Below are 143,650 nucleotides of genomic sequence, written 5' to 3'. Positions count from 1 at the left end.
ATAGGAGCCATATGCTCCAAAGGCTCCCTAATCTTCGCCGTCACTATCGAAACTTCTTCAGGATGACTGCTTGCATCCGTTGCCTGTCTTCTCTGTCGAAGTCTTTTTTGTCAGAACCCCCTCTGATGGAGTTTTCATCATAGCCTCCAATGAAAAAATCATAGACTCGATAATCAAAAAAGGATTTCATCTCCCACGACTACGATAGTTGATTCAGTGGTTAAAACCTCAACATCGCCACCCACTGGAGCTGGACGACCAGCGGACGAAACTTTAGCCTGTCTCTTTTGGGCCGATGCCAGTTCAAACTTCCTCAAGAGCTCTGGGTTCATCCTGTCCCTAAGAGTTGCAACAAAAATCTGAAGTGAAGGAGATTGTAGTCGTCTTCTCAGTGCATCCGAAAAGCAGATTTAAAAAAGGACGAAGGAGAAGACAAAGAGCTGCTGCTGGAAAAATTAATTCTCGAGAAAATCACTATATGAGTGGTCCCATCAATTGCGCTTATTCACAACAAGCCCTCCCCATCAGGCTAACGTCATCAATTTCAAATGCTAGGGACACATATGAAAGCGTGAGAGTGTGGATCTTCAAATCCGAGATACGACTTCAGAGGTACTCCTTTCGTCTGTTACAGTGGTACCGTAGATACCTTGGATCAATGTATTATCATGGATACCTCAGGCCAGTGAGCTGTCTTCATAGTTGCCGACCTGACCATTGAGCTAAGGTATGTAGAGCTGAGCTATTTATATCCAGTCTGATATGTAGCCCATCTGGCATGTGAGCTTCTTTCGTTATCTCGGAAAGCTAATTTTCTAACACGTACGGTAGCTATTCATCCCGAATGGATAAGTTGAAACGTAATTAACTCCTTATATCTGGCGGGAGCAGATAAAGGCTAGAATATCTCGCCCGCTAATAGCATATCCAACAGCCTGATAATTTCAGAACCGCACGTTCCTACGGTTGTTTAGTCATATCCTCTATAAATAACTAAAGCTCTGAGGACCCATGTAAGTAATCTTTTTTAGAGAATCAGTTGCTGCTTTCATTATTCTCTGATTTCTGACTTGAGTATCGAAGAGTTTTCGTCGAAATAAAAACCTTCGATTCGGACTTTGTTTTACAGATCACTCCAGCATCACTGTGCAAGATTCAGTTATTCGCCTTTCAACCGCGGTCGAAATAAGTAGCAACAGTAACATATGCTACGTTTGTCTATGAAAACTCCTAAAAATATGTCACATGTGCTCGTGCTGGAAGACTAAGTAACGTTTCTCAGGTACGGATCTACCTCTGTCAAAATCCAACCAATAAGTCTGCCGACACCTTTAATCGCATGTAAGACTCGTGTGAACCACTTATGAAACATGTCCATTTATGCATATACGACCAGTCTTCTCTGGTTCGATGACGAATGGAGGTTGTTTAGTTCTAAAAGATTCGCATGTTGCAAAACAACTGGTGATTGATAAGGATCAAGACATCCTACATCAATACACAATTAATGATTGGTGCTGTAAAATTGAGCCTTTCTATTTCCATCCCAAGTTATAGACTAGAGAGTGTTTGAACTCTGAGCATGTAGTCTCATATCTGTGTGCATGCATGACCTTTTTCTATATGTTACAATTGGAAGCATCCAGTCAAAATAAGAGAAGCTTCGAGCGAGCGAGCGAGCGACGTCATGGCTCACCTCAGGCCATATGAGTAGAGGGGGACCATCCATTTAAGCAGCAGAGATTGAATGAGGTTGGTTGGTCGCTGGTCCATCAAGTCTCACTTGCCTTTGAATTGATTTTTCAAACACTGGAACCGGGATGGCTTTTGAAATGAATGGGAGGGAACTGACCATCTGGAACACTTGAGGCCGTCCAGTCTTCTTCAATAGGACAAATGGGGCCCTTCACGCAAACTAGATTTCCCGTGCGGAGAAGAGCCTCCTTGAAAAGACACGGCTGCGAAATGAAATAAACATCATATTTGATGCGATGTATCAGGATCGAAGCCGGTAACTTGGTGCCAAATGCCAATTTTGTCGTGGTTTGCCGAGTCTTCGGGGACCTTTTGGGGGGACGCGTAGCCTTTTTTTTGTTTTTTTTGTTTTTGCGTCCTCTAAGCGAGCAATCATGTTGCATGTGCGGTTGTGGGGCCTCACGCGGACCTGGCTCACGTCCTATTGAGTTTGTTATCGCTCGTGTTAATTACCCCGCCTTACCAGTGTGCTCTAGATGGATCCCTTCAAGCGTGGGCTGGCTATGCACATGATCCATGTTAATCCTCTCCTCGGGTCCCACCTCGTTACACCCCGCATCTGTGAGAAATTCTGGTTCAGTACTTCGACTCATTCCATTTCTTTAAGGGAGATGGCACCCTAGAAGCTCATGGAGTGGCAGATTGGGTGGGGCATCGTTTGTCGTAGGATATGCAGGCGGTACAATGTCGCCAACTCATTTTGTATTCCTCTAGAATTCCAAGATAGATGTACTCTTCATCTAGTTCTCTTGTGTGGTAAAAGCTGGAGAAGCGTACCCTGAAGAAATAGCTACCGGTCCAAGAGATGAAGATTGGAGTTGCTGTTGGGGTCAAGAAACTGACCAAAAGGGGGACTGAGAATAGTGTAGTGTAGTGTTGGTAAATACATCGGTGGAGGAAGGGAAGGACAGGGAGGAGAGAAGGAAGATGACCAGGGATCCAGGAAGAGAAGGCTCGGAAGGCAATGGAAGAAGGAGGCTCATCTTACGAAAACATGACTCTCCGATCAGACAAGTCGAGGTGGACATGCATACACTGGCAAAGAATGAGAGGACTACAAGGAGGATCAATTTTATATCTGCTTGGATCTGGCATATGTGGTTCCACAACATATTTTCTGTTTGTAAACAAGGAAAATTCTTTATGCACTGTGAGTGATGTAGAAAATCTGACATGAAATATATCATCTTATCCGATTGATCCACGTAACCATCGCTTTCCAACGTATATTTAATGTCCGTAGTTCTACTTTTTTTTTGTTTGAAAATTTTGAATGATGAAAATACTTCTACTCTTTAAAAAAAATTATGATATCCTGCGTCATATTATGACATCTTATGGTAAAAAATTATGACATCTTGTGACATATTATTATTTTTCGCATATAAAAAATTATAATTTAGCTCAATATGTCATAATATAAAAGAGACATTTTTGTCCATCCACTTTCCAATGCACATTGAATACTTACAGCTTTATTTTTTCATTTAAAAATTTTAAATGACAAAAATGCTCCTGTATTTTAAAAAAAATTATGATATCTTGTGCATATTATGACATCTTGCATCATATTATGATATTCTGTGAAAAAAATTGACTTCTTGTACGTGAAATGTCATAATATAGACATAAAATATCATAATTTTTTTCAAAGAATAGAGATATTTTCGTCATTCAAATTTTAAACGAAAAAATAAAGCTACAGACATTAAACGTGCGTTGGAAAACGATGGTTATATAGACCAATTAGATAAAAAAGGTATGCTTCATGTCAGATTTTCTATACCATTTACGGTGCATAAAGAATTTCTCTTGCAAACAAAACTGCTTTTCCTCCAATGCATTTTCATGGCCCAGGAATAACTCACCCAAATAGTTTGTCGAGGCTTTACATTTCACCCATTTCGTGGTTCGTCCAAGTCAAGCAGAATTCAGAATATTAAAATATTACAAAACATGCATAACAAGTAATAGACTTCTTCTGATATTAGATTATTATAATGAAGAAGCACATGAGAACAAACACCTCTTGTGCCTTTGCACACAAATATATTGATTTTTTAAATCAAATAAATTCATTTATAGAAATACTGCAGATATAAACAATGAGGATGCTAAGACTCTGACAGAGAATCGTTTAGCTGTTGAGAAGAACTTTGGTTTTCCATTGAATATTGTTGTAAACATGGATCCAAAATTCACAGTTCCTAAGGTACGTCATTCACTTATGACAGGGGTGACCCTCGGTCTGGAGTTTATATGTCTTCCATCCAGGAGTCTGCGACATATTTGCATACTATTCAAGTGTGAACTCACCAAGCCATATCAGCACCTCACTCCTCTTTGAAGCCATGAAGAAAAGAAGACAGCATTTTCAATGAAACAAAAATGACAAACAGTAAGAGGACGGGCTGAGTGAAAAAAACTACGAATGATAGGGAATTGATAAGGATGCTAAAAATTCTGATTTATGCTCAAGCATGGAATTATAACACAACATTAGAATTTTGCAAAGAAAACTGACATGAAGAGTTAGCTGTTTATAGAAATGGGAAAACTATGAATGTAAAGTTCTAGTTACAGGAATGCCAGGAATATTTTCCAATATCCTTAGAATAAACACACTGCATGTCAGACACCCAGACATACAGACAACATTCCCAGTACGGAAGTATGTTTGCTACAAGGGAAGAAACGTTTTTGGAGTAGCAGAAGCAAATTCAGCATTGCACAAAGTTGATATTTGAAATAAACTTTGTTATAAAAAGCATAGCATATCTAAGACCACAAGAGAGTCCAAATTATTTCTTGTTCAATGCACAATGAAAACCTTAATGATGAAAAGAGAAACCATACCATTATACAGCTCCATGTTTGCTGAGGATCATTATAACGCGCAAGCAAGCAACCTTGTTGAGGCTCAAGACCATCTTTGAGTAGCGCAGACTGCAGTTCTTTCTCCTTTTTGCGGACAAGTTCCTCGGTGGGTTTTCCACTAAATTTTGTTGCTGCCATTATGCCTCCATCCACCTTTCTCAAGCTGACTGCTTCCACACTAGGGACTGGTAAACTGATAGAATCAAAATTATCATCAAATAAGCAAGTTCATAAAGGAGCACAAATTCTTCAAACTATTTTTTAGTTTCTAAAGACCAATAATTTGAACTCCACAGATATGTTTTCCATATCTGAAGCATATTCGTGTTCAACAGAGCACATTATGAATCTCTTTATATCCAGTAAACGGGACATTTCTATGTTAAATGGCTTCTTGTTCCAAATACACTTCGGGAATTCCTTCATGACTCACAAAATATCATGGCTGTCTCCAAGTTCAACAAATATTCATGAAGGTGAAAAACTCTTACTTGCTAAAGTCTTTGTTCATTGGTAAGACAATCTGGATGGACACTTCTGATAATTTGTCATCATGAGCCTGAGTAAAGACAGGGGTAGTCATGGGGATCTTCTCCATCGAGGAATTCTTGCCAAATATATACCTACAAGAAATCAATTACATCAAAATTTTATTACTGAAGTTGAAGGAAAAAAGAGCACCAAATAAATATCTGATTAAACTGAACAGGGAAAGTAACTGACCCAGCAACATCCTTAAATCCAGATGAACCTGAGAGCTTGTCTCCTTTTGTCTCAGCCACCACAAAAGGCTCATACTTTCTCAACTGTAGCCACGAAAACATCTGGTCAGATTCATGCTGTTTCATCAGGATTTCCAAATAAACAGGAGAAGAGCAAGAACTTCTGCAAAATGAGAATGCATATAGATACGTAGGATATACATGCCGAACAAAAGATTTAAAAGGTCTGCATAGTTTCTATTAATGGTCATATTGTCAATAACTTCCAAAAGCATGAAATCAGTATGTACAGAAATATATATTGAATTACATCTACAAATTAAGGTACGAACAGAAATATAAAATGAATCATATTCACAAATTTAAAAGTTGAAGTGATACAGTTTTGTTTCAAAGAGATGGTACAAGGAAAATGCTAGTTGTATATTTAAAATAGTGATGCAAGAAATAATGAACTATATATAGCATATTCACCAAGGAAACGTCCACACCTCATAAGTAGCAGTTCTTTTCAATATCTGGTACTTTGGTGTTTCCAAGTCTGGAGTCTTGTAGATCCGCAGCTATGGAGAATTACAAGCTATGCATAAGAAGGCTTGAAGGATCATATTAATGTCTGTGGAAAATGGTTGATGAATCTGGATGAAAGATTTATAATGAAAAGGTTAATACCTGCTGTAAAACATCCCATAGACCTTCCAATGAAAAATATTCATTCTTCTCTATGGAATCCCAAACATCCTATAGGTAGGAAATAAAAAAGTAAGCACTAAAACTAAGGAAAAAATTTCTATATACTTTTGGAAGATATCAGTTCAGTCTCAAATAATGGCAGTATTGAACTAAAGCTATAAATAAAGCTGACCACATGGCTGCAGAACTTCTGAGTCTGGGGGTTGACAGCCATGATTGAGATTCCTGTGAAGACCAACTCTGGTTTCCATGGTAGAAGAGCGAATCTCATTACCATAGTCCATCTTGTTGTGATCTCATAAGGTCCTGTCTAAATCAAATCCTTCAATTAAAGAAATTAACAAACACCAAAATTGGCATGTTGGTAACTGCAAATGAAAGAAGAATAAAAAACTGTAATCAAAATTCCTTCTACAGCGAAACAAGAACTAAAGTAGCATAAAGCACAAATTGTTTATTTTTTATGGTCCCCTCCATCAGATTAACAAAACAACAATGTAAAACTGATTCACAAAAATGTCACTTATAGTCTACCCACCTGAAGTGGTGCTTCTCTTCTGGTCACAGAGCAAGTGGATCCTAGATGGGGTGAGCTAGTGCATTACATGCTACCACCGAGTACGCCGCATGCAAACATGGGTCACATATATCTCAGTTCCAACTAATCTTATACTAAAAGCCGATTTCACTATTGTCATAACTATTTCTAGATTTTTCCCGAGATGATACAAGTCCTTGAATTGGCAAAAGCATGTAAGTATGAAGTAGAGGAAGGTAGATTTACAACATTTAGATACTAAACTTGGGGAGCAGGGGACTAGCACTGCACAGTCCAAGTGGGAGCTTCTTTTCTTTTCTTCTCATCAGTAACAAATGAATAATTATTAAGCAGCAACAAAAGACTGACAACATATTAATCGAAACATGATAATCATGTCCTAATTATTTACACCAAGCAATATGATGATACAAAGAAGAGTCAGGTCATCAATCCTACGTTTTCACGCAGAAACGTTGTCAACCATTCTAAGAACATCTACATTCTTCGTTGATGGTTCTCAGCATTAGCAATGATGATAATGATGATGATGAAAACTAAACAAATAAAATAAAATTTTAAAACAATTGAAAATGCTTCAATGAAATTATGTGAAATTTGGTACAAGATAACGATGAAACCCATGTTATCAAAAGGATCGCATTTACTTCCCACCCTCTTCCGAGTATTTCAAAAAAAAAAAAAGAAGAAACACTACTACGTACAAAGAAAAAAATAATTAAAAAAAGAGAAGAAAGGATCCACAACACACCTGCCTGACGTGATGGAGCTGGAAGTCGGGCCTGAAGAGGACCTTGAGGAGGCCAATGTTGAAGAGATAGCCGTCGATGGTGTCGTGCTTGGTGATGGGATCCCGGAACCGGACTCGATCGTCGTACATCGACCGGTCGATCCCCTGCTCGTCGAACAGGTGGGGCAGGTCCTCATACAAGAACTTAACCAGCCCCTCGGCGTCGACTACACCCGGTCCCGCCGGCGCCGGCGGGCTCTGCTCCACCGAGCTGCTACTGCTTCTCAAGGCCCACTTGGAAATGCGGCCGGCGCCGAGCGCCGGCTTTCGTTCCCTGGAAGGTCTATGTTGGGCGTTCGGGAGGGCACGGGCAGGCTTGCCGGCCGCGGGTCGCGGGAAATTTGGATGGATGGCATGGATTGGCCGGCAGAGATGGCCGCAGGGTACAGCGGCCATTTTGGGTGGTGGCAATGGAATACCCTCCGCTCTTATCCAACGGCCACAGGTCTGTGCGAGTACAGTTCTCCGATAAAATCCGCGGAAGAAATGCTTCTTCTTATCATTGGGCTTGGGCAATCGGGTCCTCGAACGGATGGTATCGATGGGATTCAGCCTCCAATCGGGTCGAGTTCGGGTTCTAAATTATAGACAACTAATGAACCGAGTATTTTGTCGAGTTGGTTTTGGTGCGGGAATGATCCGAAACTGGTGGTTTAGCTCACAAACATTTCGGTTTACTCCATTTCAACCAGAAATAATCGAACCAAAAATTAGCTATTATTCTAAAGCACTGATTTTAACATCTAACACTTAAAGAGTACTCGATATTGAAAAATTATATAAAACCTGAAAAATCTTGGCCGCATCTTCATAGTATTTCGGCGATGTTTCGCGGTATTAGTGGTTTACAGCGGTAGATGGAAACATCAGGGATCGAAGACCTCGATCGGCGTGGAAGCTTGGCTGCCATCCCGCCTGGCTATTAAACTTTTGCTCGCAATGAGAAATTTAGGGGCTCCACTATTATTATTTTTAAAAGAATTGAAATAGTTGTTATTGGATATTTTTATTCTAAAATGATTTAATAAATCTGATTTTAACAAAAAGAAATTAAAATCCTACAATTGGAGCACACTATCACCGTTAGCTCTATATTGACCGCACTGGAGCCCAAATTGGATACAATATGCTGCATCGAAGCAACCCATGTGCGGTTTGACATTATTCTTAGGTTTTTTTTTTTTGGCAAGTGACATTATTCTTGGTTAAAGGAGATGTCTACGGCCTACACAAATATACTTCTAGCTATCCAATACTGGATTGAGAGCTGGATTCACCTTGCAATAATTAAAATCTATTTCTTAGCTTTTTAGCATTATGTTTATCTCTTTCTTTTTTTTTTTTTTCCTCTACTTATTTTTGGATAAAACCACGAAGAGCAGCAGTTACTTAGAGATAAGGCTTCAATCCAACAATCCATTGGATTAGTGGCCAATTGGATTACTAGCACACTAGATTGATCAATAGAATTGGGTCAATCACAAGTTGAGACTTGGTTTTCCTCGATACAAGGATGTAAAATTTTTAATACAATGAAAACATGGCAAAAAAAGAAAAAGCAAATAAAGGCTTACAAGTAGAAAAATCAGCCAAATAAGGTTTGATTACAAGGAATATTATAAATAGTTGAGTACATAATTATAAGTATTTTCAGAGCAGAACACCTTCACGTCAGAGAATTGGATAAGCTGATAAAGATCAAATATGCATAATATGAGAGAATGAGAGGTAACAAATAAAACTTCTTTCCCTTTTCATGATATAGATTGATAGTTATTCTATCAATAACCATCCTCTTTTGAGGTGGTTTTTCCTATTTTGATAACTTCGTCTTGATGATTACTAGTAGTTTCTTGTGTAATAACTTGATCCTACCTAAATAACTTTTACCAAGTTGAACTACTTATATGGGACCTATTGTATGAGTGGTTCTCTAAATGTTAGAAATGAGAGCCGATTAAATCTTGGTTGATCCAATATTATCGAAACCTTTATTATAGTTGGTTGATGATTAATTATTTTTTGAATGTCAACAGACTAAAAATCTTGACGATCAATGTAGAAATTTACGAATGCAATAAGACTGTATTATTCTCTTTTGAAAATAGAATCTCCCAATTCTACATAAATACTTATTTTATGTAATGGAAGGATGTTATAGAACTCAAGTGATACTTGACCTGTGGAAAAGGGAAAGGGCATAACGAAAAGCTTTTAAATAAATAAAAAAAAATTAAAAAAATATAAAAAAGACCATACTGACTAATGCGAGAAAGGAGGATGTAGATTTTTAATGCTCAAATCTATATGCAAGCTAGTTTTTTTTTTTTGGCATAAACTAGAGAAGCCAGGTTTCTTTTTCAAAAAATAAAAAAAAAAAAACCAAAATCTTCATGTCAAAAATAAAAATTTTCAAAAAAAATTGTTAGTTACCTTGCACTATCTCTATTTATCTGACTAAATTCTTTCTCTCCTTCTGTTCCTCCATAACTATTCCATGATTGTATGAATAGCTGACAAATTATTTAGAAATGATCTGACAAATTATTTAGAAATGATAAGTACATCATAAATGTCACTTAAAAATATTTAATATCATCTAACATGTAATATGTTGACATTTATGGAATGAGGTCTTTATCTTTCACAAGGTAAAATTTAAATAAAATCAAAGTTAAAAGGAGTAGTTCAAGATTAAAATTTTCTACTCTAAAGGAAGAAGTCGATTGAACAATCCATGGTATATGGTTTCTTCATTTGCATTTTTTATATAAAACAACTATGTGACATTGGCATGTGGGCATTTATTGACCATGTTCCAAATAAACTCTATCTGAGCTACCAGCAGCTCTCTGAGCTCGGTTTACTTTTATTTCAATATTGGTCTGCACCCTCTTCTTATGGTTTGATTAAAGTAAACTTTGATGTTTCTTGCAGTGAAAGCAGTGCTAGGATGGGCTATATTATAAGGAATCATGAAGGTAATATATTATATGGTAGAGTATTGCAATCTCAAATAGCTATTATACCGATAGCAGAGCTAAAAATGATATGAAGTGCGGTGGTTATGGTAGTTCACTATTTCAAATTCAAAGTTAGTAGTTATTAAATGGATCTCTGATATTCATATTTGTGTCTCATTCGATTGATTGAAGCAGAATTTCTCCATCCATTACTCTTGGATATGAGATACCCTTAACTATTTGGATTTCTTTCTAGCTATTCATTGTTACAAAGAAAGAAATCAACCGGTGGATAGATTTAATAGGTTGATAGTTAATGTAGATTTTTCTTCTTATTGTTTTTATTGCCTTTTGAATTTCAGCTAATATAACCAGAGTTCCGTACTATTGTTTGTAGTTTTATTGTATTGGGGTATATGCCCCCCATTTGTACCAAAACAAAAAAAAAATGATAGTAAAAAAACCTTTCTCTTTTTCTTTTTATTGATCAACTAAGTATTATTATTTGACAATAAAAAACATGCAATCAAGTTGAGCTTCAATCTATAATGGAGTTTCAAAAGAAATATTAAACTCGAGTCACCTTAATGACATATCTTACAAGAATATGAACCACTTGATTTACAGTAATTCTAGAAGCTTTCGTTATATGTACATGAACAATTTTCTTACCTTGTAGCAAGAGGAGTTTGGTGAAATTTACATGATTTATTGCCAAATACTAGAATACAAAGGTGCCAAATTTGTAGTTGTAGGGTTGGCAATTTTTTTTTGTGCATGTATAATTGGTGTCTTGAAGCGTATTTCTTTAACTAGGCATGAAAGAAAATACTCGATGTAATAGTAGATCCTACTAAATCTGTTGTTTCGAAGAGAAGCATATTTCAAAATGGATAAACTATAAGAATACGTAATACAAAGTGTTGAAAAAGATACATCAAAAATTATTTAAAAATATCTTTATAAAAATATAATTTAAAAATACAAAGTAACAAAATGTTTTAGACCATCTCCAAGAGCCATATATTATATGATAGTTGTAATTGTAGCAAGCATCCTATGATGCATGAGATATAATGATTTACAACCGCCATGTAATACATGATCTATAATAATTATGGCATAAATTGGAGGAGGTCCTAACATATTACATAAATATTTAAAAATGTAAAATAGCAAAATATTTGGGACGATCACAAACAGCCATAGTTATAATTGTAGCGGGCATCCTATGGAATGCATGCGATATAATGCTTTACGACAGCCATATAATACATGGTCTGTAATAACTATGGCATAAATTGGTGAAGAACCGAACATATTACATAAATATTTGAAAATGCAAAGTAATAAAGCGTTTTGATAGTTGAGATTGCAGCGAGCATCCTATGGTGCATGAGATAGAATGCTTTATGACCCCCACATAATAATACACGGTCTATAATAATTACGGCATAAATTGGAGGAGATACTAACATATTACATAACTATTTATTTATTTTTTGGAAATGCATGGAATGCTCATTGGTATACCTTTTTCTTGTTGGTTATGTTTTAATAGATCATGATTCTTGGAACTGGTTGGGGTTTAACATTATGCAAACTTGGCAATGCGAATCTCATGTATCCTTTTATAGCGGTGGACCCAATCCATTGGGATAGTGGGGATGCCACTCGTTTTATTGAGATTTTTTTTTTTTTTTTTTTGTCCCTCGGGCCTCCAGCGGAGGTAATTTGTGGGGAGACGATTGTTCCGCACACTTCAGCCGGACAGCTTTAGGAGTCGGTGGCTCTACAGGTGCGCTGCGTCCGTGCGCTTTAGGTGTGTCACACCTCATGCGCCGTGGGTGTGATGTCATCATCTTGAACAGATAGCCAAGACCAAAGAGCAGTGGCAAATCATCAAGGAACAAAAATCATATGGGGCGGGAACTATAAAATATTATATGAGACGGACTTTATGCCATAAATTTTTTAATATTAATTTTAAAATATAAATTTAAAAATTTAAAAAAATTTATTGACAGAATTATTAATTTTATGATTAAAATATTTTAATTTTTTTACGTTTTCAGTATATAATGATAGATACTATATGATCATATGATACACACTAAATATATAACTAGATGATATATATTGTGAATTTTTTTGATATACATCCAACAATGATTTAATATATACCTACAGCTAAATTGATATATGGTTTATCAGATTTAATATTCACCAGTACATAGTATATGACTAACTGTTACACATCTAGCAAAATATTTATTCAACATCACAATACATACCTTTAGATAAAGCAATACATAGTTTTTAAAATATAGTATTTATCAATACACAGTATATGAATAAATGATACGCACTAGATAGCTTATTGATATATACTATAAGCTTTTTTTCTAAGATCCAATACACATCTGATCCAATACATCCAGCAATGATCCAATACCCATCTCGTGGTCCTTTTTCCTCTTCCAAATTCTTCTTTTTTCTAAGATCTTTACATTTAAAAGTTTATAAAAACTATGTATCATTTCACCTAGAAGTGTGTATTGGGATGTCGGATGAACATTTTATTAAGTGTGTATCAAGTGATCATATACTGTGTATTAGTGAATACTAAGTTCGATAAACTATGTATCAATTTATCTGTAGGTGTGTATTAGATTGTTACTAGGTATGTATCAAAAAAGTTTTCAGTATGTATCGGTACGTATCAAAAAAGTTTTCAGTATGTATCGATAAGCAGTGTAATGTGTATCATTTACTGATGTGCTGTGTATTGATGAATGCTATATTTTGAAAACTATGTATCGCTTTATCTAAAGATGTATATTGGGATGTTAGATAAATATTTTACTAGATATATATCAATTAGTTATATTATCTGTATTAGTGAAACTAAATTCGATAAACTATATATCAATTTAGCTGTATGTGTGTATTAGATCGTTGCTGAATGTGTATCAAAAAAACTTAATTACAGTATGTATCGTCTGATTATACATTTAATATGTATCATATGGTTGCTATGTGCTGAAAATAAGAAAGAAAAAAAATATTTTAATCACGAGATTAATAATTTCATTAGTAAAAAAAAAATAATTTTTAAATTTATATTTTAAAATTAATATTAAAAAATATATGATACACTATGAAGCCGCGCCATACGATCTTCTATTCTGTCCGCCCCATTTTTGTTCATCATTAAGAATTATATAAAGCCGGATATTGCGACACTTTCCTACCAGGCACCGACAAAATAGACACGTAAGGTATTCAGCTACTTTCAATTGTATGAAAACAACGGATGAGCAGAGAAAAGAAATCACGACCAAGAGTTGGTGGGAACGCGTCAACGTTATGCCAGGCATAATTCATCAAATAAAAAAATAATGCGAAATCCAATGCGGGAGGGTGGTGGTTGCCGGTCAACCCCCGCGCAAGTAAAACTTCTGCTTGTATGTAGTATGCCAACTCAGCAACGCACCAACTGCGCAGATCTAAAAAATATTTCTTTTCTTGAAAAATAATAATCTCACAATCATGATCCTGATGTATGCAGTACATAGGAATTCCACCACCAGGGAACGGCCCATCGAGCCTCGTAACATCGGCATCCCATATATTATGTTGCATTAATTGACATGTAAGACATAGTAGTAAGTACAAGTTTTACCAAATCAATCGATTAAATAATTACTTATGATTATTATTGTTGTTGCAGGCGACGCCGTTGCCGTTGGGGTTGGGACCGCCGTAGCGGCGGAGACGGTCGTCGATCCAGGCCCGCATGTCGGTGAGGACGCGCTGGCTGTTCTCCTCGGGCTCCCCCTGGATGAGGGAGTGGTACATCCCCTCGTACAGGATGAGAGTCTTGTCCTCGCTGGATGCCTTGTCGTAGAGCATCTGGGACCCCGCCGGCGAGGTGACGCCGTCTTCGGTGCCGTGGACGGTGAGGAAGGGGGCCGTGACCTTGTCGAAGTTGGCCTGGAAGTAGTCGCAGATGCGGGCGAGCTCGCGCATGGTTCCCACGCGAGGCCGCCCCGTGTAGCGCCGGGGGTTGGAGGCGATGATCCGGAGACGCTCCCGGTCCTTGATGGCCTTCCCCACCATCTTGTTGTCCGGCATCGCCTGCCACGTGTCCGCCAGGCCGAAGAGGAGGCCGTAGAGGAAGAGGCGGACGCGGGAGGGCTTCATGTCGTCCGGGATGACGAAGAGCGGCGCGGAGAAGATGAGCCCCGTCCAGACGCCCGGATCCGGGGTACGGAGGTACATGAGAAGCGTGGCCGCGCCGCCCATGGACTCGCCGAAGAGGAAGGCCGGCAGGGAGGGATGCTCGCGGCGGACGGAGAGGAAGAAGGAGAGGGAGGCGGCCGCGACGGCCTCCATGTCGCCGAGGTAGCAGCGGATGCCATCGGAGCGGCCGTGACCGAGGAGATCGGCGCAGTAGACTTTGTAGCCCCAGGTGGCGTAGGCGATGGCGATCTTCTGGAAGAGCCAGCCGGAGTCGGAGCCGTAGCCGTGGGTCATGAAGACGAGCGCCTTCACGGGGAGGAGCTCGCCGGTGGCGCGGTCGATAGGGTGGAAGGACTGGGTGAAGAGGCGGCCATGCGCCGTGGCGAAGTAGGACTGGGCGTTGCGCACACCCTGCGACTTGTAGTACTCCTCCTCGCCCGGGGTGTCGCCCCAAAAGAAGCGCGGCGTCGCCTCCGACCCCATCGACTTCTCCGCAATGCTTGTAAACAGTAAGGGGCCGACGAGACGCTTGCGAATTGCGATGCGATGGAGAGCAAGCGCGAGTTGTAGTTTGTTCTCTATCTCTCTCTCTCTCTATATATATAGATATATATTACCCAACACTTACCCATACCTCCACATACCACCATGTCCGGTTTTTACCGCTATATATCATATACAAGGGTGGAGGATGAAAGCGGTTTCTACCAACCCTGGTTTGTGGTATGCGGAATTGGTCAGGGGTTGGTGAAGTGGGGCGGCTAGTGGTGGGAACCGTCATTTATTTATTTATTATATGGAAAGGTGTGTGTATACACATATACATAAAATCAAATATATATATATATATATATATATATATATATATATATATATATATATATATATATATATGCAGAATGAATGATGGATTGAAAATATACATATTTATGAAAAATTATTTATTGAATCAAGTTCACTAGCTTAGTAGATCAGTCAACCACAAACCATAATGCACACATAAAGAAAAAAAAATAAGAGAAAAAAAATATAAAGAAATATATGGTTAATCTGATCCAACTACTAATATTTTATATTTATGACTTGAAGTACAAGAGAATGACGGCAAACTCCAAGATAGGTTTAAGATAGAAAGATTATATAGAAGAGCATCAAGTGATGTTATCTATTTTTTGTGGTGGACAAGAGAATAATTAATTGCTCTTTTGTTTGACTGTATTTTTGGATGCTTAACGAAAGGAATTTACTTGTGCACCACCGAATGTGAAAAATGGATACATAAATACAGTTCTTGCACCCATACAATTTGAGACTTGTTCTCCCTGATCAATGTGAGGCAAGAAAGAGGTGTCAAGAGAGGCTCATTTTGAATTTTGGGTCATAGGGTGGGCAGTGCAGCCCGAGACACAAAGGTTCTGGTACTACTTAGGTGCGAAGAACTTCGAAGGTGCCTATAATGAGCAGAAATATCACTCACTAGCCTAAACAACGAGCAAACACTCTAACGTGAGAGCAAAGGATCATCCAACGAATGGACGAGCTCCAAGGAGAGAGGAGAGAGGAGGGCAAGAACTATGCTTTCAGAGAAGTGGCGATCCAAATCAACTCTGAACTGCGAAAATAACTGACTAAGCCATGCCGTAAGGGGGGCATTCAGTATGGAATAATAATGGATGGAGATTAGGACCAATCAATTTTTAAGCTGCTCGTTAGCAATTTAGTTCATCAATAGCAATAGTGGAACAAAATCGAATGATAATCATCAATCAGTCACGCCTTTATTGACCAATGCTTTTGACTACCCCACTCAACAAGCTCATGACTTGGCGTAACCTCTGGACATCTCACCTAATCCACCAAACCTAGTTTTGACTATGTTTTCATTTACAACAAATTTTCAGTCGCATGTCTACTTGCAATAAAACAAAACCTACATGAGAGGAAGTTGACAAAATATTTCATAATACTGGCAGTTATTTCCCTAGTATTGACATTTCTAAGATGACGGAGACCTGAACTTCATTAGTAGTTGCATCTGTTTCATTTGAGGAGTTAGTGTTGGGATGAATATTCGGATGACCAACTAGAATAGCCAACGAGGATATTAACTGATGATTCTACTCAGAGTATAACCGATTAAGTTGAAAGATAATTCATACAGCGTGACTATTCTATAGTTCTTTATTCTACTGACCATTTTGTTCGGTATGCAATTGGGAGATCTTCTCGACAAATGATTGAATATCCATAACCATAATTCTCAACCTTGAGAAAGTAGGAAACGGAAGATGGTTGCTCAACATGGGCATTAACCACCCATAATTATCAGGTCATGGACGAGGGTAACCGTCCATTAACAGCTCATTACCCACCCATAACTCGCAGGTTCAGGAGTAATGATCAACAACTATCAAATAACAGTATCTCCACCCTATAAAAAGGAGGTAAGGGGGGGGATCAGGATAAGCAATTTTAGCTAACTTTAGCCTTCATTTCTATGCCACCATTGCAATAATTCTTCCATTGTTCTCTTTCTTCGGCTGAATAAGGCATTGGAGGGTCTCCCGTCGGATAATCTCTAGCAAGTGAACTCTTATGCAGGTCCATTCTTCATCCACTGGTCAGGCACATTCTCCTTTACAGTAGTCCGAGTACCTCACTGGGGTTAATTAGTGACAATAATTTGGTGCGCCAGGAAGGGATTGACTCTTCAGCCCTTCATTTCACTTTCATTGTGTCTCATATTATGGAAATGATATTCAATGTAAAGCCACAAAAGATTCATCCCAAACCACATCGAGCTACTACTAACTCGGAGCAACCCAATTGACACCAACCTCAATCAACTAAGAAAGATTTCTACGAATTACTCTTCATATCAGAAATAAGTTGAGTTGAAGACCCAATGAGTCAAAAATCGAAAGCAAAGGGAGCGAAAAATCAACTGAAGTCTAAGGATCTAGATCCATCCTAGCAACTAAAGAAAATCAACTGAGGTTACCCATGCTTCGGCCGGAACCTCTAATCCTGACTGCATGGATAATCAACTAGCTCCGACCAAAATTATTCGACTTGGTCGGTTGGATACCTACTTAACGACAAATATGAGCTCCAACTTGAAATAATTCGACTTGATCGGCTGAACATTGACCTAATAATAAATAAGAGCTTCGACTCGAAATAATTTGACTTGATCGACTGAATACTAATCTAACGATAAGTATGAGCTCTAACTCAAAATGATTCGACTTGGTCGGCTGAATACCAACCTAACAACAAGTATAAACTTCGGCTCAAAATGATTCGACTTAGTCGGTTGAATACTGACCTATTGACAAGTATGAGCTCCAACTCGAAATGATTTCATTTGGTCAGACGAGAACCGACCTAACGACAAATACGAGCTATAGCTCGAGATGGTTCGACTTGATGAACTGAACACCATCTTAATGAAAGATTTGAGCTTTAGCTTGGGATGATTCGATTTGATTAGCTAAGCATCGATCTAATAAAAGGTACGGGCATCACTAAAATTATTTTTAATAATATTTAATTTTTTAATCATAAACAGAATTAATTGCAATCCGACTATTTTCTTCGTCTAAGCCAAAGAAAATAACTTAGACTTAGAAGTGGAGGGCATATGATATGACATATAAATCAGTCTCCCTATTATGAATGGATATGTGACAAATAATTTTATAAAGATTTAAATTTTGGGTAGTTACATATTTGCTATTAAGAGAATGCAAAAATGGAAGGATGATTATGGTAGATTTACATCTAAATAAAGAGAGGTGGTGATGGCTCATGATGAGGGATTTATATCTCTTTTTTTTTATTTTTACCTCCAATCATAATTGATCCTTCCTCCACACCTATATAAACAGGACCAAGAGATCCCAAAAAAGATAGACTTTGAGAGAAAAAGACTTTCATAATTCAAAGCTCTTATAGTGAAAGGTTCATAAGTCCTTATCTATCATATTCTTTACTTTTTTTAGTGCAAGTCCATAGGTCATCAAAAATCTGAAAAAGCTGAAAAGGCCGAAAAAATTGAGAATGCTTAGAAAGCCCAGGAAGTTGAGAAGATCGAAAGAGAAGGTCGAGGAAGCTGAGGAGACTGAGGAAGTTGAGAAAAAAGATCAAAAAAACTGAAAAGACTGAGAAAGCCGAAGAAGCTGAGAAGGCCGAGAAAGAAAGTCGAAGAAGCTGAAAAGATGGAGGAAGTCGAAGAAGATGAGAAGATTGAGAAAGCCGAGAAGGTCGAGAAAGTCGAGAAGATCGAAAAAGCTGAGAAAGCTGAGAAAGTTGAGAAAGCTGAGAAGATTGAGAAAGCTAACAAGTCCAATAAGACCGAACAAGTCTAACTTATTAAAAGGTTAAGTAAGTCAATCTTATCAGAAGTTTGAGAAAGTTCAATCTCATCAGAAAATCGAGTAAGTCGATCTCATCGAAAGATCGAGAAAGTTCGACGTCATCGAAGGTCGAATAAGTTGATCTTATCAGAAGATCGAATAAGTCAACCTCATCAGAAAGTCGAGAAAATCTGACTTCATCAGAATGTCGAGTAAGTCAATCTCATCAGAAGATCGAGAAAGTCCGATATCATCAGAAGACCGAATAAATCGATCTCATCAAAAGATCAAGTAATTCAACATTATCAGAAGGTCGAGAAAATTCGATTTTATCAAAAGGCTGAGTAAGTCGACATCATCAGAAATTCAAGGAGGCCAAGCTCATCAGAAGGCTGAGAAGACTAAAATAAAAAGAGATAAGATCATCCAAACTATGCCAATCAGAATACGGTAACATTTTATACTATAATGCTTTATTATAATCTCATTATTCTTGTCCTTCCAAAATCTGATTTGATTTAAACATCGACGGATTTGATGGAAGCCAATCCAATAAGCTTTTTCATCTTTTGATGTGCAGATCTACGATTCCAAGACAGATTATATTTCATCATCGAGGATCACAACGTCCTCTTGATGGTCCTAGTCCGATTCGATTTTGGCGGCAAGGGTGAATATTTTGGGCCACTACCATGCTCAATTTAAGGTTTTAAATACCACCACCATAGGACTATTGTTTTTAAAATTCATACTCTTTTCCATTATTTCCGTCAAGAAAACATAATATGGGGTATCCATAAATCACATAAAATTAAGTTTCTATATATCACAAGCATGCATGTAATGCTAAGATGACTGCTACCGACTCAACAAACCTTCCTACTATGGTACCATGTCTTATGAATCGCATCAGACTTTCCATGCCGCATGAGAGTAGAAATTGTGAAAGGCGATGAATAAAACGAGAGCCCCCTTACCATGTATTCCTTTTATTCCGATCACAAATCATGCAGAGCCCAAGATAAGCAGCAAGTATTTTCCTCCTTGAAAGCGATACCACAATTGGTGAGAGGATGAGGGTTGGTGGAGTACCATTGGTGAAAATACCAATGTCTGTCATGCCACAAGCATAAAGTTGGGCCCCATGGCTCTTTTCTAGTTTTCTTCCAACCGATGGAATGGTGTTGTGTTGGGTGGGTGAGAAGGGGACAGGGGCTGTACCACTTTGGTTTTGGGCGAATCCACCGCCCTGAGGCGAACGGGTGTGGTAGTTCGGAGTACCTCCAGAGGTGTGGTAAGAAAGATGGTAGGCCGGCACACGGCACCTCTCCCCCACCTGGCAAGGCAGGGGCCCCGAAAGGGGCCGATGAGCAACACCCGCGCCGGGGAAGGCGCCAAAACTTCACGCCAGCTGACGCACGGACTTGCGTTCCGTCATGGCTCGAATTGAAATTAATATTACTTTTGGCATCGTTTAAAAAAGTCAAAAACTATTACCTTTATAAGAATGATGACCCCCCCGACTCGAGTGGTCCACAGTCCACCGCGTTAGGTGAAAGGTTTGTCACGAACGAATGGATAAACTGCCGTTTGTCTGGTACCTACAGTGCTCTTTGCCTTGTTACATCCGGTAATTGTGCTCACAAAAAATAGAAATTATCGGTTATATCCCAGCTCATTTTATTGGCGTCATCACAAAGTCATCATGCATCATAATGTATACAAAATATAAATTTATCGTTAATTTTATTTGACGAATGCATATATTCGGGGATGGAATCAAGATTATATGCTTAATGGCCTCAAGAAAAAGAAAAAAAAAATACGAACAAAAAATTATATGGGAAAGAACCGAAGCAAAAAATGATTTCATCTTCAAAATATTTTTAGAGCAATCATTAGGCATATGGTTGCATGGTAGATTGTTATCTGCCGCCATTCATTTACCATTTATTACCATTTAGAAATTTATTTTCACTGATCTCTAAATGCCAAAAAACAGCTTAATGGTGGAATTGATTCGATTGAAAAGATTTTTTTTTTTTCAATTCATTCACTTTAAATCACAAAAAATAAAATAATCAAAATATTAATTTTTATATATCAAGGTTTTGGGTCCCCTACTTATAAATAAAATTGTTAGATAAGTTCTATATTTATGTGATTCTTTGTACACTACTCGTGGTATAAAAAATCCAACGTGAAGCATATCGCTTCGTGCTATTGGATCATGTGGTCATCATTTTTTAATACATATTTAACACCGATAGTTTTACTTTTTCATTTGAAATTTTAGATTACAAAAATATCTCTTTCTTTCAAAAGAATTATGACATTCTGTGCCGATATTATAGCATCATACATTGAAATTATGACTTTCTGTATAGGATATTATAATTTTTTTATAGGATGTCATAAAGATGGAAGGATATTTTCGTTATTGAAAAAATTACCAAAAGTACAACTGTAGGCATTAAATGGGCATTAAATGCGTATTAAAAAGTGGTGACCACGTGGTTCAATCAGACGAGACGATACGCTCCATGTCGGATTTTCTAAACCGTAGGTGGTATACCAAAAATTACTGTCATAGAATTTTTGTAGGATATCTCTTCTCAATAAAATATATTATAAATTTTTCTAAGTAGAAATAATCAACAAAAAAGATAAATCCTCCTGGAGCTAACTTCTTCATTAATTTAATCTTCCATCACATTGTCTAACTCATTTTAGATTTGAAAATAGGACCATGTGAAAAATTCTCAAAAGTAACCAAGTTTGCTTTGATGGAACATTTTTAGACGTGCACACTGAACTGTGTCTGGCACGGCCCAATCCAGATCCATCGGGCCACAGTCCAAACGGGCCGTGCCTGGCATGGCCCGTTTATCTCGGATCCTAACCCGACATAGCTCTAGGCCCAAGGTCTGACGGGCTGTGCTGGGCACTGCCCGTGGCCTGTCAGGCCCGCGGGCCTGATGGACAGCATGCGGGCCTAATAGACAGCCCTTTTATTTTATTTTATTTTTTTTTTAAAAAATCAATCCTGGCACAGCCCATTTAGCACTGTTAGTACGGCCCGTTTATTATTGTAATAGGCTAGCCCGGCCCGTAATAGCTAAATCTCTTTTTCTTATTTTTTGGGTTATAACGATTATTTCTAGAAAAATAACCATTTTAACCCTCCTAACAACCATAAAACAGTTAATTTGAAAAGTATTTTAGGAAATAAAAATATTAGATTTCTATAAATACCTTCCTCCTCTTCTATTTTCACCACACCAAATTAACTCTCCTTTCTTTTTCTACTACTACTTCTCTTCTGGCAATATTTAGCAAATATTCAATTAGCTAGTATTTAAGTACTATACAAGAGGAGGATTAGTCCATCTATTGGAGTTTTGGAGGTCTTTATTGAGGTCCTAAGAAGGAGTGAGGAGCACAAGAGGAAGCTCATAAGTCTCCATCTACGGTATGTCTCTACTCAATTTTTTTGTTTGGTAAATTTTTTTAGTTGCATAACTCATATTTAGATATGGCATCTTATAATGAGGGTCATTTTGACATTTCCTCGATTTCAAAGGGAGAAAAAATTACTATTCCTCCTTCCTCTGAAACCAATACTGAAGGTCAAGACTCTGCCTCTTCTTTTCATAAGAGGATTAGTGCCGTATGGAATAGCTTCGAAAGAGTTATGGCAGATGATATTTTAAAAGTAAAATATAAAAAATATGTCAAATTGTATAGTTGTGCTAATAGTGAGAAAACTGGTCATTTGAAGAGACATCAAGAGAGCCATATTTTAAGTGATGCTCATCTTCAAAGCACCCTTAATATACAAGGAGATAGTCTTGTAGGTAGTTTTGCATATAGTTATGAAAATCAAAAGAAAATATTGGTCAAATGGATGGTTAAAGATGAATTATCTTTTAACTTATGTGAGTTTTTTAATTTTGAAGAGTTTGTTCAATTAATCCTATAATCTGCTTATAGAAGAACTAGTAGATATATATTTAGAAGAGTAGCTATGACTAATTTTTTAGTAATGAAAAAATTTGATCCAATCTCTCTGTCCTAAATTCAAAAGTATCATTAACTTCTGATATTGAGACAGCATCTATTGGTAGTTATTATTTTATTATTATTACGACTCATTATATTGATAATGATTGGCTATTAAATAAACGTATTCTTGCTTTTCATGCTTTTGGTTTTTTACATTCTAGATAATAAATTTCTAACGCTATTTATCAAACTGCATGTACATATGGTATTAATGATAAAATTATATCTATTACTTTTGATAATGCATCTAATAATAATTCTACTGGTAGATTATTAAAAGACTCTTTGCATCCCATTCTAAATAGAAATTTATTACATATTAGATGTGCATGTCATTTTTTAAATCTCTCTTTTCAATCTGGCATAGGTATGGTCCAAGATGTTATTATAAAGATTAGAAATATAATTTTTTTATTCAAGCTTCAAGAGCAAGACTTCAAAAATTTAAACAAATGTACATAAATCATGGTAAATATTTTAAAAAATTTAAACTTGATATAATTACTCATTGAAACTTGACATATATAATGATATATGATGCATATCCATATAAAAATTTATTAAGTGCATATATTAATGATCGTAGATTAGCTTTTCAATAAAACTGATTGGAACAAAGGTAAAATTTTGAAAGAATTTTTTAGTTAGTTTTTATAATGCCACTGAAATTCTTTCTGATATTTATTATCCAATTTCTTATTCATTTTTATAATAAGTATATCTTATTAATCAAAAATTTGCATAATATAGATATGATGATATTTTAGAGTTTATTATTTATGAAATAAAATCTAAATGGAATGAGTATTGGAACAAGATATATCTTATGCATAACTTAGCTGCCATATTTGATCCATGTGTTAAATTAAGTGATGTTTTGATTTTACTTGATATATATTGTGAAAACATGAATCTAGATCCTGAACCTGTTAAAGCTGAAGTAAACCAATTTCTTCATGATATTTATGCTTTATATAATGATAAGATTCATGGATCTAGTACTTCTCGTTCACAAATCTCTGCCTCTTCTTCTAGTACTTCTCCTTCATCATCAATTTTCTCATTCATTGTATATAGGAGATATACACATGCTTCTTCAAATTCATCTTCATCTTTAAGTAGTGAACTTGAATTTTATTTACAAAATAATTTTCAATCCACATATGATGAAAATCAAATAGAAAATCTTGATGTATTAGCATGGTGGAAAAGTGTCAAAAATCAATATCCTGTAATGTCCGGCATTGCACGTGATATTTTAGCTGTATCGATGTCTACAGTAGTATCGAAATCTACTTTTAGTGTAGGTCGATGAGTTTTGCATGGAAAGAGGAGTAGGATGATTGGTGAAACAATTGAGATATTGCTCTACTTCAAAGATTGGTTGGATGCCAAGGCGAGACTTCAAGATAAAAGTAGACATAATACAAACTCTGATGACGATGATGACACAAACACTATCGACGATGCACGACGATCAATAAGATTTTCAATTATTAATTTTTCATATTTATAACTTTTTAGTTTTATCTTTTAATTATTGAGGTGAGTTACTTCAATTTCTTCTTTCTTCCTCATTATATTTGAAGGTCAGGCTTAGCCCCCTCCATCCCTTGTATCATTTTGATTGATATTAATAAATTGGTAGGGATCCATGCCAAACCCCTTACCATTACAAGGTGATTTTTTTATTTTTACAAAAAAAATTTCACATCTGTTTTTACTAAAAAAATTTTAAAAAAAAACTCTACGTGGGCCGTGCTGGGCTTGGATCGGATTGGGCTGAACCTAGCTCGGGCCATGCCATACCTGACCCACAGTGCCAGCTTAGGCTCTTATGGGCCGTGCTGGGCTTGGGCCACAAGCCGTAAACCTCTGGTCCCACCCGACCCCTTCTAATGGACCGTGCCTGGCACGGCTTGTTTCGTGTCAGATCAGGCCGTATAATGGCAGTCCGGCCCGTTCTCCATGTCTAAACGTTTTGAGACCTAAATGCTTTTGAAATAGGGTTGTCCAATTATAACAAATTAGACTACATGTCGTCACATCATTTTTTTCCCCCTTTCTGTAGGTTCAATTGGTTGAGTTGGTGTTGGATACAGCAGATCCCATTATTGGACTCTACATAGACTTGATCCACAATAGATGGAAACATGGTGGGGGGAAGGGCATACAATTTGGCAAAAAACAAGCTAATGAAATTTGAAAAATGCTCTAAGCACCCACCATGCACGTACACGGAAGTTCAACGGCCATAATCATGTTATCTCCCTATTTGTTAACAAATCTCGTGAGCACTTTAACCAAAAAAAAAAATCTCGTGAGCCACCAATCCTCTTATACCACATGGCGAGAGAATTGTTCTTGCGCAAGAACTGGAATCCTCGTGGTGTTGCTCATGAAATATGGGATGGCACTCAGGAAGTTGATCCTTTTTTTGTAATTGTGACTTGTTTGTACTTCGAGGCAGGGCCTCCTATTCCCTTGAAAAAAGAAGAAATCTGGGCTAGCACTGGAGGATGTCTTCAAATACTAAAACATTCTCTTTTAGATGGCATTTCGATCCGGGCACAAACATATTTGCAACTTTTCTGAGCACATCATCGTATCGGCCAATCTTGGTCCAGAGTTCGGCTTATGCATTGTGCAGAAGTTGGTAGTCAAACGTCCAACTAAAAAAAGACTCTGGATGGGGTTTGTATCTTTCACACGAAAAAATATTTGACCTTCTTTCATAATAACAATCATTGCATCATATTTTACATAATGTTTAAAAGATGATAGAATTTTTCTTTCCATCCACAATAAAAATCACGAAGCAGATATTATATATGCTTTAAAAGTTATATAAAATACGATCCGATGGTTGATATTATGAAAGAAGATCAATCATTCTTTCATACAAAAAGATACAACCCAAATCTGCCGGATGTTGGGTTTCTGTTATAGATTATAGAATACATACAGATAGAAATGGCAAAATTGATCCGACCGACCTAATAGTATGCACCTTATCCAAATCCGATCAAACATGAAAAATAGAATTTGATCGGATTTGGGTTCGGATTTGGAGAAAATCTGAAAACTATAGCACGGGTATGAATAGTGCTGTTTTCTACCTAAACCTGAATCCGATCCAAACCTATGGGTATGGGTAATACCCGAACTTATACCCGAATGTGTGTGTATGGATAGATGATCTCTCTCTATATTTTATGTTGAATTGTTATTCTATTTTTATGTTTGATTTCTATAAATCTGGACTAATAAATTGTGTAATATATTGAATTGGTAATCTGTTTTGGTTGATAATATGGATAAAATTATTTTGATTATTTATTTTTTTATTTATCAGATGGGTATGGGGTGGGTATGGGATGGATATGGGTTGGATATAGAAAAATAGATTATCTGTGGGTATCTCCGAACCCATTAGATATAAGGATAGGTATCTCTTTTGTTATCTGATTGGGTATCGAATAGGATTTGGGTGCAGAGTATTATGTTCAGATTTGGAAATGGATAGTATAATATTCTATCCAAATCCTATCAATTGCCATCCCTACATACAGAAACTCAAAATCCAAAATGCAAATTAAGTCAAACAAAGCAATAGCTATTACCTAAAGGAACGACATCCTGAACCAATATATAAAAGACTGAGATTAATCTAGATGGATATTGTCGATTGCGTAAACACAAGCCATCTTTCTTAAATGCAAGTATTGATTAAAAATCATGATGAAATATGATAATTTACCACAACATTATGAACATATATACACGCATAAGAAAAGAATAAGAAATCATCATTCCATCGAAAATTGATTCCCTTGATCGATTCTTTTGATAGAGTTAGAGTATGAGAGGATGGAGATTTGGGGTTTAGGATTTTAGATATGGAGAAAGGAGAGAGAAGATAATATAAGATCGAAAGAGGAAAATATAAAACCCTCACATTTGGGAGAGGTCAAGAAGAATAACCTACCGAATAACTTGTATTAGAGTTAGGATTTCTGAGAGGCAAAGGAGATGTGCAACCGACAGTGGGGAGAGCAGAAAGGTGGCTAGAGTTTACTCACTAAACCGATGAGGCTTCTTTTAACAAATAACCTTTGTCGAGGAGTGGGACCAAACTTTTTATATCAATTTTTTGTAATTTTTTTTTTTAACTAGCAGTCCATTGCCTCATTTTACTAGTTTATTGAAACTAATCATTTTTAAGGTTTGGATTATGTTATTTGCACGAAAGAATGATTGATCTTCTTTTACAATATTGACCATTGGATCATTTCTACACAGACCTTGAAGCACTATGAATTTTTCACTCATCCATCTACACAGATTTTGAAACAGCCATTGCACCGTCCAACGGTGGATTCATGTGAAGGAAGGTGTACCCTTTTTATATGCAAAACATACAGCCTCTGTCTTTATCTCCAATAGTTGGAAAAAAAGAAGCTAGCTTGTAAGTTAGTACTGCAGGATTTTCATGAAGATGATTGCAAGCTAGACTGACTTTAGAGGTGATGCTTAAAACATGACTTCATGTATTCAATAAATGTAATGCTAGTTTTGAACGAATCATTTTTTTGTTACCCAATGATTGCTATATATTTTGCTGCAGAAATTTCATCATTATCACCAAAATTTAAATCGACTGCTTTGAGAAGACCACGAGTGAACCCAGTTTTTAGTTTTGAATGATACGTTGTTTTCTAAGTACTACCATTCGCTAATTATTTCAACAACGAAATAGGTGCCATGTTTTAACTGGCTCCATCCATTTTTTTAGATGATTTAAGTGGTTAAAGTTGGAACATTTTTTTTTTAAAAAAAAAGGGAATTTTTAAATTCTTTCAAAGGGTTGTTAGTGCATGGATTATCGACCTTTGCCTAAGAGAGGATATCATTGCAAATAGCATGAATACAATGTAATACCTCAACCTTCTGGTTTAACATCATTTTGTTAACTCTATTTCCAAATACAACAAATCAACTAAATGATAGCAACGATCGAGCAATTTAATTGTAGGCTTGAAATTCAAGTGCTTTACTATTTAAAAGATATTAAGTATTTAAAAGAGGGATGGGCATGATATTGAGTTCCCATGCATGGTTATGAATGGTATGTAAAGAAATAAATAAATAAAACCAATATGATCCCTGGAAACTTTCCAAAATATATGAGCAAATTTAAGTCCTATATCTGGATCAACCAAAACAGTTTCTGATGATAGGAGGGCTGTCTGCTTGTTCCCTGGACGTTTAGCACAAGAAGGCATCTATGAACAGTGAACACTGTGAATGCAATCATAGGGTTCATGATCAAGGTAAGCTGAAGGCTGTTAGTTACTTCAATATCGTCATCACAACAGCAGCAGCAGCAAAGATTCATGAGCGTCCTTCTCCTACAAAAGTCTCTTTGTTATGATGTCACAAACTTCATGAGCGCCCTTCTCCTACAAAAATCCCACTGTTATGATGTCATAAACTTCAGAAGGATGACCTCTTCAAATCAATTTTGGTTTTGAGCCGCTATAGTTAAATACACAATTTGATGTTCGGAGAGATGAAACACCCTGGGGAAGTTTGCAAACCTGTGAAGTTTTAAGATGTATATTTATTAAATCTTGATCCGATGACAATTTCTTTTCCGTATGGCAGGCTTGAATTCTATATGCATCTTCTTGGACAAACTTCAAAAGAAGAAGAAGAAGAAAGGCAAACCCCCATGCAGTATTTAATTTGGTTATTTTCGTTTGATGAAATGTGGGCCCCGTTCAACGTTCATGTACCAGCTATTCCGGCCAATTAATCTTCACCATCCCAGAGGTGGCGTGCAGAGTTCGACATGCCTGAAAGCCAGCAGGGTTTAGTATGCAATTTTTTCGCACTGAATGACATTTGTTGAACATGGCAGTGCCATTTCTACCAGCAATGTAATTCTGTCAAACATCTATTCTTTAACTACCATGTCAGCAAGTCACCCTTCTCTACCAATATAACCATCATACCACGATCAAATCCAGGGAGCATCTTGCTACGGCTTTTGGAAGAGTACTTGTTGCTTAGATTTGGGCACTGGTGCTGCAACAAGTTAGGGGAACAAAAAGGAAAATAACTTCCATAAAAAGGTAATTTTTTTAAAAAAAGATCCAAAACACAAGACTGCTCTGCTAACCAAATACCAAAGCAATTAATGGCCGACAGATAATTAACAGAGCTCCTAACCTTTCAGATAAAGGCACTACCATCAGGAATCCAAACAAAAGCATCTTCTTTATTTGGCATAAGGAATTCTCCCTGCAGAATCAGATACCCTCACAATAAGGCATGATCGTGAAATCATCGAAAAGAAGGCCAATATAATACTCTGCAAGTTATTCCTTGGAATGATTACATGAAAACTTTCACAGGCACTATATTTATATCCAAGAAATGGGGATATTAGTCAAGACTTAAGATACATTGCGCAAATTTCCACCTAAACGAGTACCAAGCAATCAGCCCTGTTTGGTTCTTGAAACAACAGTTCATGCTGTCTTTGCTGGCCATGTTGCTTGAGATGACATAATTATTCCAACAATCACACCAAATAATCCAAGCGCGCTACCAAAGATTTCGATCACCAGAATCTTTACAAAGAGGGTGGAGTTCTGAGCATCAGACAAAGCACAGCTGCTTCCAATTATTCCAACACAAAGACTGTTTACAGAAAACACATTTCAGTTAACTTCATGAGCTATTATGTAATTTTGTGCATTCTCCATCACTAAAAACGGCCTCTGAAAATTATAGAGGTGAAGCATGAAAACATACCCACAGACCAGATTTGCAAAACCCACAATGATTCCAGAGGCAAATATTGCATATCCAGCTCTTAGAGACTCTGGAGCATATATCTGTGAGTCTGGTACGCTTTCCAACTTTGTTTGTAGAATGATTGCAACAATTACACCATATATAGCAACAGCCTCGCAGAAGATGACACTGAATAAAAGTGTGATTTAAATAAAAAAAATCTAAAAAAATTCCGAAAGCACAAAACTCCAATATGTCACCAAAGGCATCACATACATAAAAACTGCAAACTTTAAGCACAATACAGCACAGGAAAATAAGAACGCATCTTATATTTGTGCCCACATAATCAGTAGGACGGGACTGGACAAAGGTTGATTAGCCAGAAGCAAACTCCATCTCCCATCTCTTAACCCTTTCTCCTTCCTCAAGATATGCTATGAACTCACCCCCCATCTCTTAACCCTGCTGCCTCGTTAACTTGTGACTCTGCCCCTTTTCAAACTAGCGAAAGGTTAAAAAGGCATCACAAGAAACGGGACAGCTGACTAATTTCTTCTGTAAGCACACAATACAGGCCAAACAGATGATAACAGCTTTGAAGTTGCCAATTTTCAGAAAGTGAATTTTCAAAATGATTGTCTCAAACTGTTGATTCCGAGAGTTGGTTTTCTCTGGAAGAATGCATATATGCACAATATCACTACAATTTTCAAATAAATAACTGTTTCAATGGTTTTGTAAATTTAGATATATTGTTACTTGATTAGATAAATATTTGAAGTTGTTTCAGTCCGTGATTGCCATGCCGTCCGATATGAGGCGGACCATACCATACCGACACTATAAGAGAACGGTACCAGTATGGGATCTGGTACCAAGACAGCAAACCTTGGTTTCAGCTTTGTTAATTTTTTTAATAATCATATAAAGTTTAAGTGACAGCAAGCTTTTAACATACCAAATTAAAGAATAGAGTTTCCATTATAATTTGAGAGGCTACAAAACCTTAAGATGATGCCAGATCTTATAGATTTCAGACGAAACAAATACGCGGGTATGTATCAAGCATCTTAAGGTTGGGCTTCTAGTCTTAACCAGGTTTGAAATTCTGAGGTACAGGGCATACATGTCATGTCTTGATATGGTATGTACCATGGTATGCCCCATATTTATTCATGGTTTATGATATTTCTGGGTACACACAATGGTGTAGTCTCAGAATACTCAGATATGTCTTGGTACAAGGAGAATCATATGGGGCATACTGGTTGGTTTTCAACCCCTATTTTTAACAAACATGGTATGGACAAAGTGAATTAGGAGCAACAATTTCTGATAGCACATTCTATTCAAAAGGTAGTTAATTGTTGGCAAGTCTAATCAAGGGTTTATTATTTTGAATTTAGGCAAACCTCAGTGTGCATAAAAGACTGCAAAAAAGTATGAAAAAAAATATATATTTTTACAATCTACCAGCTGATTCCAGGCCTTGCATGAGGTCATATTGATTTGTTGGAGAAAAATGAAAGTATGATCATACATGGGAGTGAAACCAGAGTTTTTTATTCAACAAAGTGGCAACATATATTACTAAAAATTAAAAATGTTATTAAAAATTTATTGAATATTGATGAAACAGGGTAGAGATACTGATTCCAGCTGTGCTCACTGTTCCTTTTTTCATACAATTAGAAATAAATTCTATGTCTAATGAAGTTTAGGATAAATGAATGCTGATAAAACTTATTATATGCAACATACTAATATTAGAAATGGTAGATAGTGAAAGTGTGTTAATTACATGATGGAAGTTTGTTAAATAGCAAGTGTACACATCTTGTTCTCAAGGTTCTAAAGCATGTAAATTTAGCTTATGTCTTCCAAAAGTTATACATAATTAAAATCAATCTAATGTGATGAAAAAAAAGTTACATACATGATTAGTACAGGTATAAAAATAATGTAAACAGCACGAGTCCATAAGATCAGAATAAAACATGTTGCATGTGTAAAATAATAAAGACCGAATGAAGTTAATGAAATGAAAAATTTTCTAAACCCGTGACATCATCTAAATAAAAATAGACAATTTGACATATCATGGCATGTTGATGGCAGTAAAGGAATAAATAAAAGGGTGACCCTACAATTGTATCCTTGTAATGAGAGACTAAAGAATTTGAAAAGCCTAAGAGTACAGAAAATTTGATTTGGCTGTTCTCCTTTGTTTTGTTTTCTTGAAAGTGGGGAGGGAAGCTAGGGATACTCAATGAATGGCATTGTGCCACAACTTTTTTGTTTTATTTCCTAGAGAGAAAAATAGAGAAACATGGTCATGTGGGGGGGCTAGGAGAGAAAATTGAAGATGTTGATCCACACTAAAACATGATTATCTAGCTTTCCGCTATCCAAATTGGCCTCTTAACAAATATCCCGGTTCTTTCCCTTAAAGCCTTGATTCAGGTCTAGTCCTGCCAAGAGAGATGGAGAGAAAGAGAGGTCCAGTTCTGCCTTGACATTCTTTGGAGGGCTGAGAGAATTTAGAAGGCAGCAAGGGTGGTAAGAAGAGTATAGGTTTTGGAAAGGATTGAGATTGGAGAAGAAATATATTCTCAACAATCTCTCTTCTTCATTATAATTAGTTTTAATTATTCTCTGAAATCGTCAGGAGAGGGCCCACACTTATTGAAACAATATTCTAGCAGGTCTATGCTTATTAAAGCAAGATTTTGGCACAAAAATTGGAGGGGGAGGAAGCAGCATGTACTGGCACACGATTTTAAGGGGCCAGATCTCAAGACATGAGGATTCACAGACTTAAGAGGGTGACATGCCCCCCCAAGGACCCACCTTGGCTCCACCACTGATTACCCCTCCATGCATTTTGTGTAGGGCACTAGACATTCTTGAAATTAGGGTTGATATCCGAGCTGATATTTTTCTTATAATGGCCTAAGAAAATTTGTAAATGGCATGTTTCTAGGTATTGGGTTATAGGCCTATCGTTAAACCATTCTGCTAAACAAACGAAAGTAACTATTTTGTCTACATGGCTATATGGAACCATGCGTACACACTCTCCATTTAAGTGGCATTAAAAACATATTCAAAGACCAGTTGCCTAGTTTTGGCACTTATTGTTATAACAATTGGTATTTGCCATGATTAACTTGGGCAATAAAGGATTCCTAAACATTTATTCTTAATAACACAACCAATGAAAAAAAAAGATTAACTATAAGTATATCTTTACATACATATAATATACATTGACAAAGATCATCTGACAGCCAAGAAGAACCTACATCAAATAGTTAGTGAGTTCCCTTATTTGACATATTTTCCTTTATTTGGTATGTTTATGCCTTCTTTGTATGGATTTTGGGCAACTTTTTACCATTTTCGGTGTCCAGGATCCATTCATGAGGTTTACCATGCAAGCTACAGCCCACACTTGGACCCAGATATCCCATCTCTAACATGACCTTGAATGCTATCATCCTTGCCACTCTCACTGATTTATTAAGGATTTTATTCTGGTTGGCATGTTTAGACTCCCATGCGTGGGCTACTACCTCACAAATCCTAGTGCACTGAACTTTAATTTTAACCTTCTATGCTTGCTAAAACAATCCCTATACTTTATCTTTTTTGCATAGACCAATCTCCAAACCCCAGGAGTGAGTGAAGGATGTCATTAGTATGCCAGTTTGCATTATTGTTTCTTGTGCATGACGAAACTATGTACATTGTTGTCCACCACTTTGTCTCCCATTCAAGCTGCTTCCATTTAAAAAATAGAAATAAGTGAGTATTTTCTTTGCCTTTACAGCAAAAGAATCCAGTGATTTCTAATTGTATATCATTACTTAAGTTGGTGAAAAAAATTGCAAATATTAATGCCTAATATTCCAATAAGCATATCAGACACTACAAGTCAATAGCTGCATGACTAAGCATGTAAAGACCGCATAAGAATAGCAATGGTTCTGGAATGTTAATGCCTTTGAATATGACTCTTCTTGAGAGATATCCTGAATATGCCTTTGAATAAGGGACGAGTTACTACTTGAACTGAACTTTTGGGTCCATCTATGCTGATTGTTTTGCTGCATGCTATCTTAATAGATATTTTCCAGATGCTGGGGAAACACTATCAGATGCACTCATCTAAAATATTAGAATGATCTGAGAGCTTATATCTCAAATAATGTACTCCATAAGCAGGAATAGCTAGAAATAGTAAAACCGATTCCATCTTTCGAATTGATTTTCCACAAAAAATGGAATAACATAACAGGCTTGAGAGAAGGGGACTTTATTAGGTCACAATAAAATGCTTTCACACCCTGAACAAGCTCCCTGACAATAGTGGTTTGAAGGTAATCTATGTTCCAAGTTAGTTTCGAACAAACTCCTTCTTGTTCAGAACTTGTACCAAGAATCAAATTCAACTGCATATATATCTAACAAGAAATATATCTATTTTTATTCACAAAACAGTTATTAGAGAACCGTTAGCTAGATGAAAGTAATTTTGCGCGAACGGTAAGCATGAAAAATTCTACAAGAACATAGCAACTGATCAGTGTTTATCCTCTGTAACAAAATTTCTAGGTTATTGAAGGGGAATGACATACCTAATGAGATTCTTTGAGGTGATTCTTGGAGCTTTGATCGCCGCACCAATTAAGCTGCTCCCCGTAATATAAATTCCCCTGAACGGAATCAAAAAGCAAAATTGACCAGAATAATAATTGTAAAAGAAAGATAAGACGAAGCGGAAGAAGCAAGTAAGAAGAAAGGGGAAGAGAACTTGGATGATCACCAAGCGGCCCCGAGAACGGAAACGCCGATGGAGATCGCGATCCCGATGGACGCGAACGTATAGGGCGAGATCTGCATCAAAGCCCGCGACCATGAGCTCGAACCCGCCATCGCCCACCAATCCGTTCCCTCCTAACGTTTCAATTTAAAGAAAAGAATCGCAATCAAAGAAATTTCTCCGGGCAGGGATCAGGTCTCGATCAAAAAGGAGGACAGTTAAAAAGAAAAGAAATGGTGAAAGGATCGTGGGTTTCGATAGATCGAATGGAAGGAAGAGGTTAGGGCTTCAGGGACAAAGGGGGTGTAGTGGAGTTCCGCGAAAGGGGGAGGGGGACGGGGAGGACAGCACGCGGATACGATCAAACGGTGCGACACGATATGATTATTTTTTTCCTCGTTAAATAAAAGGAACGTATATACTTATCAAAAAAGAAATAAAATGAACGTATTTGTGAGTTTCCTTCCTTCATTACGGTTCGGTGGATGTTGGGCATTTCGTTTGCCGACATTGGTTCAAATTAACGAGAAAAAAATAAAAAATGCTTCAGGATGCTCCCTCCACTTCCACGGAGAGCTCATCAGTCCCATAACTCTTGATTTACTAAGTTTATAATAATTAACTCGTGTATAGCTAGAAACATGTTCATCTGCATATTAGAAGAACCTCATAACATTATTCAATAGCCTCGTGTTACCAAAGAATGATACAGCACGATACACACAGACAAGACTATAATAATTAAAATATAAATTTATAAAATAATAAATAAATAAATTTTAAAAAATAAATAATAGATATATTATGAAAAAAATATATTTAATGATTATTGACCGGTAGATACGAAGCTTCTGCTGAAAAAACAGTGTTAATAAAAAATAAATTATTTAATAGAACAATTGAACAATACAAGTTATACGAAATTTAAAGTTAGGTGCAAATACAGAAGGAAGATCCAGAACCTGATCGAACGATAGACATCAAGATTGTACTTAATATTACAGGTCAGTCCATCACATGTAATTAAAAAATAAGAAAAAAAAAATAGGACAAAGAACATCTTGAGTTCCAACGCTACAAACTCCTTTTACATTGCTATTCTGCCTTTTTAACTCAATAAGTACTTCTATGTTGATATATTTGGTCTGTTTTTCATAAAGAAAACCTCTCTAAATCTACTTGTCTGGCCTCGAGACAAATACGAAATGGATATGGGTCATGGTCTATCCAAGCCATACTTAACTTCTAGCCATTCCTAATATTTTGCTCATCTTGGTAGCTCAAGAAGTGATTTTTTTTCTCTTTCTCAGGATTTTTAGATGAGATTAAAATTTTTCCCATGATGCTTGCTAATTTTCAAAAACAAAAGTAGGATTTGGACTTTGTTGTGACACAAATAGAGGATAAAACCCCTCACTAGAAAAATAAAAGTGGTGTATTAGGCTAGCATCAAGCAGCATTCTACCTAGATTAGGTTTGTGTTCTATACTTATGCTGCCAATCGGAAAAATGATGCAAGGCCTTGCAGTTATTCATCGGTTGGGAGAATGAAATGAAAGGTTTCTCTGAAGTGGAATGGAAAGACACTCATAAAATAGATCGTATGCTAAATGAAAAGATCAAATACGTACGATAAAAATAATATGATCATAATAATTAGTTCATCCTCTCCACATATTTATTTAGTAACTTAAATTTTCAATGTTGTTTAGATTCGAACTTCTGAATTCTTCAGATTTCAAGATCCGACATATAGAGTTACTCGGAGGGCTATCCCTCGTTTTGAAAGACTAATGATAGATACAAGATCACACTTGCTAGAGTATCTGATTCAATTCGATTTGCAGTGGATCTCAACCTAAAAAAAAAGTTGGTCAATGGCACATTTTGGATGGTCTTATGATCGGGCCTCCTCTTAAAAGTGTACATGTTGGACACAAAAAATCAGGCCATTGCTTCTCTTAAATCATAAAATTATCTTGAAACAAAAAAGAGTTTTGCTACGGTGTTTCTTTATAATAAAATATTATAAATAATATTTTAAATATTATATATTATTTTTATATATTTTATTATTTTTTAAAATAATAATTTATTATTATATTTTTTTCTTCTTTTTCATTCCATCCATGGCTTCCCTACACCCACTCATCTCCTGCCCAGCACTACCTACAGCTTCTCCACGATTCCCCAACCCCCCTCCCCCAAGGGCTGAGCGGCTTGTGGCTTCTCCTCTATATGCCCACACCCCACCACCCCCCAACTCCACTCGGGAGCCTATCGGCTTCTCTATGATCCCCACCCCCGCTCCCATTAGTAGCCCGTGGCTTCTCTATGGTTCTTCACCCTTTCAATCTCCGGTTGCTTCTCCTCTAAGCGCCACCCCTACCCCACTCGAGAGTCTGTGACTTTTTCGCGGTTCCCCACCCCTTCCCCCACAGCTGCATGAATCGTAGCTTCTCAATGATTTTCCACCTCTGCCTACACCCCCCTTCGATAGCCCACAACTTCTCCGCGGTTCCCCCCACCCCTCGTGCTTTCTCTATCTTTACGAATTTACACAAAAGACATTTTGAAATAATAATAATAATTATTATTATAGTATAAAATAATTTTAATTTTTAAAATATTTACCATGCTAACCATGTGTAATGATATTATAATCGATTAAAACCTTAATGATCCATATATAATTTTATAGTCAAAAATAGATAGATAATAAAAAAATTAAAATATTTTTTAGAGCATCATAAAAAAAATCAACAAAGAAGGATACCATGGATATTGTTATTCGAGGTTATTTTCGTCCATTCAGCTATGTTCCGTCTCACGCGTTGGACCGCTGTCTCAGCATCATAAACCGTCAAAGAAAACACAAATGTTTCACCTCCTTTGGCTGATAACGTGGTGGGCCAGAGTCACCAGCTCTTCACCGTCTGATCGCAATCTAGCCTGGCAATCGGTTCTGACGATCTAATCTGTAAAGTTGGAGCCAGCGTATCAGGGAAACTCAGCATGACAACCGCCCGATCGTTATTGAACGTTGATCATCTGCTCGTAGAAGTCCTTCAAACCCTGACCGCCTCGCTAGGCGTCGATAAAGACGACCGAGATCTTTCGTATGGTGTAAGATAAAGAAGACACTGATCGAAAACGGGACTTCCGGTGTCGTGGTGTCGACCGGCCGAAGGACGGCATCACTGGAGGAACAAGGGTTTGGGTTTCGGAGCTCGCCATAGACCGCTTCTGGAGCTCCTGCGAGCAAGAACTTCGGTGTTTCTTGCTGTCCTCTTTCGGATCCGTTGCATTCGAACCTCGGATCTCCACGATCGGCTATGATGCGCTTTCCCTCAGTCTCCAGCCATGGTAGGTTTTCCATTACATTTTCTATAGATTTATTATCGCTTTGTCGTGTGGTTTTAATCGAGACGTTTCATGATTTATAGTTGTTTCGAGCTTGCATTCCCGCCTAATCTAGCTGATTGGGATGAAATCTCCGAGCCGGTGAAATCTCTTGGCTCCTGCTTTATTTCGCTGGATCGGCAGTTTTGGATCCTCCGTCAGTTAGAAATCATGAATCTGAGGTAAAAAAAAATCTTGATCTTTTCAAACTGCGGAAGTTCTAATGTCGCAGTGAGGAGTGAGCAAAAATTGGGTTTCAAATGTTGGTCTTTGTTACCGATTCCTGGCAAACTGTGAGCAACAAAGACGTTTTCTATATCTTTTTCCGTGTGGAATAGGGAGCTTGTTGATTTGTATGGGTTCAAAATGCCTAGTCTTTTCAATTTCGTCTCTTCGGGTTTGTAAATTTATTTGCTTTATGCTTTTTCTGCAGGGTTTGTCGTTGGGGACATTAGATTTCAGCACACATAATTTCTAATTCTTGCCTGGCAGATTCCGCAATCATGTCTGCCATCAAATTGGGAGCTTCAAAGCAATACTACGCGACCAGTAGCCTTGTTGTAGGATATGCTCTGTGTTCTAGCTTGCTCTCCATCATTAACAAGTTTGCTATCACAAAGTTCAGTTACCCTGGTCTTTTAACCGCATTGCAATACTTGAGCTCTGCTCTTGGTGTTTGGGTTCTTGGAAAATTAGGGTTTCTTTACCATGACCCCTTTACCTTTGAGACTGCCAAGAAATTCTTGCCCGCAGCTACCATATTCTACCTTGCCATATTCACCAACACCAATCTCCTCCGCCATGCCAATGTGGATACATTCATTGTTTTTCGTTCCCTGACTCCCCTCCTGGTTGCCATCGCTGACACTTTCTTTAGAAAGCAGCCATGCCCTTCCAAGCTCACATTCTTGTCTCTTGTAATTATATTGGGGGGTGCAGTTGGGTACGTGATGACCGATTCAGCATTCACACTCACTGCATACTCTTGGGCTGTTGCTTATCTGGTGACAATCACGACCGAGATGGTTTACATTAAGCACATGGTGATGAACCTGGGGCTGAACACATGGGGTTTTGTACTCTACAATAATCTTCTGTCCTTGATGATGGCTCCGGTGTTTTTGTTTTTGACGGGGGAGTATGTTGATGTCTTCATGGCTGTCAGATCAAGTTCTGAGACTTGGTTTCATTTTACTGCATTTTTTGCAGTTTCTTTGTCTTGTGTTTTCGGATTGCTCATCAGTTTCTTTGGTTTTGCGGCAAGGAAAGCAATCTCAGCCACAGCGTTTACGGTGACAGGTGTTGTCAATAAATTTCTCACAGTTGCTATCAATGTATTGATCTGGGATAAGCATGCAAGTCCAGTTGGTTTGATTTGCTTGCTTTTTACCCTTGTGGGGGGAGTTCTTTATCAACAATCAGTTACCAGCGGGGGAGGCCCTTCATCACAGCATGACTCCGCTGCTTCTAAGCAGGCAAATAGTAGGGTTGGGAGCAGTGATTCTGAGGATGGGAACCGAGGCTTAGTTGTATCTGGTAAGGATTCCAATGTATGAATTGCACTTAATGTTTATTCTTATTGTCTGGGAGGCAGATATATGATGTGGAAAGATTAGTTGCATCACGATATTCCATACAACCTTTTAATATTGCTGTTGTATCAGAAAATCTAAGCTAGTGTTGCTTTTATTATGAAAACAAGCGAGCTGTATTCTTTGGTTTTGCCAATTTCTTGATACATTCTACTCTACTCTTCTCTCTTTTTTTTTCTAATGGAATCTTGATAATCGTATACAGCATGCTTTATCTCATATCTGTGTGAACCAGCACGATATTAACCATCACTGTCTTTTCATATTGTAGATATTTTGATACATCAGAAAGTTGTCTTTTCATCTTTGATCTGACAAGTAATGGAAAGATGACTTTTCTTTGGTTGACATCATTACACATGTAATCTCTGGGAAAATATACAAGCTGTGATGAAACTAAATATTTTTGTGCAAGCGAACCTTAGACTTGTCTATGATTACTTGGCCTAGGTATATGATGTTATTATATTATCATGAGCAACAAATGTTGATGGAAATTACTGAAACATAATTACAAGTTCATATTGCCATCTTCTCATGATTCTTTGAGAGACTATGAAAAAATTGCTTCAGGAATTAGTTACTTGCCCCTCCTTCAGCCTGGGCAACCAGTAGAATGCGGATTTATCAGTAGCTGTATCATATCCACAGAATGAGATGAGGCATCCTAATGTTTGTCTAGGTTGGAATAAATATGTTTTCATTTATCAGTAGCTGTCTTGTTTGTTTAGATTGGGAACAAGATGGAGAATATCCATTTATGTGATGGGTCCTCTATAATAGGACAAACAGTATGTGTTTCACAATCGGTCATATTGGAGACGATTAAATTCATTACATAAAAACAGTGAAATTGGTAAGTAAATTCTGTTGCTTAAGTTGGTCGTCAGTCCAATCATGCAGCCCAGGTGGTTTCAATGATATCTGCAACCTTGAGGTTGCAATGATATCTAGGGATAAAGAAAGTGCATAACTGCATTAGAACTAACAAGTTCCTTAAACATCTGGGTTTAAAGGCAGTTATAAAGGGGGGACAAAGCATTTTAAAAAAAATTGAAGGAAGTTCACTAAGTTGCCTCACTTTGGTGGATGACCATTTGTCTCAATCCTTTGAGGAATTTGTTGTCTTAATTTTTTCGGGATATGACATTTTCTTTCTGGATGAGGTGCCAGGCTATGAAGCACCATTCTGAATGAACATCCCTTGGTCAAAGAAAACCTTGCCTATATTGTTATTAACAAGGAATTTTGAGTTGTTATTTATCAGGTCTATGTTTCAGAGACTAATTTGGAAAAGGCCTCTCAAGAATTTTCAACAAATGGAACATTATTGAAGAATTTTTCGAAATACATAGAGAAATATACTTATATTTACATTTTTTTTCTCTTCATGATTTTGAGATGACTTATCTATATCTAGGTAGGTAACCATACTAGTTTTATTCCCCAATTTAGTTTGTTAAGATTTATAATTCCATGTAGCAGGCTAAGCGGTCAATAATGCTGAGCAGAATGAAGTTGATGACTGGATAATGAAAGAATTTTGGTGAGCTGTCTAATGATATTTTTATGTCCACTTCCCTTTTTGTTTTCAATTTATAGAAGGCCCATCATAAAGAAGATAAATAGGATATGTCTATTTTATGATTTATGAAGAAGGGTTTATTTAGTTAAAAAATGTATAATGTTTGAATGACCTCTAATAGACATGGTACATGTAAACTATACATAAGTACAAGGTGCATGTCGCTTGATCGGGCAAACAACTGGTGAGCTTTAGTGCACAGACCTACCCAATGTTTTGCCACTAGGTTCCCTGTAGTATGCCATAATCTTTCTAAACATAGTTCTGAGAAATATTTGTCGGTGTAATTTAATCATTCTGATTTTTTTTCTTAAGTGTTTCTATATTTTAACAAGTGAGTTTTCTTGTCTAACTTGAATGCTATCTATGACTAAGTGAAATATTAGTATTAAGAGTTTTGATGTAGGGAAGACAAAGTAATAGAGGGCTTTCTTTAAACTCCAGGTTGAAAGCATTTTGCCTTTGGGTTTTATGACGACTTGGAGAAATTATTGCAACTAAAGAGTTTTGAACATACTAGTTGTTAATTATTTGGGTTAATAAAGACTAGCTTTGCAAGAGATTAAAGAGCTGCTTTGATGAGCATCATTTAATATTCACCAACTACACAGGTAGCCAACTTCTAGATCTCATCGACCCACAATTAGTACAGGTTTCATGTTAATCTATGATAAAGTAAGAATATCTTTATGTAATGGGCGTTGGTGTAATCCTAAGGATTAAGTCTTGTTCGGTCACGGTGAACAATTAAGATGGACTTTCTGCTAGCACTGGAACGTATGCTTGACGGTTATAGTTTTATTACTGCAGAGTGTTTGGAGTTGTTTGCAGCTCAAAGAGCACATGCCATCAGAAGAGAGAACACTCAAATTGAGTATGGATAAAACTAAATTTTTAGTTTCTAGCATTTTCTGATATTAATACTTTTTTTTTCAGCAAATGGATTGTTGTCTGTGTCTTTGACATGTAAGAAGGTGGTTACTTTCAGTCTATCCACTATGTCTGGTTCTTAAGTGTAGTCGAATCAAATATGTACAAAGGTTACACATCAAATTTGGAGGGGAGGCAGGGGATGGATGGAGCTTGAAAGTTCATTATCAATGAAATTAGAGTTCAAAGCACTGGTATGAGGTCGTGGACTGTATTTGTACGTTCTCTTATGGTGATATATTTTAGTAACTATTGTAGTCTACTGCTTAGGGTGGGGACTGGGGAGGATATTTTTCTCCACTCCGCCAGATAAAAGGCCTCCAAGGCTTGTTGCTTGCATGATTGAGGGGAAAAGCAAATGGGGCATGTTTGGAAACTTGGCTGCCCTGATCATGTTATAGAGCAAGGGTTTTAAGATCTCTAAGATGAGGAAGGCTAGGAGACTTCGCAGTTTGGGGAACTAGCAATATCGGGATCAAGCTTTATCGACACTGTTATAAATACACCTACATGGATGAGTTCCAAAGTAACCGATACATTGCTTGCAATATCTTATTTTTTTTTTTGAGAAGGCAGAGGAAGTAAGATGCTTCTCCTATGTATGTATATATATATTAAACAGTACAGAAGATTAGGCTCATTGGTGGCATCTTAGCACATGAAATATGTATCCATGAGTGCAATACATCAGACTCATAGCCCATGCAATCGTCTACTGGAACCCATTTGAAGAAGCAAGCTGTGAAGGCCTTCAAAGATGGTGGTAACTTCAACTTCTCTACAATGGTTAATCCATTCAACAAGCCGGGAGGGTACAGAGACTATGGCTATCCCTTGTACTCATAATTTAATCCTCTGAAGTTCAGAACCCAGTCCAAGTAAATCCTCCTGATTAGAGTTTGAAATCCAAATAAGAAGATTATTTGCTTTGATACCTCTCGACTTGCTCGCCATTCAAATCTGAATATTCGATTATTTCTCTCCTTCCAGATGCATCAGAGACTAGTTGCAATAAGAATATCCTCTGCTAAGGTTGATTTGCTTTGATGAATGTTTGTTCTACATTACGAGCAATATCAATCCTTCTATTAGTGTTATCCTTGTGGTGGAGCTTATGCTTCAAATTTAGGGTCGCTGATCCACAACCATGGATTCAGAGAACTGCAGTCCTTCACACCAAAAGCTTCAAGAGGGCTTGGCATGAGGTCCAGTATCTCTGCCGAGGAAAAAAAGTAGATGCCGACCTTTTCCTTAACGTTATATGCTTTTTTTTCCCTGATAGATTTATTCATTCTCATTCATTTTATTGCCATAAAGAATGAGGGTGTCATTATTTTCTTCGCTGTTTGTAATTTCTTCTTATAATTCAACTAGAAATTTTTCTTCTTAGATGGGACTCAGTTTTCTGAGGCAAATTTTAGATATCGATCCGTCCACAGGAATCCTTCTGTTACTTCTATACTTTGTTTCTTAAGATCCAAGTTGCTGGACGGGATCTAGATCCTGTTCTTCTTGTTCTGCTGGAGATGCCTGTTTTTCATGTGGTGAGACAAGAACTTGCAATGATGGGACTACAAATTCTTAGCGAGATTCAATATTTGTCTAGCTCTAATAATCAAAAGCTCATTCTATCCTCGACGTTGGCTTAGAGTATGGTGCTTCCAATTCTTAATGAGGTGCCATATTTGTCTAGCTCATAACTAAGCTCATTTGATCCTTTACATTGGCCCAGAATACGAAATGCATGATGCGCAGTAATAATGAGTATTACATTTAAATTTTAATGGTGCAAGAGCTACCGAAAGCAGAGTAAGTAGTACAAAATTAGAAATGAAAAGATCCATGAACGGAACTGCTAATAATTGATGGCGTTGAGAGAGATCTACGCAAGGCTAAATATAGATTCGAAAACAAGTGAAATTAGAGGATGGTTTTAAATGAAACTGCTTTAGATGATTTGAACGAATGCAGCTTGGTAAGAGAAAGATCTAATGAGGAAAGACTGAATGGAACTTGAGTCAAGGTCCGTTCAATCATGACGGGCTCTCCAACCTTCCCCACTTCAGGTTGGAGAGGATCTGAACTCATAGGAGTCTGGAAGAACTGCAAAAAGAAAATTGAATTGAAAAAGGCGCAAAAGTTAAAGAATTCCACTTCCCACCAAGTATCTTGGCTTTCCACTGTATTCATTTAAGCTAAAGAATTCAAACTGGAACTTCCATGATTCAAAAGGTTGAAAAAAAAACTATCGACGTGAAAAAACAAAGTTCTATCCATTACTGGAAGACTTGTGCTAGTAAACATGATGCTTGGCTCACTATCGGTCTACTGGATTTCATCGATACTCCTATCGGTTGAAGTGATTGGAAAAATTGAAAAGAGACGCCGAGAATTCCTATGGAGAGGAAATAAAATGTGCCATGGATCTCATTGTCTAGTCAGCTGGTCACAAGCTTGTAGGCCTAAAGATAGAGGAGGCATGGGGATCACTAACCTTAGAACTTTTAACCAATGCCTCCTAGCCACAAGATGGTGGAGATACTGTACAAAACATGACAGACCATAGAGAAAACTAATACAAGTCACATACTACTCAAACAGGTTGCCAAGCCATGCATCTATTAATAATCAAAGAACAACATCAACCACATGGAAGAGTGTAATGAAGATAAGAAACATCTTTGCTCAATGCTCTTGATTTAAGATAGGTGATGGCAGTCAGGTTGCCTTTTGGCATGTTGTATGGGTTGCACAAACACAACTCAAAGATCTTTTCGAGGACATAAGACCTAACACTGAATCCATTCATCTTAGTGCAAGATTTTTTTGTAACATAAGAGAAGATACAATTATTTCATTTACCATTTAATACAAGAGGAAAGGATTCTTTACAGCACATACTGAATCTAATCAGTGAAGTGAGCCTAATGCCAGGAAGTGACTCTCTGGTTCTGAAATGGATAAACAAGCAGACTTTCACAGTCAAAAGCTTCTAGCGCTTCCTCTGTCATAGTGGTATGATATTAGAATTTGCAAAGATCAACTGGAGGCTTCCAATACTGGAATGAGTTAAAATATTCAACTGGTTAGTTTACAAAAAATAAAATACAGATGGCCAGCAACTTACATAAAAGAAACATTCAGGTCCCCATTTTATGTTCTCTCTGCAACTCAGAAGAAAAGACATGCAATCACCCCTCCTGACACGCTCATATTCAGAACAAATCTGGCAGCCAATTATCTCATCGCTTGGCATGCCTCATATGCTAACATCAGTAGAGAACCTATGGACAACATGGAGGAAGATGTTGCCGCAACAAACAACAAAACAACCCTGAGACTGTCCGATGTCTGCAGTATGTTGGAGACTATGGAAAGAAAGAAATAGTCGTAGATTCCACTTCAAAGCCAATACTCAATCTAGACTGTTGAATCTCTGCATCATTGAGATGGAAATTTGGAGTTCTGTAAACTCGAAAAACCGATAGGTGATGGAACAATTTATATATACGATTAAACTAGGAATCTCACCACATAGTGCGTCAAACGGACGAAGACCTTTGAGTGCAAACTGAAGGAAGCAACAACGTTCTCACACAGCCACATCGAGGGGAAAAGGAGATAACTCAAAGCCAACACATGTATTTTAAGTAGGTTTCTTTATTCAAAACGTTGCATGAGCAACGTAAGCTCCATTGCTGTAATACATTTGATCCAAACACTGCTGGGACCACAACCTCAAGTGGCCCATAGAAAAGACAATGCAGATTCACCTCTTTTTGAAATAAATTACCGGGTGGCCTATGCCTCCCATTATCATCAAAAAAAAAAAAAAAAACAAAAAAAAAAACAAAAGAAAAAGGCGCAAAAGCTGCAATCTTTGGTTATTCTTTTACAAATAACTAAATAGCCTTAGATGATGGTATGAAATTAACTATACAACTAGAAGAAGAACAAGGGATTTCATGCTTGGACTTTTAAGGGACCTGGCGTTGGACCTTAAATAATGTAAGTAGCAAAACCCATTTAACTGACCATACGGTTGACGGAATAAAATGTTTGATTATACCTATGCCTGCCGGAGGATGCCAAGTTTTTTGGAAACCCTAGAACTGCTTTGTTTATTCATGATGCAAAATTAATTACCAATAATCATTGCAAGAACACAATCCACCCCTGAAATGGTGGAAGCGGGTTCGATCCCTCACGACAATTTCTCTACTGTAAACTTGGGACACAAACTTTATTGCACTGTGACAATCAAAACACATTCTCAAATTCTTCACAACTCTAATTGCAACACCCGACTGTGAACTGATCAGTCCAAAGGCGATTGCCAACTTCTCACTGTGCCAATAAATAGCATTTTCTTTCTCCTCTTCTCCTACATCCAGAAAGACCTCTGAAGTATCCGGTACGTAGCCAGCACATTTCAACTCCTTGCTCATCTCTTCCAACTTGGAGTAAATTTCGTCGGATCCTGGATGCGACCTATCTCCAGCAACAAATTCATGAACTTCCCCATTCACCTCTATCAGACTACAACCAGGTGTCTTCCTAATTCCCCTATCCATTATCATCTGTCTCACCTTGCGCACCTCATCCCATTTATGACACTTGGCGTATATATTGGAGAGGAGCATGTAGGCAGCACTATTCTCAGGCTCCAACTCAAGAAGATGTTTAGCAGCCAACTCGGCCATTTCGACATCCCTATGAATTCTGCAAGCCCCGAGGAGAGCTCCCCAAACAGTGGAATTTGGTTTCATGGGCATATTGTTTATGGTCTCCAATGCCTCTCTTAGATGCCCGGCTCGGCCAAGGAGATCTACCAAGCACCCATAATGTGTGACATTGGGCATGATCCCATGCATATTGATCATGCTAGAAAAGAGCTCTCTGCCCTCTTCCACCAAACCAGCATGAGTACAAGCTGAGAGAACACCAATGTATGTTATCTCATCAGGTCTCACTGAAGTTCCGAGCATTTTGGAGAAGAGATCAAGAGCCTCTTCCTCACATCCATTCACTGCGAGACCCATGATAATCGCAGTCCATGTAAACTTGTCTCTCCGATGCATCAGGTTGAAGATCTCGAGAGCACGCTCTACGCTACCACACTTTGAATACATGTCAATAAGAGCATTGCCCACGAAGATGTCGATTTTGATCTTGTTGCGTTCCATGTAAACCCTTATCCATTCCCCCACTCCAAGTGCACCTAACTGTGCGCAGGCGGTGAGCACGCCGACCATGGTGAATTCATCTGGCCTGACATTTGCAAACTGCATTGCACGAAAAACCTCCAGAGCCTCTTTAAAACGGCTTGCCTGAACATAACCATCAATCATGGCCGTCCACGATACAGAATCCCTTTCTGGCATCCGATCAAAAAGCATTCTAGCTCGATCGATCTCTCCTGAATTAGCAAATCCAGCAACCACTGCCGTCCAAGATATCACATCTTGGACTTTCATGCCCTCGAACAATCTCCAGGCCTCATCCATATCCCCACATTCAGCATACATATCAATCAACACATTCTCTAACTTTGAGTTGGGCAACATCCTGCTTTCCTTGATGATGCCATGGATTCGAGCTCCGTACTCCAGATCTTTCAATCTTGCACAGGCTGATAGCACCAAAATGTAAGTCACCGGCGTCGGAGTCACAGTAGCTTGCACCATCCCCTCAAAAAGTTTGAGTGATTCGACGAATTGTTTGCTTCTATTATAGCCAGAGATCATAGCATTCCACATAACCGCATCTCGCTTCGAACTCCTTTCAAATAGCTCACGAGCAGTATCGATCTCCCCGCTAGTAGAGTACATACGGATCAATGCGTTCCGAACATGGGCATTGGAGCTCAGACCAAACTTGAGCGCGTGAGCATGGAGCTCGTCCCCCAACCCAACGGCCGCGTCTCGAGTGAAGGCCTTCAGCAAGAAAGGGAGGGTGTAGTCATCGGGCACGAAGCCTCGTGCTAGCATCTCCACGTAAACTAATACTGCGGCATCGGGGGAGTGGCGGTTGGAGTGGCCCCTGATCATGGAGTTCCAATCGAAGAGGTCTGGGTTGGGGATTTCATCGAATAGGAGGCGAGCGTAGTCCATGTCGCCGGACTGATGCGTGCAGCAGAAGGAGAGGAGCCGGCGGCGTTCGAGGGGGGAGCGGATGAGACCGGTGCGGATCATCTGGGAGTGGATTTGCTTCAATTCTTTCATGGTCTTGCATTGGTCCAGTATGGAGGTCAGCTGGTGATTCTGTGGGGAGGATTGGAGGTGGGTGGAAGCGAGGGAATTTGATGAGGGAGGGGGAGGAGGAGAAGACAACATGGTGATTAGCCTGGTGGGGTTGGAGCTGCTGAAGAGGAGATGGTTGGTACAGCTGAAGGGAGACAATCGCCTCTTCTTCCACGGGATCGGCAATCGCATAAACACATTCCGGACCACCTCTTTTTCTCTTCTCTGAGGGTGACGCGGTGGGGTTTGGCGTCAGCTTACACTTGTCTCACCAGCTCTGAGTGGGGTTTGGCCTTCAGTGGATGTTTGGTTCGCAATTTTGAATTAAAATAAGAATGAAAATTAAAATTATTTAGATTTGAAATTTTAAATAATCAAAATTTTCGAAGATTAAGATATTCGGATGGCACTTAATCTGTTTATCAATATATCTTAATTTAATTGGGATGTTGTTGCTCAAAAATCTTAAATAGGCTACTAAACATGTATTTGGATATTTTTATAGGATTAGATCGAAAATTCTATACAATTTATGGATTAGACTATGCTTGATTAGGGAGAATGGAGATCTGAAATCGAAATTGAAATAGATAACTTTCATTCTAACTATTTGATTGGGAGAAGTTTTATTTCGATTTCGATTCAGAGATGGAATAAAAATATTCCAATCTACATGGAACTCAATCCCTATTTCCTTCTATGAATTTAAATTTTTATTTCAATTTCAATTTCGATTTCGATCACAAATCAAGCACTTCGAAAGATTTGATCATTCCGATTCCGATATCAAACCATTTCAATTCTCGTTTCGATTTCAAATCCGATTTCGATCGCGAAATCCCCCGAGTATAATCATATATCAATCAAATTTGAAGGGTAAAAAAAAATCTCCAACGATTTTCTTTTCTTCCCGCAACCCAGAGGATAAAATTTATACCAGATGGATTCTTAAAAAATATAAGCTATATAGATCAAAAGACTTGATTCCTATTTGATTTTCAGTCAAATTCTATAGAAATATCTAAACGGATCCTTAGGAAGGATCCTTAGGAATTGGATATTCCAAAAGGATTGAACTAAAAATCCTATAAAAATCAGACATATTGGCCCATTTAGCTTATATATTTTAAGAGTCTGTCCAACCCCAGTCCGGATCCAAACTTTTGAGCTGTAGGAAGGAAAACAAGATTCATCAGTTGGGCTAGGTGGTGTTTGGTTGTTATAGAGCCATACTCAAATGAACAGTTGAATCATGAATCTTATTTCGATCTTAGCCCAATTCTATAGAAATAACCAAACAGACTCTAAGTAGATTAAATTACCTTTTTAATCTTTTTCACCTTTTTGGACGAGGGTCATCGCTTCACATTTCTTTCCATCCCCTCCCTCTCGTTCGGCAATTGGAGACCAGCGCCAACTGCACTACATTATATTGGTATTGCCCTTATGTGCTGAGCGATGGTGACTATAAGGATTCCCCTCCACTTTAGTGACAAAAGTAATGCCATCGCTTGCATTTTACTTTCTTATTATCTTTTAATCATGTATCCTTTAGAATTTTTCCATTATCCGTTGATCTTGCATCCCTTTCTTCAGACTTTCTTCTTGGTCTCCTCTTTCTTTCTCACTATCTCTATTCGCCTCACGGCCATCGTCAGTCTCCTATCTATCATCACATACTGAGGGGGGATGGAATTGGAAAATCAAAACCTCAGTTGGAAGATAAGTGAAAAGAGGGGAAACATAGTTCAGAATAATTTTTTCCATATCAGTTAGTTTAATCCAAATTAATAATCTTCATATGACACATGATAGCATGTAACATGTTCATCAAGAGTATCAAATGAAATTAATAATTAGGATACCAATTGTAAATTTTTGAAAATTAGTTGATTAAGTAAAATTTTGAAATTCAAAATAAAAATAAAAATCCATCAAAAATCAGAATTTTTGGTATGATTAAGCTATTTTTCTCTGAATGCCAAAAAAACTCGTGACATTTTCAAGTCATTAGGGGTATAATTGGCATTTTTGACTCCTAATGAAGTGCCGATTGGTCATGTTTGACATCCAAAATGGTCAAGTTTACACTGTTCTGAAAGAGTATTAGATAGATGTGGTAACACCTAATATAAAGTTTAGGATAAATTATATTTTTGATTTTAAACTAAGTCAATTTTTTTTAAATAATCTGTAAATTATAAAAAGCTAAAGTTTGATCTCGAACTATCTGAATCGATTTAATGTTACCATCAAATATAATTTCGATAGTTTTTTCTTATCAAACATCTAATGCGGCAATCTTCGATACTTATATGGAATATGTTTGCTCGCATAGCTCAACCGGTGCTGACGTGGCTTAAAATATTTTTAGTTACATCATTTTTTTCTTTCCCAAATCAATTGATATGATCAAAATTCCTAATCTCTCATCTCCTCAAATCTTCATCTTCTTTTCCAAATCTCTTATCTTTCATCTCTTTTCTTCTTATCCCCGAAATCTCAATGAAAAAAGAAGTAAAAGAAGGAAATCCTTTTTCCTCCATGGCCCTATTCTCCTCATTTCTTACAATATTTTTTTCTTTATTTTTTACTACTCCATCTCACTAAACTCTATCTACGTGTCTTTTTTCAAATCTGTTATCTTCCACTTCTCTTTTTCTCATCCACAAAATCCCAATGAAAAAGAAAAAAAAAGAAAGAAAAACATGTTCCCTCCGTGGCCCCATCCTTCTTTTTTGCTCAATTTTTCTCTTCCACTCATCTCTCATTGTCTTCTCCCAATATCTCCCGCTGAGCCGGCATCGGTTTCATCATCTTCTCTCATCCCAAACCCTCTTTCCTCCCATTCTCCTCAAAGAAGAGAGATCGGAGGAAGAAAAAAAAATGATGGGAAAAAAAATAATCATTATTTTTATCATATCAATATTTTTTTAAATTTTAATGTCATATATCTGCCACGTAAGTACTGAATGTTACCACAGAATTTTTAATGAGAGAAAATCATATGTACCACATCTGAGGATAATATTAAATTAATTTAAATAATTCAAAAATTAAATTTTAATTTTTTATAGTTTAAAGATTTTTTAAGAAAATTGACTTAGTTCAGAGGCCAAAAATATAATTTATTTTAAATTTTAATATTTATATATTTTGGACCAACCTAATGTTTATAGTAATATATTTACAATAAAATAGAGATAAATAGCGTTTCATACTAAGGTTTAATATAATATCTATAATAATGATGATCATGGGATTCCTAGTTCCGAAAAATAGCGTGGTCAATTAGGCCATGTATCAATATTTGGGGTTCAAGTAATAATTATGATTTGACCTCTACTTTGACATGATATTATCATATAATGGGTAACAGCTTCTATTTACCATTTGCTGTATTCACTCAGTAGAGTACGGATTTATCTATGAGAAAAATTTATTTAGGAGTCAAATAATAATATTTTTTACCTTTTGTTAGAAAATTAATAGTGATTATTATAATTATAATAATTTTTTATCTAAATAAATTTAAAAAATATTTAATTAAGAAGAATGGGGGTCTAAAATCGGAATAAGAATGGATGATTTTCATTCCAACTATTTGATTGAAAAAAGTTTGATTCTGATTTCGATTTCGATTTCAGAATGGAATAGGAATGACTTAATTTATATAAAACTCAATTTCTATTCTTTTCTATAAATTTAAATTTTTATTTCGATCACGAATCAAATGCTCTGAAAAATTTAATCATTTTAATTTCGATTTCAAATTATTTTAATTTTTATTCCTATTCTAATTTCAGATCTATATTCTCTCTGACCAAACATCCCTTTAATTTATCTCAAGTGCCTGGCGCACTGCCCATCACTTTCAAATTCTAGTGGCATATCGCGTGTGAAAGGAAGATTGGATGAAATATCGCCCAAATCCTGAATCTCAAATGATGCGGAGGCATAACGGCGATCATGTATGATGTTGGTCCATTCATGACCGAAGATGTAAAGTCACATGAAAAGTTATATTAGTCGTAGAAAGGGAAGGTGAAGTTTTCGTACCAAAATAATTCTTGAACCGTCTCTTAGGCGTACAAATGAAAATATGTGGAAAAATTAAAGCCATTTGTAATTGAAGTCATGGCTCCCATCATTTCCAACGCTGCTAGGCATTGGATACTTGAATTATCACTTATTTAGTCTTTGTTATTTAACATATTTTTTGTATGTGCGAATCATTGCACAAAACCATGACTAGTATATTGAAGCTCCTTTAATAAACCTCAAACAAATAGTTTCTTTCTTTTTCTTTTTTTTTTCTTTTTTTTTTTTGAAGGAACACGATTTCTAGTTTTAAAATATGAAGAATTGTAATTAAATTATAATTCCCCACAAAATATGCTTTTCATAATATTTTTGTTAAGGTAGAAATAAGGGCTCATCCTCTATTACATTCATCGAGAGGTGCAACTCGGGGCATCTGCATCCGGTATATATGCTGTAAAGATCACCGGAAAACTATGCTAAGTCCTTCATCTTTATGTTCAGTTGAATAGGAAACTTTTCATGTCTTGTCAAATTCAATCATACGAATATTGTGCATTTAAATGCCAAAGTAACATTTTAGTAAGGTACATACTCTTTTTTTTTATTGTTTCTAGGTTAAGATGAAGCATACTTCAGCAAGAAAAGCTAATGCAAGCTGAAGAAATGTTTATCATCACTTCTAATTAATTCTTACCATCTTTGTTCCCTCACTCTTCAAATTTAATTAAGGCAAAATTGATATGTGGCGCATTAACTAGCCGAACCAGCTAAGAGATAAATAAGAGCGCAAGATGGTGGAAAATGAGAGACTATAAGGATCCCACCCCCGTCCTCTGCAATATGAAAAGAGAGGGGTGGAGGAAAGAGGGAGAAAAGAGATGGTCTCCTTACCCGCTCACAGAAGATGGAGTTGGGGGTTGGAAGGGGGGAGAGAGTTTTTCGGATTGAAGGACTCTCCCCATCAGTCCTCCTTTTCTGCCCCTACATTCAAAAGTGATGACAAAGACAGAGGAAAATTTTATGGACAGGAATCAAATTTGCATTACTACTTTAGACTTAATATGCGAACAACCTTATTTTAGATCACATTTCATATACTTTGTCCCTTTCTACTGACAAATAAGTGATATAGCTAGCTACAAATTGATTGAAAAAACCAACCTTATCTACCATTTCTAATAATATTGATGGACCTTATAAAAAAAATCAAAACAAATTTCTTTTTGATTTTCAAAATCTAAGTTTGTGCATGCATGTATTTTAATCTGATATTAGAAACTTGAAGAATAGCCCATGAATTTGGATGGTCGAACTCGGAGAATGGTTCTTCAATTTGGAGCAACAAAATTTTCCACATAGTTACATTTAGCAAACTAGCTATATGCCAGCCGGCCAATAATTAAGAAGATTTTGGATGTTAGACTATTGGCTCATTATTATTCGATAGCCAAGGTATTAGAAAAAAGACATCTTGGCGTATGACATTTTCACCATTGTGAGTTTAAATAATTTAGATTCATGTAATCTTACCTCTATACATGAATAGATTGTTTATGTGTTTTAAACTTGTGCCAGCTAAATCTTAATGGAGCACATTTATCATTGGACCAAGGCCCATCCTCTCAATAGGAATGTCTCAATCACATAATTTCTTTGAAATCAAAAGTAGAAAATAGTGCACCAAGATTTATCATTTTGAATTGGAGCTTTGTTTTCTAGCAATAGCTAACATACTTCTAGAATAAATCTCTACTAACTTTATTACTATTTTTTTAAAAAAAAATTATATATTTTTAAAGAATTAATTTCTGCTAACTAAAAAAATTCATTGAGTCAAACCTTCCATGTGCTTGTATTATACCAGGAAGGGGCCAGAATGAGTCGGGAATCAATTGTACTGGGGGCATTAATGCTATCTATACTATACAAGATGTGCAATATTGCTGTTAGATTAAGACCTCGCAAGTTTCCGATCCACGTTCTCCTATATTTTTATTTAAAAAATTTAAAAATTATTTTAATTTTTCTACATAATTAGATTGAAATTTGATAAAATTTATGAATTAGATTAGCACATTGAATAATGTTATAGGCTGCATGCTGGACTAGGTTCAAATTTATGAGAGATCCAAAAAGTAAGAGGATGGATTGGTCCAAATCTTATTCTGAGAAAAAAAAAAAAAAAATCGGTATCTATTGGCTCAGTTCTCTCTAGAGTTATCCATGAACATTTTATTTAATCCAGTGTATGGTTTATGATCTTGTTGGTCACATTGACTCAATCCATAAATCCTTCAACATTTCCGATCTATTTTTGCAGAAGATCCAAACAGACCTTTACAATAATAATGTATTTAGAAGAATTGTCATTGAAGGAACAGCTACCCGGTCACGTCTGCTTAAAAATAATAATAATTTTATTACTTAAACATGAAAAAAAAAATGGTAAAAATAAATCTTTACTTAAAAGGAAAGGGAGAAGTCGACGAGAGCTGAAGCCGGCCGGACACTTGTCCGTCTAAAGGAATGGAGATCTGACGCTTGTTTACCCAGGCCTGTTAAAACGAACTGCTTCATCAATGCAAACCCACTTGAGACACCGATGCCGACGCAATGCCTGAACGGAACTCATCGCGCCCACCGGCAACCCCTCTCCTTCCTCCACGCGGTCGAAGGATGGGATTTCGGACATTCATCGAATGGACCCATTCTGGCCCACCCCGAAAACTCCGAATAAAAAAGGCAACAACCTTTTTTTTTTTTCTTTTTTGGGGGTAGAGGCAATCAGGCAACAATCTTCAAGCAGCTTTTTATTCCCCTTAATTCATTCCTTTTTTACAGGGAACAACTTCCTTCTTTAACTTGGGATATATCCCCCAGATTAGATAGCCCTCCGGGACTCTCCATCCCTCTTTCTTGGAACACCCCCGGAAGGAGCCTATCCGCCTATCCCGGAGACATGGAGGCCATTATCCCGGCCGCCGGCCTACTCTCCCTTCCTTCCAACCCCCAAGCCCGAGCCTTCCGCCCCTTCTCCACCCTCAGGACCCGCTTCCCCTCGGCGGCCGTTCGAGCCCACACCCCAGCTTCGAGAACCGATGCACTCCGCTGGAGAGAGCCGAATCCGTCGTTCTCCAAGCCGAGAACCCCCCTGGACGCCCAAAGATTGCTCCTCTACAACGTTTCTTGCGGTTATCGGGGAAAAGACAGGAGCTTTCCGGTCTGCGGAGCCGGAGCTGCCGCAATTCCGGCGGATGGAGGCGGTTACGTCGAGGAGAAACCGAAGCCCAAGTTGTTGGGCGTCGAGGTTCAAACGTTGAAGAAGATTATCCCGTTGGGGCTCATGTTCTTCTGTATTCTTTTCAACTATACGATCCTGAGGGATACCAAGGATGTGTTGGTGGTGACGGCCAAAGGGAGCAGCGCCGAGATCATCCCGTTCTTGAAGACGTGGGTGAACTTGCCCATGGCGGTGGGGTTCATGCTGCTGTACACCAAGCTCTCGAATGTTCTCTCGAAGGAGGCTCTTTTCTACACGGTGTTATTCCCTTTCATCGCCTTCTTTGGGGCTTTTGCCTTCGTGCTGTATCCCCTTCGCGATGTCATCCACCCTACGGGGCTTGCCGATAAGCTCTTGACCGCCCTTGGGCCAAGCTTCCTTGGCCCGGTCGCGATCTTAAGGATTTGGAGCTTCTGTTTGTTCTATGTCATGGCCGAGCTCTGGGGAAGTGTGGTGATCTCGGTTCTCTTCTGGGGCTTTGCCAATCAGGTGATCTTTGCCATTATTGATAAAGTTGTCGCACATGTTAATCAGGATGGTTCTTGTGAGAATTTTTATTATCTAATTAATTTTTGGATTTTTATCTGGTTGATGATTCTTTTGCTTAATAAGCCAAGCTTCGTGGTTTCTGAAGTCGTTCATCTGATGATGTCCTATCATGATTTTGTATGTATGTATTTTGACTTCTTGATGGTTTTTTGTGGCATAATGGACTGGTTTTGAGTTGGTACGGTTTGGTATACATGCAGGTTTTGTTGATGGGAGATTGTTGTGATTTTGTCATTTTTATTTGGTTGCTGCTAACTTTCCTTTTGACTCTTAATTTTCTTCGTGGGTATCCTTTCTTGATGTGGGATTATCCTCATGAAATGATATCAGTCATCCAACAATGCTGGAATCACTGGATGTTGCTTGATTCTCTCTACTGATATGTCAAAATTTGCAAGCTATGTTTCTTAGTTTCTAAGCATAGTTCATTAATTAATCTAGAATTCTGATTATGTCTTAAACCACATCACAAAATTTTTATTATCCTGCTACCAATCTTGCAATTTTTCTTATTTTTACTTTTTGAGATAGAAAAGCAAAATTTACTACTTAACATCTGGTTTTCCCGTGTTCATTCTTTAATGTGCAAACTCAAGCAGCAAACTTGATATCTTTTGCCTTCATTTCATGTTAGCATCATGTAGTACTGCACCATATGGCCATAAATACATTCCTGTCAATGAAGAAAACTGGATTGTTAGTGATCCAATCAGAACTCCTTTTGCTCTGTTCCTCGTGTGTAAGTGATACGAGCCACCAGAAAGATTCAATTCTAACCTTATGGGGGTCCTGTCTAAGACAAACTTAAATTCATGCTACTTCAGGATTGATATGAGTTTGTTTTTCTCCTTTTGTTGTTGTTGAAAAACTTTCCTGTCTTAACGGGAACCGAAAACATCACATAGACATTGTCTAGAGAGGAGTTCTTGCTTGTATATATACTTATTAAAATCATGAGTGATTCCTGTGCAACAGATGCAGCTGATGTAGGGATTTGCCTTGAAAATCAGGGGAGGGAAAATTGTTAGCTAGTTTCAGATATCCTTCTGTTAAGCATTACATATTCATTTTCTGATATAAGGCTAGGATTTTGCATCTTTACATAAGTTGTTAGGTAGAGAATAATTGGTTCTAAGTTGTGACAGCACTAGGATCGAAGATCGGATTTATTGGAATCAACATCACAATTGCAGCTTCTAGGCAAGCGAAAGTGCCAAAATCGGTTATTCAAATCTTCAATTTTGAGGACATCCAGGTTGCCGATCTAAAGCTATTTCATATCAGGGGTCACAGTGCCTGAATCATCATTCCTGTATCAAGGTGCATTTTATTGAAAATGAGCACTCTGGTTGCTGATGGAAACACTGCCACTATGCTGCAACTACTGCGATAATGACAATGCTAATAAACTTGCTCCTATACCTATAACAAAGACATGTCACTAACCATTATTAACATTGCTAACCGCACTATTTGAGTCTACATAACAGACCAAGTTCCTGGGTGAGAAGTTTTCTTATTGATTTTACCAGTAGATGTTATTCCTTCTATTTATTCCGGCTGGAGGATAAAATTGATGATGTGTGTTGTTGATTCCCAGTGGTGGTGGATTTTTACTTTTAATTTCAGGCCTTTTGTTGGCATATGCCGGAACTATACTTTCTTCCTTTAAAAGAAGTAGTGATAATTTATGTTTGAAAGTTAATTCTTGCCTCTTGCAGATTACTTCTGTCGAGGAAGCCAAAGAATTCTACCCACTATTTGGCCTTGGAGCTAATGTTGCTCTCATCTTCTCAGGGCGAACTGTAAAATATTTTTCTAACCTGCGTAAGAATTTGGGCCCTGGGGTTGATGGTTGGGCAATATCTCTGAAAGGAATGATGAGCATTGTGGTGCTTCTGGGTCTTGTAATTTGTGCAATCTATTGGGGAGTAAATACCTTTGTTGTCAATGATGCCTCTCTTCCAAGATTGCAGCGCAAAAAGAAGGTTGGCCTCAACCCTCACTCCCTTGCTGTTTGTTTCCTGTCTAGACCTTCCTTTCTTTGACTAACTATTCAACATTAATACCTATGCAGGAAAAGGCCAAACTAGGCATGAAAGAGAGCTTGAAATTTTTGTTGTCCTCTAGATATGTGAGGGATCTTGCCACCTTGGTGGTTGCTTATGGTATAAGCATTAACCTTGTTGAAGTCACATGGAAATCAAAGCTCAAGGCACAGGTAAATTTCTTTTGATTTTCGTCTCTTTATCTGTGTCCAATGACCATGAATGTATAATCCTTTTAACTTTATTACTATATTTTCCTCTACATCTTTGTAGTTTCCAAGCCCCAATGAATACTCATCTTTCATGGGTGATTTCTCAACTGCTACTGGTATTGCAACTTTCACAATGATGCTGCTGGGCCGAGTCATACTGAGAAAATTTGGGTGGGGAGGAGCAGCCATGATTACACCCACAGTATTGCTTCTCACTGGAGTTGGGTTCTTCTCGCTGATTTTATTTGGAGAACCATTGGCCCCCTTGCTGGGAAAATTTGGAATGACTCCTCTGCTTGCAGCTGTTTATGTGGGCGCATTACAGAACATTTTCAGTAAGAGTGCGAAGTACAGCTTATTTGATCCTTGCAAAGAAATGGCTTATATTCCTTTGGATGAAGACATGAAGGTTTGTTTTCCCTGTCCCATTGTTTATTCATGTATTTGAGCATCTACATGCATGTTTATGCATTCATGGAGGTCTGCATACTCTGCCACCTATTTATGGGCATCAGAATTAGTGCACCATTTTGTGTTTATACATTTTGATATTGGATGATTCAAGATCTGTTATTTTATTTCAGAAATGCAAATCAAACCATGTTGCATTTTGTAATGAACTGTTTGTGGGTCCCATCATCCCACTTTAAAAAAACTAAAGCCACATTCCTACTATCTGCTTATTTAAGTGTCTGCTTATTTTGCATTGTGAATGCAATCCTCTTTTGCAACAGACACACTTCATTTGTATAGGCATGTCCAAATTATTATCTGGAAAAAGGTTATGAAGGTAGTGTGATATGCAGGGAGTGTGTCTATGAAGAAAGGGGACTGTATTTATGATTCTCCCAATTATATCAAAATGTGTATGTAAATAAACTGGAACTGGCCATCTTTGTGGTGGAGTAAAGCTGATCTAAGTTGTTCATTTTATCTTTATCATCTATGCACTTCATTAGATAAGCACATATGATGCATGTGCTCCATGCTTGCATATCCCGTGGTGGTTTCACAAACAATTATAATGCAAAAATTGGCATAGTTGCAAGCATGATGTGAGCTGGTTAAAATCTTTCTAATCTCATTTTGCCCTAACTTTAGGGGAAATAGAAAAGAGAGGTTTAACTTTGGTTATTTGCCACGGTTGCAGCTAAGTTATGACATGATAGTTTGGTTGTAGTCTGAACAATTTGATTCTGCTTTTGTGCTTGGAGACGATGTGTTTTGCCTATTGTTCAGAAATGTGGTCCTATGGTTAAATTTTGTCATTCTCAGTTTTAAGGCTTTTTTTTAGAAAAAATTAAAATTGTTTAACGGAAATGTCAGCTTTTGAAATGAGACCACATACTATTTTTTATTTTTCCAGGAATCCAAAACTATATTTCATTTAAATTTTATTTTTCTGTGATATTTTTTTTTTTGAAAATTGGAAGAGGTTTAATCGTTTTGTCTGTGGCCATTTACTCTTATAAGCTAAGAATGTTACCTGCGCTTCATCTCCAAACTAACAAACAAATATTATATTTTCTAAAACTTTGAGAGCATTTTGGGGAAGGGAAAAGATATTTTTTATTATGTTGATTGAAATGAAAAATCAAAAATGAAATAAAAATTGAATAAAATTCAGTGCAAATTTGTAAAATAGCTACTTTGTGGAAGAAGTTATTAAGCTGAAAAGTTTTTCTGATTTATCAATATCTGACACTATATTATGATTGACCACTCAACTCCTCATATTTTCTATATACAGACATATAGATATACATACAATACAACACAAATATAAAGACCTAGTAGATAACTTGTAATTACATGAAGTCTTTGTTTTGTGCAAAAAGACTAACAGCTAAGGAGGGTGACTCGCTGCCGAGTATTGATGCATAATATGTTAAACACTCTTCTTTCACTTGGTGTATTCAACTGACCAGAAATGAGTGACAAAAAGAAAACAAAATTCTTATAACATCACAACTATTAGGAGTGATTATTTTAATAGGTGTTTGTAGATCCTTTTTATGGCCATAGAATAGCCCTTTGAGAAAGTTACATCAGTTATCCTGCTTCCCCTTATTTATCATAACGACAATTATGCTTAACACTTGTTCATAATTCTAGAAGATAACGTATTGTATATAAGTTTGCTGTTTATATTGTTCATTTTACCTGCATATAGGTTAAAGGGAAAGCAGCCATTGATGTTGTCTGCAACCCCTTGGGAAAATCAGGAGGCGCCTTGATTCAACAGTTCATGATTTTGACATTTGGGTCCCTTGCGAATTCAACACCCTACCTTGGAGGAATACTACTGGTGATTGTTCTTGCATGGATAGGTGCTGCAAGGTCTTTGGATGCCCAATTTTCTCCTTTGGCGAAGCAAGCACTAGAGAAAGAGAAATTGCTGAAAGAGAAGGTAAAAGAACCAATGGTCAAACCATCCCAAGAGAATACCGATGGCTTGGTTGAAAAGCAAGCAGTAGCAGCAAAAGAAAATGGTTCTCTTCATGAATCCTTTGCAAGTAAAAACTCAACAAATGGGTCACCTTTGAAAGAGAAGCTAGCACCTGAATCCGAGAGTTCATCAGAAACCACCACCCCCCATAGTCAGTAAGGTTAATCAGGCATCCTAAACAGAAAGGTGCGAGTGATGATAAGAGGCACCTGGTAACACAAATGTGCCAGTCTTCAGATAGAAATAACATGACAGAAACAGGTATGCAGTTGGTTCTTTCATCTGTTTTGGTAGAAAATAAAATGTATGCTATTGCTGTATTGCTACTGCATCCCTGCTACTGAGGTTAGATTATCAGAAGAATATGTAGTTTTTCCCCCCATATTGATGCAATGGTCTTTTGATTACCGTGCTCTTGTACCATAGTATGGAACTGCTGCCTTGGAACCCTAGAGCTCAGTTTTGGTTATCTAATGTATAAATGAAGAGGCAACCTTAGTTTTTTTGACAATTAGGTGAAACAAAGATGAGAAAAAGATGCATCTTCGTGTGCGAACTCTTTTTTTTTTTAAGAGTGACTGCATCTTTTTAAAATTAAGAGGGCAAAGAACTAAACAAGGTGAGAGAGTGATCTGTGGCACAATGACGATAAAAAACAGGCTGATCTGAAGTTAGATGATCATCTGGAAATAACAGAAGAAGCTGCATCACACTAAAGATACCTGTTCATTAGAGAGGTTGAAGTGAATCCTCATTAGGTGGCTGAGCCTTTTGTATCGCTTTCTCAAGAAAAGTATATACTAAAGAGATATCATTCTATTAACATGTCTTGCAGTAACAAAAAAAGAAAACTAATTCTATTATTGCAATAAAAGAAAAGATAGTCACATTATTGCTAAAGGCTTATTGTTATCAAGGGGATTCTGTTGGAGGCTGTTTCCATTGTGCTTAACAACTAAACAAATTGTCCAAATTTTATTTTTGTAATCCTTGGCCCTTGACTGGATTCATCATAACGAAACTTTACTGCCCATCATAGATATAATTCCTGCATGCTGGGTTTTCGGTATGGTGGAGGCCCATTTTGTTGAGAGTTATAGTAATTAGGACTTCGACTTGGTTCTTAAAAAAAGTCTCTAATGCTGAGTGCCACTTGTAAAACTTTCAGAGAATTTGTTGGATCACAAATAAATCTAGGAGGCATTATCCCACATAGATGAAATTAGGCTTGCTAGCTAAAGCTATGCCATCATGGTTACCATATTTATTCGAGGCATGTCTATTCACTATTGTCCCTTCATTGTGCATAATTTTCCCGACAGTGGACAATAAAAATTGGATTCTGCAGGCTTTCAGCCATTCTTTTTATTCTCATTGTGGATGTTTTATCTACATGGATCCATAATTTGGTTTCCTTTTAGTATGACCTATCAACCAATGTTGCCCCTTTATCTTTCCATCAGATATTGCGACTTGAGTAAGAGAGTTTTTGGGTTAATTTTTTTTCTCAGGTTATTTGCTCTGTCAATCGTAACAAGCCAATACATTCTGCAAGTAGAAACCAAAAGAAAAGAAATGATAATTGTCATTTTACAGCATCAAACAGTTATGACATCATTGTGACATGGGTCTGAAGATGTCTTTGTGAAAAGGGCTGAGTGATTGATTCACATTCCTTTGGAACTAAAGAAGATTTAGACGATGATATTCTTTCTTGACGGGAGTACTAGAATGTATTCCAGTGCTGCAATAGAGAAATACGCATGGGTTATTGACTCTCCACAACTAGTATTTTTGTCTGATTCGAAACCTCCTCTCGTAAGGGCGCAAAAGTATGTTCTCATTTTGTAGCAGGGAGACACATTATATACTCTTTTGTTCTCTAAAACTGCCAGTTTGTTGGTACACTAAATTTCCTCGGGTGCCAACAATTTGTTCATCCTGTCCCAACTTTTTCCTCCCCTAATGAATGATGGATAGAGTCAACTCGTATGTTGCCTCTTACACTGGATGGAGTTGGGGTTCTCTGGGTGGCCTTTGCGGACCTCGAAATTAAATCATTTAGACAGCACAGATGGCCTTGTGGTCTTGGAATGCGTGACCTTGCTTTTTTTAAATATTTTAGTAATTAACATCCATAATTTCATGTTAGCTTAGTGGTGTCCCAATGGCTCGCAGAGGACAGATGCCTTTGTGGAGCTTGCTGTTGAAAGTTTGAGGGATGCAGCAAAAATAGTAAGGGTGGATGGGATCATCGGACCGGTACATGATGATATATGATAGAAGGTGGTTCAGCTTTGGCTTCTCTGGTGAAGTAGATTATGCTGGTAGTAAATATAGAACTGTCACATTGGTGAAATTAAAGGAGTATTATGAATGTGATAGATAACGACTTCTGTTGTTATCTCGCTTTTAAGTACAGATAGAGATGCTGTGAGGATGATTTTTTTTGTTACTGTTTCGACGAAATTGTTTATTTGCATGACATGTTATGCCTGAGCACAATGGAAAGCCTCTTCAGCATTGCTTCTACCAAAAAAAAATAAATAAATAAAGAATACAGTGGATTTTGGCAGGTTCCTCAAGTCCTGTATCAAACTTACCAAATGGGCAGACTCTTTCTAGTGGTCAAGCTTACATAGTTCTTCCAGAATGTGTTTAAATCGGAAAAGTCTCACATATTTAGCATAAGTCCATAATGGCTTTGAAGTGTGGACGAGCTTAGATAGATTAGGATGAATTTTCTTGTACCTGGTGTGCAGGGAACGTGTACATGTGCCCCTTGAATATTGGCTAAAAGTTCTAATAGAGAGCAGAGAAGAAGATTTGGAGCTTCAATGAAATTTTTGCCAATAATGACCGGAAATAGGTGCATTTATGTATTTTATACACTAAACCCGGCACTCAACAAAGGAACTATTGCAGCCAACTCTCTCGTCGTTTATCATCGGGAATGAGAATCTGCAAAACAACGTCCACACTGATCGGAGTTGTCTCCGATCGAAGATCCTCTGATGCTTAAGTTAAAGAGGGAGATTGGGCAACAGTATTTTTGAATGAGAAAAATGGCAGAGCTCAGCTCAAAAATGGCTTACTGATGCTGTTGTCTTACTCCCTTTTTATAGAAAAGATAGTTGTAACCGTCGGATATGGTCTTGTATTTTATGGCATAGAATCATTGGGCTGTAATCTTGTGGTGGATTATTAATTTTCACGGATTATGCCGTGATATTTGAGAAATAACCATCCATGACAGTTATGATATGTCGAATGAGTCGGCCGACTATGCGTCGGGGATTGACCGTCGGTTGAGAACTCTGAAATATCGACGGTCGAAGTAGTCCGCTGTCTGTAGTGTCTGAACATCGGTCTCTTGTCAATCTTGAGTCGGTGAGGTATATTCGGTTGGTCGGTTGAGAGTAGTGTCGGTCTGTTTGGTTGATGTTCGGTCGGTAGTCACTTTCAGGATCATATCTGTTTGTAGGGTTAGAGTTGGGTGTTGGTCGGTCTACGCTGGAGATCAGTCAGTTTATGAGGATCGGTAGGTTTATCCCAACAGTTACCTCCCCACTTCTGAGTCCAATAGTGAGTTGCCGCGTATATCGCCACGTGGTCAATTGCTTTGGATGAAAGGAATTGTTGTTTGTCATGTCGAATCCCAACTCTGCTACCACATTCTCTAGAGTATGGCCGATCAACCACTTCATCATCTTTGAGCTGTCGTATCAGTAGAAAGATTTGGTGTCAGGCATCATTTGCGGAAGGTGAATCGGTGCCAGGCGTTATATCGGGAAGATGAACCGGCATCGTGTGATTTAATTCTAGCATGTAGATTTTCATCATGCATCGGGGTGTCATTGGGTCGAAGCTGTTCATGCGGATGGAGGTGACGTTGTTTAATCTGGTGCAGGTGCATCGAACCGTCGGGTTGATGATGGGTCTAGATGCTACTACATATCGTCAACTGGCGTTGTCTCGATCTGACCACTTTCATTCGGGCCGTTGGGCGTTCCTCTATATAAAGGGCCGCTGTCAGTCAGGTATTTACCTTGCTGTTGTCTCTTCTGACGGGAGAGCTCTGTCAGAGAGCTGCTCTCGTGTGAAAACATTTCTTGTCATTTTTTTTTTAAGTTTCCTTGAATCTTTGACAGTTCTTTCGATGGGCGAGATTCCTGTAGGGGGTGGTTGGTCGGAGATTCCGGCTAACGACTCCCTGTCAGGCTCGGAAGTTCTGTCATTCTCGGGTCCAACTGTTGGTCAGTTTCGGAAGCGGCATTGTGCTTCGGGCCGTCATCAGCTTTTCACTCCTGGTGCCGATGGTGGGGTCAACGACTTGTTACCATATATCCCGCATGCCTGTCTCAGCTGCACGATCAAGATCATCTTCGATGGTGGACGAAAATCTGAAGCCCTCCTTTAGCTCTTATACAAGAAGGGTGTGGTCGTCGACCGAGTGAGACCCTCTCTATTCCCATACGAGTGGGTCAAGCTGTTGATGTGGTTGGCCGAGCAATATGATCGGTCAACCATCTTCACAGCTTAACTCGAGTCGTATCGTCCTCCGAGCTGGAAGGTGGAGTTTGTCGGAGAAGTCAATTCAAGGTGGGCCTGTCGATTCTTCAGTGGAATGAAGGGCGACAACGAAGATTAGTCGATGTTTTTGATTTTTCTTTTGTAAAGAAAGATGTAATCGGACTTCGATCCAATTTTGTAATCTTTCTTTTTTGATAATGAAAGAAGTACTTTTGTTTTGAAATGCTCCTCTGTATCGTCGAGTCTGCAATGTCTGTTTTTAGGGCAATCTCTAAATGTAGATCGTAGATCCGATCATTTTGCAGACTTTGTAGAATTTGCTGGTCGTGTAGTTTCCGACGTATTTAGTTAGGATAACGATGGTAAGTCGAATATCCATTATCCGAAGCTTGATCAGGATTATACGTCATATTATTTGATAAATGGTGGCAAGCCGAATATCTCTCGACTGACCGTGGCTATGTCAGTATAGTTCCAATTCGACGTTGGTCGTCTTAGCATTTTGTCTTTCTCAGTTGATACTAAGTCGGTAAATTAGCCAGCTGCTTCAATAGAGAGCCAACTATGAGGGCAGCACGGCTTTTGTGAAAAAAGTCTGCATCACCGGCACTGACCTCCAGTTGAAGTCGATAAGTCGGTTCTGCAAAGGAATCAGAATGTAGTCGGTGTCGAGATAGTCGATCATCTAATTTTTACAGTGAAAGTCGAAGTATATTCGATGTCGAGATGGTCGATCTTCTGACTTTTACAGTGAAAGCTCAAGTATATTCAGTGTCGAGATGGTCGATCTTCTGACTTTTACAGTGAAAGCCGAAGTATATTCGGTGTTGAGATAGTCGATCCTCTGGCTTTTACAGTGAAAGCCTGCATACTTAATGTCGCTTTAAAATTATAGTCGGGACGTCTGTTTTTGCAAGAGGATCGAAATATAGTCGACACTAAAGCAGTTGATTCTCTGAGTAGCATTCGGAAGAAAGTCGAGTAGAATAAAACATTCGTCGTGCTTTTATTAGCTAATTGTCGAAACAATAACAGCATCGTCATGAGGAGTTTGAATTCTTTGAACATCCTCTTCCGAAAAAGTTATTACATTGAATTATTGTCATTTTGCTGACTCTTCTTCAAAAGTTATCTCTCAGTTCAGTCATCCGGAGATCATATTGATGACTTCCGCAGTTGGCTGATTATTTATAACTTTCTCAATCGGTTGGAGGTTGAGTTGGTGGATCCCTCTGATATTTTTTAAGGTAGTCTCATCGTATCAGAGCCTCTATTTCATCTCTGAGCTGGATGCATTGTTCGGTGTCGTGGCCATGGTCACGGTGAAACCGGCAATACTTCCTTCGATCGCGGTTCCTCGTTTTCATCGGTGGAGGACGCCGTAGATATTCCGCCCCTTCAATCTTCATGAGGATCTGTGTATGAGGAGCAAAAAGAGGGGTATAGGAGTCATACCTGTTATACGTCGGCCTTGGACTCCATCGTCGGGGTGAGGCTCGCTTATTAGTCGGGGGTCTACTTGATTCGACTGAAGCCCCACTCTTCTTTTGCTTCTTCTTCTGACTTTTGCCTTCTGTTTGGCACCGGTAGAAGCTCCTTCGTTTGCGCGCATATATTTGTGTGCACGCTCCAGAAGTTTGGCATAAGTTCGAGAAAGAGTTTTATCCAAAGAATATGTGAATCGAGATCCTCTCAGACCTCTTTTCATGGTCGAGATAGTCATGTTTTCATTGAGGTCTTGAACCACAAGTGTGGCTGCGTTAAATCGAGCCATAAAATCTCGGAGTGTTTCGATCTCTTCTTGTTTGATCGAAAAAAGACTATCTGAGGTTCGTAGCGGCTCTGACTGGTGCTGAAGTGGGCCATGAAGGAATGTTCCAACTGTCCAAAAGAGTGGATGCTTCCCGATTGAAGCTCGGAGTACCAGGCTCGAGCAGCTTTCCGAAGTGTGGCTGGAAAGTCGATGCATAGAAGGGTGTTGGTTGCCCCTTGGATTGTCATGAGAGCCTTGTAGCTCTCAAGGTGATCAACTGGGTCGGTGGAACTGTCATAGGGTTCTACGTGCGGTATCTTGAACCGAGTCGGGATCAGTTCGTCCAAGATATGTCGAGAGAGAGATTGGGCGGTACAGAAATTAAAATCGTTTGAAGATTTCTGACCGTCCACCTGTAGTTGGGCAAGTCGGCGGTCGATTTTTTCGAACTTACATTCGTAGTCTTCGAGCCGCTGGTGGTGGGAAACTCCAGGGATTAAACCTCCCGATGAGTTAGAGGGGGAAGCAAACGGTATTCGCGATCGCTTTTCCTTCCTTGTCCGATCCAACTGAGAAGGAGAGGGGCACCGTGAATGGTGGGTGGCGCATCGAGAGCGTCGCAAGTGCCGCTGCTCATCCCGATGAGAGAGTCGAGACGGCCACTTTGGAGGAAGAGATGGAGATTGCCGTGGATGATGGCGGCTGTGCCTGGATGGCACCGAACGCACCACCGGTTGCTCTGCTGGCGGCTGTGGTGGCTGGGTCTGCTGCTGTTGGAGGCTTCTGACAGTCTCTGTAAGAAAGTTCATTTGCTACACGATTGCAGCAATCTGGGCGTCCGTTGTGACCATGGGTCGCGGAGAACTAGGCTCTGCTACCGGAGACAGGGGAGGAGCCTCTTTCCGACGGAAAGAGTGCCTCGCCGATCCGATTGCTGTTGACCGTTGAGCTCTGATTTTCGTCATTGCGAGTTGTCTTTTTTTCTACCTGGCGCGCCAATCTATTGCGGCCAACTCTCTCGTCGTCTGTTGCCGGGAACGAGAACCTGTAAAACAACATCCACACTGACCGGAGTTGTCTTCGGTTGGAGATCTTTTGATGCTTAAGTCAGAGAGGGAGACTGGGCAACAGTGTTTTTAAATGAGAAAGGTGGCAGAGCTCAGCTGGAAAGTGGCTTACTGATGCTGTTGCCTTACCCCCTTTTTATAGAAAAGATAGTTGTAACCGTCGGATATAGTCCCGTATTTTATGGCGTAGAATCATTGGGCTGTAATCTCGTGGTGGGTTATTAATTTCCACGGATTATGCCGTGATATTTGAGGGATAACCGTCCATGACAGTTATGATATGTCGAATGAGTCGGCCGACTATGCGTCGGAGGTTGATCGTCGGTTGAGAACTCTGAAATATCGACGGTCGAAATAATCCGCTGTCTGTAGTGTCCAAACATCGGTCGTTTGCCGATCTTGAGTCGGTAAGATGTGTTCGATTGGTCGGTTGAGAGTAGTGTCGGTCCGTTTGGTCGATGTTCGGTCGATAGTCGTTTTCAGGATCATGTCTGTTTGTAGAGTTAGAATCGGATGTCGATTGGTCTGTGCTGGAGATCAGCCGGTTTATCCAAACAAAAATTATTATATATTTGCATGGGGCATTACATCTGAACTAGTACAAACACTTGATGCAGAGGAACTGGCACATCTCCCCGCCAAGTGATGTTTGAACAGGTCCCCAGCCCCGCAGCTTGCAAAAATCAGCATAGGTATCACGTTTGAGCTGGTCTCATCATTTCCACACGCGCACACAAAGGAAAGATAGAAAGAAAGCTGGTTTCGGCACCTTGCCTTCACGGATTAATATCTTGCATATACTATGTTTGAACTAGCCTGACACTCGGCAAGAAGGGACTAATACAAATGCTGCATATACTATGTTTGAACTAGCCTCGGCACTTGGCGTGCGGGAACTAGTAGCGGGCTAATTGCCTTCATCATCTTTGAGCTAGTCCCTGCATTGCTTGCAGATATCACTCTTTATATTTGAACTACTCTCAGCACTTGGCTTGCTGGGAGTAGTATAGATCTCGCGTATGCTTGTTATGTCTAAACTAGTCCCGGTACTGGGAGCGCAGATACTAGTTCAAACCGGAAGCGAGAATTATTATAAGGCAACCCCTAACAAGCATAAATTCCATTAGTTATGTTTGAGTTAGTCCCGGGCATAAAGGAATTGGTTTAAATTTAACGAAGACAAGACCGCATACAAAATCTCTGTAGAACCTGATTGTTGTAGCTTGGTCCTCAATGTTGCTACAAACTTGTGATAGAAATTTTACGATTAACCTGCTAACAGACTTGGAAATCATCAACAGACCTCATGTCATGGTTGAACTGGTCCCGTCTTTCCCACTGCTTATGCTAGTTCAAATTATGTAATACATATGTTAAATAGAACGGCTTTGATTGCTTGAGCAATTGGGAAAGAAAAATGAAAATTTTCAAACGAGAATGGCTTCAAGGCGTGTAGCGTTGCCAGTTTCCATTGAGCATTCATCAATGTTTACAGAATCGGGTTGATCTGATGTGTATTATGTTGTGTTGCTGATTTGTGGGGTTTAATTAGTATTTATAAACTAGTCCTTATCTTTTAGGATAGACACCTTCTTGTTTGAAGAAATATGGAAATATATATATATATTGATAAAAATACCAGAATATATGTTTTCTTCGAAAGCATGCATCTCTCCATGCGCCTCTCTATCTGACACATCCCAATAGACAGCAACCAGCCACCGCAACGGCTGGTTGGTTTCTATTTGGTTTGCGAACTTTGAACCAGTTCTCTGGACAACCATGCAGACCTATCTCGACCTTAATCAATACATCCTTAATATAATTCAAGAGATAGGTGTGGCTTCTCTTAGTAATTCGCAACGTAATTTGTACCTTACTTGAGCATAATTACATCGGGTAAATGGGTTGGAGCAAAAGGTGATTCAGGCCAAGCCTGTCTCTCCTGTCTCAGTCGCACCAGCCAAATGCAAACTGATATGGGAGTTTCCTCCAACAGAAGGTACAGAGTATAAGCTAACTAGACGACATTCCCATTCACGACCCAAAGCTTTTATTTTAACTGAACTTTAGTAACCAAGGGTACGAAATCATGTGGCCTTCTTTTTGTTTTTTTATTTTTTGATTGGAAGAATTCATGTTTCCTTTATTGAAACGTTACAGCATTGAAAGGAAAATTTTCTCATACATTTCAGGGCGATGGGTTTATGGAGAGGCCAGCATTTAGTGCATCACAATCCGAGTCTGTAGGTCTTTGTAAAACTAAAGTAGTAGAACTTTGATTGTATTTTGCTGGTAGAAGAAATTTAAGGACCCACTGTGGACATGGTGCAGCTTTTATTTCGTTGGTAGCACGTGAGGAGTGTGGCCTTACAACTTGACAGATGACCTTGTAAACTAGGCAATGCACAGAAGAAATAATATATTGGGCTTGTTTTATCTCCTTCCATCCACATCTTTTGTTGTCGTCGGACTGGGATAGCCGGTTGGTAGCTGAGTAAGTACGTCTTGCTTCCAAATAAAATATGAACATACAAGATAAATCTTTTTATCCAAAATTATCTGATGAAAAATTTTTCGATGCTTAAGTCAATTAAAATTAAGAGAACAATAGAAAAGAATCATGAATGCGAAAATTAATCTATGTCTAAAAATATTTATCCTGATCTCCCTCTTACTAAAAACATTTATCCTGATCTCCCTCTTACCTCTTTTTATGTAGGATGGAGTTGCCGTTATCTGATAACTTCCGTCGATTTTAATATCGGAATGTAGGAATTATGAGTTTGTAGTAAACTGTAAATGGACGGTTATTCTGATCCATAATTCAGTGGTTATAATCAATTAATACTCACACCAAGCAATCGTTCTCCGACTCCAAATTTTCTGGGATCGGGGGTTATTGCTTTTCTACAAACAATTGTAAATACTCGGCTAACGTCCGAGTAACATAATCAGTCAGTTGCCGAATCAATGACCGAGTCTTGAGTATCCGTATTGTCCAAGATGTCTCCAGACATCGTAGGTCAAATACCAAGTTAAATTGTCGGGTTTCTATTACAGTCGGGTGCTGGAGTATTTATCCCAATAGCCTTAACATTCAATCGCGCTTCTTTCCACCTCTGTCCGTTCCCGGTTCTTCTTTTTGTTCATTCTATCTTCTCAAAAGTTAAGAATCGCCAGAACGGTCGCAATTTTTTTTTTTTTTGAAAATCCAATGTACTTATCTACCCCGTTCCCTCAAGTAGTACGTCATTTAAATTACTGGGTTGCGCTACAAGAGTGCCGATTGGGTATTGTTGTAGAATTTCAAGAAGGGCCTGACCTCCAAGTGCTCTGAATCCCCAGCAGAATATATATTCGTAGCAGAACAAAGAGGTGCCGGATCAAGCTTCATTACACTTTCTAGATCTTAATGAATATTTGACCTTTGTAAGAAATAAACTGTGAATTTACCCGAGTTTTTATCTTTTTTTTTTGGGTAAGAATTTATCCCTGAGTTGGAAACAAATAAGATGCTCACTTCATTGATGTGGTAATTCCTCAAACATAAAGTCCAGACAGAATGGGTGGTCCGCTGGTCTTGATAAGCTAATATAGACAATGTTTGTGATGTTTTTGTTCGAGGGAAAAGCCAATTCCTTCTATGCATCATTTGGCTTTTATAAAGCGGCAAAACAATTAGTTACAAAGGGAGGTGATTGAGGCTTTGAAGAGTTCTCTTGATAGTTGGATGTCAATTAAACGACCATGCGATGGCTGATTATAGACACCTCACACCTCTCAAAGGAATAAATTTCTTCTACAATAGCAGTAAATTCGAGCATTGATTTACTTAATTATTAGGCAAAGATTTAATGGCTATCAAATCAATGATAAATATACATATTTTTATTGATGTTATTTACCTAATCATTATTTTTATATTATTTAAATAATATTTATTATGCATTACTATAATTTATTTCAAGCTAATTCGAGCTCAAACAGAGTCCCCGTCTGCTTAAACTGACTGAGAGAAAGGGAGGAAGATCCATCCGTATTATTACTTGGGGGTAGTTTTTGGCAGCGTACCATCCAAAAAATGAAGCTGCTAAGCATGGGAATGCGAGTATTAGGGGGGAGGCCCAGTTCTCTCCAAACTATAGGAACATGAAGTGCGTGGTACTAGGTACATGTTTTGATCGTACCTAGGTTAGAGGTGGTGCACCTACCCCCGTTAGCCTAGTATAGCTTGCCTCCGCCGCACCAGAAATTATTGCATGCACCAGGTGCAGGTGAACCAAGGCAAATCCCGGAGCACATGCACGGTGGAGAGCGCGCAATCGGGAATTGGTGAATAACAAGGGTAGCGTGGCGTGTTATCCACCGTGGGATTTGACGCGCTCCAAGTGCACCTGGTGCTTGCCACACGGTGTCGTAAGGTTTCTTATCTCATATATCATTCGCGAGGCCAGGCAATCATGACATTTTTATGATCGCACGGATTGCTATGGTTGGGAGACGGGATCTCCTTGGGACCGAATTGTAGCTCTCGCGTGAAAGGAGGATTTACGTTCCGTCATGCGGAAACACCGTTGGATCATCACCGCAGAGCTCTCAAAGCGATCGGCACGAAGGACGGTGAATCATCCTTTCGCGAGAAAGATACGACCCCATCCCCTAAATCAACGATGGCAGTGTCATCTCAAGGAAATGAACGGCCTAGAAGCTGATCTGTTGCGAAAAATATTTTTTTTAGTCAACAGAAACAATATGCTTGGCTTTGCACAAAATGACAGGCGAAGCATCCAAGGTCTTTCGCACATGTGGACTCCCTTCCTCTTCCTCCTTTCCCCAGTCTTTACACGCCCGCTCGTGAATGCTGCGGATACCGCAGCGGCGGTTGCAAGTCCCCTCTCCTCCTCCTCCCCACCATCCCATCCCTGGGCTCCAAACCAAACAAAATCCACTCTCTCTCTCGACCCAAACCGGGCAACCATGAGGTCTCCTCCATCCCACAGCCCCAACTCCTCCTCCCACCGCAAGGACAAACTCCCATTGCCGTCCTCCGACCTCCTCCCGGCCGAGCCCTGGATCGACGACGCCGGCGCCCTCGATGCGGACCACCTGGCCCGGACCCTCGCCGGCATCAAGGCCAAGGGTCTTCGCCCCGACCTCCTCGGCTCCGTCGTCTCCCATTACGCCTCTCGGTGGCTCCCCGAGATGGCCACGGGCCGCGCCGCCGAGCCCTCCCCGCCTCCCGAGAGCCCCACCGCCGCGTGGCTCAAGAAGCGCTTCCTCGTCGAGACCCTGGTGGGCGTCCTTCCCCCGGAGAAGGACGCCGTCCCCTGCGACTTCTTACTGAGGCTCCTGAGGACGGCAAGCATGGTCGGGGCGGCGGCCGGCTGTATCGGAGAGCTGGAGGCGCGTGCGGGGCGGCAGCTGGACCAGGCGTCGCTGCGGGAGGTGATGATACCGGCGTTCAGCCACACGTGCGGGACGCTGCTGGACGTGGGGCTGATGCTGAGGCTGGTGCGGTGGTTCGTCGGGGCGGAAGAGGGCCCGGCGGCGGTGGCGAGAAGCGGGGCCGCGGCGCTGGCCAAGGTGGCCAAGCTGGTGGACGCGTATCTGGCGGAGGCGGCTCTCGACGCCGGGCTGGCGGTGGCGGAGTTCGAGGAGCTGGCCCGGGCCGTGCCGGCACACGCGCGGGCCACCGACGACGGGTTGTACCGGGCCATCGACACGTATCTCAAGGTTAGTCAAAATTAGAGTAGATTCTTTGTTCACTGCACTCGGTGCTTGGAGTCATTACTCATTAGGCGTCACGGATTGCAGCACATTGGCTTTCGAGTACCTAGCCTTAGGCGTTCCTTATCCGTGCTGAGTTAAGCCTAGGGGGAAGGAAAGAGTTTGATGAACAAGCGACTGTTCCTTTAACATAATTAGGATGGGCATTTTAGCCGGTGGGCAGATCCTGCCTACTAATCTCTCAGATTCCCAAATGCAGCCTGCCTGGAGATCCTAGATAAGATAATTAGGGGACAAAAAGTGGCAATCCTTGCCCAGCGGGCAATATTGACACACCTTGGTGCTCCAGCGGTCAATTCACGCTTATCCGTAGGTCTGCAAACAAATTAAGCTGTACATTAACGTCTCAAGGCGCGGCTGGATGGGCTCGTTTGAGCTCATTCAGCTATAAAACCAACCTGCCTTCCATATTATTTGAACGCAAGCTCCATTCGTAATCAACTGAGCTTGATGGCAAAACAAATGGATACTCAGCTTGGTTCAATAGGAAACTCTTTCATGAGCAAACAAATGGATACCGAGCTGACAAATTAAACCTACCTAACTGGCTTCGTTATTAGGCTCGTCTTGGCTTGTTTGCGCCCATACTAACTGGAGATAAATTGTTAGACTTGGATGGAGTTGATAAATAGAGTGAGCTCATGGAATATGGGTCTGCAAGTTTATCAGGTATCTTATTCTGGATGTTCATCCAAAAGGCCTAAAATTACTCGCATTAGCATGTAAATCGTGTTCTTGTAAGGGCAAATTCGTTTTCCCACTTTAAAAAATTATAACATCATCTTTAGAGCATGGTACAACGGCATGGTAACTTCCTAACCAAAATTATCGTACGAAAAGAAGAAAAGAAGAGATAAGGACCAAGTCTAGACCTTATAGCCCATCTGAAAATAGCAGATTATATTGACATGATCCGGAACTTTCACGATGCATTTATCCCCCATGACTTTTTTCTCAACGTCTATTTCAGTATTACTAATCTTTCCCTTTTTGCTCAGAAACCGTACTCCGACACCAATTATAACCTTTGGCTACATCGGGAGATCTAGGTATGTTCGTCAAGTAATTTATCATGCTGCAGTGCACCTTTTCAATCTCATGACACCTTGAAATGTCACGGAGAAAGTTCTGCACAAGCCTAGGCATGACGTCCAAGGGATGCGCCGTATCGATATATATAAGAAATAGCTGGACTGTTGTACCAGAGCAGCTATGTGCATGATACTTAAGATCACACCACAAAAGTGATACCACGATCCACTACAAGCGCATATCAAATGCTTCTTCCCTCCTATTTCTCTTTTTCGCTAATCACTAACCTCCTCGCATCAGATTTTGGATCCTCTCTGGTTTGGGTTGGAACCAAATCACCTCATGTATTGCAGAAGGCCAGTGATTAAGCAGCACCCATTTGTTCCCTGCTTGATGGTTGATCGCTCTGCAATGCACATACCACAGATTTTTTAAAACAAAACTTCTATAGCCAAGCATCCAACCAACACTGGGCGTTTTGGTACCAGCAAGTCAAGCCGAAAAATCACTATAACAATTATTGTAGGCTTTTTGTTTGTTCTCATTAATTCTTGTTACAATCTAGAATCTCACAGATTTGTTGGAAGATATTATTAAAATTTTTCAATTTTACATAAATATATAATATCCTTCCAGCAAATAATTAATATGGCACTGAATATACTTCTGTGACATATTTTCTTCATTTAAGTCCTATCAATCTCATCAAATTAAGAATTTAGATTCAAGCATTCATTTATAAATATCATTATCAGTCCATGACCAACCCATCAATTCAATAAATTCGGATTGCAATATCTTTTGATCTTTATGAGTTATGAGTCAGGTCCGTTCTGATATCATTTATCATAATTCAGAATTTCATTTAAAAAAATTAAGTGACACGTATTATATAGATTTTTTTGACGTTATATAAGTATTTAAGATTTTTTTTAATAAATAATTAATATTAAATTAAATATATATTTATATAGATTTTTTTTTTTTTTTTTGAAGAAATCATGGGAATTTTTTTCAAGGAAGGAAGGGCTCTCATGATTAGCTACAGTAGTCATCTGTCATTATTAAGGTAGAGAGAGTTATCATATGCACAAAAAGAGGGAAATCGCCTTTTGGATGGAATGCGTCACACCTTTTGTTTTTCATTTTTTTTATTTTATTTTTTTGCTTTTTAATTTTTGGGACGGAATTATGGGATCGAGGACTTCTCTTGAAAGAGTTTCCTCTCTTCCGTGCAAAATAGATATCCCTATACCTAGGACGTCAATTATTGGAGTAGGTTATTCCGGACTCCATTAATGTATGGCACTGGTTCTAAATGGCTCTCGGATCTATCACGAACATGGACAAATAACTGTTGGCCGCAGTTATTCTGCAGTTTGCTTTGCTGGAGACTGCGCCTATGATATCTTTGACCATCGCTTTTTGTTCACCTTTCCCAGTTTGCGTGTATCAGGGTAACTAGTGTCCTATTTATTTGTCTATTGCTGCCCCCCCCCCCCCAAAAAAAAAAAAAAAAACCCTAAAAAAGAGAGTGCACGAATTTTCAGGCTGTGCATGCCAAGACTAAACTGGACTCGGGACTGGGTGCTTGATTTGATCCTGGGACCCTGTACAAAAGTAGAAGAAGTTTTTTTTTTTTTTTTTTGGTAGGAAGTAGAAGTTGATCAGGACCCGGAAGCTTGCTTTGAAATTTCATAAATTAATATTGTCTCTATAGCATACAGTTCACGCATGGTGACAAAAATGCATGGTCCATGGGGGCCTTTGTTGTCTTGTCACGTTAATTTGGATCGACTTGAAGCCCATCACCTTGGTTGGTTCAGGTCCCCAGCTAAATCTAAATATGTGGCTTCGAATCAGTTAGCACTCTGAAAAGGATCTGACATCTGGTCTGACTGAACTGTTCCTCACGGCCCAAGTTTGCTTCGATGCAAACTTCTATCAAGTGAGACCGTCTAAGAGAAGTCTTAAAGTTTCCAGTCATCAACTGTATCGACTCCCCAACTATACTTTGCATGACGTATTTGATCTCCCTCAGTCTACACGAAGTATTTTTTACAACACCTAGCTATCTCATCCGTGAATGATTGAACCAGTTGTCATGAATATAATATCTGCCTGTTATGCACAGTACTTTTCACAAGCCAGTCACCACCATTCCGACACCTATTGTCTCCATGTGACTGCTTGTATAGTAGTGCTTAATGCTATTTCAAGTTGGTATGAAATGCCTCTAGTTGGCAGGCTCACGTACGGACAATGGTAGGGGGATCATCCATGTGCTCCAACAGTAGCGATTCACAAACTTTTCCTGGCTCAAGCTTTTGCCTCGTTTACACAATTAAGGCCTTGGATTTGGACGATTCCAAGATTCGACTGGCCTTAGAATAAATAATGTAGAAGACTAGTAAGTCCACAAAAACTTCTTTCTTTTTTCCTACATGGTCGGAGCAAAACGGAAATCCATCTCGAACAATCCAATACAGTGGTATTATGTGTTGGAGGAGTGTATCTGGCTAGGATGAACCCCAAGAGGCCCAAGTGTTTGTGCTAACTATCTTGTTCCTTCCCTTCCCAGGCCCATCCGAACACGACCAAACAAGATAAGAAGGCTCTATGCAGGGTCATCGACGCTCGGAAGCTGTCTTCGGAGGCGTCCGTCCATGCCGCCCAGAACGAGCGCCTCCCCGTTCGATCCGTGATCCAAGTGCTCTTCTCCGAGCGCTGCAAGCTCCACCGGCTCACCGAATGGAGTGCGTCGTTTACTGGGCCACGGAGCCCGAACCCGGCCCTCGAACCTCCAATGCGGGTCCCCTCCAAAAGGGAGGTCCTGGCCCAGCAGCATGAGATGCGTAAACTGCGGGAGGATGTGGCCAGGCTCCAGGTCCAGTGCCATGCCCTGCAAGCCCAAGTGGACAGGCTTGTATTGGAGAAGAGGAAGAAGGGGTTCTTCAGGTGGAGTTCTTTGCTTTTCCGAAGTGCTGACGTGGTGGACAAGGTTGAGGACTATGATGTCGGGGCGGGTCGCCGGCCACGGATGGATGCCAAGAAGGGAAGGCTGGCTCAAGGAAAGGGCACACCACCCAAGTGGCGCAACTCCATGTCCTGAAGAAGAAATGCAACCGAATGGTTTTGTGATTAATGTCTCGGAATATCTTCTGTCATGGTAAACTCCATAATCTAATATCTCGCATTATGTTCTAATGATACGACTACAACCCAAAGTAAGTGAAAATATTATGTTACCCTAGAATATGTGAGAGGATCAGCGCGGGTGTTATTCAATCTCACATTGTTTGCATGCTGAGAACATTTTGAGTACTTATATGGGGTCAAGAATCGAAAACAACTCCTTTTAGCAAGTGTTTTTGAATGATCTATCCTTGATAATTTTGGTCACAGATGCATTGTACAAGCAAATTATATGGTGTATTTCTCCGAAAAAATTAATATGGTGCGATGTTTATTCCTGTTGTTTTGAGACTTGGTTGCGTTACGTACAACAAGTATTATAATAAGAAACTCTGCAATGGGGATTCACCGTGGTATAACAGAGGTGAAGAATGCATGCTTTTGCTTGCAAAAACTTAATAAGAGTTGGAAAAAAATGGTTTCCAATTCACAAGGCATACCTGCTCCTCCAAATTCATACCATACAACTATGTACAAAGCAAGCCAAATTGAAATCATATTCATTTATTATAACAAGTAGTTACACATATCCCAAACCAATCCAGCCTAAAGTACAAAGAGATTGACAGAAATGTAATTGTAAAATACAACAAATATTAAGCACTCAAACAATACCTACTTGTTTAGTGATAGAAACAATTACATCTCACAGCACTTGGAAAAAAAAAATGAAGAATTAAAACATTTAAATATAGATCACCATCATCACTTGTTCACCGTTTTCTTAATTGCTTTGGTGCAGATCTTGATGAACTGGCTGTTGCTTGCAGCCGCAGAATCCTCATTGTGATCATCATCATCATCATCGATCACTTTTGGCTTCTTTCCTATGCATTCCGCACCCCTTCTCATTCCCAAGATCATTGAAGGTGATGATGGGAAAGACCTAAAGGCCCTGCCACTCTCAGACCTTGAAAGTGCTCCTTTCTTCTCCTCTCTCTCCTTTGCTCCAAAGCTCTTCCTACTACCAGCACGACTACTCCCAACTCCTATAACAACATTACTCCTATCATACACACTGTTGTCATTCATCATAATAGCCTCACTGGTCCTGCTTTCTCTGCAATTTCTGTCTTTTGTTTGCTGTTTGTCAGAATTCAGGTCAGAACCACCATTTTCTTCTAATGGTTTAAGCCTTAAAAACTTGATCTCTTTCTGTGGAGTTACGGAGTTCACTTCGTTGACTAATTCATTTGTGCTGTTCTCTGGTCTGTCAGGTTCCCTTTCAGGAGAGTCTAGGGAAGGGCCTTCCTGCATGTTTCCAAATAGCATCTGAAGCCACCTCTCTACGTTCTCTTTCCCGACTTGGTTCTGGTAGTCTTCATCTTCTTCTTCACAAAGACTTTGAGGAATCAGACTCCTAGGTTCAGGAACATCAGACTTTCTCAAATAATCCTCTCTGATTTCTAATTGCTTAAACTTACCATCATTTTGGGTCACTTCATTCTTTGAAGCTCCCAACTTTCTAGACTCTTGTTTGCCTTCTTCATGCAGGCTGCTTTGAGGTAAAAGATTTTGCTTCTTTGGTTCTTTATTTCTGCGATATCGCTCTCCGATTGCCAAGTGCTCGAGCTTCTCATCGATCATAGTTGTAAGTTTTTTATCTTCTCCTTCCATCTGGATAAGACAAGATGATTTCTTCTCTTCTGATTCGATGTTCTTGCTGCAATTGCCCTCTCTTAAAGCAAATTCCTCATCCTTGTCCACTATCAAAGTCCTACATGTTTCATCCTTCTCTATACTGCCGGTCGTAGTAGTTTCTCCTGACTCTTCTCCTTGTCCACCAAGAGATGGGTCAGCTTCAGAAGCCTTTTGCTCCTCCTCTAGAAATACTCTAAGCTCCTTCTTTATAGGGTTTTTAATCCTCCCTGCCGACAGAAACTGAATGGCTTTATCATGCCTTTCCTGAAATAGTGTATCATCAACGCGTGATCTTTTCCGTGCTTGCTCCCAAGAAGGCCTAATCTGCTTCTCAATCTCATCTCTTTGTTTGAATTTTCGGTGAAGTTCATTCTCAGAAGCATCACAGATTGCTCTCTGTGTCTCTAGTCTTGCCATAAGAGCACTACTAGCAGCCTGGTTCAGCCTAAGCTGCTCCTTGTAAACAACACTCCTACATGGTGGCAAGTAACATAGATATTATTAACTGTCAAAAAACTCGTAAAAATCATGGGTTTTGGGTTGAGGAGGACTTACTGATGCATGGCATCTCTGATCATTTTTTCCAATAAAGCCTTGTAAGAGGACTGAGCCTCTGCCAAACGCCGACATTTCTCAACTCTCCGCCTCCGTCTGATTAGCACTGTCTCCAACTCCTGGAGGGTGAGCCTTTCTGTTTCATTTTTTCTTTTCAAATCATTCAGTTCATCATCCAACTGATCGATCTCCACTAGCTTCCTTTTAGTTTCTTCTTTCTGTCTCAGTGAATCTCTGGCCATTGCTATGGTTAGATAAGGATTATCATCATTATAATTAGCATCAGGTATGTTGTTCTCTTTAGAGATGTTTGGTCTAACTTTCTGAGTTGCCATGTTGTGAGCATCATCTTCTTCAGCAGATGATTTCCTTGCAGCTGTTAATATCCAAAACAGGCTCTGTTAGAACGTTATAGAAGAACAATGGGAAGAGAAGTAAAAATAATTCTATTGTACTTACCAATTAAAGGGGAATGGAACCTCAGGCATCTATTTATATCAAGAGTTTTCAGCACCGATGCATCAGAACTTCTTTGTGATGAAACAATGGCAGCTGGAGCAAACCCTACTTGCCGTTTCATCTCAATGAAATGCTGTGGAAAGCTATGAGATTCAACAGCCTGCAATGAGTTCAACTCCTCGCTCCCCCCATCCAAGAACAAGAAGGAAAATGCTCTGTTCCTGTAAATAAATTGTCGTTTCCAGATTTTTTTTTTTTTTGAAGTCTTCATCAGCCTAGAAAAGTAAATAAGCATGTTAATTGAATCTTACCAACCTGAAATCTGAATTCCTGGAGGCGAATATGGATAGAAACTGGTTGACAGAGATACCCAATTGAAGATCCCACCATGGAGTGAGAAACTCCAGTTTATTGTGTTTCTTTCTGCACACTTGCCATTGCAGTAGCCTTAGGTTGCCAGGAACAGTTTTTCCCCCTCCTAGAATTTTGACAAGATTTTAATTCAGACACAAATTCACTGCACGAGGAATACTAATAAAGAGGGAAAAATGGGTGACAAGAGATTTACTGGAACAAGGAAACCAATGATCAACATCCCAAGCAAGGGGAGAAGCTGGATCAGCATTCAAATAGAGAACATTGCCGTAAGGGTCCACTCGAAACAATGCAGGATCAAATCCCGCATTCCTGGAAGCACCCAGAGAAAGTTACAATTCTGTAGCTTTTGTGCACACATTCTTCTACCTTTAAAGAACTCACCCAAGATGGTCCAGTTGCTTCCACAGGAGATTGACAAAACCTCTGGGGTTAACAGAAGGTTTTGCTTCTGGGTCGATGACGGGGAACATCTGATTCAAGTCTTTTGCTCTTAAAGCCTGCATGAAGATATTTTAAAACAGCATACTTGAAGGAACATACAATCATATAGATTAGCTACATGATATAAGGACAAATATATGAGCAATTGGAGCAAACTAAATTTGGAGGACAGATCTTGCACTTGGGACCCAAAAAACAGAACAGGATAAACAATCAGGCATCCATACCTATCGCCCGTTATCCTCTCTCTCTCTCTCTCTCTCTCTCTCTCTCTCAGAATGAAGCGTCTCATTTGCACTAAAGCAAGATTAATGAACAGAATCTAGGGAAAACTTGCAGGTTCCCCCAACCCTGACCTGATCAGTGTTAAGCACTCAGTATGCCTAGTTTAAATATTTTATGAACCCATGATCTGAAGGATTTGATCCAGCTGTATCTGCTGCAGGAAAAAAAGAGAGAGAGAGAAAAAAAAAAAACCGAACTTTGTTCCAAAGAAAACACAATCCTCCACTATCTCTCCTGATTTCATCCAAGATGGTTCCAGTCGAGCAAAAATATCAAGAATCCAGATAATAACAGATACAAGAATACAGAAAGGTTGAAGTGCACCCCAAAACAAAAATAAATAAATAAATAAAAGGAGGAGGAGGAGGCGAAGAAGTATCATGGAACCCTAGAAACAACTGAAGAAGCCAAGATTTTCCATTAAATAATAATAATAATTCTTTTTTTTTTAAAAAAAAAACGACGTCCAGACGATAAAAAAAAACAGACCGAGAAAGGGAAAGAGGAAAATGGGGCCTTGGATGCCGAGTTTGAGCGTCCAGACGATAAAAAAAAACAGACCGAGAAAGGGAAAGAGGAAAATGGGGCCTCACCTCCTGAGGCTGCAAGACGTAGGGAAGGAAGGCAAAAGGGGGTCCTTGGATGCCGAGTTTGAGCACACTGGGACTTCTACAGAGCTTGGCGTAGGCTTCAGGGTACCCAAGGCATTCGTCCACGGCCATCTCTTCTTCCGTGAAGACTAGCTTGGCAGCCATTGCTTCCGTTATCTGAAAGTTTCGAGTGCGGCAGGAACCGGGTGGAAAACAGACGGGGTGGAGGAGGAGCGTGCTGCTCTTTTTGTGTGGGTTAACGGTCGACTGCGCCGAAGAGAACCGTTGGGGTTTTTTCAAATGGCGATGCCACGTGATAAGGGCAGCGAGAAAAAGGACAACAAAAAGTATACCATAGAATCTAAGCGCCAACATTCGCGAAATCACCGGAACCATTGATGCCGGCATACTGCTGTTTGAAATTTCGAATAAGAAGGCCTCCTCTCCACCGAATCACACCGGTCGGTGCAGAACAGCAAAACAAACGCTTCAACGGCTCTCAAACTCAATCATGGGCGCATGGCTCACACGTATGAGGCACAGGGTCCAAAACAAACATTAGTTCCCCGCAACCGGGACCCGTAAACCAAAATAAAATGCATCCTCCACTAATGCAATCACAGAATACTAATATGGCAATTGATCAAGTAATGCCACATAGGCAAAGTTGCTGACTTGGCATGGCCACTTCCATGAGGTGTATGTCCAACACTCTGAACATACATGAGAAATTATACGCTGCAGCGCACACACCATGAGCCAGCTTGAGCCGAATTGAATCCGTCTAAAATTTAGTCTACAAATCAATTTAGCACAAACAAATCTATCCGAATATTTTAGACCAAAGCTGGCCCAACATGTTTGCCGCACCATCACCTCCCCCTCTCTAACCCACAAGTTCAACAAATTAAACGGTCAAGAGAAGGTAACCTTTTTTTAATTCGGATAACGGTTGACCACGGACCATTTATTTGCTTTTAATGGCCGAATAACTGCATGATGCTTGTGGCAACATCGGGTATAGCAAACCGACTACGTAATCCAGATGGTCCACATCAAGATAAGATTCCACGCAGCCAAGATGGAGAACACATTTGGAGCCATAGCCACACCAGTATGGCATATTAGATATGGAAGACGGGAAACATTCCTGACCTAACTGGTTTACAAGCATCAAGATTGCAATCTTTTGACAAGCTCCGAGGCTGAGTCTGGGAACAGCATGGTTTCCAAAAACTGTAATACACCCCCCACTCTACACTATAAATACAACACTGATGGTACAAAATGCAACCTATTCCTGCCTTCCCTCTCAACAGTAGAACATCACCCTCTTTACCTTCTCTTTCAAGGCTGGAAGGGGCTTCACAGAGGACCCATTTGCGGTGCGTGCGCTCCGGGATGTCGGGTTCTGATCAGGTATCTCTGGTTCCATGTAGAACCGGGCTCGGAATGCAGCCAGATGAGCATAATATGCTGGTGGCACTGCTCATAACATAAATATACGAGGGAGAAAACGGGAAACAGAAATCAGTAAAATTATACCAAAAGAAACCAATGTAGTCATCAAAGCGCGACTCTATCAGGCAAGAAAATAAGTCAAACAGCTTCCAGTGACATAGAAGTTCATACCAACAGAGACAGATCTAGTGCACCGAGCATATCTGCAGTCATGCATCAATTTAAGAAACAATAAGTTGACTGTCGCAAGAGTATCAATGGAATGGAAATTTCTTTGAAGGGAATTTACGTGTAGCATAGATTGTTTGTCAGCGTCTGCATTTCATCAGCTGTAAAATTGTTCTCATCCCATAGGACATGGTAATGCGCTGGCCTACTAGTCCCCTGCACCAATCAACTTAAGATAAGTGTGATGAATAATTAGAAACTAGAGTAATTATAAATACTAGAGAAGTCATACGAGGAAGAGTTTGCAGTTGAATGGGAACAACTTGTTTCTTTAGCTTTCTGTGATTTTCCTTGATATGCATTATTTTGATGCATTTTAATTTCTTGCTATGCTTTCATGGATAATTATTGCATGAGATCAAATCAGGCCTTCCAAGCTAATCATTTTCCAGAGCTCAATATATTCATATCGATCAAAGGTGTCATTTCTTGACACAATACTCTAGAACTGTGTTCTTGTTCACACCTGGCAAATGGATCTAGAACTCACCATGCTTCCATGTAAAAAGCAAATGCATGACACAATAAAATCTGAGCATGGATGATGATAAGAACACGGTGACTATACCTGTATGCCAGCATGACTGCAAAGGTAGAAGTCAAACTCATTAGGATGACATATCTTGGAGTCAACCACTGTACCTGTCACATGAAAATTTTCAGTGCATAAGTAACACTTCTATTAATTTAGCAAGATAGATGATCATCTAGAATTTCATAAAAAATCAACATGCTCTCAGCAACAGCTAAGCAGTACCGATGGACCCAACAGTTATAAAGAATCCAATAATTTCTCTTTGGAGAAATAACGCAAAAAGCTTCACTAAACCTCAAAGTGAAACACGACTGAGGAATCCAGAACACAACAGTTACCAGGTAGGATATTTCCACTCTTGTCTGTGCTACTTCTGTCCTTGTGATTGTTTGCAAATAGTCTTGTGTGGTGGCGCTTCTGGACCACCACAAAGGTCACAGGAGGCTGGTAATTTGGTTCCAAGGATGCACAGGCCTATAGAAGGGAGGCAATTAGTACATTTGTTCTGATAAATGGGGAAAAAATCAGGACCCAAGTTAGATGTATGCTAACCTTACGAATAGCATCTAATTCATATAGTAAGACTTGATAGAATTGTCCTTCGCTGACACCATCCCTACAAGAAGTTTGAATTTAAAAGGTGATGAGGGAAACCAATCCCAATATATCAGAAAGTTTGTACCGAGCAAAACTATATGAAATAATGAAATGGATAATCGGATCTAATACCTGTAAAAGATTATCCTTAGTGGCTTTTGTCCCGTAGCCTTCCTGAAGGAGATCAGAAGCTCTCTGCAAAAGTTAAATAAATATAATAAGTTCCAATTACACCAGAATTGAAAAGATGGACAAATCCAGAACTTTCCACCCAAGCAAAGTGTCATGACAAAGCTTGATAGGTGTTAAATAAAGTTGTTTAGTTGTAAGTACATAATTTTGGCCACTTATAATCAGAAACAGGCAACTTTTTATATCATTATATCATCTGGTTGCTTCCTATACCTGCAGGCTTCAGAAAGATGCATAAAAAAATCGTCGAACAACATGAGTTTTCATCTTTTAAGTTTGCCGGAGATGACTTCATGTTTCATTGGCAAATTATATTAGAAATGCTTGTGTGGCTAATAACAGAGTATTAGTTGATCTTTAATAACGAAGAACTCAGCATTCAACAAGCTGCAGCCATCCAACCTTGATCATATATCAACAGCCTCACTGTGCCACCAGGGAGATACCTAACTACTCTCATTAAATGTAATTTAAGGTCCCCTTTTCAAAAAAGAAAAACAAACCTGATCATGCCTCCTGTAATTGTGCCCCGCTGAGGATCATGCCATGTTTTAAACAGGTCCTGAATGAGTTCTTGTCGATGAGCTTGAGCACATACAAGTCCAGCATATTTTGTAACTTCAGGCCAGTCTTGGGAAGCAACCACCTGTAAACACATATTGTTAGAGAAAATATGCTGAGGGGTATCACAATCAGCATTATTATGCACACAGATCCTAAAGAACTGAATAAGTGATTTATCATTACAGCGGCAATTGATGGACTAGAATCCTCTCCAGTTTCAGGATGAGTTACATCTGCTCCAAATATTATGGTTGGTATATCACTGACCAAGGGAATTCTCCAACTTATAGCATCTAGAAGTACAGTATTTCTTCCTCCCATCTGCATAAATCATATAGAAAAAAGAAAAAGGATAAGTATCCCTCGTAATATTTATTTATCAGGAAAATGAACAAAGATCTCAAAATTACCTTGACATTAATTTTAAGTGACACATTCGCCAGGTACTGTTTGCTGGCTTTAAAAACATGTTTTGTTAGGCAGCACTGGGATATCAGTCCCAAATCAGTTTCACATATTCGCTTGAGATCACCTACACACATATACAAGGATCATGATCAAAACGACTATTTCTGCAATAATGTACAGCACATAATAAAACAAATAATACATAGAAAGAAGAGCGTCAGCATAATGATGGAATGTGAGAAATGCAAACACACCATATAAAGAACCATTATTGTCAGGAAGGATGGCTAAAAGAAGCTCCAGTTCCTTCCCCTTGAGTTTGTTTTTTGCTGCATTATATACATGTTTAAGAGCCTTCTCCACTTGTTCTGGCCTTGCAGAATAGATTGGTATTACTGGTTCATGGTTGAATTCCTGCAATGTTAGATCAGCAAGACATGGGTATAGTTTAGCATGAACTACAACATGTCTATGACGCTTGTTCTCAAAGATATAGGTATAATTGAGCACGAATTACAGCATGTCTATGATGCTTGTTCTCAAGATATAGGTATAATTGAGCACGAATTACAACATGTCTATGATGCTTGTTCGCAATGACATGGACTAGATAGAGATGATCACCCTCATGAAGAAAATTGACTCAATTAAAACCTGCTTAAAATAAAGACTGCTGGGTTGCAAAACTTTACCATGCCAGATATTTGGCACATCTGTGCTAGCTCCTGACAAAATCCACGAGCAGTGCTTTCTTGGACACTTCGTGAAAAGTTAATACAGGCCCAGCAGTTTACTGTGCATCCATTTATCACTTTCTGCATTATGGAGATGCATTTTAATAAATGCAAGAGTGCACCAATAATATGCTTGGAAAAATCTGAAAATTCGTGGCATGATTTTTTTAGGTAAGTACCTTGTTCATCATATTCCATTGGCCAACCTGAGGCAAACATTCCTTTTCTTTTCCAGCATCATGATATTTTAGCTTTACAAAACACATTAGATAAACAAATATTCATCAGCACAGGATAGTTGACTTTATAAGCGATGAACCATTTTATAGTAATTCAGTGAGTAGACTGACAAACAAGAATTACACATTACCCTTGGAGCAGGAAGAACTCGAGCTTCCACTGAGGTGAGCTTGTCACTAATGTTGATGCCAAATTCCTTCGCATAGGGATCTTGTCCATACCCATTTTGCTGAACTGTCTGAAAATGGTGGATACAAAATGTAAAGCTGCAAGCCACATCTTACAATCCTTAACATCAATTGATGAAAACGTAATACAGTGATAGTTCAAAATAGAAAAACATAGTTTTCAGAAAGGCAATCATATAATAACAGATAACATCTAGTGAGTTAAAGCCTCATTAAGATGGCATGGTGACAGTGAGCCCACCATTCTGTAAGGAAATTAGGGACTTACGCAGATAGTAGGCCCATATAAAGCCACATTCACAGGAGGACAAGATTAATGCAGTTCATCATAGTACAAACAACTTGCTCAACTTAAAAAAACAAATAAATTCAATATCTACATAAAAATTGCTTAGTTACACGTACATCGTTCCGTGATTGTTACAAAAAAAAACAGAATTCTATGGTTGCAAGCATCACCTTCCACCCAACTATGTAATGACTTACAAATGTTGTTTCCAAAATAGTCCATTGGCATCCAAGAATTTGAATCATGCACATTTTGTGAGTTGTAGATATTTAGAAATAAATCTTCTATGCTTAGAGCTATTACAAAAGATTAGCATGACTCTATATCTGTGGTAGATTTATAAAGACATAATTATAGTTCCACATTTCGATTAAGTAAGATCTTGGTCTTAAACTAGCATGTCTTATATATTTCATATTTGTTGCAGTCAAAGGCTCCTAGCTCAGCTGGGTCGGTTTCTGCTCCCACATACGTGAGGTATTATCCGTTTCGGCCTCTGACACTATAGCATGGGGTCTCACGGTTTTGCCCTTTAAAAAGTGCCTCACATGGAAAAGATCCCAGCCCATATAAGCGAGAGTTTCTTTTGACTCATAAGCAATGTAGGACTAATGATGTCCTCCCACCAACACCACAACATAGCCCTTTAGTCAAAAAAAACTCTGGACAAGATTGTGGGAGGTGCACCACAGTCTGTCGGAGGCACATTGACCCCCCAATGAGCACCAATGTTGCGGTCAAGGACTTATGGCTCGGACGGATCAATTTTCGCTCCCATGTACATGAGGTATTATCTGCTTTGGCCTCTGACACTATAGCACGAAGCCTCATAGTTTTGTCCTTTAAAAAGTACCTCACGTGGGAGAGAAGATACCATCGCATATAAGCCAGAGTTCCTCTTGACTCATAATTAATGTGGGACCAATGATGCTCCCACCTACACCACAATATAGCCTCCCAGTCAAGGGAGACTAGGCAAAATTGCGAGAGGTGCACCACAGTCTGTCGGAGGTATGTCATAGCTCAAGCAGGTCGATCTCCACTCCTATGTATGTGAGATATTATCCGCTTCGGCCTCTACAACTGTGGCATGGGATCTCACGGTTTTGCCTTTTAAAAAGCATCTCATGTGGGAGAGAAAGTCCCATCCATAGTTATTAAATCGGGATTCGACTCGTGAATCGCCCATGCCTTAACTCGAATCGCGACTTGAATCATAAGATTCAGTAACAAATTCAAATTTTTTATAAAATGATAGGTATTAGCATAAAAACAAAATTAACATTATAAAAATGATAAAAAATATAATAATACCTTATTTTATGTAATGAATCTGATAATCATGTCATCTAAATGGAAAGATGCTTGCCTCTATAGCAAGAGATATGGGTCCGAATCCCTTTATGGTCAATACCGCATTATTCGTATAACAAAATAATTCAAAAAATATTAAAATAAAAGCACAATCAAAATGTATATCCATCTATTAATCAATGAACACTCAAAAAGTATAGATAAGTTTAAAATACTAAGTCTAAAATATAAATTAAAAGTAAATATTAAGCATTACTAATTCACTTTTCATTCAAAAAATTAAATAGCATCTTCAGACATCATAGTCATCCCCAAGGCTAATGTCGTCATCGCCGCCGTCGCCACCGCCATCGTCGTCATCATCATCATCTTCAAGCATCTTCATCTTTTGATTCTCTTCTTCTTTTTCCTCATTACCTTCATCATCTTCTATCACTTCAAAATCTTCCTCAACAACCTTTTCTTTCCCTTTACCTTTACCATCAACATTTAAATTCTTTAATCCTACAAAAATATTTTAAGAATCAACAAAGCCAAATAATAAAATAATATAATTATTTAAAAAATTTAAAACTATAAAAAAGAATTAGAAAATAATTTGCATACCTCTCTTCCTTTTCCTGTTATTAAGTCCCTCATCAACATTAAAACATTCATTTACATCTAACCAAGACACATCATCCGATAAGAATGACTCTTTTTGTTTAGTTATCCACTCATTCGATTCCATAGCTGATAAGCATATCGGATCATATGTCTCCCCCCTTTCTTATCTTTTTTGTTGTCTTATCTCGAGTTGAATATTATACTTGACAAACACCAAGGCATTCAACCTTTGTTGGTCCAAACGAATTTTTTTTTAGAATGAATATGTTCAAATATGCTCCAATTTCTTTCACATCTAGTAACACTATAAGTAAAACTTAGTACTCGAATTTTTAGCTTTTGAAGTTCTTTGCACTAATTTCCAAAACTCTTCCACCATAAAGCTAAACAAATAAATTAAATTAAATTTAAATTATACAAATAAAAATAAATTCATAAAATTTAAATTATAATTATCCGATTGTTTTTTATTTCTTGTCGATACCCCCATGTTCATCCCAAATAAACCCTCGGTCTTCCTAAATTTTTCAAATTGTGAATCAATGATGACTCTTGTCTCAACATCTGGATACATCCTCTCAATTATCTTGAATAATCTAATTTTTACTTCAGCATCGGCATTAAAATTAGGATCATATTGAAAACTAAAGATCAAAAATCAAAAAATAAATATGAAATTAAAAATAATAAAATTTATTAATAGAATAATATAAATTAAAAAAATGTGACTTACTTGGGATTAAGATAATATGCTGCCGCATGGAGTGGTCTGTGGAGTTGTAAATTCCAACGAGTGCCAATAATCTTCCAAATCCGATCATACCTCTTCTTAATATTGTTGAAATTTTTGCCAATTTATTCCTTTTCTCTATCCATTGCTTTATAGATATAACCCGTAATCAGTTTTGCATCTCTATCAATAAGTCTCAACACTTTTACCAAAAGCAAGACACACTTTAAACAATATTTTATAGTTTTTCAAAATCTGTTATCACTCAATATAATTTTTTGAACTTTTCTAGCTTCAAATTTGCATGCATAAGTGCTTCTTGCCCATTCCTCTGAAGCAAACATAGTCCTTAAAGCAATCTTCCTATCTAATATGCTTTTCAAAGTGAGATAGGATGTTGCAAATCTAGTAACCACTGGTCTTGTCAATTCTTTGTTTTTAGAATATTTTCTAAACAAACTAAGAATCCAAGTATGGTGGTAAATATAAACTGTAATTTACCTCACCTTGCCAAGTGTATTAAAAAAAAATTGAAATATTTTCATTGTCGCTAAGTATTAAATCTAAACAATGGACTACACATAGAGACAAAAAAAAAATGCTTTCTCTTTTCTTCTAAGAGTCTACCCGTGCCAACATAAGCAGAGACACTATCCGTCACCACTTGAACTATATTTTTCTCCCCAATCTCCTCTACTAAGCTATCAGGCAATTCAAACAATTTATTTGAATCCTTACTAACATCAGAGGTATCAAATGATTTGAGAAACACAGTCCCACTTGGACTATTCACAAAAAAATTAGTAATAGACTGACTTTTTCTATCAATCCAACTATCGGACATGATTGAACATCTCTTTTTTTTCACTCATTTTTATATTCATTAAACATTCATTAACATTTTCTACCTCTTTCTTCAAGAAAGTAACTCTAACTTATGATAAGAAGGGAGTTTCAATCCCCTCCCATACTCACCAACAGATTTCATCTTTTGAGCAAATAAAGGACTTTTGACCAAATTGAATGCCAATGCATGTCCATATAAAAATCTACAAATATCCTTAACCACTGGTTCTCTTTTTTTAACCATTTCATTCATTGTTTGTTGTTTACATACATTTTCCCTTCCTTTTATCATAAATAAATTCATAGTGCCCCTTCTTATTTTTGTATTTGGCTCATCTACTTCAAAGCACTCAACATCATCATCAAAAGTTTTCTTTATTTCTTTCTTCCCCAACAAATTTTTTAAAAAAATTTGAATTTCTTCAGGAACTTGAGTACAAGGAGAAATATTGTTATGTGTACCCGCAAGATGATTTTTCATTCTATTCATCCCTCCCCAAAAGTTTTTGTTACAATAATTGCAAACAAGATGTCATCGATTTCCATCGCCCCCTTTACCATCATCAAATTTTTTATAATGATTCTAAGTTGGATCCACAACTTTAATTTTTCTTCTAGGTGCCATTATTCAATAAAACAACAGTAAAGAATCCCACTATAAAGTATGTAAGCCAATCCCTATTAAAAAGTAAGAATTATTAAAAAAAAATGAACCGTTCAAAAAGTAAGCCAATTTTTGTTAAAAAAGTAAGCCAATCCCTATTAAAAAATGAATTATTAAAAAATAAGTTAATCCCTGTTAAAGTTTTTTTTTTTTGGTTAAGTGGCTAGCTGTACCTTGGGATCGGGACCACACAAGGGGCAACGGGACACAGGTATACAGCCCAAGCTCCGATCAAAACAAAAAAGGAAGCTTAGAAGCTTCCAAAAAATCGTTTCCGTCCGATCAAAACAAAAAAAAATGCATCACTGGTGGCTTCGGGGAAGAGAAACAAAGAGATCGAGAGCTGTGGGGAAGAGAAAAAAGAGATTGGGAAGAAGGATTCAGTCTAATTAAAAAAAAACATTCGAGGTTTTGGAGAAGAGAAACAGGGAGATCGGGGAAGAAGGCTTTCGTTCGATAAAAAAAAAAAGCATCAAAGCTTGGAGAAGAGAAACAGAGAGTTCGGGGAAGAGAAACAAAGAGAAAGAGAGAGCAATGGTATCTACCGGACCAACGGCGAACTCATAAGGATGCTTTGAAAGCTTTGAGACTTCCTCTTCCCCACGCGACCTCTTCCTCTCCTTGTCGTAGTCTTCGAAGGCTCGAAGCAGTCGAAGAAGGTGAATAGAAATTCAAAGGTTTCAAATCTCTTTGATTTGCAGCAAATTTTGCTAAAATTTGATCCGGATTTTTTTTTTTGCCAAAATCTAACTCTTTGGCTTCCAAAAACAACGACCAACTGATTTGAGATTGAGAACTTATCTTTTTCGACTCGTCAGTATCGGACGATCCCGCGAGTCGCACGATTCTGCCGATAAATCCAGAATTCAGGTACGATTTCTCTACTTTCCCGATTCTCCACTCGGTCGGGCTTCGAATCACCACGAAACGTACGAGTCGAATCGCAACTCATGCAATTCTAACAACAGAGGTTCCATCCTATATAAGCCAAAACCTCTGTCGACTCACAACCAATATGGGACTAATGATGTCCTTCCACCAACACCATAACAATACTAATGTAATTCCAATTTCGGACAATCAACCCAGCTTAGGCTATATATTAAAGTAAAAGTTAACTAATAAGAAAACCTCATCTTTGACTTGACCCCATGTCTATATATAGATAATTAATTTGGGTCACAAGGTCATTTTGGTCAAAACTCACCAACCAGCCCTAATTTCAAATCAAATCTCACTGAATTCAGAATGTTTTGGATTCAGTTAAAGTTGCAGCCTAAACCAAAATTCAGACCATTCTGCTTCTTCAAATGTCGGTAATCACCTTGCATACAAGTGGCGCTGATTGACAAGAGAGAAAATATAGATGTCAAGGTTCTTGAGTTTGGGTGCTACCCTTTTAAATCTAATAGTTATTAACACTAGCAGCCTCCATAAATATTAACATCATCCAAAAAACTTAGGTCTTTTTTACATAGACATGTACATAACTGGATTGAATGCAGCCAAAAAATTCAATCAGACAAACTCATGATGCCCAGTAGAATTACATGAACATCCTTCCCTTTCATGTGCATGCATATGTTGTGTCTAGGAGGCAGGTATTGCCAAAAAAATCGAGGCAATGGTCCATGATAGTATTGTGATGAGCTATGAGATGACCCACTTTTTGCTATGAACAAGCAAATTTCAGTACCCAACTGTTCATGCCAAATGTATATTAATAAATGGGTCCCATTCCACTGATAAGACAATTTAGACTTCTGACCTGCAAGATATCCATTTCCTGTTCTCTGGGTCTCTGGCATGTAACCTTCAGCAGGGAAGTAATCTGCTTTTCATTCAACCTCTTTGTGTATCTCTGACCCTCAACTATCTTGCAAGCCTGTAAAGTAGATGTCTGATCAGACCTCAAATGGCTAGGTTAATATAAGATGTTGCAAGGAAGCAAACTCACCTCCATTGGCAGATAATTTGCCTTCTTCTGATTTCCTACTTGAAGGCAAGGAAGATGAGAGTGCTGAATTGTAAATCCATACATTTCTTTGAAATATTCAACAACAGATTTCATATTCATTTGATCGTCAACTGGAAAACTGTTGAAAAGAAAGACATAGAATATGATAAGTCCATGGAGGAACTCGATTTCTAAGCACATGGTTTCTACTCATTGCTGTGGAACTGATATCAAACTCTGAACCAGCATAAAAAAGTTATGTGCAAATTAAATTATCTATCTATTTTGTGGATAATGGATACATGTAATTGTATAAGACCATTAGGATACATACTCTTTTAGGAGGTTGTGCTGTGAGTGCGGGTTTGTTGTCTTTCAAAGTCATCTCGGTCAGCTCTTGTGCATGGTGGACCATGATAACAAGCAGCGTTTAAAGGTTTGTTACTTATGCTCTACACATGGGCATTCAATCTCAATGCAACGTTTGCCCAAAACATCATATTGTTCAATCCACAGTCACTTGAATATATTCAACTTAGAATGCAACAACTAGCAAAACAATATGGGAAAGGCATAAATAAGAAAAGCCAGGTATCTTGTCATACATTAATTCACGAGTAGGTTGTGATGTCAGCCCTGAAATTCGATATTTCCGCCGCACATCTCCTCTGTGTGTGACTTCAACTTTCACACCTCTAAGCGCCTTTTTGATCTGCTTGACATCAGCAGTCATATATGAATATTTGATTAAGTACTGCAGATTAAATGGAAATCCACTAAAGAAATCACATTCTACATCCAAGATCTTAATATTCAAATGTCAGCAGAGCCACATATAATTGTTGTTTTGTGAAAATTCCAAGACTCTGCGTAGTTCACTGTGTTTTTTCGGAAACTTTGTTTCTTTCTGAATGCTAAGAGAATGTAACAAATTGCATTCCTACAGCAAGAGTGCAAAGTTGTTTAAAACATTAAAAAAAATAAATAAAGGAAGAATCAAGGAATTTCTAGTTCTGAGTGTGGTTATGGAACTTTTAGTTTCCAGAATTAGTATACCTTGATTCGGTCAGCATCCGACAATGGCCCTGATAACACATGTTTGCCCAGAATCTGAGCTACGAACTCAATGACAGGAAGTGGTTCAATAAAAGCAGTGCAGGACATGTCTGGAGATGAGATATGAAAGGATACGTTGAGCCATAGGAATCATGAAAAATATAGGTTGCAATGCCATAAAGCTCCACGTCACTGTGCGGAAAGGCGAAGAAGAAACAGATACTTACCAATGTTCAGAGAGAGGCCCATTTGAGTTGGCCTAATACTCTGGTAGAAGCCACACCATGACTGCAATCCATCACCTAGCCTCTCTGGCTTTCTGATGTCAGGAGAATAGAAGGATCTCCCAATAGCTATGTACCTGGTAACCAGTTCGTATGAAAAGAATGATCACTCAAAAAAAAAAAAAAAAAAAGGGTTCCACAAAGACTTCTTTAAGAAACTACTAGTCCGCCCCAAAACGACCACTAAGGATCCAAATACGCTTAATGGAAAAAAAAAGTAAACAAGCCGCAACTACCAAGTAGATAGGAAGAAAAGATGGGGCCACCTTTGACTCGATAATTCCCTTAGGACAATATCAAGAACGTGAAGAGCTTCCTGCGGAGCATCAGCCTGCTTTCCAGCTATGAACCGACGCAGATGGTGAAGGTCCGCACGAGCTACAAACCTGATGGCCACCTTGTATTCCTTTTCTCTTCAGATTGAAAAAAACAACGTCAGAAACAGCTTCCAATAGAATGAAATGCAAGAAAAGACGTGAGAAGAGAGGATGAGAACGAAACAACCCCGACCTCGTAACCCCTATTCCATCATCCTCCTCTGTGATCTTCACGGTAAACTCCTTGGAATTAAAAGGCAGAAATCCGGCCGTGTAAAGGCTCTTCCTGCCATCATAAGCCGGGAGGCGCATCCCCAACTCCGTCTCTCCATAGAGTCTCACCAACTCTGCCACGATGGCTCTGTTCATACTTCGGGAGCTTACCTCCGGGGTAATCGTAACCTGTAAAGAATTATCAGAAAGAAAGCGATGGTCGAGCCTCAAAAGGGATCGCATTTCATTTGGAAGAGCTGGACTTACATCATACTGGTTGAGGTCCTTGTCAGGCAGCTCCGCGAGGAAATGATTAGCCTTAACGATGCACTTCGTGCCCACCTGGCCAAACCCAGGCCGGCGGTGGAACCGGATGCCCTTGCTGGAAACAGGCGGTCCGGCATGAACGCCGGTCTCCAGCTCCAGCTTCGCCTGTGGACTCTCGACCTTCGCTCTCCCTCTTGCACGCCGCCGCCCCGCGCTTTTCTTGGCAGCGACTGGCGATGGGGCGTGGCTCTCGAGATGCTGCTGCTGCTGGTTGATGGAGTTCTGGAAGGGCTGCTTGGAGACAACGTGCTTCTCCTCTTTGGCCATGTGGTGGAGGGGCATCTCGTAGGAGGGCGACGAGGAAGATGAAGGCAAGGGGCGGAAGCGGCTGTCTCTCTCTAGGACCGCGAGCATGGCGGCAAGGCTGCCTACCTAAGTACCTGCCACTCCCACAACCACCACCGCCTAGCAGGGCATTTATCCTGGTTCTGGTGGCACGGCACTGCACGAGCGAGGAGGAAGACAGTGTTAGCAGAGGGTTTAAAGAGGTATATTGAAGGCGCTTTGCAGGCGATGGCAGAACAATGGGCGCACAACCATTCAATTAAAGCAACGGAAACCGTAACGCCCGAGTTTACGATACCTTCTCCAGAGATTCGGAGGACCTAGACCGTGATTTTTTTTCTTTTTAACTTCTGGACGGGCGTTAACCAGCCTAATATATATAAACGACCAGAAAGAAGAGGGAGGAGTAGAAGTCTACGTGAACAGAGAGAGTGGGTGGTCGTCTTTGTTCTGTGAGCACCAGTAGAAAGCAGCGGGGATTGTTCAGCTTCTGAGAGAAGGAGAGAGAGAGTGGGCAGACGAAGAGCAGCAGAAACGCGCCGGTAACGGCTGCCACGAGCTGCAGAAGAAAACAGAAGGCCATGATTGCCCTCTTTAATTGGTCTTCTTCTCCACTGTTTAAACTTTAAAGTGAAGGCTCCCCACCTTTTTGTTTATTTCCTTCGTTCGCTTCCCACCCGCGACCCCCAAGGCACCCAGATATGCGCTAAGCATTTAAAATCACATTTTAAAAAAAAAAGAAAAGAAAAGACAGGACCTAGCAAGCAAGCAGAATCGAGCAAAAATCGTCACGAGACGTATGCCTGCTAAAGATGGGCTAAACAAAAACTAAAGATTGAGAAGTATTGAATTGCCGCTTTGGGAAGCAGTGGTCCCGTACAGTGGCATGTCCTGACAGGAGAGAATTAACAGATGATACGTGAGGTACGAAAGGGATGGAAGAGAAGGGCATAATACCATGGAAGTGTCGTTATGCTGGGGTGGGCCGGATATGGGCAACAATGGCAGCGGGGCAGAGGCGGATAGCAAGGACAGGGACGCTTTTTCCTACAAGCCAAGGGACAAAAAGGAGCATTCAGTAGCAGCCATCCATCCCATGCACCGCGCTGCTCTCCTACTGCTGCTAGGCAGGAGGGGAGCGCAGAGAGAGAGAGAGAGAGAGAGAGGTGGGTTGGCTGGGTGGGAAGACGTGTTGAATTAGTAGTGGGCGAGCGAGGGTGCCGCTACTGGGACGCCGCTCCGGCGCCGCAGTCGGGTATTAATGCGAGCGGGCGGGGGTTGAGGGAGGGAAAGGGGGTTTTGGTTCGAGGCAAGGGCAAAACGTGAGCTCCACCTGACAAATGGGGTATGGTAATTGGTAAATCGCATGGTTTGACGTGTGCTCACGTTTCACGTCATGACCCACTGACGGCATGGCAGCATTTTAACCAAAAAAAAAAAAAAAACATATCAGCACCAACAAGTCACGTGCAGACGCAGACCACACGTTACCCTCCGCGTGGGAATCCAACCCAATGATAAACTATTCGCTGGACCACAGCACCATATGGTGGCGCACGCCGCCAATCACCATCATTTCTACCAGCCTCATCCATCAAACACGCGTTTCAATATCATGATTCATGACCTGTATGCTATATGATGTATGAAAAATATCTCTAATCCAACGATGTAAGCCTAAATAGGAAAAATTATATCCTGCACTGAATACATCATACCAGTAATGCATCATATCAATCAGATTTTTCGTTCATATGGACCTTTATTCATCATGTGGCTAATCTCGAATTGTCACCTCCCTCACCCCGTCTCGAATTGTTCTTGGGGTCGATGGTGCTCCCCAAGCATAGATATTGGATGCAGGATTTGATATGAAGCTCAGAAAAGAAAAGCATGTGTGTGCGTTGATACAGCATGCTTCTAAAGAATTTTCATACTACATGATTGTACCTATTGCAGTCAATCTCCTCATCGTCTAATCGCTGGAAACGTATACCTGCAAGAAAAGTCTTCACTGATCGGAGATATCTCCGGTGGAGACCCTTCGACGCTCAAGTCAGAGAGGAGACTAGGCAACAGTGAAAAAATCAGGAGCTCAGCGAGAGAAAGAGCTTATCAAAACTGTTGCCTTACCCCGTTTTATAGTAGAATGCGGTATGGTCCCACCATTAATGGTGCAGACAATCGGAAAGTTATCAAATCGTCGGAGGCTATCAAATCATCGTGGGTTGTCAGGTCATTGAAATTAACCCATATCCTTGACAGGACAATGCCAATGGCGGTCGTACAGCATGTCCTTGACAGGACAACAGCCCATAGCGGTTGTACGGCGTTTGGACGGGCTGGCCGACTATATGTCGGTATTTGGTTGTCGGGACGTCGGATGATGACTCAAAAATACCATCGGCTGATCTGGTGCCTTATGAAAGTCAGACGTCGGCTGCCACCCCCGACAGCGAGTCGGTGATATGGATTCGACCGTTCGACCGGTTGGAAACAGTATTGGTCTGTTTGGCCGGCATACCTTTGGCCGGATATCGTCAGCAGTCATTATCGGAGTGGTCTGTCCGTCCGATGGATAAAGTCGGACGTCGGTAGGACCGTTCCGAGGATAAGTCGGCGTATAGGGGTCAGTCGGTATATCCCAACAGTTGCCCCCCCACTCCTGAGTCTGATGTCGTGTTGGCCCGCGTTACCACGTGGACGACGGTTTCGGGCGAAAGGAGTGATTTTCCATCACGTCATGCTCCGACTCTGCCGACTGTACCAACAGACGATCTGACGTCAGACATCTCATTGGGAACACAAACCGTCGTCGGTTAATTAATTTCGAGACGCGATTTTTCCGCCACGCGTCAGGGGGCTATTGGACCGGAACCGTTCGCACGGATGGATTCAACGTGACTCGATCTGGGGCAGGTGTGTCAAACCGTCGGACCGAGGGAGGGCCCAGGCGCTGCCACATGTCAACATCCAAAAAATTCTCGTTCGGTGCGCTTTTATCTCGACCATCGAAGGACCTTATATATATATGCGGCCACTCATATCCAAAGCTTCACTTTTTACTGTCCTATTTTTGGCGCTGAGGCACTGTCGAGTTGTCTCCCAGTTCCAGGTAGCTGTTTCCATCCTCCTTCTTTGAAAGCTCTTCTCGAAGCTTTTCATTCTTGTCCCTTTACATTTTCGCTCTCTTTGCATTCTCCTTTTTATTCTCTTTTCTTGGGGCTAGCGTTATGGCTAGAACCTTTCCTCGAGGAAGTCAATCGGAGAACCCGACCGATGATTCCCGGTCAACCCCGAAGGTGGAGGCTTCTTCACTTTTGGTGCCAAACGTCGAACGGCTTAGGGAACAATATGGTATCCCGAAGCAATTCCGACTTTTCGCCCTTGGAGCTGAGGGTCAGGTTAACAGCCCGCCTCCGGGCCAGGTGGCCTTTTATGTTGAGGACCTTCGGACAGATCTTCACTTTCCGATTCCGAAGTTCATCTGGAATGTCTTGGATTATTACGGGCTTTGCCCGGCGCAACTGACGCCAAACTCAGTCCGGTTAATAATCAGCTTCGTTTTGTTGTGTCGACTCTTGCCGACCTTTCCCCGTATCTCTCTCTTCCAGACGTTCTTCGTCCTCTGACCCCACCCGAAAGCTCAAGGGTGGTGGTTCTTCAATCCCAGGAAGGGCCTTTCATTCATTACCGATCTTTCATCGTCGATCCACGGGTGGAAGAACCAATTTTTCTTTGCTTCTTCTTCACTATCCTGGGGGTTTCCTTCTCGCTGGGGCGATCCTCGAACTCAGCCGAATGAAAACAGTCGGGTGGAGGCAGAAGACCGAGAGGACTTTCACCGACTGAAGGATATGTCGGTGCCGAAGCAGAGAAAGCTCATCACCGAGCAAGCTCTCTACGACGCCGGCCTAAGTTCGGTTCTCCGTTTAGGTATAGTTCGGTCTGTCGGTCGTCTTTTGACTTTTTCATCCGTCTTCCAACTTGTGCTAATCTTTCGTTGAAATTGCAGGCATGCCGCCAAGAGTAAGGCTGACAGATGCCGACATTCGGCAGCACACGGTGAGGAAGAGACCGACGTCCGGGGCCGGACCTTCGCGGCCACCCAAGAGGCCCCAGACATCATTCCCGACTGCCATTGCGATGGCGACTGCACAGCCTGACACCGAACGAACGTCGGGCTTTGAACCAGTCATCGCCTTATCGGTGCCGGCGGTGCCACCTGAGGCGCCGTCCGAGGAAGGGGCGGTGGAGGGGGCAACCAAAGGAGTACCGATGGCCTCGCCTGCAAAAGAGGTTCGGGTCGAAGCACGAGAGTCTGAACGACTTGCAGCGGCCCCCGTCGCGCCCTCGGGAGGAACTCAGTCGAGTTCCAGCTTTCCATCCTTCTCTAATCTCCGGGCCTGGGCGACTGATCGGGGGAAAGCTCCGATGGCGCTGGTGGACGACACAAGGTCGGCGGACCGCATCGCGACATCCGACGTTCGGGTTCTCGAGGGAGCGTCGGCCCTGGCCAACCACAATTTGGCCAGGAGGTTATATCAGGCAACCATTCTTCCGACCGATCGGGAGCTCTTGAAGAGTCGACAGGTGACCGAGATGCTCTCTTCCTTCTACCCAACTATGATTGGGGTGAGTTCTTCTTTTTCTTTCCTCTCCATTATTATTTTCATCATTTTATTTTTCTAACGATCGACCTTCTACTTGCAGCTGATCTACATCATGTCCGAGTTGGAGATCAGGTACCGGAGGTTCGACGACATCCAGGCGGCCTGGAAGAATAGGGCGAAAACCGCCGAAGTCGAGAAGGCGACGCTGGTGGAACAACTGAAGCTGTCGGTCGACCGCGAAGTCAGGCTTGAGGAAGAGATTTTCTGACTCACCGACGGCCTGGCTGCCTCGGAGGCCGAACTTCAGTCGGCTCGCGAGCAGGTCAAGCACAAGACCCGTTCCGCTTATCGATTGCGGTGTGAGCGGGATGGTTGCATTAGTGAGCTCGAGGCCGAGCACAAACAACTTCGGATCAGTCTGAAAAATCTGGCTAAGGTCGAGGAGAACCTGTCCTCCGCCCAAGCCGATGCCGACATAGCGATGGCGGAGATGGAGTCGGCTAAAGAGGCATTGAGCCGGACGGTTGAGGACTTTCGCGGCTCGGATGAGTACCGGGAGGAGCTTCTCGAGAGCGGCTTCGCCTCCTACCGAGTGGGGTACGAGGACGCCCGGGATGCAATTCAGAGGCTGCATCCGAAACTCAACCTGAGCAGCGTCGTCCTTCCGGGGTCGAAGGACCAAGCCGCAGGGGAAGAGACTAACCCAATATCGGAGGATCAGATGACTGCAGAGGAGGAGGCCGACCCAATACCAGAGGATTAGACGGCTGTAGAGGAGGCCGTCCTTGGGCCGGTGGAATGAGCTATCGAAGGTGAGGCAGCTCCAACCTCCGATCCCACTCCGATCCGAGTGGGTACATCGGTCGCTCCCGAACCCTTCCTGGTGCAGGAAGTCGATTTCGACGAGTAGTCGGAGTGTCTGCTCTGTCATTTTTATTTTTTTTTATTTCGTCTTTGATACTTGTAATCGGACTTCAGCCCAATTTTGTAAGTCTAACTTCAACTAAATGAAATCGAAGACTTTTCGAATTTTTCTCTGCATGTAGTTCAAAATGTATGTCTCGCCGAGACATCCCCGAGTGTATAAGTCGTAGCTTCGACATACCTCGTTAGGACGTTTGGTAGGATCCAGCGTAGTTAATCAAGATAGTCAGTAGCATGCACCGTGCTAAGGGCAGAGCAAGCCCCGATCGCTGACCGGCGTCCTGACTGTCATACAGGTTGCATAGGATCCGATGGTCGACAGTCGTTCGACGTAGTTAGCTCGGATGTCGACTGCAGGTTGACTACAGGTCAAGTGTCCGTCGCCCAGACCTTGGTCGGGCGTGCACGTCGAGCCAAGCGTCGATCAATCTCCGAACGTAGCTCATTGACACGATCACTCCGTAGAATCTGGTAGTCGAGTAGTATCCGACGTATTTGGTTAGGATAACGATGACAAGTCGAATATCCGTTGTCCGACCCTTGGTCGGACGTATACGTCGCGATGTATGATAAACGGTGGCAAGCCAAATATCCTTCGACCGATCGTGACCAAGTCGGTATGTCGCAAGTGCGACCGCGATCGTCTTGGCATTTTATCCTTCTTAGTCGAAGCTAAGTCGGCAAGTTAGCCAGCCCCATTGATCGAGAGTCGATTGTGAAAAGAGCGCGGCTTCAACTTAGAGAGGTTTCATCGCCAGCGCTGGCCTTCCATTAGTGTAGGCAGAGCGGTTCTCGTAAGAGTTCGATGTGTCGTCGGCGATCGGGCCGTAAGTTCCCAACGAAACGTTGGGCCCAAGTCGGAGCGTCGGGGCTCGTACTTCTGGCGAAGGCTGACCCTCGGTGGAGAGTCGAACTTTGTAGACTCTGGGGCTTTGAAATTGAGTTGTATTCCGAACAAGGGCATATATAATTCACTGATGGTATAATTTCAAGTTGTCGGCATTTCAAGTCTGGAGAATGGTCGTCCCTTCCAGGGTCTCAAGTCGGTAGGCGTCCGGCCTGCAGGTGTCCACTATCTTGTAGGGTCCTTCCCAGTTCGGGGATAGTTTTTTTTGATCCTAAGGTTTCGAGACTTCCATCTTTCTTAAAATCAGGTCTCCAGATCTGAAAAATTTTGGCTTAACTTTAGCATTGTAGTATCGGGCCACTCTTTGTCGGTAGGAAGCCATGCGGAGTTGAGCCTCACGTCGGAGTTTGGGTAAGAGGTCCAAGTCAGCTCTTCAACACTCGGAGTTGCCTGGTTCACAGTACTGCTCAACTCTAGTCGATGGTAGTCCGATCTCGAGTGGGATCATTGCCTCCGTCCCATACGCCAAATTGAAAGGAGATTCTTCGGTCGGAGCACTAGGCATCGTTCGGTATGCCCACAGGACCGAGTGCAATTTTTCGACCCAGAGGCCTCTGGCTTCGTTCAGTCGAGTCTTCAATCCATGCAGAATGGTTCGGTTGGTTACTTCGACTTTTTCGTTGGACTGTGGATGCCCGATCGAGGTCAGCTTATGCATGATATGAAATCTCGTACAGAACTCTCTAAAGTCTTGGTTGTCAAACTGTCGCCCATTGTCGGTGATGATAGTGTGTGGCAGTCTGAATCTGGAGATGATGGACTTCTGGATAAAGTCTTCCATCTTACACTCGATGATTTGCGTCAGGGGTTCGACCTCCATCCACTTGGTGAAGTAGTCGATTGCGACGACTATGAACTTTCTTTGGCCAGACGTCGGGAGGAAAGGACCGAGTATGTCAATTTTTCATTGGATGAAGGGCCACGGGGCGACAATGGAAGTCAGCTGGTTGGCGGGCCGATGTTGTAAGTTAGCATACTTTTGACATGGCTCACACCTTCGAACCAAATCAGCCGCATCTTTCTTCATGGTGGACCAGTAGTAACCTTGCCGTAGGACTTTGTAGGCCAGGGATTTGCCCCCCATGTGACTTCCGCAGATCCCTTCATGCACCTCTCTGAGTGCGTAGTTCTCGTCCGTCGGTCCCAGGCACTTTAGCAAGGGAAGGGAGAACGACCTTTTGTAGAGTCGCCCGTCCATCATTACATATTGGGAGGCCATCCACCGGAGTTGCTTGGCTTCCACGGGTCTTCGGGGCTAGTTCCGTCGGTCAGATACTGAACGATCGGATCCATCCAGCTTGGCTCGACTGTCAGTTGTAGCACCTCCTCAGCCTTGTCGATGCTCGGTTGCTCAAGACTCTCTACGAGTGTCCAGCCCAAAGCACCATAGACGAATGTCACAAGCCTGGAGAGTGCGTCGGCTCGAGCATTCTCCATCTTGGGAATGTGGGAGATCTCGAAATACTTGAGGTGCGTCACGAGATCTCTCACCTTCTGGAAATATTTCGTCATGGTCAGATCCCACGCTTCGAATTCGCCTCTGACTTGCCCTACAATCAGCTGGGAGTCGGAGAAGACTCTGAGGCTGTCGATCCCGAGCTCCTTTACCACTCCCAAGCCAGCGAGAAGCGCTTCATACTTGGCTTGATTATTAGAGGCTTTGAAGTTGAATCGGAGGGCGTACTCGGTAACTACTCCCTCCGAGTTGGTAAGCAAGAACCCGACCCCGCTCCCTTGAGCATTGGAAGCTCCATCTATGTGTAATACCCAGGTTAACCCAGGGTTTTATTCAGAAGTCGCAGCTTCTTTGGAGCTCCCGTCTTCTGATATTTGATCGATTGTCGGGCATTCCGCAATGAAGTCGGCCAGGACTTGGACTTTCAAAGCAGGTCATGGTTGGTATTGGATGTCGAACTCGCTCAGCTTCACCATGCATTTCGTCAGTCGTCCTGATGTATCGGGGCGATGCAGGATCGCTCTCATGGGTTGGTCGGTGAGGACCACGATGGCGTGCCCTTGAAAATTGGATGGAGTCGTTGTGCTGATATGACCAAGGTAAATATCATCTTCTCTGCTCTTGAGTACCGAGTTTCGACTTCATGGAGCACTTTGCTGGTATAATATATGGGTCAGTGAATTCGGCTCTCGTCCTCCCGGACGAGTACCGAACTAACCGCCTTTGGGACGGTAGCCAAGTAAAGGTATAATATTTCTCTGACCTCTGGTTTTACAAGCAGAGGTGGAGAAGTCAGATATTTCTTCAAATCTTCGAAGGCTTGTCGGCACTCATTCGGCCAAGAGAAGTCTTTTGTCTGCCTCAGGGTTTTGAAGAACGGGAGGCATCTCTCAACCGACCGAGAAATGAATTGGCTGAGTGCGATGATCCTTCCATTGAGCTGCTATACTTTCTTTTTGGTGTTCGGATGCCACATGTCGATAATCATCTTTATCTTCTCGAGGTTGGCCTCAATTCCGTGTTGAAAAATGAGGAACCCGAGAAACTTTTTCGAAGTCACCCCGAAGGCACACTTGGTCGGATTTAGCTTCATCCGATATCGCCGAAGAGTGCGAAAGATTTCTTCTAAGTCTTGGACGTGATCTAAAGCCTGTGCACTCTTCACCAGCATATCGTCCACGTACACCTCCATATTGTGCCTGATTTGAGCTTTGAAGACCTTATTGACGAGACGCTGGTAAGTGGCTCCGGCATTCTTCAGACCGAAGGGCATCACTCTGTAACAGTAAAGGCCTTTGGCGGTCACGAAGGCCATATGCTCTTCATCCTCGGGCACCATCCGGATCTGGTTATATCCGGCAAAGGCATCCATGAAGCTGAGCAGTCGATGGCCGGACGTCGCATCCACCAGTTGGTCGATCTTCGGAAGTGGGAAGCTGTCCTTCGGGCAGGCTCGATTCAGGTCAGTGTAGTCGATACAGATCCTCCACTTTCCATTGGCTTTCTTCACCATGACGATATTGGCGAGCCAGTCGGGGTATATGGTTTCTCTGATGAAGCCCGCCTCGAGTAGTTTGTCTACTTCCTCGTCGATGGCCTTCTGTCTTTCGGAGGTGAAAGATCGTTTCTTCTGTCTCACCGGCCTTATGCCAGGGGCAATGTTGAGTCGGTGAGTCAATATTTTCAGAAGGATGCCGAACATATCCACTGCCGACCAAGCGAATATGTTGGCGTTGGCTTTCAATAGCTCTATCAGCTGCGTCGCTTTGGGTCGGACAATTGCGACCCGACCCAGATCACCTGTTCAAGATTCTTGGCCATCGGGATGGAAATCAGCTTTTTAGCCAGTTTATCCCGTTCCTCCTCTTCTCGTTGGTCCAACTTATCGACCAACAAGGAATCCTTCGATTTATTGTTTTGAGTTAAGATTTGAAAGCATCACCGAGCGAACTGTTGATCCCCGCACATTTTTCCAGCTCTATTTTTAGTCGGGAATCGGACCAGCAAGTGATATGTCGAGACTATCGCTCTGAGAGCATTTAGTCCGAATTCTTCAAGTATGGCATTGTAGGTCGAAGGTACTCGGACGATCGTGAAGGTCAAGTAGACGGTGCTTTATCGTGGTTCGGCCCCAGCTGTCACAAGAAGAGCAATTTCTCCTTCCACTGCGACGGCATCCCTGACGAAACTTACTAGGGACATAGAGACTCTCCTGAGTCGGTCGGTCGACAGTCGCATTCGGGAGAAGGTCGAGTAAAACAAAATGTTAGTTGAGCTTCTATTATCAACAAGAATCTTTTTTACATCATAATTCGCTATTGTTGTCGAGACAACGACAGCGTCATCATGGGGAGTCTGGATTCCTCAAGCATCTTCATTTATAAAAATGATTACATCATCCTGGCATGGCTTCTTCGTCGACTCCCCTTCAGCAGTCGTCCCTCGATCCAGTCGTTTAGAGATCATGTTGATGACCCCGACAGTAGGCTGATTGTTTGCTGCTTCTTCAGTCGGTTAGGGTCATCGATCGGGAAGGGGTCGAGTCGATGGGTCCCTTCGATACTTTCTGAGATACCCTCATCGTATGAGGGCCTCTATTTCATCCTTAAGTTGGATGCATTGCTCGGTGTTGTGACCGTGGCCCCGATGGAATCGACAGTATTTTCTCCGATCGCGGCCCTTTGCCTTCAGAGGCGGAGGCCATCGCAGATATTTCGCTCCTTCGATCTCCATCAGGATCTGCGCACGAAGAGAAGAGAGAGGGGTGTAGGAGTCATACCTACAATGCGTCAGTCTCGGACTCCGACGTCAGGGCGATCTCGGGTTCCGTCGTCGGGGTGAGACCTGCTTATCGGTCGGGGACCTCCTGGGTTCAGCAGGAGCTCGACTTTTCTTCCGCTTCTCCTTCTGACCCTTGCTCTCGGTCAGACGTCGGTCAGAAGCTCCTTCGTCCACGCGCATGTATTTGCACGCGCGCTCCAGCAATTCGGCATATGTCCGAGGGAGGGTCTTGTCCAGGAAATATGTGAATCGGGACTCCCTTAACCCCCTCTTCAGGGTCGAGATAGCCATGTCTTCGTTGAGGTCCCGAACCTCAAGTGTGGCCGCATTGAATCGGGCCACAAAGTGTCGAAGTGTCTCATTTTCTCCCTGCTTGAGGGAGAAAAGACTGTTCGAGGTTCATGACGATTTCCGGCTAGTGCTGAAATGGGCCACGAAAGAATGCTCAAGCTGCTCGAAGGAGTGGATACCTTCTGAGCGAAGGTCGGAGTACCAGGCCCTGACAGCTTTACGAAGGGTGGCGGAGAAGTCGATGCAAAAGAGGGCATCGGTTGCCCCTTGAATTATCATGAGAGCCTTATAGCTCTCCAGATGGTCAACTGGGTCGGTGGAGCCGTCGTAAGGCTCCACATGAGGCATCTTGAACCGACTAAAGATTGGTTCGTCGAGGATAAATCGGAAGAGAGGTTGGGTGGTCCAGAAGTCGATGTCGTTTGAAGACTTCTGACCATTCGTCTGGAGCTGGGCAAGCCGACGGTCGATTTCTTCGAACTTACGTTCGTAATAGTCCAACCGTCGGTGTTGAGAAACTCCAGGGGTCGAACTTCTCGACGAATTTGAGAGGGAGGCGGATGGTGTCCGTGGCTGCTTCTCCTTCCTCGCTCGCTTCAGCTGGAAAGGAGAGGGACGTCGAGATCGGTGGGTGTCGCACCGTGGCCGCTTCCCCCTTCTCTGTGGGAGTGCTGAGATGGCTGCTCTTGAGGAGGAGATGGAAGTTAACGCGGACATCGACGGCTACTTCTGGACGGCATCGGGTGTGCCGGCGGTTGCGGCAACTGGGTCGGTTGTTGTTGGAGATTTTTGACCGCGTCTGTCAGAACAGTCATTTGCCGCATGATCGCCGCAATCTGTGCCTCCATGGTCACCACCGGATGCGGAGAGCTGGGTTTCGTCATAGAGGGTAAAGGAGAGGCCTCTTCCCGACGAGAAGAGTACCTCGCCGATCTGGTAGCTCTCGATCGCTGAGCCTTGATTTTTGTCATCTCGAGAGATTTTTCAAGCTCTATGAAGCTTGCTGTCTTACCGCCGCTGCGGCCGACTCGAGCCCCTACCTGATGCGCCAAATCTGTTGCGGCCAATTCCCTCATCGCCTGATCGTCGGGAACGCGCACCTGCAAGGAAAGTCCTCACTGATCGGAGATGTTTCCGACGGAGACCCTCCGACGCTCAAGTCAGAGAGGAGACTAGGCAACGGTGAAAAAATCAGGGGCTCATCGAGAGAGAAAGAGCTTACCAAAACTGTTGCCTTACCCCGTTTTATAGTAGAATGCAGTATGGTCCCGCCATTAATGGTGCAGACAACCGAAAAGTTGTCAAATCGTCAGGGGCTATCAAATCATCGTAGGTTGTTAGGTCATTGGAATTAACCCGTGTCCTTGGCAGGACAACGCCCCATGGCGGTCGTACAGCATGTCCTTGGCAGGACAACAGTCCATAGCGGTTGTACGGCGTTTGGACGGGCTGGCCGACTATATATCGGTATTTGGTTGCCGGAACGTCGGGTGATGACTCGAAAACACATCGACTGATCTGGTGCCTTGTGGAAGTCAGACGTCGGCTGCCACCCCTGACAGCGAGTCGGTGATATGGGTTCGACCGTTCGACCGGTTGGAAACAGTATTGCTCTGTTTGACTGGTATACTTTTGGCCAGATATCGTCAACAGTCATTATCAGAGTCGTCTGTCCATCCGGTGGGTAGAGTCAGACGTCGGTAGGATCGTTCTGAGGATAAGTCAGCGTATAGGGGTCAGTCGGTATATCCCAATAGTACCTTAAAAAAATTTAGATCCTTTACAGATGCACAAATGCAATGGATATATCTGGATGGGTTGGAACGACGCTAAGCATCGCTCGGGATATCATCTCATTCAACTGGAGTGGATGATTAAAGATGATATTAAAAAGTTTATGAATTGATACAAACTTAGGTTGAAAAATACCAGATATCCAAGTTGCATGAAGAGAATCCATTGTTATTTTGGCTGAGGCAAGATTAGTAATGAACTCTCTCATTGTCATATATATCCAAAACGTTAACAATATATCCAAGAGATATATGATGCAAATTAGCAACAAGGAGCATAGGAATGACAATGAATCGAGTATGAGTCGAATCGATTAATATCCATAATCACTCTCTAATTAAAAATATTGTATTCATATCCCCAACATATCTATCTCGGATTAGAATGGGTCTGATAAATAAGATTGGGTGATTATGGCAGATTGAGTCGAACAGATAAAATGGATTGGGTCAAATCCCGTTGAGTTGAATAATCATAGTTTATAACTATAATTAATGAGATTACAATGTACTACCAAAAAAATATCACTAACCGGCAGATAATAGAGTCCGCTTACAGAGTTGGGTGCAAGCAAATGTAGCGAATCACGTGACTACTATATAAATAGATAAGATAAAATAGGTGGGGTTATAGAATTGTAAATAATTTTAAACAAAAATATAATTCTAAATAACTACCACTTATTTTAAAAATAGAGAGGGTCGGGCCAGATTGGATACTATAATCCTTCACATGTATGACTTGATAACTTTTGCAGCCATTTAGGACATGCATCCGTCTGCACTACACGTGTACCATAAAGAATCTGAACTGGTTGGGTGAGACATCCTAACGGACGCTAAGGGTATGTCGAATTCATCAATAACTATGTTGTCCCTCAAATTGCAAAATAAACTTGATTGGTAAAAATATCTTTTATTTTTTTTTTTCTTGTAAGGAAAGGGATGGGAAAATGACCCATTCATTCCAGAATTTCATATATTCATGAATATGAAAAGAGGGGAAGTTGGCGAAACAATTATGCCAATTAGCCTCAATCCCATGATATGTCGTGCCCTCGACTAGCCCTCGTCCTCAAGCCATAACTATACATACATACATACATACATATATATATATATATAACACTCCTAAATTAAAAAAAAAAAAACAATCTACCCACTTAAACAAAAAACAAAAAGGAAAAAAACTAAAAAGAAACTTCGGAGGCTCTTTTTCTCCAATAGGACCTTTGTTTTTTCCATGAAAAGAGCCTACGCTTCTATACAGAAAATCAAGCCAGATATTATAGTCATTAGATATCAATTGTTTCTTGCACCTTTTAATTATCTTGCCAGTGTGATCAGAGAGTCCCTAATCTGTATTTAGAGCATATTTTATGTTGCATTATCGTAATTTTGTAGCATGGATTATAGAACCTAATAGTAGGTCGAGGCACACCTCCAAGGATGACATGATTGGATAAACTTAGATTCGTTTGAGTCCTGCAATCTTATCACGTTACTGAGGGAAAAAAAAAAAAGCAAAAAGGTAAATCTAAAGTCTAAAGTAATGCCTAAATATCGACTTAGGCTCCATTCTTTTGAGAGTAAAAAGATTATCTAAGAATCTGTATTTTTTTAGATAACTATTTTCTACGTAATATTTAGATAAAAAAATAATTTATTCATATTCTTTTACATTATTAATTTTCTAGATAAGTTACTAAGATCTATCCATATTTTTTATAATACTCTTTATTATATAAATAATATAATATAATATAATATAATAATATATTATATTAATAATTTATAATATATATTATATAATATTATTATATATAAGAATATAATATATTATATTATATTAGTATATATTATTACATATATAATATATTATATTATTATATTGTTATATATTATTATAATATATTATGTTAATATTTTATATTAATATAATATAATATATATTATTATATATTATAATATATTATATTAAAATATAATACAGTATTATATCATTATAATATATTATAGTAATATAGTAGATTATATTATATTATAATAATTTATTATAATATTATAATATAATATTCTATATTATATTACAACATACTATATTAAAATATAATATATCATATTATTGTAACAATATATTACATAAATATTATTATATAAAATATATTATTATTATATTATTATTATGATATACTATATTATAATATATTATATTATTATTATAAGGTTAAGGATATATTAGAAATGAATTAGAAAGATTATTTTTTCAGTTGATAGAAAAATGATTTAGCCACCCTCTAAATGGGTAAGATTTTTTTTCATTTCATGAACAAATGCTATCCATAAAAAAGTAACTTATCCATCTTGAAAAGTGTGGGAACATGGATTAGTTGGTCAATAAAAAAGTTAATCAACTTTCTCATGATATTTATCTATAAAATGATGGATCCTAAATTATTTTTTCATCAACTAAGAAAATATTTTTTTTAATTCATTCCTTATATACCTTCAACCTTATAATAATAGAATTATAATAGTATAATATATCTTAATAATAATATAATATATTACTATATATAATAATATTTATATAATACAATACATTATATTATATTAAAATAATATATATTATTATTATATATAATTAATGATATAATATATTATAATATATTATATCATATTGTTATATAATAATATTTATATAATAAATAATATTATGAAAAATATGTATATACCTTATCAACTTATCTAAAAAACTAGTAATACAAAAGAATATGAATAATAAATTTTCGAATCATTTTTTAATATATAAAAAAATATGAATAAATAATTTTTTTGTCTAAATATTATTTGAAAAATATTTATTTAAAAAAATATAGATTTTTAGATAATTTTTTTATCCTCAATGATCCCCAGATAAACAGATATGACATAGTGTAGACGCCTGCAACGGAAAGCTAACTAGTGCATTTGGATGGTGTACCAGCTGAGCAGCCTAGGCTTGCGACGATCTACAGGACAAAATCAGCCACCTCAATGAGGAAAAAATGGAAAAAAAGAAAAATGCCTCTCCGCACGCAAGCGCTTTCCCACTACTTGCATCATGAGTTCACCTTCTACTCCCCCTTCCCTTCGCCTGTATCCATTCACCTTAGATATGTCCCTCCATCGGAGGCTCGACTCCATCACTGGCAAGACCCGCCAAGCCAAGGAGGCCACCAAATGAGTGCATCCGGGCCTACACACTAGAGGCCATGCTTATGCTTGTGCATAATAATAATTATTATTATTATTATTAATTTTTCAAAAAAATTATTTAATATCAGAGATGACAATTTATAACTCGATCTATCAATCCAATTTATAAACAATCTATTTTAACTAGATTTGGATTTGATATAAATTAGTTTAGACCATAAATAAATCAATCTATCTAAACTTATTTATTAAATAGATTAGATTTGACTTTAAATCTTTGACCTATGTAATCCATTTTGACCTATTCAATAGTTGGATCATATCATGACCCGACCTCATTTAACTTATTCAAGATTTATTTAACTAGTTTAAAATCTATTTAACTCATTTTTGTTCTATTTAACTCGATCTACTTAAATTGTTTAATTCATTTAAATCTATTTAATTCATTCAAAATTTACTTAATCTATTTAACTCATTTAACTTAGCCTGATTTGCTTAATAAATGGGTTATACGAGTTGAATAGAATTACTTGTTTAATAAATAGGTCGGATTTAAATTTTAATTTTTTAGCTGTTTAATAAATAAGTTGGATTTAGATTGATAATTTTTTGATTCAAACCTTATACAACCTAATCTAATCCCCAATCCACATCCGCCTCCCCCCCCCCCAAAAAAAAAAGCATACTCATCGATCATTGGAGAAAGCAAGGAGAGTGAGCAGGATGACCTAAACATATATAACTCAAGTCTCAAAAAGTCATTCGAATCGAGAAAGGTCCATGTATAACCCGATCCTAACTTGAATATTTGTATACGGATCGAGTTTGGGTCTAATATAGCTTGACTACATTTTAATTACCACACAGCAAATTATTATTAATCATACAAAATAGACAATAAATAATATTATTCTTAAAATAAACTAAGATATTAAAAATAATTTTAAACCTATATTGTGCAAGAAAAATATTGCTTATATAAAACTTAAATCATAATTTAAAGGCTCAAATAGATTTAGATCCTAATAGTTTACTGAATTCAAATCTAGTTATAGAGTACAGGATCCAGAATTGATCTAGAAATCAAATAGATCGGGTTAGGTCGGAAACCAATAAATTCAGAGTCGATCTAAAAATAGAACGGATCCGATTTTAGAATATAATATGACCTATCGATCCTTTAAAATGGGTTGGGATATAGATCAATCCAATCCATTTGCAATCTTAACCCTACTTCCTCAGGGTTGATAAAAAATCTATTTTTTTTGAGAGAGTTTTTCAAAAAATTCAAGATATAGATGTGTGAATTTTTTTTTTTTTTTTTTTTGATAAGACTGAACATACGTGGGGTATGAATACGGCTAAAACGAAAAACATCTCGGAATGTCTGCATTGGCCAATAACTTCTCCGGTATGCTCTGTCATCAGAGAGGCCACCAACGCACCGTTGGTCTCACGATGTATGTGCCTGATGAGCATGAGATCTTTAATTGCCACAGATAGCTTAGTTTTGTTTGCTTGCTGTTAAATTCGCTATTCTCTTGTTACCGCTACAAAACGAGTAGGGAAGGAAGACATTAGCGGATATTCTTCCTCATATTTAACTTTTATCTCCGCAGATATGAAATCAAAGAAAAAGATCACCCTCCGATGACTACAAAGATAGCATATCGGTTCAAAGATTGGCTTTTCCAAAAGGTAGAATGCAGCAAGATTGCAACGCTGAAAGATCCTCGGGTATGACGTCGGGATGCGAAGAGGATCCGACGGCACGAAACGCAGGCGGGAACGGAACGTGAAAATCGAACGGTCATGAACCGAACCAGTAGAGAAAAAGCAAAAAAAACAAAAAAACAAAAGAAAGAAAGAGAGAAAGGAGCGAAAGGCGTACGGTCGGCTTCGGTTCCCTTTCTTCCTTCTTTCCATCCAATGTAACGCTCGACGTGAATCTAGCTTAGACGAAGCATTTTCCCAATCTATATTCAAGCACAGGCAGCCAAAAGAAACGGAAATCTAAAATGAAAACAAAGGACGGCCACGGGACTGGCCGGATTCGGCCTCAAGAACCCTAAGTGCCAAATAATTACGGGGATAAAACGATCAAAACCGCTCCAAATCACCTAAACATGTTATGTCTTCTTCTTCTTCTTCTTTTTTTCTTGAATAGCAAAAGAAGAGATGTAAAACGAATCGAAGAAGGAACAAGAGAAGCATGCGTACCTCGTGCCGTGCCGATAGCTACGGAGAGAGAAAAATAGAGCGATTCGATCGGCGGTGATCCCCAGCGAGAAGAAGAACCCTTAGCCGCTTCTACATTCGAAAAAAGAAAAGCTTTTACGCGGAAAGAGCATGAGCTTGGAAATTAATAACCACGGCAAGTTTCTTCCTTCCCCTTCTCTCTCTCGTGTTATAATAAAGAAGGCTTCCACTTCTCTTCGAACTCGTCCGCTTGCTGATATTAAAAAAAAAAAAAAATCCCATCCACCGTTAAAAGCAACGCTTTCAGTTCTCCATCTCTTTCTCTCACTAACCCTCTTCCTCTCAGCAGCAGAGCAGCTCTTTTCTTTCTTTCTTTCTTTCTAGAGAGAGAGAGAGGATAAAAAGGAGAGGGAGGGAGGTGGTGGGCGGGGAGATGGAGGGGGGATGAGAACAGAGTGACTGTGGACTCCGGAGGACGAGAGGGCCTCCAAACCAAAGCACGCGCGAGACGAGGGCGGAGAGCGAGATCTATGGAGGCTCAATTGAAGCGAGTCGGTTGTCATCTAAAGAAAATAGAGAGAGTGAAAGAAAGGGAGAGAGAGAGGATTCCCTGAGGCCGGCGATGAGAGGCGTGGGTTGATGGGAGGGTGAGAAGCGCACATTTCTCGAGGGCCATCCTTCTCTTAAGCTCCGCGTACAAGAGCCTCTTGATGCGGGGGGCTCCCCTTTGGGTACAAAGTACACCAAATTCCTGAATCCAACGGATGGAACGGTTGGATGGTGCACCGCCTTGGAGAATTAGGACGGCTCTACGGTATATATCTTCGGCTACCCAATAATAGATCAGTACAGCATTCAAAAAAAATATATTTTTTATTTAAAATAATAAAAATTATCAGCTAATCAATTATAATTAATAATATTTTTTTTAATTTTCAATCAAATTCGAATAATGATATAATTTTTTTCACAATTTATTGATTTACTATTGGATGATTTAAGAAACATGCGGTGGAATTGTTCTGATCAATAATTATTCTCATCTTAAATATTTATATAAAATTAAATAATTTAAATAATATTTTTAATTTATTTTTAAAATTATTTTATATGATACCAGAGTATATCCGATTTGTGATGCATATGAACTAGGAGGTAGTGTAACATGAAATTTCTGTCATCTTCATTGTGTGCACCATCAAGATTGATGTTCCTCCAAAAAATACTTTTTTTTTAACACAAAGCATGCAACAAAAGTGTAAATTTGCCTTTTAGTGTATTAGACGTTGAAGCAATAAAAAAACAAACATTTTCTGCAACATTATATGCAATCTGCCAAATGGTCTTCTTATTTCTTAATTCATATTTTTCTCTTAAAAAAAGGATATTCGTATTTAAAATATAATCATGCTAACAACATACTTCAAGCAATTTATTTAGCATCCACAACAAAGTAACCAATGCCACGAGCCTCGAATGCACGAGAGCCACTGCACGATGCTTAACCACATCCATGGAAAGACTATGGCGCCCTGTTTCTCAACCCTATCCATGGAAAGACCGCGGCGCCCTCACCGTTCGCTGGGATTAGAAACTATGTATAGTGTTATAACCAAAGCACTAATTGCGAGTTCTACACTAACCTAAATCATAAATTATGACTTCATTCTACTCTGTCAAATGACCACCTCATCATGCATCAAGGCTTCTTCTACTAGGGCTCCATGTCTCAAAATATAGCTTGGAAGCGCGCTCGACTGCTTACCATAACATTCAAAAACCAAACAAGTAAAAATTTCTCATCCAAGCGACCCCAAGCGTAATCGTAATTTGCATATGACTAAAGAACCCAAAACTTACTTTCTACTAAACCTTTTCTTAAATGAGATCTTGGATCATTACAGATGTTATTAAAGCGGACCTAACCCATAGATGTAGATGAAGAGACACTATAGCACAAACTCCATTTAAGTCTAACTATGGATTAATCATGATATTTGTAATTAAATTTGATTGGATCTAGAGCCTCAGCATTATAAGGATGCTGAGAGTTATACGAAAGCATGTGAGGACTTATATGGGTGATTATTTAGCTCTATATTAATTATATGCTGAAATAATTTTAGGAACTTATGTATATATATGCCCAAGGAACCTAAATAATATTTTTTGAATTGGCATTTTAGGTGATGTCTTTAGGCAGATGTACATGAGAACTCTATAAACGTGTATTTTATCTCATATCGATTATATGTTAGAATAATTTTAAATATTTATATAAAGTTAAAAAATTTAAATAATATTTTTATCTAGCTCTTTTAAGCTAGATCCAATATTGTCAGAAATAATATCAAAGTACATAGAAGTGATCCATGATCCACAGAGAACAAGAGATAGTACAATACAAATAGTACAACATCAATCTTCATAAAGTAGACAACAAGTCGATCATAATATCCGTGATTAGATTTGACTAAAATTTTGATCCTTAATCAATTGGTCTAGCGAAAGTGTTAGTACTAAAATAGGAAAATACGTGACGGTCGATATAGAGTATATTTAGTCCCACATCAGATAGATATTGAGATATCTTGAATACTTATAAAGGATTAAAAAATTTAAAAAATATTTTTTCATTAATTTTTTGGATAAAATCATGCATCGTTGCAATGAATTATCATTCAAATGTCTCCAAGATATGGATGAGGATCCCTTAGAGTGTCTTGCTGAATCAAACGGATTAATATCAAGCCAAAGATCACTACAACAAAGTTGACTGGTAGTCTTGTGCATGCCTTCCCATGCAACTATCAACTCCCCTTAGGGAATTGAGGCATGCATGATGATCAGGTAAGATATAGTCCATGACGACTACACGCGTACAAAAGTGTCAAAATTAAGCTTTAAGGATATTATTGGAGTGGGAATCAAGGAAATTAAGAAGAGTGGACCAGTGAGGCTCGAGTTTCTTCATGCACCCCAAGGCAATTGCTACATCAGTGGATGCGGCCTGTAAAAAAGGCTGGTCAGGGGTAAATATGGCTGTACAAAGTTACCCCTTTAATATCAAAACCTGAGTTTTGTAATTAGAGACTTGCCAAATTTGATATTATGGGGTTCCAAATGTTACGACAACAGCACCAAGGTCTCTTACCTTGTTAGTAAATTGATAAGGATGTTTCCGGCTTTTTTACGTATAACGTCCTAGCAATTATGATTATATATAACAAGACTGCGTTGACTTTTATTAAAATTTAATTTATTTATATGTGAATTGAGACGTGCCATAATGACTCCGTTCTGATTATCAGTCAAACATTTCATATTCAACTAATGGTGGACGGTATCTCTGAAAAAAAAAACGGAATCAAGGATAATATCGTGGTGGATGGATCTCCCTTTCTTTCTGACTCAAAATTTTTTTTATATGGTTAATATTGGGGTAAATTGACCGAACTTCAATTTTGATCATTACGACTTCAACTATGCATCGATTGCATATGCAGTTTCGACTCTTCATTGATCAATTGAGCAAATCATATCAATTTACTGTCAGCTGACCGATTAATATCGACTGACTGACTAACGATTCGACTACTACCGATCGATAACAAACGACTTAGATCATCGACATAACAGAACTACTAACCGACGGTCACTTATAGATTCTACCGATATATAGTCGGTTCTACTGACATATAGCCGGCTAATCTGCTCAACATACCATAACCGTTATAAATGATTATCAACTACGTGTTACGGCTATTAAGGAGAATTAACGCCCCACTAATTCTATATTTATGGTCTGATAATTTAGCACCATAAAAAATGAGACTACGTGCTCGACGATTACACTAGAATCATTTATAAAAAGGAGGTAAGTGAGCAGTACTGATAAGCCATCTCGAGGCCAGAACTCTGCTACTTTTTACATTAAAAAACTACTGTTCATCAGCTTCCTTCTCTGACTTAAGCATCGGAGGTTCCTCGTCGGACATCAATCCGGTCTTGTGGATGCTATCTTGTAGGTACTCGTTACCGACGACAGACGTCGGAGAGTTGGTCGCAACAGATTGATGCGCCAGGTAGAGGGAAAGATCATACACACCATGACGAAAATAAGAGCCCAATACTCGATTGCAACCGGATCAGCGAGGCACTCTTTCCACCGGGAAAAGGTTCCTCCCCCTCCTCCAGTAGCAGAGTCTAGTTCCTTACGTCACGTGATCACTACGGACGTCCAGATCACTACGCTTGTGCAGCAAATGAATGTTCTCATGGAGGCAGTCAAAAGCTTCCAACAGCAGCAAACCTAGCAGCAACCGCTAGCGGAGCAGCTGGTGGCACAGTTGGTGCCGTCCAAGCACAGCCACCGTCATCCGCAATGATCACCTTCTCCTTCTCCGGAGCGACTGTCTCGGCTCTCCCGTCGAGACGAACAGCGACATTCTCGACACTCTCGTCGTGCCACCCACCACTCACGGCGTTTCTCTCCTTCTCATCTCGACCATATTATGAAGGGGAAACGACCGCCGACACCTTCTGCTTCTCCTTCAAACTCGTCGGGGGATTCTACTCTCGGAGTTTCTCAGCAACGGCGATTCGATGACTACGAATGCAAGTTTCAAAAAATCAACCGTCGACTCACCCAGCTTTAGGTGAAAAGTCGGAAGTCCTCCAATGGCTACGACTTTCACACCGTCCAGCCTCTCTCTCGACACATCTTGGACGAGCCAATCCCATCTAGGTTCAACATCCCGCAAGTAGAGCCATATGATGGCTCCACTGACCCGATCGACTATCTTGAGAGCTACAAGGCTCATGACGATTCAGGGGGCAACCGATGCTCTCTTGTGCATTAGCTTCCTGACGACTCTTTGGAAAGCTGCTTGAGCCTGGTACTCTGGACTTCAATCGGGAAGCATATACTTCTTCGGACAGCTCGAATACTCCTTCGTGGTTCAATTCAGCACCAGTCAAAGGCCGTCATGAACCTCCGACAGTCTCTTCTCGATCAAACAAGGAGAGACTGAGACACTTCGAGATTTTGTGGCCCGTTTTAATACGACCACGCTTGAAGTCAAGGACCTCAATGAAAATGTAGCCATATCGGCCATGAAAAGAGGTCTGAGGGGATCTCGATTCATATATTCTTTGGACAAGACTCTCCTCCGGACTTATGCTGAATTTCTGGAGCATGCATATAAGTATATGCATGCGGATGAAAGAGCTTCTGACCGACGTCAGACAGAAGACAAAGGTCAGAAGAAAAAAAATAGAAGAAGGAAGGAGCTCTGATCGAATCAAGTCGGCCACATTCCAATAAGTGAGCTTCGCTCCGACGACAGAGTCCAAGGTCGAGTTATAACAGGTATGACTCCTACACTCCTCTTTCTGCTCCCCGTGCGCAGATCCTTATGGAGATTGAAGGAGCAGAATACCTACGACACCCTCAACCGATGAAAGCATCATCGAGGAACCACGATCAGAGGAAGTATTGTCGGTTCCATCATAATCACGGTCACGATACCGAATAATGCATTCAATTTAGGGATGAGATAGAAGTCCTGATTCGATGAGACTACATCGAAAAATATCGGAGAGATCCGTCGACTCAACCTCCTACCGATCGACGACCTCAGCCAATTGAGAAAATTATAAATAATCAGCCGACTACAGGGGTGATCAACATGATCTCCAGACGACTGGACTGGGGGGCAACTTTCGAAGAAGAGTCGGCGAAATGACGACGACTCAACAATGTAATAACTTTTTCAGAAGAGGATGTTCGGAGAATTCAGACTCCCCATGATGATGCTGTTGTTATCTCGATAATAATAATAAATTATGATGTAAAAAGAATTCTTATAGATAATGAAAGTTCAACTGATGTTATGTTTTATTCGACTTTCTTCCGAATACGACTATCAACTGACTGACTCAGGAGAGTCTCGATGCCATTAGTCGGCTTCACAGGAGATGCTATCACAGTGGAAGGAGAAATCTCTCCCCCCTTAACTGCTGGAACTGAACCATAACAAAGCATCATCTTCATAACATTCATGACAGTTCGAGTACCTTCAACTTATAACGTCATACTCGGACGATCTGAACTCAACGCTCTGAAAGCAGTGGTTTCGACATACTATTTATTAGTCTGATTCCTGATGAGAAATGGAGTCGGAGAGATGTGTGGAGATCAGCAACTTGTTCGACGCTGCTTCCTTGTCTCCATCCAAAATAATAAGCCTGAAGACTCTCTGTCTGTCGATAAATTGGACCAAAGAGAGAATCAGAAAAGGAGTGAACCAGCTGAACAACTGGTTTCTATGCCACTGAAAGAAGAAGATCCCGAGAAAATGATCCAAATTGAATCGCAACTGCCCGACTCAAAGCGGCAATAATTAATAAAATTACTCAGAGCCAACATCGATATTTTTGCTTGGTCGGCCTCCGACATATCCGAGATTCTTTCAGAAGTAATAACTCACCCACTGAACATCAATCCGAATATTAAGCCGATGAGACAAAAGAAGCGACTTTTTATCCCTGAAAGACAAAAGATCCTTGATGAAGAAGTCGACAAGCTCCTCGCAACAGACTTCATCAGAGAAGCTACATATCTCGATTGGCTCGCTAATGTGGTAATGGTGAGAAAAGCTAATGGAAAGTGTAGAATCTGCATCGACTATACAGATTTGAATGAGGCTTGTCCGACGGACAGTTTTTCATTACTGAAGATTGATCAACTGGTTGATGCGACTTCAGATCGTCGACTTCTAAGTTTCATGGATGCCTTCGTTGGGTATGATCAAATCTAGATGGCATCAGAAGATGAGAAACACATAGCTTTTGTAATCAATAAAGGTATATACTGCTACAAAGTAATACCTTTCGGTTTCAAAAACGTCAAAGCTACTTATCAATGGCTCGTCAATAAGATCTTCAAGGCCCAGATTGGACGAAATATGGAGGTATACGTGGACGACATGCTAGCAAAGAGTCTCAAAGCTTCAAATCATGTTCAGGACTTGGAGGAAGTCTTTGACACGCTTCGACGATATTAGATGAAGTTAAACCCGACCAAGTATGCATTTGTGGTAACCTTCAAAAAAAATTTTAGATTTTTTTGTTTCATAACGAGGAATCGAGGCTAATTTTGAAAAGATAAAGGCCATCATCAACATGAAACACTCGAGTTCAAAGAAAGAGATACAGCAACTCAACGAAAGGATCGTCGTACTTAGCCGATTCATGTCTAGGTCGGTCGAAAGATGCTTGTCATTCTTCAAAACTTTATGACAAACAAAGAACTTCTTATGGTCGGATGAATACCGACAGTCCTTCGAAGACTTGAAAAAGAACTTGGCTTCTCCACCTTTGCTTACAAAATCGAAGGTCGGAGAGACATTGTATCTCTACTTGGCGACTTCAACAGAAGTGGTTAGTTCGATGCTCATCCAAGAGGATGAAAACTGAATCCATCGATCGATCTACTATATCAGTAAAGTACTTCATAGTGCCAAAATTTGATACTCAAAAACAAAAAAAATGATCTACACTCTAATCATATCGGCACAACGACTTCGTCTGTACTTTCAAGTACATCTAATTATGGTCTTGACAGATCAATCATTGAAGGCGATCTTATATCGACCTGATATGTCAGGTCGGATGGCGAAGTGGGAAGTGAAGCTTGGCGAGTTAGATATACAATATCGACTACGACCGTCCCTGAAGGCGCAAGTTATGATCGACTTCATCGCAGAATGTATAATATCTGACAATAAGCCAGAAGATATAAATAATAATACAATAAAGCAGGTTATGACTCCCGAACTCGACCTAAGGTCTACCTGGGTGCTGCACATCGATAGAGCATCTAATGCATAAGGTAGTGGAGCCAGCTTTATACTCACAAATTTCGAAGGGGTAGTCACTGAATACGTCCTTCGATTCAACTTTAAAGCCTCAAATAATCAGACTGAATATGAAGCACTCTTAGCTGACTTGAAGATAGCCAAAGAGCTTGAGATCGATAGTTTGAAGGTCTTCACCGACTCATAACTGATTGCTGGATAAGTCAAGGATGAATTTGAAGTCCGAGACCCCACTATGATGAAGTACCTTCAGAAGGTGAAAGATATTACAACGAGCTTGAAATATTTCGAGATCTTTCATATTTTTAGAATCGAAAATGTTCGGACCGATATATTTTCACGATTGGCTACTACCGCTTCAACTCGCTGGGTCGAACATTCGTTGAATGCCTCAAACAGTCAAGTATCGATAAAGTCGAGGAAGTATTGTGGCTCACTATCGAACCAAGCTGGATGAATCTGATCATCCAATACTTAACTGATGGGATTCTTCTTTCAGAACCTTCAGAAGCCAAACGACTTCGATGGATGACCTTTCAATATGTAATAATGAATGATCATCTCTACAAAAAGTCATTCTCACTTTCCTTGCTAAAGTGTTTGGGACCTACAGATGCCGACTATGCACTTAGAGAGGTACACGAAAGGATTTGTGAAAATTATTTGGGAGGCAAATTTCTAACTTATAAAGTCCTGCAACAAGGATTCTATTGGCCCATCATGAAAAAAGATGCAGCTGAACTTGTTCGAAGATGTGAACCATGTCAATGGTATGTAAATATACAACATCAATCGGTTAGTCAGTTGACATCGATTGTAACATCATGATCCTTCGCACAATGGGAAATCGACATACTTGATCTTTTTTTTCTGACATCTGGTTAGAGAAAATTCATAGTGATTACTATTGATTACTTCACCAAATGGGTAGAAGCCGAACCTCTAGTCCAAATCATTGAAAATAAAATGAAAGACTTCATTCAAAAATTCATCATTTACAGATTCGATTTACCACATACCATCATCACCGACAATGATCGATAATTCGACAATCAAAATTTCAGAGAGTTCTGTGTAAAGTTTCATATTACATACAAATTCACATCAGTCATCCATCCACAGTCAAATGGAGAGGTGGAGGTAACCAACCGAACAATCTTGCACGGGCTCAAGATCTGATTGAATGAACCCAAAAGCCTTTGGATGGAAGAATTATATCCGATCTTATAGGCATACCGAACAACTCTCCACATACCGACTGGAGAATCTCCTTTTAATTTGGCTTCTAGAACAGAAGTAATGATTCCGCTCGAGATTGGACTGCCATCAACAAGGGTGGAACAATACAGTGAGCTGAGCAATTTTAAATGTCGAAGAGCCGACTTAGATCTCCTTTCAGAACTCTGACATCAAGCTCAAGTTCGGATCGCTGCATATCGACAAAGAATAGTCCGGTATTATAATGCGAGAGTCAAGTCGAAGGTCTTCTGATCAGGAGATTTGGTCTTAAGAAAAGCAGAAATCTCAAAATCTTTAGATGAAAAAAAATTATCTCCGAATTGAAAAGAATCTTACAGAATATTCGAAACTCTTAGATCGGACGCATATCGACTAGAAATTCTTGAAGGGTCAGCAATTCTTCAAATATGAAATACTGACAATCTAAAGATATATCACCCATAAAATTGTTAATATATACATTATTTAGAATATAATACAGAAATTTTAGAATCACCAATCTTGGTCAAGTTCTATCAATGATCAACTATATGTCGGTTTTCATTGTAAAAGCCGAACTATCGACTGTACTTCGACATGGAGTTTAATTCAGCTTTCACTGTAAAAATGAGAGAATCAACTACTTCGGTGTCGACTATATTTCGATTCTCTTGTAAAAATCGACATACCGACTGCAATCTCAAATTGATATCAAATATATAGGCTTTCACTGTAAAAATCGTAGTGCCGATTATATCTCGATTTTTAATGTCGGCTTTCTACTGTAAAAGCTGACTATAGTCAAAAGACTAATATGCCGACTTAATCCTAACTAAGTGGAATGAAATGCTAAAACGATCAAAATTGGATTGAAATTATATCGATATGGCTACAGTCAGTCGAAAAATATTCGGCTTGCCATCGATTATCAAATAATCTGACGTATAAATCCGATCAAGCATCGAGTACAGGATATTCGATTTATCATCGTTATCCTAATTTTTATTAAGTACGTCAAAGACTACGCGACTAACGCATATTCTACAAGCTCTACTGAATGATCGGATCATCGATTATTGTTTGATGGCTACTTTACATTACAGACATTGTAGACTTAATATTCCAGACAAACAATTCAAACTTTGAAGAAAATACTTTCATACATTGTCAAAAAAAAATTACAAAATTGGACCGAAGTCCGATCACAGATATCTGATTACATAAAAAGAAAAATAAAATACACCAACTAAACTTCGTCATCATTTCTATTCCTTTGTTCTAATATAGTGTCGGCGATTTGAACAACTTCAGGCACGGTCGATGCTCCATCTTGAGTCGGCACGGCTTTTTCTTCAGCAACCCCATCTTTCGATCTTAGAGGGGCGATGCTGCTCAAGTTGAGGTTCGGATATAATTTTTCGATCATATCTCGACCGTCTTCATACCCGACATAGTACGAGGCGAAGCTACCTTCTAGATTCTCTTCCTTGAATTCTTCCGAACTCCAGAAATCTTCGATTGCCCGACTCAATGCCTCCCTTGCCGACTCCACTTCCGCCTTTGCCAAATCAACATCGGCTCAAGCAGAGGATGACTCTTCTTCGGCCAGTGCCAACCTTTGCAGGCTAGCCCGATGACGTCCATATTCGGCTTCAAGTTCTTTGATGCATCCATCTCGCTCCCGTCGAAGCCGGTGGATAGAGTACTTTTTGCTCTTGATCTATGACTCAAAAGTCAAAATAGCCTCGCGAGCCGACTTAAGTTTGGCCCCCGAGGATGTCAAGTCGTCAGTTAGTCGAAAAATCTCCTCTTGAAGCTTGGCTTTCCACTCCATCGCTGACCTAAGTTGTTCTAGTGCAGCCGCATTCTCGGCATTCGCAACTGCCACCCTATTCATCCATGACTGACTAAAGTCACCAAACTTTGTGTAGCTGACTTCTAAATCGAACATATCGTGGATTAACTACAGACAGAAGATAAGTCGGATTAAAAAAAAAAGAAAGGAAACTTACCCCAAGTATCATCGGGTAAAAGGATAAGAACATCTCGACCACTGTTCGGCTCTTTCGATTCTTTCGATCAACAGGAAAAAGAGCAGCTTGGCACAGTCGCTTGGCCAATGTCGGATTGGCCAGGGTCGATTCATCACCAGGCATTTGAAGGTCGAAGTGAACCGTGTGGCCCTCCGATGCTGCACCTTCCATCGAAGTCACTGGAGCTTTCCCCCAGTCCCTTGTCGGTGGCCCCATGTTCGAAAGCGAGGGGAAGCTTGAACTCGACTGCGCCTCAGCTGAAGGAGCAACTGGTGCAGTCGCAGATTGTTCGAATTCTCCTGCCTCGATCCGAACCTCCTCAGTTGATGGAACTATCGATGGTGCTTCGATAGTTCTCCTTGCCGCCCTTTCTTCGAACGACGCAGCAGGGAGCACTGTTGGGGCCGATAGTGCTAGGACCGACTTAGAAATCGATGTAGATGGAGCATCGGGTTCCTCAGTCGGTGTTGAAGTGATGATTGAAGCTGGTGCCGCTTGAACTTGCATCGAAATTTGATGTCTCTTCGACGGTCGAGAAGGTCCAGTCTCGGATGTTGTCCTCTTCCTGGCAGCGTGCTGACGAATATCGGCGTTCGACACTCGCACCCTCGACTGTATGGCTGTAATTACAACAAAAGTCAGTACAACTCAACAAGTAAAAGAAAAATGAAGTCCGACCGACTATGCTATACCTAGACGGACGACCGAACTAAGACCGACGTCATAAAGAGCCTGTTCGGTCACAAGCTCCTTCTGTACCGAGACTGCCATATCTTTCAGTCAATGGAGGTCCTCCTGATCACCGACCTCTACTTGGCTATTATTGTTGGGACTGATTTGTGGATCGCCCCAACGGAAAGGAAAACCCCAAGGAAGGGTAGAGGAAGTGAAGAAGAATTGATTTTCCCATTTATGAATGGACGATAGAAGATCGATAATAAAAGAAAGATCTTTTCGAAGGTTGAAGAATCACCACCCTCAGGCCTTCGGATGAGGTCGGAGGATGAAAAAAGCTTGGGAAAGAGAAGGACGAGGTTCAGTCGATAGCAACCGACACAACAAGGCAAAACTAATTATTAACTAGATCGGGTTCGGTGCCAACTGAGCCAGGCAAAGTCCGTAGTAATCCAAAATATTTTGAACAAATTTTAAAATCAAAAATCGAAGATCCGTTCGAAGATCTTTGACATAAAAGGCCACCAAGTCCGAAAGAGGGGTATTTATCCGACCATCGACTCTAGGGATGAAAAGCTGAAACTGCTTCGGGATACCATACTATTTTCGGAGCCGCTCGACATTCGACTCCAAAAAAGAAGAAACCTCCACCTCCGAACCCGACTGAAATTCATCGTTCTCCGACCGACCATCCCGAGAAGGAGAAGTTCTAACCATAAGAGACAAGACTCTAAAGAAGGTGGAGATTCTAAAGGAAAAGGGACTTAAGGAAAGACAAGAACTTGACCTGAAAAAGACAGAAATAACAACCTCAAACGCTGGGGTGACCATCCGACAGAGTTTCAGCACCAAAGAAGACAAAATGAAAAATAGAAGTTTGGTTGAGAGTGATCCTATATATATAGGATCCCTCAACAGTCGAGATGAAGGTGATCGAATCGAAGATTTACCAGATGATGATATGTGACAATATCTAGATCGATCATTGATTAGACGGTTCGACGCACCTATCCCAGATCGAGCCACATCACCCTAATCAACGTGAACAGATCCGATCCAATAACATTCGGACACGTGGCACAAATCTACTTGTCAGAACCATATCGTCTGACGTCGAATCGATTTTTCGAAACGACATCTGACACCGACAACTGATACTGAATTATTCGATCAGTGTGACAGTTTAAAAATGATCATACCTGTCAAAATGACAAAGCAGCCGATCATCCATATCTCGGAGAAAGCGGCATCAAAATCGAGGTTTGATGTGACAGAAATAACTTTCTTCGTCTAATGTGACAAATCACGTGACAATATACACGTCGGTTTACCTTGGACTTGAGAGTAGAGGACAACTGTTGGGGTAAACCGATCGACCCCCAATTTTGGTCATCACGACTCCGATTGCGCATCGACTGAACATGCGGTTCCGACTCTTCATCGACTGACTGAGCAAACCGCACCGACTTACTGTCAGCTGACCGACTAATGATTCGACTACTACCGATCGACAGCGAACGACTTAGACCGTTGGCATAACAGAACTACTAGCTGATGGTCGCTCATAAATTCTACCGACATATAGTCGATTCTACCGACATATGACCGGCTAATTTACTCAACATATTATAACTGTCACAAACGGTTATCAACTACGTGTCACGGCTATTAAGAAAAATTAACATCCCACTAATTTCATATTTATGGTCCGCTAATTTAGCGCGATAAAAAATAGGACCACGTGCTCGACGGTTACACCAGAATCATCTATAAAAAGGGGATAAGTGAGTAGTACTGATAAGCCGTCTCGAGATCAGAACTCTGTTACTTTTTACATTCAAAAACTACTGTTTATCGATTTTCTTCTCTGACTTAAGCATCGGAAGATCCATCGGATACCAATTCAGTCTGTGTGAATGCTGTCCTGCAGGTGCTCGTTACCAGCGATAGATGATGGGGAGTTGGCCGCAACAATTAATATCATGGCCACAGGTCTCCTATATTATACTATCTATTAGTTCAATTACTTATGTGCTTCTACCTGTGGTTGATAGTTGCCGTTGTTCTTCAAGCTACCCTAAGCATAGACTGCATGCATTAAATCTGGTACAAGCTCGATCAAGAGATATCCATACCTTCGTGAATGCTACGGATTCAAGGTGTTAAAATTAATAATGGAATCTTTAGGACTCATCCATCAAACATTTAACAAATCCAAGAATGACGCATTGCATGGGTAGGATGAGGAGCAAGAATTAACCAAAGTTGGAGGCCATGTGTTTTTAAGGACCCATCCCCATGTCAGACCACTCAAAAAAGAATGATATTTGAAGTGCTAGCCGCTTCGATTGCACCACTAGAAAAAAAAAGAAAAAAGGGAGCCAAAGTGGAGATGCCGACCATGTTAAATATTTATGGATACATGCACCTAGCACTAAAGCGCTCTCCTCCCCCGCACTTAAAAAGGGAGTACGAGTGCTCTTTTGACCGGCCGAGCAGTCACTGATTAAAACGAATCGGCCGGTACCGTTTCTTTTATCGGAGGCTGGCTTCTTTGCTCACTCTCACTCATCTCGTCCTTGCCCCAACCATTCTTTTCTCTTTCTCTGCCTTGATAAAAGCCGAGAACTTTAGATTCTGCAACACTAGAACACGCCTGAGTCCCGCAGTCCAGGCGTCAGGCCATGCTCAGCTGTAAGTTATCGGCCCCCCACCAAGCCGGCATCCACGGCTTGGTCGCCTCCATGTGATCCCTGACACCGGCCATTCCTCTCTATCTCCACTATTAATGGCTATCCAGAGAATGTTTGGCTCCCCAGGGCCACTTTTCTGGACCATCCAATCAAAGTCAGAGCACTCTCTCTCTTTCCTCTCTTTGGATGCTGATATGTTTGATGGGTGCTGTGTGCAAACGCCACGGTGGAAGAATAGTTTGCCTTGCTTTTTGCTTGCTAGTCTGCTACGATGTTAGGTCACTGGCATTTCTAAAGTATGAGAAAGACCGAGTTCGAACAGATAAATGGCATGGCTGGATAGACTCGTGCATAGTAGCAAGTTAATTAGTGCCTAAAGGTGGACGGTCGTGTTCCTGTCATCCTGTGCTGCATCCATGTGTAAAGAAAAATTGGCTGTGGATGCTAGCTAGCGTTTGTCCTACATAGAGATTTTGGATGCTGGTGGAGTTTGAATGCATGGTGGTCGATCATATTATTTGAGGCTTGTGGCAGTGGTTCATTAATTTGGACCCTTGGGGTTTCAAATCCTGTTGCCTGACTGCAAGTAAGGTAATGTCTGAGATGGTGATGGCGCGCAGTGCAGAACTTGGGACATGGAGATCTAGCTGGAGTATATCTATCTCTTACTGTTTAGTCCTTTCTTTTCTTTTCTTTTTTTCTCGAGACAAAACCCGGAACAACATGGATGACTGAGCTTAATACATACATCAAAAAAAGATGACTGAGTTTAACGGCATTAGCTACTGCATCAATGCAATGCATGGCATTTACGGATGGGTCTGGATCCTCTCCGTTATAAAACAAGTAACGCAAATTCCATCACACGTGTGGATGCATGCTCTCTCATCACTAAAGAATCCAATGGTGTTTAAAATGTAACCATGGCCTCCTCTGAACAAGGTGAAGTAAAGTTATATATGCATTCATTTATTTAAAGTTATTATATTAACATTAATCATTAGAATTTGGGATTAGTGGATAATTCTAGGTAGTTCTTTAGTGTTTCTTAGGTATGGGTGGTTGTAAGAGATAGGCGTTTTTATAAACTATATTATCAATGCGTATGACTGTAAATTAAAGAAAAATTTAGATCAAACATGTTTTGTTTTTGGAGAACTAGGCGGATTGATTCCCCTCGCAGTTGATCCTATTCTATTTCTTTTCCCATTTCATCTTTGTATTTGAATCAAGTGCATAATAATTGGTATCAGAGGCAAAAGTCCTACGACATTGATATTTTATTAGAGATCCATGATAGTGTGAATGATATCGAAGTACTTTTCATGAAAGCAATTAAAACAAATCAGTGGATTAATTAGGAAGTGCCTGTACAATATGATAGGGGAACTATGGCGAATTGATGAAGGTCTAAGATATCATAGGAAGCTGCTCAAAGATGCCATCAGAGTTACTAGTGAGAGGAAGACTGATAATACCGCCGTCAAGGCTTTCCCGGTCAACATCATTAAGAGTCGTGCATGGATGCAAAATGGAGGCGTCAAGATTCAAGATGGAGAACCGACTTACAACAAATATCATCATTATATTCCGAGAAAGACGAGTTCTTGCAGACTGCTACGAAGATGAGAAAGCCGGTCTCCTTCATTGAAGCACAAAGAATCAATCTTGAGAACAAGGTTATCTTAAAAAAAGTTAGATGTTATGGACTTATCTTATTAAAAATTATTATATTAAAGTAATTATCAGAAATTGAGTTTGAAAAGATGATGGGTTCTAAGAGAGAGAAGCTCTGTTTTTTCTAGAGAAAGGTCTGGAGTAGAAATGTTATAGCCGAGGGAGAAAATCTAGCGGGTTGTAACTGAAGGGTGGTTGCTTTAAGTGCGGGGAGAAGGGTCGTTGGAGGAAGTCGTACAGGAACGCCGGTAGGTGTTTCTGGTGTTGGTGCGTTTGGGTATTTATCGTAGCTTTGCTTTTTTTTTTTTTTTTTTTTTTGGTAAAGGATCGTAGCTTTGTTTGCCGGGAGCTTCTAACTAGAGGTATGGCTGGTGCATGGGGTAAAAAGGTGATATCCACCGGCGACTCCATTCCCATTACTAGGCATTTTAGTAAAAAGTTTTTGGAGGCTTGTGATGCTACTATTATTTTAGCCAATAAAGACAACTGAGAAGAAAACTGCAGCTATGTGAACTTACTTTGGAAATAGTTCTGGGCATTGAGATGTGAAAGCAGTTGATATGGAGAAAAGGCTAAAGGCGATCAACCTTTACCTATCTAGCCTCAGGAGATGGTGGAGTGGGATCATGAGCATAAATAAAGTACGGATTAATCTTTCGGACGTGCCATTTTTTTACTAGGATAACAGTAACATAGCTCAAATGTTAAATTCCTCAAGTTTTCTTGGAATTCTTGAAAAGATGAATTAAAACTTCAGATGAAGGCTTTTGGGTGTACTATTTTGTATGATGATCTGCGGAAGATCCCTGAAGTTCCGCAAGTAGATCAGTGCAGGTTGTTCTACCCATACCGGGACTGTGTGGAGGTGGAATGGTGCTTCGAGCACCAGGTCCCACCCATCTTGAAGCCGACAACAGATTCTGAGAAAGATTCGGATAGATGGCACAAGGAAGTGCATCATGAACATGGGAAAAAATAACAGGATCGAGCTGAAGACCAGGGAAGAAGATGGCAGTTTCGGTCAGGTGATGGTTGAGCCGGTCCAATTCCGCTAGACTCGTTTAGACTAGTTCAAGTCAAAGCTCAAGAAGTCAAACAGCCAAAATTTAAAATTTAGGGTCGGCTCTGTTACTTGCCAAAAACTCATGACGCTGACGTTAATTTGAATAATAATCAGATCCCGAGGAGCTTTTGCGAAGAAGAGGGATCGGAGTCTCAAGAGGTGGAGGTGGGCTTGACGATAATGTTGATGAGACTGGTACTGAAGTTACTCGTGGAATTTATCGTGGGTAAGGGACTTCTGTTTGGAAAATCTCCGGCCTATATACATAATCATTATAAAAAAATTAAATTTTTACGATAAAATTTAAATGATAAGTTTTTTTATCATAAATAAATATATTTTTATGAAAAAAAAAATTTTGTTATCAAAAATTAAGTATTTAAGATGAAAAAAAATTTTATCGTAAAAAGTTGAATTTTTTATGATGAAATATTAATTTTCATTGCTAGAAATAAATTTTTAATGATAAACTTTTTTTTATAGCTAAAGTTTTTATTTTTTTACGATAAAATAAAAATTTTATTATTAAAAATTAATTATTTACAATGAAATAAATTTTTCGTCACTAAAAATTAATTATTTGCGATAAAAAAAATTTCATTGCAAAAAATATTTTTTTGCAATAAATTTTTTTATGTTTGGAGACAAAAATATTTTGTCGCTAAAGTATTTTTTATTGAAAAAATGGAGGGTTTTAGGGTAATAAAAATTTTTTGTTAAATTTTTTACGATAAAATATTAATTTTCATTGCTAGAAGTAAATTTTTAATGATGAATTTTTTTTCATCGTTAAAATTTTTATTTTTTTAAGATGAAATAAATTTTTTATCATCAAAAATTAATTATTTATGATGAAATAAATTTTTCATCATTACAAATTAATTATTTGCGATGAAAAAAATTTTGTTGCAAAAAAATACTTTTTTACAATAAAATTTCTTATATTTGGCGATGAAAATATTTCATCGCTAAAATATTTTTTGTTGAAAAAAAAAAAGAGGTTTTAGGGCAAAATCGTACCCCAAAACCCTTCACGTGCGTCTCTTTCTCGCTCTCTCATGCCATTGAGCACACCATCGGCCATCGATTGAAGCGGTCCCCCTCTCTAGTCGATTGAAGCCATCCCCTGGTTGGCGTCATCCATCCGCTTCACCGATCGATCGATTGAGCCCTCCCCGATTGTCGTCCTCCCTCCCCGATTTCTCCCTCCCTCACTTTCTCTCTCTCTCCCTCTCCCTCTCCCTCTCTTATGGTTTTCGCTTCCCCTAGGGCCGCCACAGTCCACCTCCGCCTCCACTGTTGTCTCTCTTTGAAGTCCACGGCCATCCCTCTTTGAAGTCCGTCGAGATCTCTCCCTCTCTCTTAGGTACGGCTCTCTCCCTCTCCGATTTCTCCCTCTCCCTCCCTCACTTTCTCTCTCTCTCCCCCTCTCTCTCGCTTATGATTTTTGCTTCCCCGAGGACTGCCACAGTTCGCCTCCGCCTTCGCCTCCGCCGCCATCCCTCTTTGAAGTCCACCGAGATCTCTCCCTCTCTCTCAGGTGCGGCTCTCTTCGGTACTCTTTGGCTCTCTCTCTCTCACAGTCCACCTACAGGTTGTCGTCGCTGCCACATCATTCTTGCCGTCACCATCGCTGCACAACCGTCGGTGTCCGTTTTTATCTCGGTATCCATCTCTCTCTCTTTGCATGGAATTTATGGGAGAGTTGGAAGATCAACAGGCCACATTTTTTTATTTTTTTATTTTTTTAATTTTTGTTCTCTTTTTTAATTTTTGTTCTTCTTTTTGTAATTGATTTTGTTGGTCTACTCTTTATACGAAGCATAGTTCACGATCTGAAAATAGTTTAAAAATAAAAGTAGTTATAATAACAATATATTAATCTTAGCATAACAAATCTATAAACCTTAGAATTTTCATTCGAAGATAGCATGCATGAACCAATATTTGTCCTTTAATAGAAAAAAATATTAGTGTTGTACACACTATCCTCGAATTGGGCACGTGAGTTAATTTTATATTACATACCATGTGCTTCTACATTGGAGAGTTTCGTCGGTATTTTCGATCATATTTTTTAGGTACATAGTATAATTTTAGTGTTTGTGTATCTAAAGAACTGCATCGAAATACTGTCGAATTTTTTTTAGTATAGAAGATATGTATGGCAATGTTAAATTCTTGCATTCCTGAATGGGATAAGACCACCATCTTATTGGTAGGAGATATAAGGCGTTAGTCAACTATTATTACATAAGATTGACTGTATAGTTTGCATCATAAATATGTAGGCATGGATCGCAGTTGGATATCATTGCGCGATAAGTTCTGTCTCGAGTATATTGCGAATGTGACGTCTTTCATAAATATGACATCCCATCATACTAGAGAAAATGGAAAAGCTCATTGTCCATGTCGTCTTTCTGAGAATAATAATTAATATGAATAAGTAATTTAATTTATTTTTTTATTACATCATATAGTATTTGAGTTTTTTTGATTATGTGCTGATTTGAATTATTTTAATCATTACAACATCATGGCTGGTCCTGGGCGTGGATGTTCACAGGGTAGACAGTAGGCTCCACTTGATGATACACATCCTCACTTTAGCATTTTGCATGATGAGTCAGAGAACTTAGATGAGACTCGGGTGTCCGAGTCCACGGAGCAGACTAGTGTTCAGCCAGAGCCTGCTCAGCCGAAGGTCATGGCACCACAGCATCATCCCGCTGTAGGTACATCTCTATCAAATTTATAAACTATGTACATTTTTTTGTTATACACATCCATTGGTAGATGATATATGTTCATTTCACGAATTTTCATATGCAGGAATACAGCAGCGATGCGCGGTGCGTGGTCCTAGTAGGGGTCTCATTTTGAAGAAATACGTGCATATGCACAATGAAAAGCCAAAAGTATAGATATTTCGGGATCATTCGGTTGGCACAGAGGCTAGTATAGTCACTAATGAGATCAGTCTGTATATGTGGAATCATTTTTCATGGGCTGTTAAAAGTTTCAAGCATATCGTCCTTCGATACCACGATGCCCTTGTCTCTCACATCAAAGTAAGAATTAACTTCGAATGTCTTGCACATCATTACATGGTCCATATTATCTTTTCTCTGGTCTCTTTTGTTACACTTCAAGGATGTTATATGGATAATTTTTTGTTATATGGATAATTCTTTATTGCATGAATAATTTTATATCTTTGCTTTTTGTTATGATGAATGTTCATATATGCAGGATAATATTAACTTCGAGGATTGCACCGATGAACAAGTGACAGTATGTATTCTCAAAATGGCTGCAAATAGATATAGAGATGGCGATAAACAAATATAGGCACGTATTCTCAAGTGACGACATGCACTCAAAAAAATCTCTTAGTTCGTCATCCGATCAGTCTGATGATGCCTCGATGCCAGAGACAATCAAGATATCGATGAGCATGATGCAGGATCAAATTACTTATTGGATGAATCACAGTAAGATGCTCAAGAAGATAGCAGCTGCGATGACGAGATGGCTCGATATCGATGCCTCCGAATTAGCACCTCTACAGCCACATGATACCGTCTCTGCATGCCATCGTGACACACATCGGGTCAGAGATCGATGCCTAGAGGAGGGAATGAGGCCACCGACTTTGATGATGAATAGTTTGTAGTTTTTTTAAATTTTAAATGGTGTATGAACTCATACTTTTGTATCTGATGATAGCTATGAAACTTATTATTATTTAAAATTTAAATATTTTTATTATGTTCATATATTTTTCTATAAAATATGCTTGATCAGATGAAAATTTATATTTAAAGAGGTACTTTCATAATAAAAACAGTAAAAAATATTTTATTTCATCTCTAACTTAATTTAATAATGAAATATTAATTTTATCATAAAAAATAATTAAAAAATTTTGTCACTCTAAAATATTCAAATTTTCACTATATATTATGATAAAATATATTATTTTATCGCTAAAATTATGACGAAATGAATTTTTATCGCTAAAAATATTTTTTTATCATAAATTTTATTTTTTTAGCGATGAAAATTTTTTTCATTGCAAAAATTGCGATGAATTTTTTTTTCATCACAAAAATTACGACGAAATTTTTTTCATCACAAAAATTACAATAAAATTTTTTTTCATCACATATATTGTGACAAAATTTTTTTTCATCGCAAAAATTATGAAGAAATTTTTTTCGTCGCAATATATATGTATGTGTGTATGTATGTATGTATGTATGTATCTATATATATGTGTGCGAGCACGCGCATGCATGCGTGTGTGTGTCTGTGTATGTATACACACACATACATACATACATACATACATATATATATATATATATATATATATATATATATATATATATGTATATGTATGTATGTATGTATGTATGTATGTATGTATATGTATGTATGTATGTATCTACATACATGCATGTATGCATACATACATACATACATATACATACATATATATATATATATACAGAGAGAGAGAGAGAGAGAGAGAGAGAGAGAGAATTCCAGTAGTTTTGTTTGCTAAGACTAAAATTCTTCTTCATTAGTTCTTTTTTGAAGTTCGTTGGTGGTTCTTATGTCTGGAGTTTCATGGGCTTGGGTTGGTGAAGTATGTGCTTCAGATTGTCTATTGACTGGTTGGTCAGATAGTTGGTGTGAAAATAAAGGGTTGGAGAAAGGAGCTCATTCCATTACAGTGAGGTTGAATTTGAAATTGGGCTATCGGTGTGGATGATCTCTGATGCTTATGGTCATTTTGAGTTGGCTGATAGAGTGGTTCTAAACAAGGCATGGGTGCAAGTTCCCCTGGGGTATATGTGAAAATTTTAGTATGACCACATTCGTGGAGGATAGGTCTACCAAGAAAGTCAATTTAAGGGACATGCAGTTCCTTAAAAGTTTTAGTAATTGATTTGTTTGCCTTTGTGTTAACAAAAATATATTTGGAAGGTGCTTAGTTTGGGAGAATGGAGGTCTGAAATAGATGACTTTCATTTTAACTGTTTGGTTGGAGGGAGTTCTATTCCGATTCTGACTCCAGGAGGAAATGAAAATGGCTTAATCTATCTACAACTTAATCCCTCCTCTCCCTTGTGCATTCAAATTTTAATTCCAATTTCGATTTCGATTTTTATTCCAGTCATGAACCAAATGGTTCAAAGGATTTGATCAATCCGATTTCTATTCCAATCCATTCTGATTTCTATTTCGATCACGAACCAAACACTCCCTTGGAGTAATAGGATGGAAGTGGCATTTCAGATGCTTTGAAGTCGAGTCCAACACCTCTTGACCCATATTGATCAACAGGTCATATCTAGTCACTCATTTGATTCTAACCTAATTTATTTTATAATGCTCAATTCCTAATGGAACTAATATAATACCTCAAATTCAATCCTTATAATTCTTACCGGCTTAGTTCTAAAATGATTTAGACAAATAGCATTGGAAAGGACCAACCACACAAAATAATTTTTTATTCAATGGATTTCTTTCTAAATTACAATGTAACCCATATCCTCTAACATTGGTCTCCACTTAGAGCAACAATTCTAAAGGAATTGGCAACCCGAGTATTGTTTTAGGAACTGACTCATTTTGTTAATTGCTATCGATTTCCTTCACTTCCCGCGGGAACCGACTCATTTTAATTTAACCGATATTTTTAATATATCTAAGATGCCTTTTGAGGAAAAAATGGTACGAGGGGGTCATTTTAAATTTTCAAATACATGATAAATGATATCTATATTTTAAAATCTATACGATATGTACGTAATATTTGTACATGTTATATAAAGATGCCGAGAGTAGATACCAAGCTACGGCTATTGATGGGCTGGACTAGACCAAGTGGTTCGCTGACCTGGCCCAAGAGAAATCGAGCTTGAGCTCGAATTGTTGCAAGTCTAGCCACTTCTCGATCCCTTCACAATGCTGGGGAAATTCTTTGTGCACTATGGGCAGCATAGAAAATCCGACATGGAGCACACCACTTTATGTGATGGTCCATATAACTATCATTTTTCAATACATATTTAATACCGCAGTTCTATTTTTTTATTTAAAATTTTAAATGACGAAAATATCTCTGTTCTTTAGAAAAAATTATGACATCTTATATCCATATTATGATATCTTACGTGCAGAAAGTCATAATTTTGATATAGAATATCATAATTTTTTTCAAAGAGCAGAAGATATTTTTATTATTTAAAATTTTTAAATAAAAAAGTAAAGCTACAAGTATTAAATATGCGTTGAAAAGTAGTTGGACAAAAATACCCTGTTGCCCAAAGATGGCTACCCAAGAGGGGGGTTGAATTTGGTAACTAAAAATTTAAACCTTGATTGTGCTGAATTTGCTTCAAATTATTTAATAAAATTAATTAAAATACAAGTAATAAATAAGAACAATATAGTAAAAGCCACACAATCATAAACACAAAGCTTTTATAGTAGTTCGGTATCAAACTCGGCACCTATGTCCACTCTCCAAGTAAACTATTTGAGAATTCAACTATAATCACTGACTTGATTATAGTTCGATTATTTTTTTTAGGTTCACAATATAATCCAGTTAATTTTGACCTAAGTTTACCAACCATAATCTTACAATGATTATTTTTTTCAGATTAACAATCAATTTCGATTGATTTTATCTTTGGCTCATCAATCAAACCAATACAACGTCCAACTCTAAGCTTGGATCAATCCAAGTTTTTCACCCCAAAAAACTTGAAAATAAAAATTCACAATCATAATTAAGATAAAAGTAAATGAGTTTAGATATAAAAACTCAATGAAGCCCAAGAAAAGAAATTTTGAATATTGTTTGTTGGCTTGATTTTTTCTCCTTAAATGCTTGAAGAAAGTTGGTGAAGCTCTTCAATGCTTGTAGCCCGACTTTCTTCAGTTGGAAGATGATTAGAAAGATATAAGTATGTCTTGGAATCATCTTTCTCTTCACAATATGGCTCACATAATGAATAAACTAAACTTGACTTAATACTCTTCAATAAGTATTCAAAAGTCCTCTTTAATGTTTCAAGGTGTTTCATTTATATCCTCAAGCTTTTTCACCATTCTAAGGCATCTGAAGAGGCAGCATTTAATGTCCTAACTATTGAAAGTGAAGATCTTGCTGTTGAGAGCAAGTTGGGGCGAAAAAGTGTAGATGTGAAAAAATAGCCGCTACAGTAACTTAGTCGACTAACTTTTCTCTGAGTCGACTAAGTCCTTTACTGAGTCGACTCAAAATCCTCTAAATCGGCTCAGTATCAAATGATGGAAAAAATGACCTTTTTGTCTTTTGCTGCTCCTCTGTGACTTGGTAGGCTTAGTCTCCATTTGGGTCAGCTCAATTGATCTTTGGGTCAGCTAAATGACCACTTGATTGGCTCAATAGTCATGATCCAAAAATTCGACATTTTTATCCTGTTTGTCTTCTGAGACTGAGTCAGCTAACTAAATCTCTGAGTCGACTAACTTTTTGTCTGAGTCGACTCAATTCTGACTTGATCGGCTAACTGAATAATACTTCAAATATCAGTCTCTCTGTCTTCTGCTGTCCTTTGAGATCGAGTCAATTAATTTTTTGACTGAGTCGACAAAGATCCTATCTTGCTCGACTCATCTGATTTTAGATCGATTAAATTTTTTATTTTTAAAAATTTGATTTTCTGTCACTGAGACTGAGTCGGCTCAAATATCCACCAGATCGACTAAGCTTGCGTGCCCAGCATGCCACGAGGTCTTTGACAGTCTTTCTTCTCCAATTTCATTTATAGATTAGACTTATCTTCTTAACTTGATTTTAATCCTTATTAATATTCTTTCTAAGATGTGCCTAGTCTAGAATTTCTTCACAAATTGCTTGAGTGGTTGTACTTTATTTAATTGATGAAAAATACTTGAAACTTGATGAGTATTTGGAATTGAAAGCTATACATCCTCAAAAATAATATTAGTAACTTAACAAATTATACTCAAATACTTTTGTTATCATCAAAATCAATCCAGAGATCGACTCTTTTTTGATAATGACAAAACTCTTTGAGCATACTTTTCTTTCAAATTTCAAATACTTGTCTTTTAATCAATGTATATGCATCATATTCATTCAAATTTTATCAAATTTCATGAACTCTCCCTGAATATGATAACTATGTTTCAAATTAATTTTAAATTTTGTATATACTCCCCCTTAGTGTGTGCCATTTGTTTTCTATGATTTTAAATTTCTTAAAACTTTAACATATACTCATTATTTTTCTCTCTCTTGTTGCCATTATCAAAATGGAAGACAATATACATACAAATATTGTCACATAAGAACCTTTCACATTGCACAAAGGAAGACAATACACATTTCAAGAAAAGAAAATTACAATTTTCATTCATACATTTAAGAAGAAGTTCAAATATTACATAGGTCCAAAAGAGGCATACATCATAGATGCAAAAGGAGCTTAAACAACAAGCAACAAGTCATACAAAAAGGGTTTAAGCTCAAAAAGATGAAACAACATACAACCTAGTCTAAGGTGGGGTCAGGAGGGGCTGAGGAGGATAGATCTGTGAGCACAGAAAAATGCTGCTCAGCAAGTATCTCTCAAACAACGTCTCTAATCTGAGTAACAATTCATTGCACAATATCCTCAATCTGATCTTCCTCAAGTCAAACTATCAGAGGAGGCACTAATCGAATAGATGGACCTGCAGAATGTGGCACAGACTCTAACACACTCCGACCTTCTTCTTCCTCATTAATCTTGGTCCATTGCCCTTTAATCTTTCTGTATCCCATTTGTTTCAGCGACTCTTCATTGTAGGTGTCATAACACTTTAGGCTCATAAAAGATTCTCCTAAGCAAATACCAAAATCTTGAAATACCAAGGTAAGAAACATGCCACAGGGAAGAGCCAGCTTGGCTCTCGACTGTGCCTCTTGCATGATCCTCAACATGATTGCTGGAAGATTGAATTTTTTTCTCTTGAAAATGTGGTACATACTTACAACATCATTTCTTGTCACATAATCAAACCTACCAATCTGGGGGATAAGAATCTTGCAAGTCATATGGTGGAGCAATCGATATTCAGTAGATAAATGCTTACCAAGAATCTCTTGAAATTCTATAGCATCATCTCTTTTAAAAAGTAGTCACAACCCACTAGCACGATCATCCAAGCTTTTAGCCCCTTCAGGGGGTGCCCTCAGCAACTCTCCCAATTTTTCAGTAGATAAATTTATCTTAGCACCCTTTACTTCATATTCAAAAGAGTTTACCTTAACTTCTGCACTTCCATAAAACTCTCTCACAAGGTTAGGGTATGTAGGCAAATTCAAAGAACATAAAAACTTCCAACCTTGAAATTTTAGATACTCACCAATCTCAAAATCTTCCTTTTTCGAGAATCCAAAATCAATTTTTCTTTCTGTTGTTACTACTCTTGAAGAGAAGGAAATCACTTTTCCAGGAGATGATGTGGGCTGAGCTGAGGGTGGAGTAAACTATGTCGGAGCCGATGAAGATGATGGAGTAGAAGCAGTTAGAGGAGGAGGAACGGCTGAAGGAGGAGGATGAAGAGTGAAGACGATCGAAGGAGGAGGAGGCGGAGCGGACTAAGACGACTCAGGACAGTCTAGATGATGCTTGGTCTGGCATTCTTCTCTACGAATCTAAGATGATGAAAAGTAGGGATGTATAGAGAGTTGCTTCTTGGGTGCCACAAATCCAAATCCCTTCTCGATTTGCAATGGATTAGGATTCTAGAAGAGAAGATTGGTGTAATGCTGTATAGTGAATGACAGTAGTTTTGTTTGCTAAGACTAAAATTCTTCTTCATTAGTTCCTTTTTGAAGTTCGTTGGTGGTTCTTCTGTCTGGAGTTTCATGGGCTTGGGTTTGTGAAGTATGTGCTTCAGGTGGTCTATTGACTGGTTGGTAAGATGGTGTGAAAATAAGGGGTTGGAGAAAGGAGCTCATTCCATTATAGTGAGGTTGAACTTGAAAGTGGGCTATCAGTGTGGATGATCTCTGATGCTTATGGTCATTTTGAGTTGGCAGATAGAGTGGATCTAAAAAAGGCATGGGTGCAAGTTCCCCAGGGGTATATGTGAAAATTTTAATTTGACCACACTTGTAGAGGATAGGTCAGCCAAAAAAGTCAGTTTAAGGAAAATGCTGTTGAAAAATATATCCCAAAAGCCAATCATCAACCTGTTGACGATTGAACAACTTTGTATTGTAATTGATTTGTTAATAAATAAAATATATGTTTGGTATTTTCATCACAAATTTTCATCTTCTAATGAACTCCGTTGTTGTGATGAAGTCCTTAGTACTATTTAGGTTTGATAAAAAGAAGATTTATCGATTAGTCATTAAAATTGTTCACGATCAAATGATGGACTGTTATAAGGACGACAGCTTCTATCGAGCATAGGTCGCTGTAGGCCATATGGATTGGTTGTCCTCTTAATCAAGGAGTGTGGAGACACTGATATGGCATACAGGTGAGATGTAAAGGTACATCATCATTGAACATGACCAACTTCAGAGCATTCTGCTGTCGAAAATATCTCTGATGGGATATAGGTATAAGTGTCCCTTAGACCTGAGATCGCCTCAGTGATTTGCAAGCAAATCACTATGCTTTGGTACTGGACTAACTGAATTTCTAATTCAGTGACGGAAGGCTTCTGGGTACAGTCAAGTACTTGCAAAGTCGGAGTGTGATCAAGATGGGATTGACCACTCCAAGAGTTGGAGAAGAATGAGTCGCTGTATTTCAATTTAGCAAAATCTTGATCAGGATAATCCATCAGATGGATTTGATATTTTGAAATACAATGTGGATAACCTGATCAGAGTTGACAGTTGAACTCTGAGGTATCCTATGAGTATTTTGGTCAAGAGGATGAATTATATAGAAACTATATCCGTATGGATTCTAAGGAAGTTATTCTACACATTCGACCTATCCGACCATCGGGTACCATTGCTAGATGGTCACTTCGATTGATATAGAAATTTATTTTTATGCTATCGGCTTAGGTTCGGATCTATGAAGTCACACACATTAGAGTTTACGATCCGATCGGATGGTTGATCAATGATTAAGAATCATTCTAGGATTAAACGATCAATACGATCGACATTTAACTTAATGCAAGTGTTGCAGGAGGATCGATTAGCAATTCGATTGCTAATTGACTTAATTTGATTAAGTCAATGGGATGAGATTAAGTCTAATGGAATATGATTTAATTAAATTTAGTTTGGACTTGATTGGACCAAGTCCAATTGATTTATTGGATAAGTCAAGTGCAAGAAAAAACTAGTCCCAGTTCAAATGGGACTTGGATCAACCTAATTTCTAATTTGATTAAAAAATTAAATCTAATTTAAATCTAATTTAATCTAACTAAATTAGATTCTTAA

The 143,650-nt window shown here is 39.4% G+C and overlaps 9 protein-coding genes across 22 annotated transcripts; 3 read left to right on the top strand and 6 right to left on the bottom strand.

Annotated features, from left to right (window-relative positions):
- Positions 1 to 3,716: 3,716 nt before the first annotated feature.
- On the bottom strand, positions 3,717 to 7,889 carry LOC105047855 (uncharacterized). 2 transcript variants are annotated; one of them, XM_073260614.1, is made up of 8 exons: positions 7,358 to 7,889; positions 6,220 to 6,357; positions 6,027 to 6,095; positions 5,846 to 5,917; positions 5,356 to 5,456; positions 5,124 to 5,255; positions 4,612 to 4,825; positions 3,717 to 4,096 (listed from the first exon to the last, which is right to left on the bottom strand). In XM_073260614.1, exons 1-8 carry the CDS (start codon positions 7,790 to 7,792, stop codon positions 4,052 to 4,054), a joined length of 1,206 nt encoding a protein of 401 aa, XP_073116715.1. In that variant the 5' UTR covers positions 7,793 to 7,889; the 3' UTR covers positions 3,717 to 4,051. The 2 variants fall into 2 exon arrangements, with proteins under 2 accessions (XP_073116715.1, XP_010925264.1); XM_010926962.4 differs by having other exon boundaries at positions 5,356 to 5,438; positions 7,358 to 7,886.
- A 5,976-nt stretch (positions 7,890 to 13,865) lies between these two features.
- On the bottom strand, positions 13,866 to 15,220 carry LOC105047856 (caffeoylshikimate esterase). Its single transcript, XM_010926963.4, has one exon. The coding sequence runs from the start codon at positions 15,085 to 15,087 to the stop codon at positions 14,065 to 14,067; it is 1,023 nt and encodes a 340-aa protein (XP_010925265.1). The 5' UTR covers positions 15,088 to 15,220; the 3' UTR covers positions 13,866 to 14,064.
- A 12,992-nt stretch (positions 15,221 to 28,212) lies between these two features.
- LOC105047857 (V-type proton ATPase subunit c''2) lies at positions 28,213 to 35,039 on the bottom strand. Of its 8 annotated transcripts, none has more exons than XR_012142589.1 (7): positions 34,663 to 35,039; positions 34,475 to 34,552; positions 29,850 to 30,020; positions 29,515 to 29,735; positions 29,262 to 29,333; positions 28,628 to 29,117; positions 28,213 to 28,503 (listed from the first exon to the last, which is right to left on the bottom strand). XR_012142589.1 is itself a non-coding variant. In XM_073260613.1 (5 exons), the coding sequence occupies exons 1-4, from the start codon at positions 34,770 to 34,772 to the stop codon at positions 29,564 to 29,566; spliced, it is 531 nt and encodes a 176-aa protein (XP_073116714.1). In that variant the 5' UTR covers positions 34,773 to 35,039; the 3' UTR covers positions 29,153 to 29,333; positions 29,515 to 29,563. The 8 variants fall into 8 exon arrangements, 2 of the variants coding, with proteins under 2 accessions (XP_073116714.1, XP_010925266.1); XR_012142588.1 differs by having other exon boundaries at positions 28,213 to 28,489; XR_012142590.1 differs by having other exon boundaries at positions 28,213 to 28,885; positions 28,963 to 29,117.
- Positions 35,040 to 37,761: 2,722 nt separating this feature from the next.
- Positions 37,762 to 39,822, top strand: LOC105047858 (GDP-fucose transporter 1). 2 transcript variants are annotated; one of them, XM_010926966.4, is made up of 3 exons: positions 37,763 to 38,025; positions 38,106 to 38,243; positions 38,495 to 39,822. In XM_010926966.4, exon 3 carries the CDS (start codon positions 38,565 to 38,567, stop codon positions 39,615 to 39,617), a length of 1,053 nt encoding a protein of 350 aa, XP_010925268.1. In that variant the 5' UTR covers positions 37,763 to 38,025; positions 38,106 to 38,243; positions 38,495 to 38,564; the 3' UTR covers positions 39,618 to 39,822. The 2 variants fall into 2 exon arrangements, with proteins under 2 accessions (XP_010925269.1, XP_010925268.1); XM_010926967.4 differs by lacking the exon at positions 38,106 to 38,243 and having other exon boundaries at positions 37,762 to 38,025.
- A 6,439-nt stretch (positions 39,823 to 46,261) lies between these two features.
- On the bottom strand, positions 46,262 to 48,697 carry LOC105047860 (putative pentatricopeptide repeat-containing protein At3g15930). The gene has a single exon (XM_010926968.4). It carries the CDS (start codon positions 48,600 to 48,602, stop codon positions 46,311 to 46,313), a length of 2,292 nt encoding a protein of 763 aa, XP_010925270.1. The 5' UTR covers positions 48,603 to 48,697; the 3' UTR covers positions 46,262 to 46,310.
- Positions 48,698 to 55,267: 6,570 nt separating this feature from the next.
- On the top strand, positions 55,268 to 70,784 carry LOC105047861 (plastidic ATP/ADP-transporter). 4 transcript variants are annotated; one of them, XR_012142586.1, is made up of 6 exons: positions 55,268 to 56,223; positions 58,005 to 58,271; positions 58,361 to 58,504; positions 58,605 to 58,952; positions 60,717 to 61,253; positions 70,541 to 70,784. XR_012142586.1 is itself a non-coding variant. In XM_010926969.2 (5 exons), exons 1-5 carry the CDS (start codon positions 55,414 to 55,416, stop codon positions 61,149 to 61,151), a joined length of 2,004 nt encoding a protein of 667 aa, XP_010925271.1. In that variant the 5' UTR covers positions 55,268 to 55,413; the 3' UTR covers positions 61,152 to 61,399. The 4 variants fall into 4 exon arrangements, 1 of the variants encoding a protein (XP_010925271.1); XR_012142585.1 differs by lacking the exon at positions 70,541 to 70,784 and adding an exon at positions 63,171 to 63,497; XR_012142584.1 differs by lacking the exon at positions 70,541 to 70,784 and adding an exon at positions 62,504 to 62,978.
- Positions 70,785 to 72,875: 2,091 nt separating this feature from the next.
- Positions 72,876 to 78,592, top strand: LOC105047862 (coleoptile phototropism protein 1). Its single transcript, XM_010926970.4, has 2 exons — positions 72,876 to 74,081; positions 77,749 to 78,592. The coding sequence occupies exons 1-2, from the start codon at positions 72,909 to 72,911 to the stop codon at positions 78,277 to 78,279; spliced, it is 1,704 nt and encodes a 567-aa protein (XP_010925272.3). The 5' UTR covers positions 72,876 to 72,908; the 3' UTR covers positions 78,280 to 78,592.
- Positions 78,593 to 78,840: 248 nt separating this feature from the next.
- Positions 78,841 to 83,655, bottom strand: LOC105047863 (uncharacterized). Of its 2 annotated transcripts, none has more exons than XM_010926971.4 (7): positions 82,715 to 83,655; positions 81,777 to 81,892; positions 81,586 to 81,704; positions 81,333 to 81,495; positions 81,018 to 81,238; positions 80,559 to 80,934; positions 78,841 to 80,475 (listed from the first exon to the last, which is right to left on the bottom strand). In XM_010926971.4, the coding sequence occupies exons 1-7, from the start codon at positions 83,117 to 83,119 to the stop codon at positions 79,068 to 79,070; spliced, it is 2,808 nt and encodes a 935-aa protein (XP_010925273.2). In that variant the 5' UTR covers positions 83,120 to 83,655; the 3' UTR covers positions 78,841 to 79,067. The 2 variants fall into 2 exon arrangements, with proteins under 2 accessions (XP_010925273.2, XP_073116711.1); XM_073260610.1 differs by lacking the exon at positions 82,715 to 83,655 and adding an exon at positions 82,064 to 82,568.
- A 149-nt stretch (positions 83,656 to 83,804) lies between these two features.
- On the bottom strand, positions 83,805 to 115,567 carry LOC105047864 (protein argonaute PNH1). Its single transcript, XM_010926972.4, has 23 exons — positions 114,933 to 115,567; positions 96,402 to 96,903; positions 96,115 to 96,323; positions 95,871 to 96,017; positions 95,548 to 95,681; positions 95,321 to 95,430; positions 94,870 to 94,976; positions 94,265 to 94,403; positions 94,076 to 94,192; positions 87,801 to 87,908; positions 87,610 to 87,681; positions 87,389 to 87,511; positions 86,951 to 87,110; positions 86,699 to 86,820; positions 86,472 to 86,609; positions 86,228 to 86,370; positions 85,665 to 85,727; positions 85,488 to 85,551; positions 85,274 to 85,409; positions 84,969 to 85,042; positions 84,462 to 84,556; positions 84,344 to 84,375; positions 83,805 to 84,196 (listed from the first exon to the last, which is right to left on the bottom strand). The coding sequence occupies exons 2-23, from the start codon at positions 96,813 to 96,815 to the stop codon at positions 84,024 to 84,026; spliced, it is 2,880 nt and encodes a 959-aa protein (XP_010925274.1). The 5' UTR covers positions 96,816 to 96,903; positions 114,933 to 115,567; the 3' UTR covers positions 83,805 to 84,023.
- Positions 115,568 to 143,650: the final 28,083 nt, after the last annotated feature.

Source organism: Elaeis guineensis, chromosome 7, assembly GCF_000442705.2.
Source record: "Elaeis guineensis isolate ETL-2024a chromosome 7, EG11, whole genome shotgun sequence".
Taxonomy (NCBI): domain Eukaryota; kingdom Viridiplantae; phylum Streptophyta; class Magnoliopsida; order Arecales; family Arecaceae; genus Elaeis; species Elaeis guineensis.
Note: the sequence above shows the minus strand (reverse complement) of the source record. Positions and strands in the feature narration are given on the sequence as shown.

What these genes read in the sequence shown, in the direction of transcription:
- LOC105047855 (XM_073260614.1), bottom strand. Translation starts at nt 7,792, where the DNA reads ATGGCCGCTGTACCCTGCGGCCATCTCTGCCGGCCAATCCATGCCATC. An exon ending in ATGAACAAAGACTTTAGCAA is followed by an intron (nt 4,826 to 5,123) that starts GTAAGAGTTTTT and finishes TGATTCTATCAG; the next exon opens with TTTACCAGTCCCTAGTGTGG. An exon ending in AAACATGGAGCTGTATAATG is followed by an intron (nt 4,097 to 4,611) that starts GTATGGTTTCTC and finishes ATGGCTTCAAAG; the next exon opens with AGGAGTGAGGTGCTGATATG.
- LOC105047856 (XM_010926963.4), bottom strand. Translation starts at nt 15,087, where the DNA reads ATGGGGTCGGAGGCGACGCCGCGCTTCTTTTGGGGCGACACCCCGGGC.
- LOC105047857 (XM_073260613.1), bottom strand. Translation starts at nt 34,772, where the DNA reads ATGGCGGGTTCGAGCTCATGGTCGCGGGCTTTGATGCAGATCTCGCCC. An exon ending in TCCGTTCTCGGGGCCGCTTG is followed by an intron (nt 34,553 to 34,662) that starts GTGATCATCCAA and finishes GATTCCGTTCAG; the next exon opens with GGGAATTTATATTACGGGGA. An exon ending in ACCTCAAAGAATCTCATTAG is followed by an intron (nt 30,021 to 34,474) that starts GTATGTCATTCC and finishes ACTTTTATTCAG; the next exon opens with TGTCATCTTCTGCGAGGCTG.
- LOC105047858 (XM_010926967.4), top strand. Translation starts at nt 38,565, where the DNA reads ATGTCTGCCATCAAATTGGGAGCTTCAAAGCAATACTACGCGACCAGT.
- LOC105047860 (XM_010926968.4), bottom strand. Translation starts at nt 48,602, where the DNA reads ATGCGATTGCCGATCCCGTGGAAGAAGAGGCGATTGTCTCCCTTCAGC.
- LOC105047861 (XM_010926969.2), top strand. Translation starts at nt 55,414, where the DNA reads ATGGAGGCCATTATCCCGGCCGCCGGCCTACTCTCCCTTCCTTCCAAC. An exon ending in TCTGGGGCTTTGCCAATCAG is followed by an intron (nt 56,224 to 58,004) that starts GTGATCTTTGCC and finishes TGCCTCTTGCAG; the next exon opens with ATTACTTCTGTCGAGGAAGC. An exon ending in AATCAAAGCTCAAGGCACAG is followed by an intron (nt 58,505 to 58,604) that starts GTAAATTTCTTT and finishes ACATCTTTGTAG; the next exon opens with TTTCCAAGCCCCAATGAATA.
- LOC105047862 (XM_010926970.4), top strand. Translation starts at nt 72,909, where the DNA reads ATGCGGAAACACCGTTGGATCATCACCGCAGAGCTCTCAAAGCGATCG. An exon ending in CCATCGACACGTATCTCAAG is followed by an intron (nt 74,082 to 77,748) that starts GTTAGTCAAAAT and finishes TTCCCTTCCCAG; the next exon opens with GCCCATCCGAACACGACCAA.
- LOC105047863 (XM_010926971.4), bottom strand. Translation starts at nt 83,119, where the DNA reads ATGCCGGCATCAATGGTTCCGGTGATTTCGCGAATGTTGGCGCTTAGA. An exon ending in ACGTCTTGCAGCCTCAGGAG is followed by an intron (nt 81,893 to 82,714) that starts GTGAGGCCCCAT and finishes ATCTTCATGCAG; the next exon opens with GCTTTAAGAGCAAAAGACTT. An exon ending in TCATTGGTTTCCTTGTTCCA is followed by an intron (nt 81,496 to 81,585) that starts GTAAATCTCTTG and finishes TCAAAATTCTAG; the next exon opens with GAGGGGGAAAAACTGTTCCT.
- LOC105047864 (XM_010926972.4), bottom strand. Translation starts at nt 96,815, where the DNA reads ATGCTCGCGGTCCTAGAGAGAGACAGCCGCTTCCGCCCCTTGCCTTCA. An exon ending in CTAGTCCATCAATTGCCGCT is followed by an intron (nt 86,371 to 86,471) that starts GTAATGATAAAT and finishes ATGTGTTTACAG; the next exon opens with GTGGTTGCTTCCCAAGACTG. An exon ending in ATTACAGGAGGCATGATCAG is followed by an intron (nt 85,728 to 86,227) that starts GTTTGTTTTTCT and finishes TAACTTTTGCAG; the next exon opens with AGAGCTTCTGATCTCCTTCA.